Source organism: Esox lucius, chromosome 18 (assembly GCF_011004845.1).
Source record: "Esox lucius isolate fEsoLuc1 chromosome 18, fEsoLuc1.pri, whole genome shotgun sequence".
NCBI classification, from domain to species: Eukaryota; Metazoa; Chordata; class Actinopteri; order Esociformes; family Esocidae; genus Esox; species Esox lucius.
This window is the reverse complement of record NC_047586.1, coordinates 8595326-8739504: the sequence shown is the minus strand read 5'-3', so window position 1 is coordinate 8739504 and position 144179 is coordinate 8595326. Positions and strand designations below refer to the sequence as shown.

The window sequence follows — 144179 nt, the reverse complement described above, 5'->3', positions numbered from 1 at the left end:
AGTTCACATAGAACAGCAAGGCATTTCTTCAAGTATTGGTTTGGGGCTTTTGGCTAAATCAAAGCTGCGTATCAGTTTGCTGAGTCCTTCTCCATCTGCATCCCTTTGCTTCCTCTGTTTTTACGTCTGAAAGGCTGTTGATGTGCTCTTCTTTGCCAGGACAATAAATAAAAGAAAACACACAGCCATTGTACCATCTGAAGGGTCTGTATTCCAGATTGAATTAACACATGTGGCTAATTCATAGCTACATTCTACCCTTAACTCTTTCTTACTAGCCTCTAAGTGGCTTAAATCCCTGGACAGCTAAAAAGCTAATTGGCTTAAATTATAGCTCAGGAAAATCTGCTCAAAGCTGATTTGGTGAAGAAAAACCCAGTCTATGTTGGTAATACTGACACTGACTTCTGACCTTAGAGGATCTTGGTCCTACAAAATCTCTATTACATTACAGCTCCCTTATCAGCTCACATCATTTGTACTCTACTAATGTACAATCCCAATCACATCTGAGGTACAACCACTATACCACATTTGAATAATATAATATATAATAATATCTGATGGGAAAGATCAACCTTTCCTCGGATGATGGTAGCACAGCATGTTCAGATTCACAACAGGAATGTTTTGAAGGTTTCAAAAGATAAAGGTAATATGGTTTGATTTAGCAGAAAGGACAGGATCACTTTACAGAACATCAAGTTAATGTAAATGATGACTGAAAAGGAACAAGTGTTGTTGTCCAGAAGCTGACTTTGGCTGGAAAGGCAGACAGGGCTACATCATTATTTTTAACGGCCACTCTATGTCCTCCAGACGTTCACACAGGGTTGGAACTGAAACATCGATCGAGTGGATTTCAGGGACAAGAACATGTTACAAAAGGACTGCAAATGGAAAAGAACATTTGACATCATAACAAAGACATGACACCTTTCCCAAAGCAATGTTAAAATAACACACCTTATAGGAACACATGGCTGTCACCTTAGATTCTGAGCTCATTTAAAATGCCTTTAATATAGAGTTACTGAAGCAGCCAGAAGCATCTGTGCATAGGGTGTGATGCCGTCAGAGGGACATCTGCATTCACCCAAAGGTCGGGCAGCAGGGGTTTACAAGGTTGCTGAAACAAGAATGTTTTTCAAAGGCAACGACAGACATTGGCAATGCACTTTCTAGCATCCGCCAACCCAGCTCAACCCACCTCGGTGTGGACGACAGAGAGAGAGAATTAATTAGCTTAACTTCCACTGACATCTGTTTAATGGGCCTGCTATTTACTACATCTTACCTAATGACAGTGTTGCCTAGGGAAATCACCCAGAGGAGGTGGCTAGACAGGATAAAAAAGTTACGTCCTCTCCAATCATGGGGTACCTCTGTCATCGCTCCAATTAGAGAATTTGTCAAAATGAGGCAGCTGCTTCTACCGGCATTTACTTCTACAGGCAGCAGCTTGTACCACTTTTTATTTATGTATTATTCTTTTTTTTGGTATTCATAAAAATAAACTAGGCAAATATGTTAAGAACCAATTCTCATTTTCAATGAAGAGCTGACCAGAGGCATTCAAAAATAAAGGGACTGGACAACACAGAACAACATAAACAATTGTAAAAAAAAAAAAAATCTAATTAACAATATGTGTATAGGTATAATAAAAATAAGATTTAACATTTTAAATATGTAAAAAGTATGATTGACAGTCTTGCGACTTGTTCCTGTGATTACCAGTGGAGAACTGAAGTGAATGACAACAAATCAAAGTGTGGGTATTAGAAGTGGCCAGTGTTGTGCTGTAGCAAGAGCCAGTTAACCAGAGTGTACAGGTCACAGTGATGACTGTTAAAGAGCCAGTTAACTAGAGTGTAAATGTCACAGTGATGACGGTTAAAGGGGCAGTTAATGAGAGTGTAAAGGTCACAGTAATAACTGTCGAATGGCCAGTTAACAAGAGTGTAAAGGACACCCTGATGACTGTTAAAGGGCCAGTTAACCTGGGTGTAAAGGTCACGGTGATGTCTTTTAAAGGACCAGTTAACCAGAGTGTAAAGATCACAGTGATGACTGTTAAAGAGCCAGTTAACCAGAATGTAAATGTCACAGTGATGATGGTTAAAGGGGCAGTTCATGAGAGTGTAAAGGTTACAGTAATAACTGTTGAAGGGCCAGTTAACAACAGTGTAAAGGACACAGTGATGAATGTTAAAGGGACAGTTTACCAGAGTGTAAAGGTCACAGTGAAGACTGTTAAAGGGTAATTTAACCAGATTGTTAAGGTCACAGTGATGACTGTTAAAGGGCCAGTTAACAAGAGTGTCAAGTTCAAAGTGATGACTGTTGAAGGGGATGCTGGTGAAAAATGTGTCAATGTTTTAAATTACATATTGTTCATTAAAGAGCAGTTTAGTGGCAAGCCTTTGGCGGGATGGTCATTTGTAAAAGTGTGTATTTAACCTTTTCACGCGTGAATTTGAAATATTCCTTAACGACCGCCCAGCGTGAGTTTTTTTGTGTGTGAGTTCAGTACTCCCTCAGAGTTCCAGAATTTGAACAGTCACCTTGCCAGGTAAGGAACACTACATACATTGCATTGCAAGCTTCTCTCATTGACTCGAATTCAAAGAGATGCAAAAGCTGGTTAATGTGTAACTGTAGCTAGCTAGCAAACGTCAGCTAACCTCTAGCAAACGTCAGCTAACCACTAGCTAACAAAGCATGACCTGTAATTCAGTGCAGTGAAAATGAATAAACTATATAAAAAGCATAGTGGCGCCCACAACGGGTAAGAACGTTTTTACACAATGATTTTGACCGGTTGTGAGCTCTTCCAGGAAATGGTTAGATGCACTATAGTAGTCGCTAATATCGTTCGTTTTTGTGTATTATGTTTATTGTAGAAAAATACAACTGCTAGTGTTGGCTGTCTGTTGGTACGTAAGTAACACTTCTTGTCCCAATTTGAATGCTTGCTACCTGGTTAATATCATAGTGTGGTCTTGAAACAATTATAGCATAGCATAGCATCATCTTCCGCTTATCCGGGGCCGGGTCGCGGGGGCAGCAGTCTAAGCAGGGATGCCCAGACTTCCCTCTCCCCAGACACTTCCTCCAGCTCTTCCGGGGGGACACCGAGGCGTTCCCAGGCCAGCCGGGAGACATAGTCCCTCCAGTGTGTCCTAGGTCTTCCCCGGGGTCTCTTCCCGGTGGGACGGGACCGGAACACCTTCCCAGGAAGGCGTTCCGGAGGCATCCGAAACAGATGCCCAAGCCACCTCAGCTGACCCCTCTCGATGTGGAGGAGCAGCGGCTCTACTCTGAGCTCCTCCCGGGTGACCGAGCTTCTCACCCTATCTCTAAGGGATCGCCCAGCCACCCTGCGGAGAAAGCTCATTTCGGCCGCCTGTATCCGGGATCTTGTCCTTTCGGTCATGACCCAAAGCTCATGACCATAGGTGAGAGTAGGAACGTAGATTGACCGGTAAATCGAGAGCTTCGCCTTGCGGCTCAGCTCTTTCTTCACCACGACAGACCGATACATCGACCGCATTACTGCAGAAGCTGCACCGATCCGTCTGTCAATCTCCCGTTCCATCCTTCCCTCACTCGTGAACAGGACCCCTAGATACTTAAACTCCTCCACTTGAGGCAGGCACTCTCCACCAACCTGAAGTGGGCAAGCCACCCTTTTCCGACTGAGGACCATGGCCTCGGATTTGGAGGTACTGATTTTCATCCCCACCGCTTCACACTCGGCTGCAAACCGTCCAAGTGCATGCTGAAGGTCCTGGCTTGAAGGGGCCAACACGACAACATCATCCGCAAAGAGCAGAGACGAAATCGTGTGGTCCCCAAACCTGACACCCTCCGGCCCCTGGCTGCGCCTAGAAATTCTGTCCATAAAAATTACGAACAGAACCGGTGACAAAGGGCAGCCCTGCCGGAGTCCAACATGCACAGTGAACAAGTCTGACTTACTGCCGGCAATGCGGACCAAGCTCCTGCTTCGGTCGTACAGGGACCTGACAGCCCTTAGCAAAGGACCCAGGACCCCATATTCCCGAAGCACTCTCCACAGGATGCCGCGAGGGACACAGTCGAATGCCTTCTCCAAATCCACAAAACACATGTGGACTGGTTGGGCAAACTCCCATGAACCCTCCATCACCCTGTAGAGGGTATAGAGCTGGTCCAGTGTTCCACGGCCTGGACGAAAACCACACTGTTCCTCCTGAATCCGAGGTTCTACTATCGGCCGTATTCTCCTCTCCAGAACCCTGGCATAGACTTTCCCGGGGAGGCTGAGAAGTGTGATCCCCCTATAGTTGGAACACACCCTCCGGTCCCCCTTCTTATAAAGAGGGACCACCACCCCGGTCTGCCGTCCCAGAGGCACTGTCCCCGACTGCCACGCGATGTTGCACAGGCGTGTCAGCCAAGACAGCCCCACAACATCCAGAGACTTGAGGTACTCAGGGCGGATCTCATCCACCCCCGGTGCCTTGCCACCGAGGAGTTTCTTAACCACCTCGGTGACTTCAGCCCGGGTGATGGACGAGTCCACCTCTGAGCCCTCACCCTCTGCTTCCTCAATGGAAGACGTGACGGCGGGATTGAGGAGATCCTCGAAGTACTCCTTCCACCGCCCGACGACATCCCCAGTTGAGGTCAACAGCTGCCCACCTCTACTGTAAACAGCGTTGGTAGGGCACTGTTTCCCTCTCCTGAGGCGCCGGATGGTTTGCCAGAATCTCTTCGAGGCCAGCCGATAGTCCTTCTCCATGGCCTCACCGAACTCCTCCCAGGCCCGAGTTTTTGCCTCCACAACCACCCGGGCTGCAGTCCGCTTGGCCTGTCGGTACCCGTCAGCTGCCTCTGGAGTCCCACAAGCCAACCAGGCCTGATAGGACTCCTTCTTCAGCTTGACAGCATCCCTTACTTCCGGTGTCCACCACCGGGTTCGGGGATTGCCGCCTCGACAGGCACCGGAGACCTTACGGCCACAGCTCCGAGCGGCCGCTTCGACAATGGCGGTGGAGAACATGGTCCACTCGGACTCAATATCTCCAGCCTCCCTCGGGATCCAGTCAAAGCTCTGCCGGAGGTGGGAGTTAAAGATCTCTCTGACAGGAGACTCGGCCAGACGTTCCCAGCAGACCCTTACAGTACGCTTGGGCCTGCCGAGTCTGTCCAGCTTCCTCCCCCGCCATCGGATCCAACTCACAACCAGGTGGTGATCAGTTGACAGCTCCGCCCCTCTCTTCACCCGAGTGTCCAAGACGACAACAAAGTCGATCATCGACCTGCGGCCTAGGGTGTCCTGGTGCCACGTGCACTGATGGACACCCTTATGCTTGAACATGGTGTTCGTTATGGACAAAATGTGACTAGCACAGAAGTCCAATAACTGAACACCGCTCGGGTTCAGATCAGGGGGGCCGTTCCTCCCAATCACGCCCCTCCAGGTGTCACTGTCGTTGCCCACGTGGGCGTTGAAGTCCCCCAGTAGAACGATAGAGTCCCCAGTTGGAGCACTTTCCAGCACCCCTCCCAGAGACTCCAAGAAGGTCGGGTACTCAGCACTGCCGTTCGGCCCGTAGGCACAAACAACAGTGAGAGACCTATCCCCGACCCGTGGGCGCAGGGAAACGACCCTCTCGTTCACCGGGGTAAACTCCAACACATGGCGGCAGAGCTGGGGAGCTATAAGCAAACCCACACCAGCCCGCCGCCTCTCACCATGGGCAACTCCAGAGTGGTGAAGAGTCCATCCTCTCTCAAGGAGTGTGGTTCCAGAGCCCAAGCCGTGCGTAGAGGTGATCCCGACTACCTCTAGTCGGAACCTCTCAACCTCACGCACCATCTCAGGCTCCTTCCCCGCCAGCGAGGTGACATTCCACGTCCCTAGAGCTAGTTTCCGTGTCCGGGGATCGGGTTGTCTAGGCCCCCGCCTTCGACTGCCGCCCGATCCTCTCTGCACCGGCCCCTTATGGTCCCTCCTGTGGGTGTTGAGCCCACGGGAGGGCGGCCCCATGTCGCTCGTTCGGGCTGGGCCCGGCCGGGCCCCATGGGGAAAGGCCCGGCCACCAGGCGCTCGCGAACGAGCCCCAACCCCGGGCCTGGCTCCAGGGTGGGGCCCCGGCTGCGCCATGCCGGGCGACGTCACAGAACACATAATTTTTTTCTTCATTAAGGGGTTTTTGAACCGCTCTTAGTCTGACCCGTCGCCTAGGACCTGTTTGCCTTGGGAGACCCTACCAGGGGCATATAGCCCCAGACAACATAGCTCCTAGGGTCACTCGGGTACTCAAACCCCTCCACCATGTTAAGGTGGCAGTTCAAGGAGAAACAATTATAATCAGGAAATAAAGTTATAAACACTGTTTGAGCTAAATGTGAGTAAATAGCGCGGTCTGACCAGCCATTGTTAAGTTACTTGGCGTTCTAATGGTGCGTTCTGAACAATACGTTCTAATCACACCAGTGTGATCGTACGCTTCAAAGGGTTAACAGCTTGGTTGAAGGACGCCAACTCTGAAGAAACCAACTCTGGATTTAACTTCAGACTGAAGGGGGGTGATATTGGTATGAAATGGGAATGAGCGGTCCAGGAATATCAAGGTATTTTTTGTAGTTATCAACATCTAAATGGGATGTCCTCTACAGCAACATCACTCCATTTACATATGAAACAGTAACTACTAATACTGTGTTGAGCTGATTAAGCTGAATGTGTTTTCCCTCAATAGCAATGTGATGCTACTACTGTCTGGTATGACATCAAATCAATTAATGATTTCAGTCAAAGAGTGGTTCTGTTGCTAGAGGACTGTAAGTTAGAGATGGGAGACCCCAGTGTATATTCATTTAAATGAATCCAACATATTGATTGAAGACATAGTAATTAAACAACTAGACATTAGCAACAGAGGTTGTCTTGTGAAATGTACAGCAACCAAGGTCTTGCTAGACTTGTAGAGGTCTGCAGAGGCCTTTGCAAAATAACTGGAACAGAGAAAGGAAGCAAGACATTTCGAAACCCCTCTGTGAATTGTAAAAAAAAAAAAAAAAGAGCATTAATAAAACTGCATTGCCTGACAATTCCAGGCGCTTTAAAATCTCTGCAGACAGAATGTTGGAGTGTTAAAACCATTAGTCTCCCATGTCCCATGTATCAGCACTCTGAAGAGTCAAACAAAATGTCCTCTTCACTTTTTGAGTCCGGATTCTCCGTAGACATGTTTTTTGCTGTGGTCAGGTGGACTGACAAAAAAACAAAGAGAATCCAGACTCAAAAAACATTTTTACTATTTGCCTGCAGAGGACACACTCTACACAAGACAAGCCACGCTACAACATTCTTTCAGTTTCATGCTTGCTAATGCTACAAAAAAATCTAATTAGATGATAATGACAACAAAACCCATTGCTAATAACACCAACACCACATCAGTACTAATCATCGGGGAGTACTTCCGTGGCACACCTCTCTCACAATTGCGTTCTCTTCTGTAGACCTTTGCTCTGCTCCTGTCTGTGCTCTGACTGCCCTAAGTGAACTGATTTCCGCTCACCTCTTCTCATAGTTACTGTTACTATACAACCAAAACTGTTCCTGTTCATCTCCTCTAAACGTGTTCAACTCATGTTGGACTGCTCACATTTCTTCCCAAATTGCACAGTCCCCCCACCAGATTCAACCCCATGTCTTTGGATAATGCCACTCCCATTCATATGTTTGTCACTAATATACTCCAGGCAAATCCACCACTGCAGTCTCCTGTCAAAGCCTGAGGGATCACCGGAGCCGTAACGGCCCATCCGTTAAACACTCTACTTTTGTTATTAGAAACATTATTTATAAGACCTGATCTCTGTAGAATGACGTGTAACCAACTGCAACCCCTCTCTTGAGGATGCCTGGTCCTGTTTAACAAAACAACTTTTTCTTAATAAACATGAAAGTCTGGACCAGAAACCACTACCCTGGTTCAGGTCTGAATTGTGGGATCTAATCCAGAGCTCAAACCGACTTTGGTGCATAGCCATGGACTCCAAAAAGCCACTCAGATAGGCAACTCTTGACGGAAGCAAGAAATCAGGGCACTCAGGATTGCAGGAAAGCAATGGCAGGATTTTGTAAATAACAATTTGCTGTGATTGCTTGATTGTGACCCGAAACATCCTGGAACTCCTGGAAATTCCTCTCAGCAGCCTGTATCGCTGTAATATGAATGCACAGTGGCCAAGGATAAATCTGAAACAATTGAGAGCTTCAACATTCACTTTGTCGGGGCTGGTCACATTTTAGAATCTACCTTGCCTGCTTCTAGCATTGCTGCCCATGCAGATTTAGACGTAATTTATCATAGTCACCAGCGCTCTCTTCAACACTCATTACTCTGACCTTTACACTCGGGTTAACTGGCCCTCACTAGATACATAATACCAAACTCACTGGTACTAACTTATTTACCAATCCCTTTAAGGCAAATCAAACCCTTCCTTTGGCCATCATTCATTTAAGTTGTGCCAATGACTGGAACAAACTGCAAAACCATTTCAACATATTTCATTCCTTCAAAATGTATTGCATTTTATATACTGTCATTTGACGCTTCTATTTATTACCCTTGCATGAAGTGTTTTTTTTGTTTGTATTTATATTTTTCATGTTATTTATTGTATATTGTTCTCTTGCAGTGTTTATGCACTTTAACCACTACTGACCAAAAAAATTGATGACTTTGTAGTGGATATATAGTTTTTTTTCACTCTCTCTTAAAAATAAGTATTGTCTGATTCTTAATCACTCTTGCACACAACAAGTGGGGAAGACTTTAGTTTCATTCATCTCATCTAGAAAGGCTGCAGCTTCTACCTTCTCCCGAGTGGGGACTTAACCAGGCTGACTCATAAATCCTCTAGACCTTCAGGGCTTCCAGCCAATAAAAACTTTCCAGCATACACAATCGATCCTTCCACTGACTCTAAACTACCTTACTGTATGTTTCATATGAAGGGATCCAGCACAGTCAAGTGGAGAGACACTGAAGGAGACTAGCTAACCTGGGGACATTTTCATTGTGATTTATTGAGAATGTTGCATGGAACATGTACATGCGTTTTTGGATTATGGATATAGTCCATGATAAATACTGAAGCTGTACTATTCAAAGGAGAAAGAAAATATTTTGTTCATGGCCATGTCCATAATCCTGGTGTATTTTCAATGTCCTGGATCACTTTTTCCCCTCCTTCCACATTCCAGGCCGTGGTTTAACTGTTTGCAAAGGAAACTGAACCATAGATTACAGTTTCTCTTGGCCCACAGACATTTTCAGGGTAAATAACCATCTAACATTGAGTTGCATAAAAGGAAACTTGTCATTTAAGTACATCACAAAATGTGCTCACATTAGCTTATTATACAGACAAAAAACGCAGACAATGACGCTGTTTGTCGGCAAGTGGAGAGTTCCAAGCTGATTCCGAACTGCAAATATCAAATAACAGCATGAAGGCCAGTCAGCACTGGTAGCAGTGAAGATAATGTAGTCATATATTGAGAAGATTGGCGGGGGTCTGATATGTAAATTCTGTATGGATGGCAGTCCCTCACAGAACGCATTTCATTCTTATTAGAGGCCAATTGTGCAGTGTTTCGGAGAAACCATTAGTGGTTGGCCGAGGTCAGCCTGTGCACTCAGAAACGTCACGGTTCACTGACTCCTAACAGCACGGCAGGATTTCTACCATGCTCTGCCAAAGTTAATCTGCTCTCAGAACAAAATTCAATTCCCATCACTCTGTAGTTGCCGTCTCCTCTCTTTGAGGAAAGCGAATGGGTTGGGTGCAGTTTGGGTCTTCTGAGGCAAAGAGCGGAACACCAGAGGTGTTGTGTGTTTTCCCCTTTTCAATTCTAAGTGGAAACTCAAGTGGCAATGGTGTTGTGTTGAAAAACATGGACATCACAATAGGGGCTACAGTCAAATCAACTGAACCCCACAAGCTAATTTTGTTTTGTGTCTCTCAAGGGGTGATATGTCATGAACAAATACTGTAACAACTGGGCCCTAAAGACAGATAAGGTTTAACAATAGAAAGCCTAGATATAGGTGCCAATGAGACATCTAATGAATGCATTTCAATAATCTGGTTGAGTTTATGAGGTAGTGTTTCAGAAGCTTTTAGAAAAAGGTCAGGGAATCTACTCTCCTAGCTTTAAGGGGAATCTGGTTTCACCATTGAGGTGCCACAAGTGTGAACTACATCTGCTACGGAATTTGACAGGGTCATGACCTAAACAATGTCACCATATGATATAACATTATTTTACTATGTTTAATTGTCTTTAATATAACATAAATTAAACATTTTTACAATATTGTCAAAGTTTTTGATGACATTAAAATTGAACAGATTGTGTGATGCATGGGAAAGACGGCTGGTCTTGTCCATATGCTTGAAATTAAGACTGAAAAGCAAACATTTTGTCAAAACATTGCATGTATGCAAAAACCCACTTTGTTATACAAAAACATCATTAACCCGGAGGCTTGGTAATTTGAGGGAATGCTTATGCATTTCTAGTAAAAAGATATTTCCCAAAGGAGTTGTATATTTCTCTAGGTTTATTAAACATTCAAATGGGAATAGTTTAATGGGAATAGAATTGCAAATTGTCTTCTGACAGCTGCCCAGCAAAAGCATTTTGATCCACTAGAAGTGGCAGATCTTTGCAGTGATATATTTTCACATCACACTGACAAAGCAATAGTTACGGAGGTTTGAGTCGCAAGCTTGTTTTCTTTTGCATGGGGTTTGTCAGAGGATCCTCACCTTCCCTCCTCCAACCGAGCAGACCATCAACCATGTTACAGGAAGTGAGTGTTTTCTGTGGGGATAGCTGGAATGTAAGAAAGAAAAATAAAACCCCAACTTGAAAAGCACATACCAAAGACAACTAGGAGAAAATGTAAAGGAAACGCTGCCAGCACTGCCATTTCTCGGTAAAGAGTAAGGGGCTAATCTTTTGGGCAATACCACCCCCCTACTCAGCTGGAAAGGAATGTGTCCTTTCACAAATTGAATTGAGGGTTTGCCTGGCATTGACACAATAAGAGAAAAAGCCACTCCGCCCCCCCACCCCCCTGTTTGTGAGGGGCAGGTTTGAACTGGGGAAGACAGAGAACGGGGACACTTCGACTCTGTCCTTTTTTTCTTTCTCCAAGCGTCAAATAAGTACTTTTTTGTCACTTGCAGCAGATTTAACTGTCCTTTTCCAAGAAAGTGTACTTAAAAGTTAAACATGGTTATGCAAATGAAACAATCCAAACTCAATACTGGTTCTACTTTTAATGTTAGCAAAATCAAGATTCAGATTATGTGTCCAATTAGGAGGAAGCCACTTCAAGTAATGCAGTCAACAAACTGTGATTATTCTGTTATGTTAATTCATTTAACAGTTTTGTTGTTCTCTATTTAGCTAGCGCCAATGGGAATTTCTTTATACTGGAAATTACAATCTAATCGGTAATTATAGATTTTCTTTGCTGGCTGTTATTCCGCATTTGGAACAACTACTTTTATTAGATACAATCTTGACCTATGTAAATAATGATTTGCAGTTGCACGTAGGAAATTAATCTTGAAATCACCATGTTTAAAACTCATACGAAAATGTTACAATCACATCGGGCTGCTGCCATCAGCTCCACCGGTAATACCAGTGTTGAAACCCTTTTAGCCAGGTAATAAGACTTGTTCGGGGAAAAAAATAACCCTGTGCCCGTTACAGTTCTTGTCACCGGGTCCAAGCCTATGTAAATAATTAGATCAAGATGGTTTCAGCACTGGCATTTCCTGTGGAGTTGATGGTAGCCGCCTTATGGAGTTCGTAACATTTTGGCATGAGTTATTGAAATGTATATGATTTGGAGACTTTTATACATTTAATTCCCAAGGAAGTAATTACATAGAGGAATAAGAGCAAAAAAACATCTGCAGTTACACATATGGAGTACCATTCAAGAAATGAATTCCTTTTTTTTTATTGAATGTCTCTCTATCAACGCTATCAGACAAGATTATTTATTCTTTCTACATGGAATTACATTGGACAACAATGGACTACAGTACCTTCTAGGTCAGCATCTCTCAAGGTTCACTTCCAGATTATCAAATGACAAAGGATTTTGTAGTTAGTGAAAATTAACCAACCACAATATTCACATTATCAATAGCTGATAATGCCATCAACATTAAGAGGAACACAAGAACATGTAGTGTGTCAGATTAAGATTAGAATGTCCCAAATCATAGTCTGTAGGACATTGTTTGCCAAAAGTGCTGTGATGGCCTACCAGTTCCTCTGCAGTTTCGGAATATGCATCCATGCATGTTTTTTTGGGTAATATAGGCCACAGCCCTTTGTGCAGTAGAAGAGGAGGGGTTTGTGAAAATTCTCTCATCTTTTCACTTGATTAAAAAGTCAGTTAAGTTTGATTGTTATAGCATCATGTCATTCATAACGTTTTTCTGCCATGAAATGTAGCTAGCAAGGTTAGAATTATTAGCGATTTCTGCGCACTTCGTTTGGTGGTGATGTCATTGGTATCTAACTGGCTATAGCCAGCTACTTTTGCTCAGACCAGGTGTAATATTTGGCTGTGGTCTTGCTAGAAAAGGCTCAATTCTAATGACCATTCCATTGATAGTAACAATACTGGCTTGTAAGCAATTTGAGCAACCAGGGGCAAATGCCATACATGGATGCTATCTGTACTGGATGTTAAACTTTCATTAAAAAAAGTCTATTTAACACACTGCTTAATGTTATCTACCTAAATTTGTTTTATTTGCAACACAGTGTTCTAATTTCAAGACACACCTTTATGACAATGTAATCTGTCTCAATGTTGGCATACTGGTTTACAATATACTTAACAGTATGGACTTTTCCATCACCGTAGGTGCTTTTAGTCTGTAGTAAAAGTATGCAAATTGAGATGCAACCATTGTCAGTAGTATCTAAAACCACTGTGGATACAGCATAAATGAATAATCAATACACCCAAGGCAAGCAAGTTATTTATACCCCATAGCTCAATCATTTAGTGTTATAGCCCTCAGTAGGCCCTGATTCTATCAAATTAAAGCTTGAGAGAGGAAGTGCGTGAATTTGGTCTCCACCAACCACAATTTCATGCCTTTTCAAATCTATTCACCCGAGTTACAGTAGAGAACATGCCTGCCGGTTGCATGGCAGGAACCTGGCAACCCAGTACTGGCAGAGGGGTTGATGGGGGGGGGGGCTCCTCAGTCGTGCCTATGCCTTAATTGGCAGGCATGATTACAGCCCCGCATCCTGATGTGAAGCAGCTTTTAATAAGCCCCCCGGGGAGAAAAAAAAGGGGAACAGCTCCATTCAATCGGCTGAATGTGCAGGAAATGTCCACCACAATCCAAGCATATCATGCTGCCTTACCCCTCAGCTTTAAGATGAGAAAGATGATTCTGTCCTGCTGTAATCCCCAACTCTGGGCGTGAGGTACAAAAAATTTGCATAAGTTAAGGGGCAAAGACTACACTTGCACTTCTTCCATTAGTATAGAGGACTATGCGCTCAAACATTGCTCAGGAACTAAAACTTTTAATGAAACTAACAAAACATACTGTGCTTGTAGGCAACTTCTTTCTCCCTGGGGAAGTGAAAAATGACACACATTACAAGAGGACCAGACCTTACCAAAAACGGACAGGAAAACTACAATTTAATTGAAGGATTTTTTTTTTAGCATTTTCCCTTTATCGTCTTTAATAGCACAGTAGTCACAATTATAGGAATAACTATTATTGTTTTTTGTCTATTTCCAGTGGAAAACCTGCTTCATAATTACAGAGGTAGCACCATTCAATTTTCCTTTAGTATATTGCCTCATGTGTCATGTTGCCTCAGCAATACTATAAATAGAGAATATACACTCACCTAAAGGATTATTAGGAACACCTGTTCAATTTCTCATTAATGCAATTATCTAATCAACCAATCACATGGCAGTTGCTTCAATGCATTTAGGGGTGTGGTCCTGGTCAAGACAATCTCCTGAACTCCAAACTGAATGTCAGAATGGGAAAGAAAGGTGATTTAAGCAATTTTGAGAGTGGCATGGTTGTTGGTGCCAGACGGGCCGTTCTGAGTATATCCCAATCTGCTCATTTACTGGGCTTTTCACGCACAACCATTTCTAGGGTTTACAAAGAATGGTGTGAAAAGGGAAAAACATCCAGTATGCAGCAGTCCTGTGGGCGAAAATGCCTTGTTGATGCTAGAGGTCAGAGGAGAATGGGCCGACTGATTCAAGCTGATAGAAGAGCAACTTTGACTGAAATAACCACTCGTTACAACCGAGGTATGCAGCAAAGTATTTGTGAAGCCACAACACGCACAACCTTGAGGCAGATGGGCTACAACAGCAGAAGACCCCACTGGGTACCACTCATCTCCACTACAAATAGGAAAAAGAGGCTACAATTTGCACGAGCTCACCAAAATTGGACAGTTGAAGACTGGAAGAATGTTGCCTGGTCTGATGAATCTCGATTTCTGTTGAGACATTCAGATGGTAGAGTCAGAATTTGGCGTGAACAGAATGAGAACATGGATCCATCATGCCTTGTTACCACTGTGCAGGCTGCTGGTGGTGGTATAATGGTGTGGGGGATGTTTTCTTGGCACACTTTAGGCCCCTTAGTGCCAATTGGGCATCATTTAAATGCCACGGCCTACCTGAGCATTGTTTCTGACCATGTCCATCCCTTTATGACCAACATGTACCCATCCTCTGATGGCTACTTCCAGCAGGATAATGCACCATGTCACAAAGCTCGAATTATTTTAATTGTTTCTTGAACATGACAATGAGTTCACTGTACTGAAATGGCCCCCACAGTCACCAGATCTCAACCCAATAGAGCATCTTTGGGATCTGGTGGAACGGGAGCTTCGTGCCCTGGATGTGCATCCCACAAATCTCCATCAACTGCAAGATGCTATCCTATTAATATGGGCCAACATTTCTAAAGAATGCTTTCAGCACCTTGTTGAATCAATGCCACGTAGAATTAAGGCAGTTCTGAAGGCGAAAGGGGGTCAAACACAGTATTAGTATGATGTTCCTAATAATCCTTTAGGTGAGTGTACATTTACATGATTTCTGTCTAGATGTGGTCATTTTGCGGTTTATGTCAGTGCCACAATACGCTACAAAAGCTAAAATGGTCGACAAGTGCTGGCATAACAATTACTAGGAAGTGTTAGCTAAATAAACTACACAATCATACAATGCACACCAAAGATAGTTGTAAGCAGCAGGCCCATATTAATAGCCTTGAATGTTCCTCAATCTGACTAGCATACTCTTCCTTTCAAAGCCACAGCTATACAGAAATATGGTCATTTTCCCGGTTGACAAAAGCCATGTGAAGCTTAACTGAGCTTTTTTTTTTCTGACTGGACACCTTGCAAAAAATGTAAAAATCTGGTCTAGTGACAACGTCTTGTGCGTGTGCGCGTGTGCGTGTGTGTGTGCATGTACAAGTCGCCATGCATTAGTCACGCACATACAGTCCATGATGTGTATGATGTTGGAACGTCAATGCGTCCAGACCAAACCTCAAGTGGAATGACCTGAGCTAGTGGGAGGGCCGCGGATGCCTTCGCCATGCACATCTCATATGTGGGCCGAGGCTGTGACTGGAACCTGGTGCACGGAGACAGAGCGAGTGAAAGGATGTGGAGAGGAGGCTGATAAATGCTCCAAAAGTGCAGTGCCTCAGAACACAAGGCTCCACCTCCGTGCTAGTGGGAGGGGAGACACAGGTAGTTCACTGTCGAAGACCTTATCTGGTAGTTACTGACTCCCGGCGTAGTCGGCATTCACACGCCTGCCACATACTGTAATCCAGGGTCAACGTTGGAGCGGGGAGATATGAATCACGCAGGGAGGTAAGTCCCACATAACTAACTACAGTCACTGACTATTATGGAATCAGAGGAGAGTTCGGCAAGATATACAGGAAGACCATCAGTCATTCTCGTCAAAGACGCTGTACATGTGGACACGATATGCAAATGTTTAGAAGCTCCTACAACCGTAAAAAAATTAAAATAAGGAACCCAGGGAACTATGAATCAAATGTGTTAATCGTATGTTATTTTCCTGGTGTGTTTGCGCAAATACAATCAATACCGCTGTTGTTGTCTTGAAGCCAGACATATAAATGTTTTCTTAGCATTAAATTACTTTCAATTGCAGAATCTTAGATCCTTCGCCAGACTCATTCTCAAACTTGGATGCAACACATGGTAAACTGTGACGTCATCAACAGTTCCTCTACCGCTGACCTCTAGGAGGTCACCTGCATTCATCGACCAGTGAGCTGTCAGCTCTCATTCACTGGCCTGGTGAGAACACAGTCCCATAATCACAGCCGTCATCATCAGTGGAAGTCATTAGACACGCATTGCCGGGCCTCTATGGCTGGCCTCTACAGACTTGATCTCAAACTGCGGCTCTGCTATGTGACCTCATGATCCCAGGCACCAAGAGCGCTAAACACATTAGCTGAAACCACTGTGTCACTCCTCGCCGCCACCAGCCTTCAAAGTCCGCCACCAGCCTTCAAACTCCGCCACCAGACTAAAACCTCCGCCACCAGCCTTCAACCTCCGTCACCAGACTAAAACCTCCGCCACCAGCCTTCAACCTCTGTCTTCAGATTCCTGTCCTAATTAGACTGGTAGGAAAAGCATTTGTGTACCAGGGACTGACTGAAGAAGTCTGGTGAGCCATCTCTTTCTGCACTCAGGCAGAAAGAGAGTGATGAGGGATAGAGAATGAGACAGATACTTTAGTGAGAGGGAGTACAGAGGGACTTAGGTCATTATGGCTGGGGGTTGACTTTTGCACAGCAGCAGTCAAAATGTCTCTAAGGAGAAAAAATAATAAGGCAACAGTATTCCTGGAGAACCAGTGAAATGCAGAGGTTCTTACTGTAACTGGCAGGCAGTTGGACATTATAACTTCGGTGGCGCTGTAGAAGCCTTGGTTCTTTCACCGGGAATTAATTTGATGTAACAGCAGAGCAGACTGGAGCTGAGCAGAGGGTTAAGACGTGACTGATTCACAGGGCTTCCTTCTGCTTGGGCTATTCTATGCCACCCTGTTAATCATAGGCCCTACCTGCAAGGTAGCTTGGGCAGGATTTTGACAGCACTTCTGTAACAGAATGATGATTGTCACTACATCATTTTCCTTGAGGTGTGTAATCAGTTGTTAACCAATCTAGGAATATGTTTTTAAGCCCAAAATTATAATGTAGTGACTTTAAATATTTAATTCTCAAGTAACCAAATAGCCACCTGATAATCCAACCATATTAGAACTAATAAATATACACTTGTGTAAAGAGATTACTACCTATTTGTTTATGTATTTGGTTATTAACATTTAGATTTTTTGGGTCCTATTAGTTTGTATTAGTTACATTATTTTGTTCATTGATCCTAAACTATATGTATGCACAGATAATAACTGGGGAGACTATGCCAAGTAGGCATTCTCATCCAATGCCTAAAAAGACTTAGAGGAAGCGCTTCTATCACACTTCCTTTTTCTTAATTCCAAGCATTCATCAGAGGTCAAAAGGCAGCCAATAGAGTGGTCAGGCGCTCACAGCCAGGCAAACGCGTAATATCACTAGTATGTTGCAAACTAGGTTATCATTTCCTCAGTCTTTCAGTCATTGCAAAGCCCCTTGTGACAATACCACAGGTGATGGCGTTGCACTAAAACAAAACAAAAAGTGTTCATGTGTTTATTTAGTTCTTTTGAGAGAGAAAAGTTTGGAGAAGAATTTCCTGTTAATCCACTGTAAGTCTAACTGCAGGGGCTGTTGGTGGGTTTGTCTCCAGCTGCGCTCCATACAGCATAATGAGGGGCAATTACTCTGTGTGACAAGTGAACATTACATCCCACGCCACAAGACCAGCGTGGAGTGAGAACCCAGACCATTTACTTTCGGAGATTCAAGACCTCAGACTGATTTTGTCCCACGGTCCAGGACCTCTTATCTATGCACACTTCAGCAGGAAAACACATCTTATGCCACAAATACAGGCTAGGAGTCATTGTCTAGAGGAGACAATGACAAAAATAACTAGTATTAAAGGATGAGTGCAGTTAAAAACCTGATTGTTCTTTTTTGTTAAATACATCTATACACTATTAGCTGAAAACAGCACACTTTAAAGGCTGCCTAGGAGTTGTTGGTATAAATTAATGCCTGGAATGTCAGCTTGTTTCATTTTACAAATGTCACAACCGTATTTATGTTCAAAAGTAGAACAGAAGCAAATGACAGTTTGATCTATATTATATTACAGGGACTTGGAAATCCAATGACATTGCTGAAGTAGGTATTATTGCAAAGAATGTTTCCACGATCATCATGTCATTACATTGACTTTAGACAGATCACAATGTTGTCATTAACTGCAATGTTGTCATTAGCCAGCAGAATCTGCCAAAATAGCATGCTAACTAAGTATCTAACCAATGTTATAGTATACATTACTAGTCAAATGATAAAATAGCTACTCTTTGCCTTGACAACAGCTTTGGGCACTCTTTGCATTCTCTGCAGAAAAGGTTTAGTGGTATATCTGATGTATCTACATAAAAGTATAGTGAGAATCATTCTTCATCTGGGTTTCATGTCCGAATAGAATATAAAAATTAAATATTATTGGAAAGTACTCTCAAATGGACTATGACCATGCTTCTCTTGATTGGTTGATTCAAACATTTTAAATTCCAGCAGGTTAATGTAAGCCAGATTAATACATTAATTACTCAGCTAATGAAACACTGTTTTCTGCCTTGATGATATGATCATTTAATACACATTTTAAATTAAGAGTCCCAAATTCCATCTGTAGATGTTCTGAAGATAGTAATACTATCAACAAACTTGAAACTATCGGTTGATAAACAAATGCTGGCTATGGTTAAGTTTAGGGATAGAATAAAGGTTAGTGTTAGGATCTAAGTAAGGATTTGGGCTAGTAGATTGAATGTTACCGATAGTCAGTAGACCATCTGTCGAGCATCTACAGCAGTGGTGTCCAAACCATTCCACGGAGGGCCGAGTGTCTGCAGGTTTTTGGTTTTTCGTATAAATTGGTTCCCAGTTCACACCTACACAACCTTTTGAGGGTAGAAACTAACCAATTAGTAACCTAATTAGTCAATCAAGTACAAGGAGAGAGCGAAAACCTGCAGATACACGGCCCTCCGTGAAATATTTTGGACATCCCTAATCTACATGCACACTTTTGGGACTCTCAAAATAAGTTTTTTATTTTATTGGATTTACCTTTATTTATACAGAGGAATTCAATCAATAAAATGTATTTATAAAACCCTTTTTACATCAGCAGTTGTCACAAAGTGCTTTTACAAAACACCCGGCCTTAAACCCCAAGGAGCAAACAATAGTAGTGTTGAATTTCAGTGGCTAGGAAAAACTCCCTAATTAACTGAGACCAAGATCTCTTTTACAGGTGATCTTTGTATTACAACAATAAAAACTGATACAAAACAGAAATAAAACATACTGTCAGGTCCTGGATATAGGGATGCCCCTAGCCATCTCTATGTTGGTCTGGGGGTGATAGTAATGGCATGGCAGAAGGAATGCCTCTAGGCATCCCCTCACTTTGGTTTTTGGTTGTCCCCAATTAGAGGAAGCTGCCTGCATTGCCTCTAATTGGGGATCCTATTTAAGTTCAGTTTGTCCACACCACTGTGTTTCGTTGTTTGTGTTAAGTGTGTTCTCGGTTCTCGGTTGGTGTCTCTTCTTTTGTTGTTTTCTGTCATTTCTAAAGACGAACATTAAAGGAATGTACTAAAGCTCTGCTCCATGTGGCCTCACCAACACCGTGAAAAATACATTCATATATATATATATATATATATATATATATAATTTATAAGAAATGTAAAATGTTTTGATAGGTAAGATCACTCTGAATGGAATTCCATGAGTGTGGGACAAAATATTCAAAAGAAGTTTTACCCAGTTCTAAATAGTCTGCGGTTTCTCCAGCACTGCTGTTACTGCTGTTCTTCCAGCAAATCTTCTCTGTTAGATAGTCAGGAAGTTTTTGCATCATCACCTTATATTAAACATCAAACAATGCCAGGCCCTTCTAAATGTCAGGGACTCCCAGCCAACTGAAGCATATAACAGACAGTGATGAGCGCAAAAGTCTGCACCAGTGATAAACTGCATCCAGAGATTTGAGTACAGAAGCTAAGGCATGCATTTTATAGTATATCACCATAATTTAGTTTTTTAAGTATAAGGTATTTGTAAGAAGCAACATGTTCTGTAAAAGAGACATTTAAGGTATTCATTTTAGGGTAATCCAAAGCTAGGTTCTGTGACCTACTTGCATTTATTTGCCTTTAGTACCGACTTATGGTCCATAAGTGATTTCTGTAACATAGTGCATTTATCCCTATATTTAATTGAAAGACATCATATCAAATGTTGAAACTGAGAAAAGTCCATAATGAATTTGATGCTAGCAACACATTTAAAAAACTTTGGGACAGGGGCATGTTTACCACTGTGTTGCATCACCTCTTCTTTTAACAATACTCTGTAAGCATTTTAGAACTGAGGAGACCAATTGCTGTAGCTTTGAATGTGAAATGTATTCACATTTTTGCTTGATATAGGATTTCAGCTGCTCAACAGGTCTCCTTTGTTGCATTTTTTATTTCATAATGCCCAAATGTTTTCAATGGGTAACAGGTCTGGACTGCAGGCACGCCAGTTTAGCACCTGGACTCTTTTATTACAGAAGCCATATTGTTATAATAAATGCAGAATGCGGTTTGGTATTGTCTTGCTGAAATAAGCAAGGCCTTCCCTGAAAAAGATGATGTCTGGATGGCAGCTCCAAAACCTGTATATATTGTTCAGCATTAATGGTGCGTTCACAGATGTGCACGTCATCCATGCCATATGTACTAATGTACTAATGCGCCCCCATACCATCACGAATGTTGGCAATTGAACTGTGTGCTGATAAGAAGCCAGATTGTCCCTCTTCTCTTTAGTCTGGAGGACTAAATTCCCAAAAAGATTTTCACATTTTGGTATGTCAGTTCAAGCTAGAAGTTGTTTTTCTAGCATTTGCCATAGCCACATTTATTTCATGAATAGCATCAGATGTTTCAGAATTAAACGAGGGATTGGATCTCTTTTGACACTTCTTTTGTTAAAATAGCCACGCATCCACGTTTTCCTAACCTATCTGCTCTAAATGCATTGTACCCATCAAGTGCAATACCTGCATCATTTATATTCTTAGATAACCAGATAGAATAAATAGGTCTGGATTAAATAAGTCCACACTGGACCATTTAGTTTAGGGAGGGAACTACTTTGCAAGCATGATCATGGCATAGTAAAACACTGCAGACATCCAAACCTAAAACTCATGTTATTTACTTCCCAAACTTAATCATTTGAATCTGAAAACTCCCATGGGAGTAAATGGATCAGGTTTAGTGTTCCAGAGTGGTCTTTATTTTAGCACCTGCCAATCTCAGCTAATGACATGATCAATGAATCAATCAGCCTAGGGGCCTGTTGTCAGCCTGTCCCCCCACCACTTGGCTGTGAATGGAATGTCAATGGCTTTTTAAATGGCCCAGACTGCTGGGGCACGGAGCTGCAAGGATAAGAGTGCAAGAGGCTGCTGGAAGTGAGATGGTCAGTAACTACTGTAACAAGGCAGCACACAGAACAGGCGTCATGGCCCTGGAGGGCGTTTCATTAATGGGAAACAAAGGGTGAGTGGAGGAGGTGAGGGAGAAATCAAAAACGGGAAACACTGGTGTGACAGGGTGGGGCGGCCTCCCGGTGGCGGTTTGGGAGTTATGGGCTCTGTAGGCTGCTGATTGGGCAGGCCCCTCCACCTTTCTCCCCTGAACATTCTTTCTCCCTGGCCCTGGCTTCTGCAAATTTAGGCCAGCCCAAGCTGCTCCCTATAAACCTCCCCTGATGAGGTTGTGCATGGGTGGGGCAGGCCCTGCAGGCTGCTGCAGGAAGACGCCGGAAAGCTACCATCTTTTTCTCTCGGGGTCGTTGGTGCAACGTTGATTCACTGGGTGCAGGCGAGTAAAAGTTCGATTTGGAATACCAGCAAGACACACGTTTTGGGACATGGATGTAATAGCTCTTGATCATCGTTATAAAGACAGAAGTATTGATGACAATGACAGTGAAATCCATTTTGTTTCATTATATTTTCCAGCTTTATACTAATTAAAAACCAAGCCAAGCCCTTCCAACAGGAGCACCCAGGATAATGAACACTAATCCCCGCAGATCCTGGGAGGGGAGTCTGGATGCGTGGGAAGATTTCCTCACAGCCAGACTCTTCCTCTAAACTATAAGCAGTTGAAGGTGTGTTTGTCTACTCCTTACTCTCACACTTCTAGGACCGGCAGTAGCTAGATATCACTCTGTCAACTGCAGTGGATGTTAATGGGTGACATCACTGCCTAGGCATTCTGGTACAGCTAACAGAGCTGGGCCTGAGTGGACGTGTACAGTGTCCGCAATGGACGCGGCACAGTTCTTCCTCCCAGCATGATAACGGTAGCCAGTACAAAACATCGGGACAATTATGCGTCTGTGTGAAATCAAGTTGGGCATTTTTCTAACGTTCGTAAACCTCCCCGCTCACATACAGTCATTAAAAACCAAAGAATACTTCCTCTTTCACACGCCACAACACGGGTTGGAGGGACAAATCTGCCAACTCCAGAAGCCCTCGCCAAACAAAAGACAAGTTTTAAAGGATCTCAGATGTTGGGTGTTGCTGCAGCTGTTGGGTTCAACTTGTATTCCTCCGTTGGTCCAAGGCCTGTTAGAGATTCCAGGAGGGGAAATGGAAGAGCAACCCTCAGCCAAATGCCTCCACACATTCACACAGGGACCTTGAAGAAGGGGTGCACGTGCTGTCACCACAAAAAGAATAACGGAGAGTCAAGCACTGCCATTGTTTTATGGTTTTGTGTCTAATCCTAACGTGGATAACCTGTGTATGTTTTTGTTGTTGTTATGGGAAATGCAACATTTGTATTATATGAAAAAAACTGTTTAGGGGAATACCACTACAGATACAGGATGGGGGTGTGATTAAGCTGCGGGGGTTCACAACCAATGATGACAAAAAACACAAGACGTTCTGTGAAATTCCAGCAGGTGCAGAAATAATTAATGAATCACCGTGGAAATAACTCAGTTCAATGTTTTATTACTGTCTTCTTTGCAGTGGGGCTGTAATCCGATGTGGCATGGTCGTAGTTAGTTAAAATCATTCAGATGGAAAGAACTGAGCTCCGGCAAAGCCAAAACCAAACAATGAGCTCATCTATACAGATCCTTTGTCTATTTAAACCTTTTAATACGAGCAGTGCCACTGGTCCCCTAACACCAATAGATGGACTACCTAAAAAAGAAACAACTTTACCCAAACAAAGAGGGGTGAGATAACCACAATGGCTCCTTCAAGTTTTCTGGCCGCCTGGTATTGTTGGGCGTTCTGGGCACCAGTGACTGTGGCACTAAGGTTACTCAGACCGGTTCAGGGGACACAGAGGGGCTGGCATGGAACTGCAGCAATCAAAGTATGCGTGTGAGGTGGACCAAAGCCTGGCTTCTGTCCATTTGGAAAACAGTTGTGGGGGCAAGAAGGAGGCCATAGACCAGCATTTTCAAACAGTATCACTAGGAGACTCGGTAACGGCAGGTTTGGAGAGTTCCCATGTATAGAGGCGCAACGATTAGGTGAAGGACATTGTTCGATGTGAAAATGATTAGCTGTGCACCTAGGAAACGGTAGGCCATTGGAGGATAAAGCGACGGCTGTCAAATGTCACCTGCACCCCCAAGAAAGGAAATACGGGAACTATACAGTGCATGTCAGTGGTTGTCAACGCAGCCCTGTGAATCAGAGGTCAGGGGTTCAACCTCAGGCTGTGAACCGCTCAGCCCAAATCAGTCTGATATTACCATGTCAGGCCTCACAGCCAGTGTCTGGACTGGACTGCAGTGGAGGCTCTGGGGATATTACAATAAGGGTCACAGGGCTGGCTGGAAAGCTGCTCTCTCTAATTGCGCTCTGTAAGGGAATAGAGACGTTTCTCAGGACCCATGCCAGCATGACTGTTTCACTAGGCAGTCAAAGCCAGAGTTATGCCACAGTAAATTACTCTAGCTTACTTTAAAGAAAAATAGAGTTATTAGTCTTATATCCAACTCAAAGTAAATCAGTTGAGTGAGAGCACAGGTAAATTTTCTCAGCAATCAGTATTTTGAGGTAGAAGCTCAAGCTCAGCATGGACTGACATGGAGCTAAAAGAAAGTTTACAGGAAACACATTTCTGTTCCTCTCTGCAAATGTTGTTCATCAGTGTTTCCACAGGGGCAGAGAGAGAATAGTTGATCAGACAACAAGAACTGATGTTTGCTTACATTTAGGGCTTGTTTACATTACACATAATTTTCCTTGAAACTCTATTATTTCGTTGAGTAAGCTTGCAGATATCGATAACTTGAGATGTCTCCTTCCGAGGTAGCGTGTGCCATATTTTCAGTTTAGAGTCTGTGGTTTCAATTTCGAGTCTTAGTTCAGAGTCTGTTTAGAGTTTCAGTTTAGAGTCTGTTTATGGTTTCAATTCCGAGTCTCAGTTCAGACACTTCACTCTGCTGTCAACATGGATCCCACAACGACATTCTGTGACAACACAACCCAGTGTCTAATGACTCCCTCTAAGCCACCAGTGACTCTGACTGTCAGTTACAAAGGGAAGGGTAAAAAGTCAAACAACTCATGTCCACGGAGGTGTGACTTTTCAGTGTGACTGCAATAACCCCATGTCTGTCTGGGCCTCACAATCTGAAGACGCGTGATTTGTAGAAGATCCCCCACTGTATTCGCCTTCTCCCATAATATGACCAGAATAAGAATGTAAATGAAACCGAATCAATCTGATTGCCAATATTTTGTTTGATTGTGTTATTCTGCGTTATGTTAATTAGTCATTCAAAATATATGTTCTTTGGGTATGTGTATGTGAATATAAATGAGAAATTGAAGAGTGCAGCCAATGGCTGAGGTTCATGGCTTTTGTTTCACACACTTGAACTGAAACTTTCAAGTCTTAAAAAGAAATATCACAATCTCAGTGCTTCCTAACGAACGTAGCTAACAAAACCAGTATTTTACACACCTCACAAGAACACATGGTAGTTTATGAGTGGAAATGCTGTGATCACTGTACTTCCAAAGGCACTAGAGTGTAATACAGTAGATTGCAAGTTTGTCACAACAGTATAAGCACAGACTTACTAGAAGTACAGAACTAAAGAACTCTTCAACTCCAGTGGCCTTAATTCCCAAATAAAAGCATACGGTTGCTTTCACTCTTCTTGGGGGATGTGTGCGGTTCAATTTCTTTGTTACTAATACAATTCTATTCCGCTGGTTTCTATGGTATAATGCTGACAAACTGGAAAAGCCAGCCCAGGGAAAAGAATGGCAGCAGAGATGGAATATCAGACTGTTAGCCCCCAAGGAAGGGATGAAGCAGACTCACATGAAGTCTCCCTGCGATTTCCACACTAACATTTACATGAGAAAAAAACAAGTGTGAACTGGTGTACGAAGTGGGAAAAAATTCAGTATTACACAGCAAGAATTCTATTTTACATGTTCTTTATTAAAGGTGATGGAAGGAGACAGCTGTGTTTTTTGCCAATATAGCTATGTTTTTTGCCGATACAGTCAGCACGGAATTAACCATCCCAAGAACGCTTCTCTCATTCTGTAATTTGTGAGGGAAAATTTTTGACAGCATCCCGCTGTCCACACCCTTTCAGCTGATTTAACTGAGGTGGCAGTAAATGCTTGCAGATTAGTTTCCCCTAATAAATTGTTGTTACCAACACTTTTCCAAGATTTGCTTCACACACTGTAGAATGGCCGAGGTCAACTAGACATCAAACAGCGTCCAATTTAAGAGTGTGACAGCAATAACAGAGTGCATGTGCTGCATTTTAGTAGGTTTGAACAGAAAGTCAGTAGCTAGTGAAATAATGTGTTGTATTGTCATCATACAGTATAGTCTCCATTTTGTAAGCCTCATCGTTAATACCTTTGGTAATGGGTAAAGGAGTACCTGTCCCTTTTGTCTGTTTTAATTGCAGTTGTTAAAATATAGATTTGTTATCATTTCTGAAATTCAACACTACTGTTGTTTGCTCCTTGGGTTTTAAGGCCGGGTGTCACTGTAAAGCACTTTGTGACAACTGCTGTTGTAAAAAGGGCTTCATAAATAAATTTGATTGATTGATTGATTCTATTTAATTTCATTTCTCTTCGGTTAATATTTCAATATATACAATTTTATTATTTCTGTGTTTTCATTGATATTCTATAGTTTGTGTTGGGAGGTTAACACTAAGAGAAAATGTGTGTCCAATAATTTTTCTTTGGGGAGATCAATCTACTGAAGCTAAAAGGCTGTCCAACTGGCATATGACATGTGCCATGTGTCATTATTGAACACAGTCACCTGCAAAGCACAGGATGCTGACTCCTTTTCTGTATCAACCCTGACAGCTAAGTAGAGCCCAAACAAAAAGGCTCAAAAGTTATTACATACAGGTCAAAGGCACTCATTTCTGTGAGTGCAAAGTTAACGTTTGCAATCTTTTCAAGAGGAATTTTGCATAAACCTTTTTGTGATTGGATATCAAGTTGTAGCTTTCCCGAATGTAGCTTTCCCGAAAAAATAATGGAAAATTATTTGATATGACAGAGCAAGTAACTTTAGTTTTACATACATTATTTACTGCTTTGTCTATTTTGTAACGAAAAGTTTTCTTTTTTTGTGTGGGGAAAGAAAATGAACCTCATCGTCCATTTTCCCACAGTGTACTGTGCTTACCCTTATTATTGTAGACGATCCTGCAGGAGACCAACAGCAAAACCAAAACCACCTCCGTGTTGCAGAGACTCTACAGAATATAGAACATATTTGCATTATGTTATAGCTCCAACTGGTCGTTTTTAAGGAGTTCATTTGTAAGTTCAGCTTATGAGGGTGATTTTCCACTGAATCCTTAGCTTAGCTCTTGCTTGATAGCACAGCTTGTGGGCGTCTTACAGCGAAGGATGGTCATTTTCAGCACATTCCCCTGGCTCTTCCCATGCAGTTGATGTCTCGTTAGGGCACCCCACCTCCACAAAAAGTCAGCAAATTAGGTATTCTGGTAATGCATTTGATGCAATGGCCTACATTGCCTGGTTTGCTAGATTCTGCTGAATACAGTAAAAGGAAAATGGTGCGTCTAGCGTGATGATAGACTCATACGGATGAGCCATGAATATGTTGGTTTGGATGAGAAGCCAGTGAAACCTAGTGGGCAGAACCCAGGAAAGGAATTGGGCAAATATGACAAGATTCAGTCTGGCAATATTGGTTCGTGAAAGTATCTTCCTGTTAGGAAAAACTTTGGCCACAATAAAATAAGAATCTCTGGCAAAAGGAACACTTCCCAAAAATTAATCCATTCTGTTTGTAACATATTACACTTTTTGGAAGAGAAAGCTGTGTTAAGACTTGTTTTATAGATACTGCTTCTTCTCCCCATGGGTAGTCAAAATGATGACCTGATGGTTTCTGATTGACAGTTGTCAATAAAGTGTCGTCACATTTCGCTCCGCTAAATCAGTTCAAGGATGGGTTCATGCCAAAAGAGCAATAGGTTGGTGTCAAATAAATGTTGCAGAAGTATATGGCTACACGTCTGCTTTTATTTAATGAAATAGTATTTAGAATAGCCCTCCCGTTTTCAAAAGAAGACTGGGCGTGTTACATTGTTTTGTTTTTGTATCGTGATCAGGGCCTGCCCTAGCCTTTCGGTGGCCCTAATCAAAATATTATTTAGGGGCCCTCCTCTTCCTTATTGGCCTGGAGCTCACTAGCGGACTGGGGCCCCGTAGAGGTCAGGGCCCTTAGCGACCACATATGTCACTTGTGCCTAGGGCATAATGGACCCCAAAGGTGCCTCTCTTTCAAGCGCAGTGGTGTAAATACCTAGGTTTGCCATGGGTCACCACTGGTCCAGGGAAGGTCCGTCTGGCAGCTATAGAGTGGCTGTTCGCCATATTACAAACTGTCGCAGCAGGTAGCCGGAGACGGACAGACAGAGCAGTGTTTGTCACCATTGTTGTGCGAGCCATGGCAGTTGGGAGGGTGGGTTTCACACTGTGTAAATGTGAAGTGACAGTACGTTATTGTGATAAGCCTGAGACGGGCCGGTCTAATTCTGTGGGGGGGGGGGCTGAATTTAGTTGGCAAAGTGAAGGGGAGGCCGAGTGCGGCACAAGCCAACTTCTGTAATCAGATCTGGGCCCAACTGCTCTTCTCCATTTGTGTGAACAGTGAAAAAACTACTGCAGTTGGAACAGTAATCCATTAATTTACACCCACTAACTCCCTTACTGTTAATGACCTCCCAGTGAGATTGTTTGGCACCAGCACAAGGCTTTTTTTGCTGTGACACATATTAAGGCACAATCCCATTTGAATTATGTTGAGTCCATGTGTACAAAGAATTAATCAAGGCCCCCCTTCACAATCCAAAAGGGGACTAATACAATGTAAATAAAATCATGTATAAATGACTGACAGGTTGGCCTCTTAAAAACACCCATTGTCTGGTTCCACTACTATGTGATAAACAACAGACTTTCCTGGCGACTACATGTGACAAGGTGTCCCTCAAGGCTCAGTGTTAGATCCATTACTGTTTATTTTTGACATTTTACCCAAGGTCAAATCCCTCATTACTTCATCAAATCACTGTTATGGAGATGACAAAGAAAGCTACGCCCCTACATAAACTCCAACCTTCCACAAAACATTGACAAAACAGAGATCCCAGGGAACCAGGTCAATTCAATATGACAATTGATAGCTGCACAGCTACAATTTCTGGAATCATAGTGTAATATTTAGCCTCACTTTGGCATTTGAACTTGACATTTAGAACATCACAAAATCAGCCTTCATCCACGTCACTAACATTTTAACTTCTTTCTCCATATCCCTCCCCACTGATCCAACATGCACATTTCATTTGATCATGCCTAGACTATGGAAATGCCATTTTCAGCAGACTCCCTGCCAAAAACACTACGCAGACCTCAATATGTTGAAATGTCCTCACCTACATTGTATGTTGGGACCCCATCTAGGATCTGCTCCCTAGAAGGCCATGCTATGAGCAGTGCTGCTCCAAAACTCAGAACCACAAAGCCTTGGACCAGATTTTGGTTTAGTTCTGATATTGTTCTGATATATCGTCATTTTGTTGTGAGTGTGCACATTTCCAGATTGCAAACAACATAAAAGTGGCCACAGACAGAGAAACCCATAACATGGTGTTGAAAAAGCAAGAGGGGAAAAAAACAGCAAACATGGCTGGCAGTGAATTGTGGAGGCATATGGCCTTGGAGGGGAGAAGCAGCGGGGGTTATCCACATGGCTTAGAGAGGGAGGCTGAGTCTATCACTATCACTGCTCTCACTCCGAACAGGTCAGACAGACTCAATACCATTCATTAACCCACCGCCACGCCATGATGGATGTCCTTCCACCATATTGGAACCACATATATCAGCATATGTCCTATGTATTATTTAACAACAAAATGGAGGATGCTGAATAAGAGATTAGGAGAGGGAGGGTGGGAGACACTATGGAAGAGGAGCAGACCCCGTCATTTGGGTGATCCCTCCCTCCCCTTCCGTCGTCAGCCGCGTATTGTGGAGCTGTTGCCATGGAGATGTGGGTCAGAGCACTGATGTGCAAGCATCCTGTGGATTTAGGGCCGGCAGTGGAGTAAAAAACAGCCTGGGCTGGAGCCCACAGTAAACTCTGCTCTGAATGTAGGTCAGGGGGATTCTCCCGAGCAGCGCCAGGCGATGGCTGAGTTGTACAGAAGTTTGGAGATGGGGGGGGGTGGGGTGGGGGGGGGGTGTCAAGACAAGGGGTGTTCGGTCAGCAGAGCAGGGGTTCTGCTTAAGCGGTTGGATGCCTATGGGTCCACTACTGGCCGATTACCGCTCCGTGGAAATGTTTCAGTTCTTGAAAGTTAATTCTTAATTCCCCTGGGAGATAATCAATGTTAAGAAATAGATTGTATAATATATACTTTCTTTAAAATAATAACTTTAATTCTTGTGACAAAGTCTTTGCAACAAAGTTTTTTGGAATTGTTTTAATGATTATAACATGGATCCTTTAGAAATTTCAGTTTGAGTTTAAAGAGTAAGTAATGTACTCTTTTATCTGGTCATTTTCCTCCATATCTGAGTAATCTACAATCACACCTTTCAAGGCCAATGAGGGCTTCAGCTCATTACGTCTATTTTTCCAGGTTATATAACCAAAACTTAGCGATTGTTCTCAGATTTTCTGCTTTTCATTCCATTGCATAGAAGGTCTAAAGCATTTCTAAACAAAACATTTTGGAAATGTTCAATTTACCTACCAACTTCCCTTGCTGGGCATTGTGACTGAATGTGTTGTCTTCCTACTAAACACAGCAGGTGCCTTTTGTCTGGTAACGTAAGAACATTAGGAAGAACAAGTCAATAAATTGTTCCAAGGTGTTTTAGACACCATATTTTGTTATGCGGCTTTAACACTGCTCATGCAGTTCCTCACAAAATGTGCCTGGTGTATCTCGGCTTTGGTCATGATTTTGTCGCCCATCTCCAACCCAGGTTGCGCAATTTCTGTCGCCAAATGTCCCCAGATAAATTGTGTTCCTGCTAAAGTTGAAACCATTCATGCTTTTTAGCTTTGTCCAAGTTGGTGGTTGTGGATGAGGTTAGTCTTGGTGAGGGAAACTGTGCATTTAGTTGCAGGGGTCTGTGGGGCTGATTGGCATGAAAGACACAGTGAATGCAATAACTCCAGAGCAACCACACAAGTTTTTATCTTTATGATGGTCATATGATGGATCATATTTTGGGTGTATACATATTTTTTTTTTTTGCAGTCAGACATTTAAATTATAGAATTTACTGCTGCAGTACACCTTGTGGAAAACCATTGGCTATGTCTCACAGTCTTTAAGATGCCCCTTGGGTTCAAGACTCGACTCTGTCGCCATTGGACAAGGGTTTGGAAAGCCCCATGGGTAATGCAAATTGGCCAGAATCCCCTGGGGAGGCATTGTCAGCAAGTATTCCCTGGACGCATTGGCTCTCTACTGACTCTCTTTTGTGGTGCATGGGCCTGCAAAGTTAACTCCAGTTTTCAGGTAAGTAAACGTGGCCTCACAAGCTTTGCCCACTCATCTTCCAAAATGACTTGACACTGGATGCCAAGAAGAAGAAAAGAACACAGGTTATTTTGTGCCGTTTCCTTATCTTCAACCCAAACTCCACACAGTTAAAGGCAGTTTCTTTGATATTCTGGTATGAAAACACAACTCTGTTTACAAAAAAGTTAGTGGCAATGTGTAAAATGTAAAGAAAAAACTGAACGCAATAATGTGCAAATCCTTTAAACCCTATATTCAATCCTTTAAACCCTATATTCAATCCTTTAAACCCTATATTCAACCCTTTAAACCCTATATTCAATCCTTTAAACCATATATTCAACCCTTTAAACCCTATATTCAACCCTTTAAACCCTATATTCAAACCTTTAAACCCTATATTCAATCCTTTAAACCCTATATTCAATCCGTTAAACCCTATATTCAATCGAAAACTGTGCAAAGACAACATATTAAATGTTTAAAAAAATAATAATCTTGAAAAATATATGCCCACTTTGAATTTGGTCTCCAGAAATAAATGGCCACTTTGAATTGGTGTCCAAATCCCAAATGCTTACTGAGTGTTGTTAAAAGAGGTGATGCAACACAGTGGTAAACATGCCCGTCCCAACTATTTTGAAGTGTGTTGCAGGCATCAAATTCAAAACGGGCATGTATTTCTCCCAAAACAATAACATTTCTCAGTTTCAACATTTGATATGTTGTCTTTTTACTATTTTCTATAAAATACAGGGATAAATGATTGCCAAATAATTGTCTTCTGTTTTTATTTGCATTTTACGCAGCGTCCCAACTTTCTTTTAAATGGGGTGGTATATTAAAAATATAAAACTGAAATAACATAATTGGTTAAGTCTCCAACCCCTTCTAAAATCAATCCTGATTTTGCTCAGGGGTAAATGACTTCTTTAAAAACAACACACTATGTAATTTGGCTTCCACCTATATTCAGCTGTAGATATGAATACAATTTTACAATTCTGTAGGTTTGCTATGTTTGTTAGTGTTGCGAAGCAAACTTTTAACGACAAGCATAAAGAAGCTTTCCAATGAACTAACGGTCCACATATGTGGTGTATGGCACCCCCTGGATCCTGCTGCCCCTCCAAACTGGATGACCGAGGAAGTTGGAGACTGATCAGAGAGCCTACCAACAAGCCAAAGGGCCTAGGAATTGATGCATTAAATAAATAGGCTACCAGGCGAAAGTGGAGAGGCACATCTTGATATTTGTGTATTACATCCAGCCTGTAAGACAAGCAATTTACTATTTCCTACCATTAGGAAACCGTTCCAAAAATATGCCCTTTGCCCTATTTTTTTATGCTACATGGCAAAATATTTTAACATAATCAAAAGTGGTCTGGAAAATGTTGCTTTACCACACATTTTCCGATAGCCCTGCATCAGGAGACATTAAACAGAACATAACAACATAACTGTGTGACGTGAAAATACGTCCAAAAGAACATTAGTTAGACTAGAGCCATTTCTGTTCATACTCTCTTCTCTGGCAATATTATCAAAATGTTGACTAATGTCCTGCTATTTGTTAGACTCTTTCATTGATTTAACCCAGTTTGGAAAGGAAATATCTCTGACCAGTATTACATGTTGTGGCCAATGCATATGGTTTACTCTGAAAATATTTTCCTCAGCGCAACCACTGTAAAACCTATTGGTAAATGGTTGACAAATTAACTATTTACTGCCTTCTTTTCCGGCAACCCAAAGAGAGCATCACAAAAAGAGTCTGAAAGAATTCAGTGAATAGGCTTAAAGACATCCACTCCTTTTGAGTGTCCCTGTCCCAAAGAAAATGGAAATGTGAAGCAGGGAGTAAATAGGTGTTCTAAAACTGGGGAAGAACATCTATTTGCATGCTGATTCACAACTGAGAAGGCACAGCTAATTGAGTAACTTCTTCACTAGCAAACACTTAAGTCAAAGGATTAAGAATAATTGGTATAATTATTGATTAGGCCCCCCCAGGCTACTCACTAGGCATTTTCGGCAGCTTGCTGATTCAGCTCTACGTTCTTTCACTTCTTTCAGTGATTGCATTGCAGCCCGAACAGGATTGGTACAGTAGTCTTACATCAGAAATAGATTTGGCAAATGTTATGTGTACACCTCATGCCTGCTTTGCATATTCATTATATTACAATGGTTTTAGTGAAGTTCAGCATTTACATAAAATGCAAATGACAGACAAATAAAACCTTGGATACAGCCAACACACACTATAGTTAGCAGAAACTGAAAAAGGCAGAGACTCAAAAGAGCCAAGTTGACATTAAAATACCATTGCTCAGCACAATTTTTCTAACATGGAACTTTTATGTGGTCTCTCATTTACCACTGACCACTGACCACACAACGCTTAACATTGTGACACACAGACTCCGGGCTTCTTTTAAAACAGACCTGAAGACCTTTTTCTGTAACCAAGGTAGCTGTGTTCTTTGATATGCTTGTGTCTGTTGTGTTGTCAGGGTCACATGGCCAGGGTAGCTGTGGTGAGGTTAGTGAACCAGTGACTTGGTTTACTTATACACACTTACAATGTAGATGCATTATATTAAGTACACAGTTTTGATTTAGTTATTTTTAGTTACTTTAAACACCCACTGCAGTCAAAAATGTGATTTCCCTATTTTCCCCTATGACATTTCGTTGCTATGAGGTAGAAGTTATATCCTTTTCCAAAGTAAGTACACACATTGCCATTGCATTTATCTCTTTCATGACATTTTGACTGTCTAAAAATAAAATAAAATATTTTTCAGAAAGCACAGGCTGGTAGCATTTACTAAAAACGCCAGAGCACGATTGAAATGAAAACACATCAAACAAACAGATTAAATCTGTCATGCGAATCTTTCACTCAAGTGCCCTAGGTATGCTCAAGCAAGACCACAGGTGTCAAATTCATACTAGCAACGAGAAAAACATGTGCACACACAGCCAACATGGACAGGACAAAATATAGCAATGTGGTGATTTGTGGTTGTGCAGGTAAGGACGTTACCCGATCTACTCAGTAAAGCAAGTCCTTTGAGAGGACAGCAAAGATGTTCAACCACAGGTTATTTACTCACCTCACATCACTTCAGATCAAAGTTGTCATGCAATGTTTAGTTTGTAAATGTGCTAAAGATGCATTTTGGGATTTTTGAAATGAGTGTTCTAATTAGATTATGCAAATATAAACGTTTTACACATCCCCAGAATGGGAGGTTTATTCATTCCAGACTGTGTCTTAATATTTCGTATCAATCTTTTCCATGTAAGCTTCCCGCTTAGGCACTCTAATCTCTCTCTGTTTTTTGAAGTTCAATCAGGAAAAGTAATTTCCTGACACTTTCCTGGTCACTTTCAAGATATGATGACTGTTCAGTCCATCGAATCTGGATAGGTGTGACTTTGTACTACAGGCCAAATATGCAATACAATCTCACAGACTGGACTGGACCAAGTCAACTGGTTACTCATCTTATTGCCGGACAGTGTAAAAAGGCAAATACACACACATACAGTTGTGCTCATAAGTTTGCAAACCCTGGCAGAAATTGTGACATTTTGGCATTGATTGTGAAAATATGACTGATCATGCAAAATAAAACTGTCTTTTATTTAAGGATGGTAATCATATGAAGCCATTTATTATCACATAGTTGTTTGGCTCCTTTTTAAATCATAATGATAACAGAAATCACCCAAATGGCCCTGATTAAAAGTTTATATACCCTTGAATGTTTGGCCTTGTTACAGACACAGGTGAAAATGGCAATTAAAGGTGAATTTCCCACACCTGTGGGTTTTTAAAATGTAATTAGTGCCTGTATATAAATAGTCAATGAGTTTGTTAGCTCTCACATGGATGCACTGAGCAGGCTAGATACTGAGCCATGGGGAGCAGAAAAGAACAGTCAAAAGATGTGTGTAACAAAATAATGGAACTATAACGATGAAAAGGGATATAAAAAGATATCCAAGGCCTTGCAAATGCAAGTCAGTACTGTTCAGTCACTTATTAAGAACTGGAAAATTCAGGGATCTCTTGATACCAAGCCAAGGTCAGGTAGACCAAGAAAGATTTCAGTCAAAACTGCCAGAAGAATTGTTCGGGATACATAGAAAACCCCACATGTAAGAGAAATACAGGCTGCTCTGGTTGTTTCAAGGAGCACAATACAACAATACTTGATCAAAAATGAGCTGCATTGTCGAGTTGCCAGAAAGTAGTGTCAATGCCACAAAAAATCCCAGTTACAATATGCCCGACAACACCTTGACACGCCTCACAGCTTCTGGTACACTGTAATTTGGAGTGACGAGACCAAAATAGAGCTTTATGGTCACAACCATAAGCACTATGTTTGGAGAGAGGTCAAGAAGGCCTGTAGTGAACAGAATACCATCCCCATTGTGAAGCATGGTGGTGTCTCACTGATGTTTTGGGGGTGTGTGAGCTCTAAAGGCACAGGGAATCTTGTGAAAATGTATGACAAGATGAATGCAGCATGTAATCAGGAAATACTGGCAGCCAATTTGTATTGTTCTGCAAGAAAGCTGCGCATGGGACGCACTTGGACAACAATGACCCATAAGCACAAGGTCAAGTTGACCCTCCAGTGGTTACAGCAGAAAAAGGTGAAGGTTTTGGATTGGCCATCACAGTCTCCTGACCTTCATATCATCGAGCCACTTTGGGGAGATCTCAAACGTGCAGTTAATTCAAGACGACCAAAGACTTTGCATGACCTGGAGGCATTTTGCCAAAACAAATGGGCAGCTATACCACCTGCAAGAATTCGGGGCCTCATAGACAACTATTACAAAAGACTGCATGTTGTCATTGATGGTAAAGGGTATCAAAAGTATTAAGAACTAAGGGTATGCACACTTTTGAGCACAACTATACATATATAAATCGACATGTTCCTGATTTAATAGATGTATAGTGATGAATAAAAAATCTTATGCAAAAGACTGCATTGTTGTAACATATATGGACTTCCCTAACCACCTGATAGACAGGCAGGGTTACAGCATGGATTAACTACACCTCAGTGAAGTGTTCTAAAATTGTTTGTAACCAAAACCAACCGACACAGCGAGAAATGTATTACAAGGCAGAAAGCAAGATGTACAACAATTCAAAAGTGTTCCTGGAAATAAGTCATGCTGGCGTATAGTCATTGTTTTTCTCCCCCCTCGAAATATAATATTGAAGGCCTGATTGTTCGATTTCCTACTAGAACATAAGTGCAGAGAGATGTACGTTTCATATTTCATGGGGATGCTGGTTGAAAGGGGAGGGCAGGATTGGCTCCAGTGGTTCCTGCAGCTTTAAATCAGTCTTTCTCTGGTTGAAAGGGGAGGGCTGCCGAGACCCAACCTGGAGACGTTAAGGCAGTCCACCCACAGTGCTGTCACAAGGGACTACAGTCCCTACACAACAGAATGATTGTGTATCCGAGGGAGCTCTATCACTAGGGACACCTGGAGACCTTTCATATTCTCAACAAGCAAAGGGCACACGAAACCCCCACACAAAACATCTCTGTGCACCTGACAAAAGGTGATTACTCAATTGGGGTATAATAGAGTTATATTTTGTTCATGGTAAACAGGTGGCCAGAAGGTTACATCCTAGATTACCCAAAATACATGAGTGGTCTCTCTCTCTTTCCATCTCTCTCTCTCATATATATACATATATATATATATACATATATACACTCACCTAAAGGATTATTAGGAACACCATACTAATACTGTGTTTGACCCCCTTTCGCCTTCAGAACTGCCTTAATTCTACGTGGCATTGATTCAACAAGGTGCTGAAAGCATTCTTTAGAAATGTTGGCCCATATTGATAGGATAGCATCTTGCAGTTGATGGAGATTTGTGGGATGCACATCCAGGGCACGAAGCTCCCGTTCCACCACATCCCAAAGATGCTCTATTGGGTTGAGATCTGGTGACTGTGGGGGCCATTTCAGTACAGTGAACTCATTGTCATGTTCAAGAAACCAATTTGAAATGATTCAAGCTTTGTGACATGGTGCATTATCCTGCTGGAAGTAGCCATCAGAGGATGGGTACATGGTGGTCATAAAGGGATGGACATGGTCAGAAACAATGCTCAGGTAGGCCGTGGCATTTAAACGATGCCCAATTGGCACTAAAGGGGCCTAAAGTGTGCCAAGAAAACATCCCCCACACCATTACACCACCACCAACAGCCTGCACAGCGGTAACAAGGCATGATGGATCCGTGTTCTCATTCTGTTTACGCCAAATTCTGACTCCACCATCTGAATGTCTCAACAGAAATCGAGACTCATCAGACCAGGCAACATTCTTCCAGTCTTCAACTGTCCAATTTTGGTGAGCTTGTGCAAATTGTATCCTCTTTTTCCAATTTGTAGTGGAGATGAGTGGTACCCGGTGGGGTCTTCTGCTGTTGTAGCCCATCCGCCTCAAGGTTGTGCGTGTTGTGGCTTCACAAATGCTTTGCTGCATACCTCGGTTGTAACGAGTGGTAATTTCAGTCAAAGTTGCTCTTCTATCAGCTTGAATCAGTCGGCCCATTCTCCTCTGACCTCTAGCATCAACAAGGCATTTTCACCCACAGGACTGCCACATACTGGATGTTTTTCCCTTTTCACACCATTCTTTGTAAACCCTAGAAATGGTTGTGCGTGAATATCCCAGTAACTGAGCGGACTGTGAAATACTCAGAACGGCCCGTCTGGTACCAACAACCATGCCACTCTCAAAATTGCTTAAATCACCTTTCTTTCCCATTCTGACATTCAGTTTGGAGTTCAGGAGATTGTCTTGACCAGGACCACACCCCTAAATGCATTGAAGCAACTGCCATGTGATTGGTTGATTAGATAATTGCATTAATGAGAAATTGAACAGGTGTTCCTAATAATCCTTTAGGTGAGTGTATATATATATATATATATATATATCCCTCCATAGCCAGTTACACAAAACTTGCCAAACGTATTCACATATTTTCAGATTTTTTTAACTGTGATAGATGCTTACCCTGCTTGACACTGTTTCCATGTCAACTGACATCTTTATTTTCCAAGAAACACAAAGCAGCCCTGACTGTGGCCTTTCCATTATTTCCATGAAAGCACAACCCAGAGCAATTAGTTGGCTGTCAGATGCAATATGTAGGGGTCTGGGGATTAAGCCAGCAGTATAGCAATCTGCATCCAACCTGTCTGTGCGGGTCGGTCCTCGGATGGGAGACCAGTGTTGTTGTGGGATCTGTAGGGGCCACTCTTACATCTGCTTTTTTTTTTTAAAACAACAACACCAATGCCGTAGTGGCGGGAACACCACCCTGTGCAGGTTGATATCTTGTCAAACGGATGTCTCGCAAACACATAATCATCCCCCTCATTCCGTATTGGCATATATCACTTCCCCACCTGGTAGCTAATGTGCTGTGAATGTGGCTGCTGTTCACCACTGAAGTGGATGGTACTCTGTGTGTGGAAGCGGGTGCTACACAACAGTGCTGGATGAGGTGAGTGTCCCCCCTTACTATGCATAGTGCTTTGAGTGCCTGGAAAAGCACTTTGTAAGTCCAATTAACTAGAACATTCATGGGGCTTAAAATACCTTTCAATAGCACCTGAAAATATCTAGCATTACAGGGCTGTATATAAATATTCATTGTAGGAAAGGTGTGTTCACAGTCCACCTCATATTGGAATCAAGTGAACCCTGTCAAGTCTCTCAGTCTTAGGGGGTTAAGATCTCTCAGTGATGGAGTACAACACAAAGACGTTCGAGAGGCTCTTTCTGGGCAAACGCAGCCCAAAAGAAGGGCACACAGGTCATCTGTAAAGACTGAGTCCAAGCTGGTTGTTTCCCAGAGGTTCAGGCCCGGGCAGAATAGTTCAGCAACAGGATTAAATGCAGGCAAGGCTAACAGTGTGTCATAAGGACACATTTCCTTCCATCCATCAAACTGAATTACAAGCGTGACATAAACATAATCCGATCAGTCTGTTTCACTGATATCTACAGCCATGAGGATGTCAGAGATGAGTTCACTAGGTATTCTGTAACATTGAGAGTTGATTCAGAAGGGCTTGTTTTGAACATCAGGTGTTTGACCTGTCTATCCTACTCCGATGTAAAACATGCTCCTGTTCCCCACTTCTCAAAGTCAATGACCCCATCAAAACCAGACAGACGCCATTTATATTTTGTCTGTCACTATAAATGGAAAAAGACGCATTCAAGTTTATATTTGCTTGTAACTGTATTACTAGCCATGGCTGATCATGTTGTAAACGGATAACATTAATGCAGCATTATTATATGTCAGAAATGGCGGTTGTCGCTTTTGTAGTTCGAAGGGGTTCATGAGGCAATTTGGCAAGGACTACTCCCTACAGAATGGTTGAGGTCAATTAGGAAACTCAGAATTAAATTTTAAAAAACTATTCAAAACCATTATTTTTGCTTCCATGTCTTTGTCCCCATAGGACAACATTGCCCCTACCCACAGGGAACAAGTGGTCACTGAACTGTTTGATGAGGATGAAAACAATATAAATCATGTGCTATGGTCCTTGGTAGCTTATGTGGGAAAAGCATGGCACTTGCAATGTGTGGTGAGACGCCAGCTTGCTGTCATAGTCCAAAGGACCTCACAGATATGCATCTGCGACCCACATCTTGTCATCTCCGAGTGAGCAGGAACAGAGCAGTAGTTGCCTTCTGTTCTGTTCTGTCTGCCAACAGCCTCTCAAGAGTGTCATCACCCCACTCACAATGAGGATAAAAATAGATAATCTAAACATTCATCTGAATAGAGGATGTTACAGGTAGAGTAGGAGCTCTATTTTGAGCTACTGTTAACAGACCGCTGGGATTAACCACGTTTGTTGACAAATTCAATGAAAAAAATATATATATATGTTTGAACCATTATGCCTAAGGCAGTTATCTGTTTAATTCCAGATAATAAACAGCAGCTAACTTAATTTAAGTTAATTAATAACTACAAGCACAGCCTCTATCTCAAGGCTGGCTAACCACCTTTGCAATGGTGGATAGTTTTATCCTGGCCAATCAGGATGCTTTTGATGATTCAGAAACTTCTTAACTTAGAAATTACATTCTGCCCCATTCAAAGTGAAGAGGATCGTCTGCGAAGTAAAACATTTGAAATGGAAATAAAAACAGAATGCAATGATGTGAAAATCATTTAAAACCTATATTTAATTAAAAAAAAATATTAAAACAACATATTAAATGTTGAAACTGAGAAATGATATTGTTTCTTGAGAAATAAATGGCACCTTTTGAATTTGAGGCTAGCAAAAGCCTGGACGGGGCAACAAAAGACTGGAAAAGTTGTGTAATGCTAAAAAAATTACCTGAGCAACTAATTAGGATAATTGGCATGTCAGTAACATGATTGTGTATAAAAATTGCATTTTAGAGAGGATGAGTATTTCAGAAGTAAATTCATCACTCTATGAAAGACTATGCAAGCAAATAGTGGAACAATTGAAGAATAATGTTTCTCAACATAAAATTACAAAGGGTTTGGAGATCTTCTCATATATGTTATGGTAGGGTATATAATCTCATTAAAAGATTCAGAGAATCCGGAGAAATCTCTATACGCAAGGGACAAACCCAAAAACCAATATTGGATGGCTGTGATCTTCAAGCCTTCAGGCAGCACTGAATTAAAACCAGACGTGATTCTGTAGTGGAAACCATTGCATGGGCTCAGGAACACTTCTGAAAACCACTGTGTGTAAACATACTTTCTTGCTGCATCCACAAATGCAATTTTAAACTTATACCATGCAAAGAAGAAACCATACATAAACAAGATCCAGAAACGCTGCTGTCTTCTCTGGGCCTGAGCTCATCTAAGATGGACTGAGGTGAAGTGGAATACTGTCCTGCGGTCTGACAAATCAATTGAAATAATGTTTGGGAAATCATGTCCACTGGGCTAAAGAGGAGAGGTACCATCAGGCTTGTTTTCAACGCACATTTCAAAAGCTGTGATGGTATGGTTGTACATTAGTGCACGTGGCATGGGGGACTTGCACATCAATATATACAGGTTCTGGATCAACATATGCTGCCAACAAGACAACCAGTCTTTTTCATCAAGACAATGCCAAACCACATTCTGCACGTATTATAACAGCATGGGTCCGTAGTAAAAGAGTCTGGGTGCTAAACTGGCCTGCCTGCAGTCCAGACCTGACACCCATTGAAAACACTGGCGCATTTTGAAATGAAAATATGACAAAGGAGACCAAAAATGATCAAAATGAGCAACTGAAATCCTATATCAAGCAAGGGAAAATATTTAACTTTCAAAACTACAGCAATTGGTCTCCTCAGTTCCCAAATGCTTACTGAATATTGTTAAAAGAAAAGGTGATGCAACACAGTGGTAAACATTCCAGTTCTTGGCATAAAATTCATAATGGGCTTGCATTTTTCCAAAAACAATAACATTTCTCAGATTCAACATTTGATATGTTGTCTTTGTACTTTTTTCAATTAAATGCAGGGAAGAATGATTTGCATATGATTGCATTTTGTTTTTATTAGCATTTTACGCAGCGTCCCAACTTTTTGGGAAATGGGGTTGTAAAACCTAAAAGTTGTGAGATTGTGGGAGTTAGTTGAATCTTGGGGTCTCTAAGTCTCCAAAACTACAATTATATGTCACCTCAATGCAAATTCAGACATCTCATCAGATGAAATCTTCCACTCTCATCAACACAATACCGCTGACCACAGAACCCAGCTCTAGTTAAAGATCCAATGACATTTAGCAAACAACTGACCTTTATGTTTTGCTGAGAATAGAGGCTTTCCTCTGGCAAGACGTCCAAATAGCTTGTTGGCATGGAGGTGACAATTTTACCTGAACTAAAGGTTAAATTTCTTAATTTTTTTTGTCTAACATCAGGCTGACAAACAACAATTCTATTCTTTTTATGCTCATATTTACGAACAGGGAAAATGATTCTGGAGGGCACTGTATGTTTTGATAGGTATTATTTCTTATACCAACGTTACAATGGAAATGAAGTAGCATGCTAGCTTTTAAATGCTAAATGTAAGAAAGCTAGCAAGTTTGGTTTTTGTTGTCATGGCATTAGTTACAGTCTTGGTTTACCCCAGCATAGTAGTGGTTTCCCGGCTCTAGTTCCACTATTAACTTTATAATGACAGTAGCACTAGCTAGCTAGCTGGTTAGATTCAACAGCAGTTCATTCACTCGGCTCCAATTGTATAATAATATTCCGTTTTATTATAATAGAATTATGAATAGGAGAGTAGCTAGTTAGCATATTATGGCCAAACAAGATTTGGCTTTAAAACTGATCCTCCCCTAAGAATTTGCTTATAGTGTAGAAACCTAGCTCCTCATGATCATCACAGATTGCTTGGGAAAAATAAAAGCTATATGGCAAGTCTGTGACTGTCTGCTTTTTTCAGTTTTTACAATATACAGCTGTAAATGTACATTGTGTATGATGCCCCTCTTTCTTTATTTCTGTAAAATTACCCAAAGTATTATGGTGGATTTTGTCATATACCATCTGAAAACTTGAAAATCTTGTCCAATGTTACTGGCAACCTAGTCAAGTGGTAGCCTAGCCTAGTCAAGGATGGATGGATGCATTAATGCAATAATGGCACACAACATTTGCTATAGACCAACAGAACAATGTAATCCTTCCAATTACATTTAAATTACAATTTAAAATATCAGTTTAGTGGCCAGTGTTGTCTTATTTTATGAAATGCCATTAGTTATAGAATATAAAATCAGAGAAAATCAATAATTGTTTCCATGACGTAACCATTATGTTGTGATGAGCTTAGAGCTACAGTGAGGAGAACAAGTATTTGATACACTGCCGATTTTGCAGGTTTTCCCACATACAAAGCATGTAGAAGTCTGTAATTTTTATCATAGGTACTCTTCAGCTGAGTGACGGAATCTAAAACAAAACTCCAGAAAATCACATTTATGATTTTTAAGTAATTAATTGTCTCCACCATTGTCTCCATTGTCTCCACCAATTGGCCCATCTGTGTGAAATGTCATCATCAGCAGATACAGACCAGAACACAGCGAATGCAGACACTTCCATACAGGTGTAATGCATGATGCAATTAACATCCCTTTTAAGTTTTCTGAGTGATCACATTCTTCTGATAGTGAAATATTTCTATCCTGATGGACATGTTCACTTCCAGGATGACAATGCCCCCATCCACTTGGCACAAGGGATCTCTGAATGGTTTGATGACAGTGAAAAGTATATGAAACACATGCTACGGCCTTCGCAGTCACCAGATCTCATGCCAAATGAACATCTATGGGAAATGATGGACACCACCTGCATCAAAACCCCATATGAAGGAACATCTTTCGGAAGAATAGTCTTCCATCCCTCCAGTAGACTTCCAGAGACTCATGGAATCATGAAATTGAAGCGCATTGAAGCGGTTCTGGTGGTCCGTGGTGACCCAACACTTTTGTGACAATTTTTGCTGGTTTGTCCTTTAATTTATAACCCATCTGTATGTTCCATGTCATTTCAACCCTGGTGAAAATGTGGAGGATTTTGTAATTGAACAAAAGATATACAAAACTATATTTGAAATGGTTGGTATTATGTTTTTCTTTGTCTGTTGTGGACCACAGAATGAAACTTATTTTGGTCAAACCTAATGTGGATCCTATTAAAATCCCTGTGCTCTCTGAAACTGAAGATCCATTGACAAATAAAAACATACAGCAAATATTAGCCAAGATGGTTGTCATTCAGCTAACTATAATGACTGGTAGATATGGATTCTACGACAGTCAGGAAAAAACAGCTAATGATTTTTAACAACCAGATCCATGGAGAAAAGAAGAGATGCTGAGGAGGCAACATAGAGTCAAACAGCTTCCTAGCAGCTCCCGTAAGACAGACAGGGCTGGTGAGGAGCTTGGTGTAGACTAGGCTCATTACAAAGCTTATTCCTTCAGAGACCTTCACCATTCTGACACAGAAGAGAAAGCAAACAGTATTAGCACAATGTGTTTGACACTTCCCCTTTAGCCTTTTAAAAGCATGTACTTGGAGACTGTTTTGCTGTCATTTAGTCCAGACTGAAAGGTTATCCTGTTGTTTGCCGCAGAATCTGAATGAGAAGGTTATTCAACACAACATGCAGACCGGGGTTCAAATACTATTTAAAATATCTCAGTTACTCTCTCTTTCATTCTGATATATTTCAATTTAAACCTTAGGTTTCGATATAAAATCTTGTAAATGCTCCCATGCTATGTTAGTTAAGTATCGTCATAATAACCCAGAGAACATGTTGCCACATACTTTACCAACTGCAGTAAATCCATTTATTCCCAATACTCTCCACTCCCTAGTTTTGGTTGTTTTGGTTGTTTTGGTTGTGAGCACATCTGTTCCCCGGTGTATCCTGATGTCTGGGGAATTCAAAACATTCAAACTGTTTGTGCAGAAAGAGTTTTTTTTTAATGAGCCATGCATCAATGTCAGTGAGCTCTACAATCTGTATAATCTCTTGTGTGATTAGTTTTGAGCTCAACAATCTGTATAATCTCGTGTGATTAGTTTGTTGTGTGACAACAGGAGAGCCAAATCATCTGCGTAAAGAAACGGGTAAGCTTAGCATGCATCCTTAATATCATACATGTATAGCAGGAATCTAAATGGCACGAGTACACTTCCCTATGGAATGCCACATCTTATGTGTTTAGCTTCAGACGGTAAACCATTTATCTTGATCACTTGTTCCCTGCCCAACAAGTAGAATCTTGACAAGCATTGAAGTCTGCTATAATTAACTGAATGAAAATCGTAAGCTCAAACAGCACCATTTTACAGAGGGTCACACCACCTGGAAGAACTAAACAAGATGCTTGGAGAAGAAGTGCCAGGTCCTCAATACTTACTCAGAAAGATCAAATGTATTGTAACCCTGGGCACCGAGTGGAGTTGCCAGGGCAAATAGGGATGTTGTTTCTACTAAAGAGACGCTGGACTTCTTGAAGCCACAGCTTTAACATGCACACAGAGACAGCAAACGCCTCCAGGGCGACGGGAAAGTCAACTGCCTTCAAAACTGATGCCTTGATCATATTACAGCACCCACTAAAATATAACTGCCAATCTTTCTGGAGACACATGCATTTACCCATTAATAGGAAATTGGACATCAATAAAAATCTACGTAGAGAGCAGACAAACCCACCATTGTGGCTCAGAGATCGGGGGGGATGTGGGAGCGCCGGGTGTATTTTAACCCAATTACCCGGACATGGTAAAATATGAGACTTCTTGTTTCCAAACCACCACAACGTCTTCACAAGGTCTTCACGTCCCCTCAGGACATCTGTTGACATGGTTAGGGAGGAATGTGTGCTGCAATAAAATCCTTACTGTGTTGACGTCTAAGGGCAAACCAGTCAATATCACTACTTTTTGACAGCTTAATATGGGGGCTCAAGCTATAAGGAAATCCCGCCGTCATAACATGTAATACAAAGCAATCCTAAAACTAATAAAGGCAAATTACTTCTGTCTTGTCTTATTTCCGCTAGTGGCTACTGTGATTTAAAATTCTGTTTAATCTACGTTGGGTCTATTCATTTTTAATGTTATCTACAGCCTTACTGCTACAAAACTATGTGTAGGCCTGGTTTCATTGTTACTCTTGTTTTAGACTCATTATCAGATGTGAAAAATCAAGAGTTTTGAAAAACATTGTTATACTTTTTATATCCTTTGTCTACAATATATCCTCAGATATTCTTACTTTCTGAGAAACACAGACGGGAAATATGGTTGTATACTGAGCTGATTGACATGTTTCAGTTTCTAGTTTGTAGAAGAGGAAGTTTAAACACATTTTTACATTTGGTTATATTTAAATTGTGTTTGTGCTTGATTCCCCGAACTGTTGAAAAAAATCTGACTTTACTTTTATCTGTAATAGAACAAGATATTTTAAAAAGGTGTCAGAGGGACACTGTACTGAACGTCAAGCCTCAAAGGTTTACATAAAGCATCAAAGACCTTTCCGGTGAGGTTGCACTTATACTTACATGAAACGTCTACAAAACCTAATTGAAAATGTAGATCTTGGTTATGTACAAATGTAACCAACCACATTTGCTATGGTTGCATAGTTTCTACTTGGATTTCTGTATTAAGGGTGTTCTGATAGGTCTCTATCAACCTAGCATTACTGGATATTGCAATTTAACCTACTCTTCTGTTCAAAAAAGTTCAAGCTTAGTCAGATTGCAAGGGGATTTCCGGTGCCCAACCCTCTTAAAGTCAGTCCACAGATTTTAAATAAGACAGAGGTCTAGACTATGACTGGGCCATTCCAGCCTGTTGATCTACCTGTTGGAAGGTGAAATTCAGCTTTCTGAGAACTGCAGGCTTGTGCAAAAATATAGTAATATTTGGTGCTATTAATTGTCCCGTCCATCCTGACCAGAGGCCCTGTCTGCCAAAGGTCAAAAGGTTATTGGTCTCATTAGACTTTAACACATTTTTCCACAAGGTTTTGGGAGATTGAATTTGCAAAATGTATTCAGGTTGGGATGTTCTTTTTTGGGAGAAATACCTTACATCTTGCAACGCTACAGTACAAGTTTGACAAGTTTGTGGAGAATAAACAGAATGGTTGTTGAACGCAGGGAATGCCCAGTTCCTGTCAGAGATTTCTGCATCTCCGTTAAGGTTCCTGTTGCCTTCTTGGTAACATGCATATTGGATGGATGTTCAGATATTTGCAATGTCCTGGTGGTGCTATTCTGCCTTCTTAATTATGTTTTGTTACAGTGTTCCTTAATACATGTAATGCCTTATTTTATATCCCTTTATAAGGCCTCAAACATGACGTGGATGAGTACTGTAAAGAAGAGTGGGCAAAATTTCCTCCCAGTTGATGCAAGAAACTGTTGCAATTACAAGAAAACAAAATGTTGTTATTTCAGCTAAAGGGGGCCAAACCAGCTACTGAAACTAGGTATGAACTTACTTCTTCTGCACTATAATTTAGCATATCTTTTGATATTTACTGAATAAATGCAAACAATAATCTTTCAGTGTCATTTGTTACATTTGGTTACCTTTAGCTGATGAATATAAAACTTTTTAGCTTTTTTGCCCCAAAAGATGTGAATAAGCTGACTCTGCGTCCCAAGCCCCATGGAGGAGGTTAAGATAGGAAGCCTGACGGTTTGATTTTGGTTGTGTTTTTGTTGTTTAAATGTTAGGGAAAACATCAGATAGGTACCAGATATGAATGTTGTATAACATCTTAATTGTTCTGCATGTAGCCATGGTTACCTATTAGCAGCTACATTTGAGCAGAAATCATGTCATTTTACAGTGTCGACAAACAAAAACTGGATATCATATTGAGGCTGTTCAGTCTTCCCTTGAGCTTTCGTATTTAAGGAGCAATGTTTAGTAGGGCTTTATTTGTGGCTAAATGAGCTGAAGGATCAGAGTGGCTACTGAGGGCCAATTACAGAGAATGCTCCCTGTTCTTTTAAGTTGCCGCCAATAAAGACACCATCTGCTGCTAATGAAGGAGCTGAGAGGAAAACCTCCTATAAGAAAACATCATTTAATTATTAAGATTGTGTTGACAAATCCATCCTCTGTTTATGTAAACCACTTAACATATGCAAAAACTGATGTTGTGGTGAAATATATGCAATGTGGTTTACTTGACAAACTCATGGACAAGCTTGGTGCTTGTGAAAAACATGGCAAACCCTGAGCTCTGGAAGAGCCAGGACAAATGCAGGATCCAGGACATTTCCAGCAGACAGCACATCCTGTGAAGAGGTGCTTGACCAGCCAAACAGAAACAGACGATAAATGAGCAGGAAACTATCTCTCCAAGCTCTTAACTCTTTGATGAAGAATAAGCTGTGGGCTGTAGGCTGCTTGGCGATAATCTATCTGCAACAACAGCACTAAATCTATCCTCCTGAAGTGGCTTTCAGACACCAGCTCCTCAGATATTTTCTTAGAGGGCTTTACTGGATACAGAAATTATATATTCAAATATCTATGGTAGAGGACACAGATAATAAGCAATTGCTTCCAGCTATTCCTCTATTTCTACAGGTATAGTACTGATCAAGTCTTGAGATGAATTAATTACAGTGGTAATCTGGGATGATCTGCCTGCTAGCACCAGAATGAAACGTATAGGACTAATCTGATCTGCATGCTGAAGCTGATGCATGCCCTGGCCCAAACCCAAATGTATAGGACTGACCTTATCTGCATGCTGATGCCGAAGCCGAAGCCCTGGCCCAAACCCAAGCCTACCCACATGCTAGTCAGTCAACTTTATCCCACACCAATCCTTTTGCTGCAGTTTCATTCCTCAAATCCATTCATCTGTGTCTAGAAGATACCAGAGGATAGTGCCATTAATCTGTCAAAATGTGAATGACACAACTTGTAAGGGTTCTGACTCCATAGAATAAATGTTGACAATCATTATAGTTTCACAGTGGCATTGTGTCTCAATCATTCAACACAACAATACCTTTTGTCTGTCTTGAGTCTCTTCAGTGTGTCCCAGTAAGTTAAATAAGGAACCAATTAGAAAATTGCTTTACATCACATCCTTTCATTTTGATTACATGCATGTCAGTCAAGAGGTTTGCATCTATTGCATTACTACTGCCATCTATGCTATTTATAAAAAAAATATTAATTTATAAGTCCTTTCTGAGAAAGGAAAACTGGATAAGGTTTTGTGTAACAATTCCAGAGTATAAAATCACCTGCTTTAATCAAGCAAACATACAGCAGAGTGTGTGTCTCTTGTTTTGTGTCAAGAAATATCTGTAATATCTGCTTTCACTGGGCCTCTTAATACGTTTTGAAAACTAGCCAAACTAAACAGCAGAACTCGGAAGCAGGAGTTATCACCTGGCAACGGTTATACTGCAGAATGTGGCACTCTGAAGATTCAGGCAGAAAATGCATTGGCCAAACTCTCTCTGGTATAGCCCTGTGTAGCCCTAATGAGAAGAAACATACCACAATCAGTCCTTATGGATCTTAAGTTACCTGCCGTTTTACATTATTCATCTGGTCAATTCTGCAAATAAGTGATCTTGAGCATGTCTGATTCTCTGGCCCCTGATTACAATTTCACGGGTAATTCACCTCACATTTACCAGATAACCTAATTAATTAAATCAAGTGAATTAACATAGATAAGAAGGCTATTTTTGCTAAGCCCTATACAGATACAATCTGACAACTTGCCAATAATGTTTCTCTTACAAAATTAAGAGTATTTTACTTCAGTGTTTTCAAAATTGACCAATGAGATTAGCATCGACAATTAGGTTGCTGGGTTTGAAGGCCAGACAGTCACCTCCCACCCTCACCACCCAAAACAATCAAACTCAAAGGTCCCTGTGGTACCAGTTTGCTGTTAGCAAGAGTGTAGCGCCACAAGCCCCCCCACTGGGTTGTAGGGGATCCAGCTGACACTGGAGAGAACCGCTGACCTGATGAAGAGAGAGCTCCCACTGCCCAGACTGACTTCCTGCCCACCCCCTTCCAGAACGTCTACAACCTCCCATCTCCTATTCTGTCCCTGCTCCTCCCTTTCCCTAACGCACACGCACCTCCCCGACAATCCGCGGGCAAGCCAGTGCCTCCCCCTGGATGTACACAGGGGCCAGGCCGGGCCAGGGTGGGCCCAGGACACAGCCTTAACCGACACTCTCTCAGTCGGCAGAGCCACAGGGGCTTGTCTAGACCAGCTGAGGGAAATGGTCGGGGGAAGCCCTTGTCACATTGTGGTCTCCAGGGAGGTTAGTAGGTCTAACCACACCACAAAAACACATGGTTTAGGCCAACTTGTGTCAGTTAGTCATACTATTGTTTAGAGGATCAAAAAGAAAAAAGCCAATCATTCTGAAATTTCGAACAGCCAAATTAACTGAATTCAGTCACATTATTGGATGTGCATCGAAAAGCGTACATTTAGAATTGGTCAGAGTTTGGCAACCTGTGCATTAAATTACGAACATACATGCAGAGAAGTGCATCCTCTGTGGTTTATGTAGAATATAAAAAACCCAAAATACAGAAATGAGCACTGTCACGTTGAGATGAACACTTTGACTACAGACACTTCCTGTTTTAACATGTTAAAGAGGAACCCCTTTCTCCCATTGTGTAAGGCTTGAACCAGCGAAGCAGAAAAAAAGAGGAAGATATCGTCAAAGCCCTCTTTTTCTAATAATGCCAAACTCCCTGACAACTCACCAGCATTATGACATTATATTTGAATCAGGCTTGCATTATAGGCATTTCTGTTCCTCACCCCTGTAGTGAAGAAGCCGTTGAGGATTATTGATATTGCCCCTAATGGGCAGGAACAGGTGAAACGACGACTAACTCAAGTGCTTAGGCCAGCAGTAAATGCCAGTATCAGAACGATCCAAGCGGATTGTAAGTCAGTATACGCACACCTTGATTGGAGCTGGACTATAGACCCAGACTGAAGCTGGTTGACGCTGCATACTGCATCATGTTTTATTCATCAGCACTGTGCGCTGGGAACAAATATTTAGTAAAAAAAAAGAAAAAAAAAAAAGAAGGTAGTTCGCTGTTTATGTCACAAGTGTGTGAGCAGAGAAAACAAGATCCTTGGGAGTCTGGACGGTATCGTTCAGAATGTGTCATCACCAACACACTGAGCATTGTACACCACAGAACAGTGGCATGACCGCATCATCCAGGGCCTCCGTGCCTGGTTTCACCGGAAGAATGCTCGGTGCGCACAATTCTAGGCGAGTCTGGTGTGGAACAGCGTGCAGGACCCAGTAAACAAATATATTGAGGGGCCAGCGTGTAGTTTTATCAAGGCATGATCGGTTCTCTTATTGGGTGAGATTTAAACCACTTTTAAAAGGCCAGGGTGAGCAGTTCCGCTTCTTTAAAAAGTGTTTTGCTTGAAAAAGTATTTCTTGTAGCAACATGCAAGCCCTGCACACGTTTTCAGCCATCCATTTCATGTTTTTAGGGCACAATCCATTTGCATCTCCAAAGATTGATTGCTTCAGGTCTCCCCTGGCAACACTATCTCACTCTTACCTGAGCCATTTTTACTGTCAATACTACAACGGCAGTCATTTTCATCATAACCTGTCATTTATAGGCAAAATGGAAAACAAAGGATGTGTTTCAATTATTTACAAATGTGATGCTTTGAAATAGAAATGTATTTAATAAAAATCAACAATATAATCATTATCAGTTTGTATCTGTAGCTATAAGCTTGAACCAGGGTTTTGACTTTCATAATATTCTCTTGAAGTACTTGCTGAATTATGCAAGAGAAAATGACAAAAACAAATAAGAATAATTAATGATTCAGAATGCAGACAGCGCAGATCCACACAGAGAGACCAAGACAGAGCAACCTTAAGACACCCTGTTCCACCCCTTTAAATGAATGTATTCATGTATGCAGATACAACATTTCCAATAAAAAAGTACTCTGTGTATGAATACAGTGGGCTACTTGATTCATTCTGATAAATTCTGACAGAATAGATGGTGGGAGGGGTGGAATATAAATATAATGATTATAATAAGTGATTTGAACTCTGCAATTTGACCGCAATCAAGCCCAAAAAAAGCAATTGCATTTACAGTAATGAAATAAAATGTCATACAGTACCTTAGTTACCTTAATGATATGGACACACAATTACATAATGTGCCTCAGATGCCCGGTGTTTACTGTTAATCTTTTTAATAAATAAACTAAAACAGTGGCTATTTTGACATTTTAAGACAAAACATTGTTTTGACATTTAATTGAATACCTGAGTTTTCTACCTCCATTGATCTATTCATGATTTGCCAGTACTATTAATGTTTCATGCGCAGGAAACAAGTAAATATCTAATGGGTAAGAAACAGTACCGTCTTAATCCCATTTGCAAAAAAGTTAGGATGCTGTGAAAAATGTAAAGAAAAAGATAACCCTGTATTCAATAGAAAATAGTACAAAGAGAACATATCAAATGTTGAAACTGAGAAATCTCAGTACACAAGAGACAAGGCGAATAACCATTAGATAGAACATATTAGATAGCCGAGATCTAAGGGGTCTCAGGTGGCACTGCATTAAAATCAGACATGATTCTGTAGTGGAAATCACTGCATGGGCTCAGGAACACTTCCGAAAACCATTGTCTGTGAACACAGTACGTCGATGCATCCACAAATGCAAGTTAAAACTCTACCATGCAAAGAAGGCATATATAAACAAGATCTAGAACCGCCAGCGCCTTCTCTGGGCCTGAGCTCATTTTAGATGATATGAGGGGAAGTGGAAAACTGTCCTGTGGTCTGACGAATAAAATGTTTAAATTCTTCTTCAAAATCATGGACGCCACGTCCTCCGGACTACAGAGGAGGGACCATTTGGCTAATCAGCACACAATACAAAATCCAGCATCTGTGATGGTACAGGGGTGCATTAGTGCACATGGCATGGGTGACTTGCACTTCTGTGAAGGCACGCTTATTTCAGCAAGACAATGCCAAACCACATTCTGCAGCTCGGCCCCATAGTAAAAGTGTCCAGGTGCTAAACTGGCCTGCCTGCAGTCCAGACCGGTCAGCCACTGAAAACATTTGCCGCATTATGCAATGCAAAATATGACAAACGGTATCCTCAAAGTGTTGAGCAGCTAAAATGCTATATCAAGGAAGAATGGGAAAACATTTCACTTTCAAAACTACAGCAATTGGTCTCCTCAGTTCCCAAACACTTACAGAGTATTGTAAAAAGAAAAGGTGATGCAACATAATGGTAAAATTGCCCATCCCAGTTGTTTTTAAACATATTGCTGGCATCAAATTCAAAATGGGCATACATTTTTCCAAAAACAATAACATTTGATATGTTGTCTTTGTACTATTTTCAATTAAATATAGGGATAAATGATTTGCACATGATTGTATTCTGTTTTATTATCATTTTACACAGCGTCCTGACTTTACGAAAATGGGTTGTATATCTCAACTGCCACATTGACTTGAATCACATTCAAAACCAGTTCAATGTGCGTGGCTATTCATACATCTAAACACTGGCTCAAACAGCTCAATCACGCAAAACGCCAATCTCATTTGCTAACATTGACTTTGCCAAATCTACTGTACCAACCATGCAATACTTTTGTTCATTCCATAAATCTCCGTATGGCAACATTTATATCTCTTCTGATCAAAACCACTCCAACTTGAGTTAGTTTCAGTACAGGGATTTACATCATCAAACCCGCAAATCTTTCAATGAACTGCAGTTACAAGTACAAAACCTAGGATTCTGATCTATCGATCCATCCTCCATCAATCGATTATATTCCGCGTAGAGAGGACTCCCCCAGGCCGTCCACTAATGGCCAAAAGGTGGTTGTCTGGCTATGATGAAACGGACAGAATGTTTTGCGGGGTGAAAGAACACGGGGGTGTGGGTCTGCACAGTGGGCACTCCTATTCCCCTTAAACACCCGCTTTAAACCACCACTCGTCTCATACACCACAAGGAGTCGTACGCTTGTTTACGGAGGTCAGGGGTCATAGATCCCAGACATGCGCTCATCATTAATTGGAACCAACTGGCCATTGAGATGATCAAAGGCAGTGGGGGCCAGGGCATGTGTACACTCTTCAGGCCCCAGGGGACTGCTGGTTACTGGGAGGTAATAAGCAGAGCCTGAGGGCTGAGGAGAGCACAACCAGGACCCAGGACATCAGCTCTGTCAGCCCCATCAATAACAATATATACCTATTTAAATGTAGTGCACTCTAAGAAGTGCACTATAGGGAATAGTGTACCATTTGGGAATGAGGAAATGTCAAGGGTGCATTATGTATATAGCATGACATTAATTATTATCAATTTTAGTGGACTATGCAACTCCTATATCTGCAGCACACGCTCTATCGGAACATGGCCACCAGCCATTACGGTGTCATCACTTCCCGATTGTGTGCACAACAGAGGAATAGCTAGGAATTCATTACCCCGGGAAAGAAGTCATTTAGACAGACATGAATGTAAAAATACCAACCAGTTGTTCATTCATCTGGACGTTCAAATCAGTCCGGTTCTGGAGGCATCGGCATTAACTGGCATACCAAAGATACCGGGACCATAAGCTCACACAATGCTGGGGCTTTTCCTGTGGGCCCGGGGTGGGCGAGGACGGGACGGCGGCCTGAGTGAAACAGCAAGCTTGGCATCCCTCGCGGCCGGCGGGCTAAATGATTACTCTGGGAGACACAGCGGTGCTGTTATGGTGTATCTATCAGCCGGTGGCATTCCTGCGGCTGCAGCCTGTGCTGAGGCAGCAATCTGAGCACACAAAAAGTCTTATCGACACGCAGCGCAAACAACAGTCTGCCTCTCCGCAACCCCATCACTCGCCACTCCAAAACCCAGGGCCCGCTTTCAGTCAGCTGTGTCTGTCTGTCAGGGGCAGCGGTGCCCCCTCTGTCAGTCACGGGAGAGGGCTGTGTGCGTGTCACCGAGCAGAGAGACACGGCTATGATGTGACTGTGATCCATTCGGCTGTCTGGCTGTGGTTGGAGCGTGTGAAATCTGCCGAGGAAAAGATGCTTCAGCATTTAACGCGAGTGGTGAAGAAGTCACTCAGAACGACGTGTGAACGGAGCGCTTTCATGCTTTGGCACTGGATAGGAGAGACCCTATCCTAAAGCGCTAATGAGAAACATTTCACATTAGTTTGGGAATGTGTAACTATTATTTCCACCAGTAAAGTGTTTGCACCCACACACCAAAACAGACCATGTTCAGTCATTTAACCAGCGATTAATTCCATGAGATATTTATGACGATAAATAATTTCTTAACATGAATACACTGGACCGTTTTTGTTATTCTTGTCTTACACAGGCAACTGCCTGTAAATTCTACAATGTGAGCAGTGTGACAAAATGAACAGCACTCCAAAGCTGAGGATGCAAACGCACGATTGTTCAAAGTAACAAACAAAACAGAGACATGCATAATGACAGTACAAGACGTCACAACTGAAAGACTTTACAGTGAGCCTTGGGTAGGATACACCCAAGCAGTCTTCCTTGATGGGCTCATTAGTGAGAGGGGAGTTCAATATTCTGGGGAGGGGGGGGGCAGACAAGGGGAGCCTTGAAACCGCTGGAGGCTCAGGAACTGTGACAAACAAGCTCTTTATGATCCACAAAGATAGTGGGCAGCTGATATTTGGTTTAAACCTGAAGTCAGAAAGTAAACTCCTTTCAACTGAAACCACAATCGTGAACCAAATAAGTTAGAGCCTAACAAAAGGGCAAAGGTCAGTTAAGGTCCAGAAGCCTTTACACAGCGGCAGTCAAAGGTTGAAACTGGTGGCTGTACTGTGTTTGATCTGTGATGGCTAAATTGGTGTCTTAGACTGCTGCAGCACCTGGGAAATAGAAACCAGTGCTTGGAGTTTGCTAAGCATCATTGGAACTCTGATTGGAGGCGTCCTCTAATTGTAGTTTTGGAAAATTGGTGACCTCGAGATTCAACCAAGTTCTGTAACCATTCACCTCATTATACATTATGGTACATTATGGACATTATGGTGTCAAAATGTACATATGTAGGCCTCTTCTAAGCAGGTTCGTCATAGCTTCAGTTGATTTAAACTTGTTTATTGCTGTAATAATGGCGATTTGTACTTCAAGGGATGTAGCTATTTTTTTTTGTCATTGTAAAATGTTTGAAGGCCAAAAACCTTTTGTGTAATTTCTTTAGTTTTCTCGGATCATCCCCATTTTCAAAGCTGTGTAAGTGAGTTTGATGTGTCACCTCACATTTATACACCCTAAAAAACAGGAAGTCAAGTATGACCGCTTAAAAGTTCCTAATGACTCAGATGAAAAATTTTATGTGGCTCTGTGGGGAAAATAAAACATAACTTAACTCCAAAACAATGTTGTTCCTTTCAATGCTGTACTGATCCCACTCACGCCTCAGGTGGTTCGAATGTTATCATTGGATTGAATGGGCGTTATCAGTGGTTATATACCGTTATCAGTGGTATATCATAGATATGGGTCAGAAGGGGCCTGCTAGCCTACTGGTAGGCTCAGAAGGCTGTTATCATCTATTCGTATGGTTAATTTTGTATTTAGATAATTTAGTATTGACGAAATCATCACAGTTTAAAGGCTCTCATTTTAATGGTCTTACCTGTAGACTTACCCTAGCCCTAACCCATTTTAATGGTCTTACCTGTAGACTTACCCTAACCCTAACCTTAACCCATTTTAATGGTCTTACCTGTAGACTTACCCTAACGCTAACCTTAACCCATTTTAATGGTCTTACCTGTAGACTTACCCTAACCCTAACCTTAACCCATTTTAATGGTCTTACCTGTAGACTTACTCTAACCCTAACCCATTTTAATGGTCTTACCTGTAGACTTACCCTAACCCTAACCCATTTTAATGGTCTTACCTGTAGACTTACCCTAACCCTAACCTTAACCCATTTTAATGGTCTTACCTGTAGACTTACCCTAACGCTAACCTTAACCCATTTTAATGGTCTTACCTGTAGACTTACCCTAACCCTAACCTTAACCCATTTTAATGGTCTTACCTGTAGACTTACTCTAACCCTAACCCATTTTAATGGTCTTACCTGTAGACTTACCCTAACCTTAACCCATGTTAATGGTCTTACCTGTAGACTTACCCTAACCCTAACCTTAACCCATTTTAATGGTCTTACCTGTAGACTTACCCTAACGCTAACCTTAACCCATTTTAATGGTCTTACCTGCAAACTTACCCTAACCCTAACCTTAACCCATTTTAATGGTCTTACCTGTAGACTTACTCTAACCCTAACCCATTTTAATGGTCTTACTTGTAGCAGTGACCTGAATTCATCTGGGATTGGATCTGGAGTCTTCTCGTATATTTATCCGTGATTAACCATGCGAATGGATGATAACAGCCTTCTGAGCCTACCAGTAGGCGTAGCAGGCCCTTTTCTGACCCATATCTATGAGGTTGATAACCACTGATAACGCCCATTCAATCGAATGATAACATTCGAAACCGGGTGCACGCCTTCATGTGCCTGGTTTTAGGTGGATGGGGGAGTGAAAAGGGAAAACTAAACCTTGTTGCACACCACGTCCCAATGCTTTAATGGCAAGTCAGACACCAGGGGCTTTAAAACTGTCACATACATATATCACAAGTCATGTTTTAGATTGTTATCTGGAGAATAAATAAAAGCCTTCCATGTGGAGAGTTGAGTCTCTGTAAGAGATAAGCTATGCTCGCACACCATAGGGTTTGATATGCGGGGGCTCAAATTGCCATCTGTGTCAGCACAAGAGGCACACCCAAAACATAAGGAGATATTCCCTCAATACACTGAGTGTGGGTTTGGGTAGTGGAGCAGAGGAAGAAACAAAGCAATGGGAGCATGAATCAAGGCCAAATCCACAGAGGAGAGTGGGGACCTGCAATTATTTAACCCAGCGGAAAATGTTCCCTCTAACTCACACAAAAAAACACAGGATTATGAAATATAATATTATATTCAACTTTTGTGCGGGCTGGGGTGTCTGGTTCTTGTACCTTTTGTCAATATAATTACATGGACAGATCTCAGTTTTGCCACTGAGATTGACTGGAGGCTTCCCACAAGACACAATGGGCTTAACTAATTCTTGTAGCTGCGGGAAAGCTGTGTGGACAAACATTTACATACAGATTAGGTTTTGAAGAGGTTGGTTTCACCTTGCTTTTACTGTCTCATTCAGTAGGGTCACCAGGATCTTTCCGGTTGTTGTGTGTGCAGACATTCACAGCTCTTCCTCCAGTGTTGTGCAATTACAAAATATTGAGCCTGAATAAGTACATTTTTGCAATGCTAAATGCTGAAGAAATGCTTGCAGCTTGGGCTTTTGGGAGTTTTTTTTCCCCCATGAGGCAATAGAAGAAAGTCAACATTGACATTATAAAGAAAATCAGGTTTGCATTGATTTGAATATTCTGTGTCATATGTGTTGCTTCATAGAGATTTTCTGCATCATTTGTGGGACTCATCAAAAAATAAATGTAACAAGTAAAACCAACGGTAGATTCCACAGTGTTCAACTAGGTTTCTTTTAAAATAACTTGCAAAATAAGAGCGAGAAAATTGAAGAGCACCACATAAGACATGAACAAGTGAGTATTATTATTAATTTGCTCAGTACTGTACCTTGTTGAACATGTGACTAGTAGTTGTTTCACAGAGGCACTGTACAGTACATTTGACTGAAAATCTGTGGTAACAGATAATGTAAGTATGCCCTACTCCTCATTACTACAGTTACACTTAGTAGTACAACTGATGGAGATTAAGGCCAACTTAATATTTTCTCAGAAATGGAGACAGGTCATTAACCAGATGTAAAAATAAAGATGACTGAGTTCCATACCATACAATAACAGTATGCTCTTGTTGAGTTAATGATATATGGGCTTACTAAATTGTTCAGCAAGGTCTTATAGCACCGCTAGGGATCACATTACATACTGCTGATTCTTCAGGGAGAAGAGAGAGAAACGCTGAGCTTGTGGGCACTTTGGGAGAAGGTTGATTCACCAAAACACAAGCCAACTCTTTAACCATAAACCAAGGTATGCATTCATAAAATGATCGGATAGTATAAGGAATATAGTCTAGTCACTGCAGTATTGCAGTCATTTTATTGCAGTATTAAAGACACTCAAAGGTTGGCATGTCTTTGACACTAACAGTTAGGAGGAAAGTATTTCCTGTTAGCCAAGTGTGTTGAAAATGCAAACCATAAACAATGTGACACGGTGACAGTGCCAAATAGTACAACAGAAGGTGACGGGCACATTAAGCACTGCAGATCACCTAGTGGTCAGAGCATCTGACCAGTAAGCGAAAGATTCCTACTTCGAATCCAAGACGGTGACTTGATCTTCGACTCTACCAAACCCACTAGAAATTGCTGCAAGGCCGTAATTTTGGTCACAATATGTGGTGCATTGGGAAACATTTTGGGAATATTCTAAAAAATATAGAATCAATTAAGAAATTTGAGTTTCCTCGGCTGACAATATATCATGTTAAAAATTTCCCCCAGTCAGAGAAATATCATGATGCCTCACAACGGCCTTGTGAACATGTTCAAGTCATCATGAAACTCAACTAAACTGTACAGAAGATAGATTTGCATTTAGCAACTCAGTGTTCATAAGATCCTATCTCCAGCCAGTGTTGATTTGTGACTTTGGGTGATGATATCATTTGACCTCAACAAAGTAAAATATTGTGTTTGTTCCATTAGATCAGAATGTTGTTATTACGGTCATTCCATTAGAACCTTGCACCAAGATTTTCTACTGAACGCACAGCATACATTACATTCTTTTATAAGTCAGTTCAAATGTTGCTGGAGGGAGTTTGTATAACCTAATGCTAGTGTTATTTTAGAACTACAATCAGCGGTTCACGGCACATTCTCTGAAGCCTACTATCAGTTACAGACATTTTACTTAATGCAAATAGGGAGCACAGCACATGCTCATAATAACAGTAAGCATTGCATAATAACCACCACTTCTCAACGATCTTAGATTAAATCAGAATCAGAATTCAGGGCAGGTGTGTCATGGCCCAATTAATTCTTTGGATTCTTTGTCCTTAGATTTTTCTGTTTACAAATCTCGCTTGATTTTTTTTAAAGTCCTAAAGAAAACAATCAATTATTGTATAATACATTTAAATATTCTTTATTATAATATTCTCATAAAATTCTGGCCAAAATATATTTTAAAATATGTATATAGTTTATAGCATTCTGACTCATGACCAATTCTCTCATATTATTGAATTACTAATGATACGTTGATATTCCGATCTGTTTGATATCTAATTTTAAAACATTGGATTATGAATTATTATAAATGAATTATTGTATGGTGGCATTTATTTCATGATTTCAAGAATCCACAGAGAGACTTACAATAACATTGAAGGAGTTGGGAGGGGAGTAATTTAACCAGTCAACCATTTCAAGAGCTCTTCATATCACTGGCCTTTATAGGATTGTGGCACACATAATCTTTCTTGCCAACATCCTAAACAGGGAATGTTTTGCAGAGTTCTTGATATGGCAATTTCCAGACATGCTTATTCCAGAAATACCACTTCAAACTGTGTTTGGAGTTAGCCAAACGCATGACAGTGACCTAGTTGGGATTTGGGAAAAGGTTTCGTGGTCAGATAACCTTTTGGCCAAAGATTGTGTGGCGCAAACATAAAACTGACCATGTCTCACCATGAAGAAGGATGCAGCAAAATACAAGGAAACTCTGCAAGAGAACCTGCTTCAGTCGGCTAAAAAACCAAAGCGTGGGAGGAAATGTACCATTCTGCAGGACAATGATCCCAAGCACAAGTCTAACGCAACACTGGAGCGATGAATGTGATACAGTGGCCCAGTCAAAGTCCTCATCCCAATCCTGTGGAGAACATGTGGCATGATTCAAACATTGGCGTTGTCCATCCAGCCAGAACCACCTGGAGTACATTTGCCAAGAAGAATAGACCAAACACACTCTGCAATTTTGAACTTTGCCTAGACAAAAATAAATAATTATTCAAGGCTCTCTCTGTTCCTCAGACAGCCTTTCAAAATGGTGTATCATAATGTCAAGGCAACATATAAACTAAAGCCTTTCATTGCAGTACCATCTGACTTCTGAAAAGTGAGGCAACATCACCTTTCTCAGTGGGGTTGACATAACTGAATGCGGCAGAGATTCCCTAGTGAGAAGCAAACTCATGCTGAACAATAATGCTCTTCGCAGTATGTATGAAATATGCAAATAATAATGTCTTCTGCAAACAAAACCTTTTGTAAAACCTTATTAAGTGCGATGACATTAAGTGTGATGACCTTCTAATGTCCTGATTGGTCATTTGACAGTCTAGAGTAAAGTTCAGTGACACAACGACATATTGCAGGAAACCAACAAGGATGTCTGTATGGTTTAATAGGATCTGTTTTCATTATCAGGCCCATGTAGATGAACATAGCTGAAGACGGATGGCGGTACTTTTGTGCCGCATTTGCATTGCAAACCGTGTAGCTGTTTGAACATTCACTTCCCCCCAGGACCAAACACTAGATACAAACACATCTGTGCTGTAAGTAACTGAACTTCTGCAGACCACTTCCTCATCCCCAGCGCACCCCTACCTACTCCACAACCCGCCGCAGCAGAAATGACTGTGGCTTGTTAAACCATCAGGCAGAGAGACTGACGAAGGGAAAACTGGGAGCTCCAGAGTGCCGCTGAATGACTGCTCCAAGGGGCTCCAACTTCTAATTGGCTGCCACTGTTTACCGCAATCTGTCACTTCACAAGCCCTGTGCTCTCTCTGGAGCTGCCAAGAAAAGTGATGCACAGGAAGAAAAAAAACGTGGAATGTACATTTCAGTTGTAACATTTAGTCGAGAAAACATAACTAAATGATTTTGCTCCTTGCTGAAGCAATTCAATTACAAATAGGTACAGACCTATGGCTGAACAAGCGAGATGTGGTAACAAACCATGTCCGGTTGTCTATGCAGGCTGACCAGCTACCATCAGCCAGAATTCCACAGCCTTAGAGAGAAAGACCAGTCATTATATTGCTGACCCTTCAATGGCTCTTTGACATTGACCTGTCAGCTGAAGAGAAAGTCATCACCCATCATCTTTCACCATCCCTATCTCTCAAATTAGTGAAGTTTTGTTATCACGCAGCCTAATTCTAAGACCAACCCCACACATACACTATTCAAAAAAAACATTTACCCAGGTTAGCCACACTGAGATTTCAAGAGGGGCCTGGGAAAGTATAGCACCACACAGAAGTTACAGTAAATAAAACCACAAAATAAACAACCATCTTTCCAATTGAATTTGTCACTTCAGATACTTAGATGAATAAGTGAGGGGAGAAATCTGCATTGGGATGCCTGTCTTCACAGAGCCATAATGGGGGCATTCACACATGCAGTCAAATTTGAATAGGAGGGTGAGAAACGATCTGAATTGGGCTACATGTGTAAACACAGCCATAGTGATCCATGTTATTATCATCACTTTCTGACTGCATCCTTGTGGATTGAACAAAAACCATTCACGCACGCTTGCCTATGACGGCCTTGACAGCAGAGTGACTTTTTGGACCTGGGTGAAAAAAATATTTGCGAAATCGAGGTGCTCAAAGTTCACCCATTTTGTGTTTTCTCTTTCAGATTTTCAACCATTATCAGCAATGTTACAAACTAGCATATGGAACAACTTCCTGCATAGTGTGTCTGACAGTGACAACAGTGATAAACATTACACTTGTCACCAACAGGAATGTGAGAAAGTGTTCTAGAAAAAATTTACATCCAATCAAAATATTGCTCCCAGTAGCCCATTCAAACCATTGGCAAACACAAAATTCACTAAACTCTAAATTCTCTATTGTACATGTTAGAGGTACTTTACGACTAGGTGAACCTACACTGAACAAAATTATGAACGCAACACTTTTTTACTCATAGGCCACAATCAACAACCTGATCAACTCTATGCGAAGGAGATGTGTTGCACTGCGTGAGGCAAATGGTGGTCACACCAGATACTGACTGGTTTTTGGACCCCTCCAGTAATTGCGGCCAGCCTAAGGCACACCTGTGCAATAATCATGCTGTCTAATCAGCATCTTGATATGCCACACCTGTGAGGTGGATGGATTATCTCAGCAGAGAAGTGCTCACTAACACAGATTTAAACAGATTTGTGAACAATATTTAAGAGAAATAGGACTTTTGTGTACATAGAGAAAGTGTCAGATCTTTGAGTTCAGCTCATGATAAATGGGGGCAAAAACAAAAGTGTTGCATTTATAATTTTGTTTTGTGTAGAATAACCCACCCTACCATTAGGTTTGCATCTATGTCTTCTTTAATGAAAAAGACAAACAGTTAAGTTTGACATTATTTCAAAGCTTACGAGTCGTGGTTATTTAACAGTTCTAGGATTTATTGAAAAGGTGTGATTCATTACAAAATGTTTTGTTTTAATGTCAATCGTCTCAGAATTGATAAAGTGTCAATAAATGTTGATCGGCTTAGTTATCTTTCTGAAGCTCACACTTAATTAATAGGATGGAACAATCTGTTCAGAAGAACACTGCAATTCAGTTGGTAAACCATTACATTTCAATAGAAATGTGAACGCCACATTTGTGATGGCCACAGGTCCACATACCATTGACTGTCGTGAAGATGTGGACATCTTTTCAATAGGTTTCCAAAGGAATATTAACAGTTAAATTCATAACAATGGAAATTCCGACTTGAGCCGACCCTCTTTGTCAGCTTTCAAATGTTATCAAACTAAATTAGTATCTTTTTCAGCGGTGAGGTAGACAAAATTGGTCAACTTGAGCATCTCTGTCCTCTGAATTGGTTGGCATTCAGGTCTAAATGGTCACTTGTTGTCTACTTATAACGTGGGCAAAGATGTAAGAAAGGTTTTTGTTCAAATCAAGCAGCGTAGTAACAAATAATTTAAATTCAAAGGAACCATAAGCCAAGGGCCAGTCTTGCAGATGAGATTTTTGTGCTCTCAGAGAATAGTGTTTGAGCAACACCACAACTTTGAAACAGTGTACAAGTCTTTTTGCAGAACCATGAACTATACTCTGGCCAGACAGGGAAGTGTGACTGCTGGACTAATTGAAACTTTGTTTTTGTTGGTAATTTGTTTAAATACCGGTTTTCAGAAAATGAATGGCAAGTTGAAATATTCACGAAAGACAAAAAGAAATCCCCACTAGTGATATCCTGCATAGTTTTCCAGTTAAAGTCAGAATTGCTGTATTTTTTACTAGGTCTTCGACATAGAGTAAACATCACAGTCCTGAAAATACACCTTGGAAGAACTGAACACAAATGTGTATGCTGAAACTTGGGTTGCAAATGCAGCTCCAAAACATTGTGCTTTAGGGCCTTGATAATGAATTGGATATCATAAAAGTGGGGTGATACACATGGTAAACTGACAAGAAAAAAGAATGATACAAAGAAAGAGGAACTCCAACCCAATGTCTTACAAACCTGCTAGGCCATATGGCTACCTCTCCTTTCACCTAATGGAGTTGTGGCCATTTCGCCTCTAATACTGTATGCATCTACCTAGAAATTCAACCTAGCCAATGAGAGTGCATAATGCCAAAAGTCCAAAAGAAACTTCCTCGTTTACTTGACATGGGGTCCTCAGCATTGTAGTTTCCTTGAAACTCTTGAATTCTAATTCCAATCATCATCTCCCCTCGATGACCAATGAATTGCCGCGTCATGTCCATATCACTGACCGTATATGCGACAACTTTTGAAACAGAACTTTCTGAAAACTCACCACTATTTCCGTTAGGCTAAACTCTATAAATTTGCATTCGCCCTCTACAAGATTCCATATAATTTTGCATAACCAGTTCGGCTTTCCAAAGAAACGTGTCTTTTCTTTGCAAAAGGTGTAATTAATGAGAGCTTCGTGGACGTCTACTCCGTAATCTTTAGCATTTACTTTACGTTTGCTTAACAGATTAACATGGAAACGTGAAATTCCCAGCTTCAAGATAATAAATAACCCTAAAAAAAAATATAAAACATTCAATATGTCCAAATGCGATTATTTCCATAGACTACAAAGCACGGTGATGCAATACATCAATCTGTGAGGGAAACCACAATATTACTGTTTGCTAAATGAATTTTCACAGGAACGTTTTGGAAACCCCTGAATTCAAGCAAAGCCAGCGTTAGGCTATTGCATTTTATAGAGCGTTGATTTAAGCCTGTCGCCCCTCCCTCTTGTTTCGTTTGGTAGGCATAACCAGTCACTGAAATATTACTCATTCAGTATTTTTTTTACGTGCGCACGGTGTGCACTGGGGGCAAATTGCAATTACCCACGGCTGCAACGTCATTGAATTAATGAAAGCCTTTTTTTTAATGTCACAATAGTGAACTGCTATGTAGGTTAGAAGACTAAATACAATAACACAATCATTTCGAACGTGTTTTTATTCAAAATAAACAGATAAAACGAATATCACGGTAACTTGAATGGAAATGTTGGGCATTTTGAGATATATTTATCGCAAAATAGTAGGCAGGACTGAAATGTGTGATTATAGGCGTCACCACACATTTATTTTATCAACAGCCTACATGACTGTCTCACAGCGATTCAACATGAAAAACAGACACCAGCCTACTGACTAGGCTACCTCTGTGTCAAGTGGATGGTTGTATTCAGAGCACGTTGGCTTCTGAAATCCGAGGCGGCTCGAGCTCACAGATTCAAAAACCCAACACCAATTTCTGTCAAATACTGATTCCACATAAAATCAAATAGCAATGCACATTTGATGTAATTGTAACAAATTATAGTTTCATTAGTAACAGGGATCACATTTAATGAATATTGCCTAATTATGTCTCACTTTTTTTTTAATAAATGACTAAAACGCCTTCCAAACCTTACGCGCATTATAAAAATAAAAAAAATCCTCTGGAACGAGTATTTTTTATTTTGTGATTTTTAAAGTAACGTTTGTTACCCGCAACAAGTCGATTTTTCAGATTTGTTACAATCTGCTAAAAATCCATTGTTCACTCGTTTTTTAAGCCATGCCCACTTTTTGTTTGAGGACTCTGATTGGCTAGATCTGAGCGCGGATGCCGTCATCGCTCGGAATGCCCATTCATCTGTGCACTTGGGCGTTGGACTCCGCATCTTATTAGCGACAAGGGAAATTTCTCCATTTTCCATCCTGTCTACAGCGACACAGCCACAAATCTGGGATTTTTTTATTACTTCTCTTCACTTGGCAGTTTTTTTCCTCCAATTTTCCAATTTTGTTCACTGTGACTGGACTTTAATTACTTCTCAAGTAAACATTTCCAAGAGGAATCTTCGCAAAGAGTTTGCATTAAAAAATAGGCTATTGGTCTTTGTTCGTTTTTGGATCGGTTGAGTTTCTTTGTTGGAGCGAAAGCATGGGAGCGCAATTCTCCAAGACAGCTGCAAAAGGCGAAACCGCGGTTGAAAAGCCAGGAGAGGCTGCCGCTTCACCAACCAAGACCAATGGCCAGGTAAATGCTATTAATATATATATATTTTTTTAATAAGAGTTAAGAATAAAAAACAATGCATACATGTTGGTTGCGGCTAGGTTTTCTCTGTGCGTTATTGTGTGCACGTAGCACGAGACGCATGCCGGATTGATGTTGGAGCATGTCTTTTACGTTGATTATTTAATAAAACATTAATCCTTGATTTCGAATGCATTTTCTTACATGTTTTTTTGTTATAATAACCAAACTGATTTTGATATTTGTTTGGAAACAAATGCTGTTGATTGCTAGTTCTCATTGATTGAAATGTGATGTGTGCGGATTTACACACTGGGTTGAAGCCTTTGTTTAAATTTCTTGGATTGTGAGACAGTGGAAATTAGTACTTGTCACGAGGATCCATTAGTTGCCATGTGTAGTTAAATGGCATTCGATCAATTAAGTTTCAATCGCGTTTGTGTTAACTTATTGAAACTGAGCATGTATACCTTGAGGCTATCGGTTAGGTTATCGGATAGATGCACGACGCCAACAATGGCTTGCCTCGGTCTAGCTAACTCCACCACGCCTTTTGTTACAGATGCTTGAGTAGAGCAGGGATGGTTACTATCACACTGAAGGCGGTTGAGACAAATTTCGAATTATCCGCCCTTCTATAGATGATAATAGTGGAAAGTAGTTGTTTTATACTGTATTTTAGTAAATCTGATCGTTTTGAAGGTTCTTATTAGTTTTTTGGTGTCCATTTGAGCGATGCTCTTCGTGATCTGCTGTATTAATGAGCATCTGCTGTTTTAATGAGCAGCTGCTTTTGCGCTTCGGAGAGGAGATTGTGGTAGATGTGTGTCGCCCCCTAGTGAACCACCCGAAACGGTGCCTTCCTGGCCATTACCAGTATCGGCTGATTGTTGCCTATGTTTGAGTAAAATGTTCCAACAATGAACCTCGAAAAACTGTATTGTAGTGGCAACTTGCGGAATAAAGTACCTGGGCGTAAATGCCCGAATGATACTATAAGGGGTCAACATTTTTAAAATTACACTTTTGCGTTTGTCCTGGTTGATCTCAGTGCTGTGCTGCCCCTTGTGCCACTGAGCGGTAATGGCCCACATCACTGGTCGTGTTTCTATCCTATCCTGTATGATGTTAATGAACTTCCATTTCTCCTCAGGAAAACGGTCACGTGAAAGTGAATGGGGATGCCTCTCCTGCGGCCGCAGAGGCGGGTAAGGAGGAGGTGCAGGCCAATGGCAGTGCCACAGCAGAGGATGCCCCGAAAGAGGAGGCCGCATCCGCAGAAGTGGCAGTAGTGGACGGGGAGAAGGCCGAGAACGCTGAGGCCGCGTCTCCGGCTGCCGAGGGCGATGCCGCGAAGCCCGAGGAAGGAGCCACGCCCTCAGCCAGCAACGAGACCCCGAAGAAGAAGAAGAAGCGCTTCTCGTTCAAGAAGTCCTTCAAGCTGAGTGGCTTCTCCTTCAAGAAGACCAAAAAGGAGACGGGCGATGGGGCCGCCGACGGGGAGGATGCTGCCACGTCCACCGAGGAGGTGAAGGCCGAGGCCCCGGAGGCCGCTGCGGAGGAGGGCTCCAAGCCCGCCGAGGGGGAGGCCGCCGCCGGGGAGGAGGCTAAGGAAGCGGCTAGCCCCGCGGAGGCCAAGCCTGAGGAAGCGGCAGCACCCGCGGAGGAGGCCAAGGCGGCTGTCGAGGAGCCAAAGGCAGAGGAGCCGACCGAGGCCGCCGCGGAGGAGGCGCCCAAAACGGAGGAGGCCTTGCCTGCAGCAGAGGCCGCATCCAGTCCAGAAGCCCCTGCTGCTGCAGAGGCCACTGCTGAGTAAGGCCGGAACAACCAAGAAAAACAGAAGAAATAAAAATTAAAAAAGAGAGAAAAAAAAGATAATCAAAGAACACTTCCCTGTTTGTATGTTGGAGTGGTGCCAGTTCCTGGCTTTGGAGAACTTGTCTACAACCAGGGATATTTTAAAGCTTTTCTTTTTTTGGTTTTCCCTCCCCCACTCTCCCCTCCACAAAACCCACCTCGGTCCATTACTACCATTCCAATGGGCAGAGAGGTGGGTGGCTTAGAAACGTAATACTACAGAAAAAAAAATACATCCACACTCTGCCATATATTTTTTTTTGCATCAGTATTAATGTTTTTTTTTTGTTGCATTTTTATACAAAATGTAAACTTGTCAAAATGTATGGACATGCCCATGGTATGAAGGAGGTGGGATAAAGTTTAGATGTAAATGAAGGGGGTTTTGGGGTGGGGGGGGTATTTGGCGTTGGCACGTGTGTGCCTGGGAATTTGCCACAGACTATGATGTGAAGAATATTCTTAAAAAATGATAATGAAACAACCAACATCTATGTACCATGAGAGTACCATGCGGTTTACAACACTAAGTCATTTTCACCATCAGACAACAAAAAATACAACTCCCAGAGCTAGGTTTAGGAAGACATTGAAAAAATATCATAGGAGCTTTTCACTTCTCTCATTAGCTGTACCAGTCAGTGATTCAGTAGAAATACAAGTTGTATAGGCTTTATTGTTTATTGCTGGTTTTATGACCTTAATAAAGTGTAAGTATGTATAGGCGGGGTGTTTTTAACTGTGATTATTGTACAAATGAAATCTTGATCTCAAGAAGCACATGAAGTTTGCAGCTCTTTTTCCACCCGCTCATTTTTGTAAAATAACAAAAACAAATTCATCCTGGAAGACCTTTTAAGCAATTTTTGAACTCAACCAAGCTGTGATAAGTGGAATGGTTACTGTTTATATACTGTGGTATGTTTTGATTACAGCAGACAATGCTTTTTTCAGTGGTCTTTGACAAATTAAGGAATCTCTATCAGATGCAATGTTTGTGTAGCATCTTGTCTCTTTTCTTTTGTAAATACTGGAGAAGCTTTGACCAATTTGACTTAGAGATGGAATGTAACTTTGCTTACAAAAAATTGCTATTAAACTCCTGCTTAAGGTGTTCTAATTTTCTGTGAGCACACTAAAAGCAAAAATAAATGTGAATAAAATTTGAGCAGCATCTGTCCCTTTCATTTAACTTGTTTCTTTTCATTTAACTGTTAGGACGGAAGTGGTAAGTGTTCTGGGTAAGAAGGTTTGAGTATATTAAATACTTTTCTACATTCAGGCTACACACTGTTAGCACAGGCACCCCGACAACAACTTCAATAAGTACAGTCGAAACTTAACTGCATGCGTTTTTTTATAACAATTGCCCCCGCCCCCCATAACAATAAAACCCACAACCTGGGTGTTGGAAGCACCATACTAGCAGTTGAGCGATGTAGGATTGAAATGTATGCCCTAAAAACCATGCACTCAATGGTTTGATCATTACCTCCACAAAATGTAACATGGACCTGGGTGTATAGCACATGACGGTTTGGTAATTGCATGAGGGAAAAAAAATGAGTAACACACTTCAAAATTTTCAGAGGACACCACAGCTAATCAAGGGATGTAGACATTTTGCCATTTTATAACCTTGAAGTTATGTGGATGCAAACAGTTGACTAATAAATTAATGCAAGGTTACCCTTCAGTCAAATCACGATATACTACCTAATCTTAACATCTCAGATTTACAGAGGTTTCTTAAAACAACAAAATAGTCAATGGATACTGTATTAGTTTATGCCCACTCATAAACCACTAATTTAGTTTCCCGGGCCATCAGTCCCCATCAAGTGTGATGACAAGTCACCTACTCAAAGCTTGCAAAGCTGCCTATGTTTAGCAACTAAAATTAACTTGTTTTACAGTAGCTGGGCTAACCTTGTTTTCATGTTATGCTTTGTTTTTGTTGTAGCCTCGGGTCTAACTTAAGGGATGTTGAGAAACCTACAGCAATCATTTATCAAGACCCAATTACTAGTGTTATTCTGAGTGCTGACAAAACATACAAGTGCCCTCAAAAAATGTATTATATTGAGATAATGTGGCAATCTACATACAATATCTTACACAGTCCAATCATTTTTTTCAGGAGTAAACATTTAATTCAACAAATCAGTTTCATGGACTCTTAGCAATATTGGTGGTTATGATTTTAGAAAAGCTAACTCACCAATGTACGCCAAACACACAATTTATGCATAAGGTCCATTAGTCGAGTAGTGAATTTCACATTATATAGTGTCTTCATACGTGTTATTCATTACTTTGTAGAAATACTGAAAAAATCTGGTCCGTAATTCAATACGTGTTATTCAATACTTAGTAGAAATACTGAAAAAGTCTGGGAGTTTGGTAGGCCCCTCAAGGAGATTCACAGACTTGAAACTGCTCCAGCTTTGTCTTGGCTGTGTTCTTCAGGTAGTTGTTGTGTTGAAAGATTAATCTTTGTCCCAGTCTGAGATCCTGCGTTCTCTGAATCAAGTTTTATTCTAGGACCTTTTGCTCCATTCATCCTTCCCTCAACCCAGACCAGTCTATTTCACTGAGAAACATCCCCATAGCATGATACTCCCACCACCATAACTCACCCATAAGGATGGTATTAGCCAGGTGATGAACAGTACCTTGTTTTTCCAAGATTTAAAGTTAAGCATTCAGGTCTAGTTGTGAAAAAGAGGCTCTTTTCCCCCATGCTTATAAAGTCCTTCAGCCGGCATTTCACACCTCATTTACTCAGGAGAGGCTCCCATCTTGCCATTCTACCATAAACACCTGCTTTAATCCATTGTCGTTCTGGCAAGTCCGCCCATCTATGCAGGGTAAATCTGAAGCTCTGGTAGATGGGTTTTTGGTCACCTCCCTGACCAAGGCCCCTATTGCCTGCTTGCTTAGTTTGGCTGGATGGCCAGCCCCAGGACGAGTTTTAATAACCTTCACTAGCTCTATGCCTCAACACAATTTTTGTTGAGATTTTATTAGGTATGTGTACACACTGGTATGACAATAAATTTGAAAATAATCCCAGGGCACAAAGACTATTCAGACAGATTAATATAATCAACAATGTGAAGTTAGCATGATTCAGAGGCAGCCATACATGCCCAAATCATAACACCCCGCCTAGAATATATAGATTTGTTGATCATAGGCAGTTCATTTTTACACACTACCCGTTTTGCCGTCACTGGTACATTAATGAGGTACCTTAATCTTAATACAGTACCTTTTTTGAGATCTGTGAATGCTCATCACTACAGTGAGCATTCTTCATCAAGTGTAGATGTCTTCCTTGGCCTACTAGGCTTTCTGCAATTGCTGAGCATACCGGTACTTTCTTTTAATGATGTTCCGAACCATTTTTGGGGAGTCTTTGACTTCTTTGTCAACTCATCGGTCCTCATATTGAGACAATATTAGACTCCAAAGGAAAAAGCAAACCTAGAAACTGACAGCTCTCTCATGCCTGCACAAATGACATGACAGAACACACCTGGCAGACAAGAAACACCTGTCAAGCCAACTTATGTGGGGTCCTTTTTTATCTCCATTTGAGCACCGTTCACTCATACATTTCTGTGAAAGCAAAATGTGATCAAATTACAATTGGCAATGAACAGATTGCCTGTTGCACAATCTAGCCAACCACTTACCCAGACCAACAGTCATTAGCCTACTGTAATCAAATCCTGTGAAGTCACCATTTCATATTACAATTTCAAACTGATAGTATGGAAAAGCCATTTATTGTGGGGCAAACTCAACTACACTGCTTCCTTCAAGTGTGCTTACTGCGCTGACAAAAATAAAAACATGTAAAACACTGTGTTATATTGCCACCATGTGGCTCCAATGCAATGACCACAAGCCAGATAACAGCCCAAATTAAATTGTAAAGACTGATGAAGGCATTAAAATACAACCAAGCAAATGCAGTATGATGCAGCTGTGATTTGATAATAGTTTAACTAAGATCATGGACAGCGATATTCTTCAAAAATCTACAGTTTTTCCATTCATTCGAATGATAATATTGGATTAAGAATATTTAGTCTATAAGGACATACCGTCATGACACACTTAGGTATAAAAAGATTTTAATTGACAAATGCAAAATATCAATTTTAACAGGTTAATCTAAAAGAACACCCACATAATCTTCTCTGAAATGTGTACCAAATTAGAGGTGGATATTTCTCATTCAGAAGGTAAAGCATGTTGCACTATAAATGCATTCAAGGAGTATCAAAGTAAAGCACAGTAAATTAAGGTTTGTAGTAATCCACTGTTCCACAGTAAACAAAATCTTCACAATGACGTAAAACTACGACATACACATCCATTATAATAAATACGATGAATCTGATAGAAGAATCAACCACAATGAGCTGCCCTCACTGACCCGGAGGACAGTTCATGGAGTGGGACCACAGCACCCCCATGTGGCTGCGTTAGGGACTGCTGGTCGGCTCAGTCTTCAGACTAGAAAGCAAAAGAAAGCAAATACATCTATGTCAACTCAAAACATATGACCAATTCAAACTACAGTAAGAACACGCGTTGACATCTCAAACTTAACGGTTTGTCTCCAGACTAATACATTCATAACATTAATTATAGTAAAGGTGGTAATAAAATGCAAACAGTAGTCAGATTAATTAGGTACACCTGTCTACTAATGGGTCAGACAGCAACACGGCTGGTTACTTGATGTTGTTCATTTCTCGCAGCATTCTCGTTCAACCAGACACGTGAGGCTGGGGAAGCCCAGGAGGGTGACTCTTTCTGACACGGGATGCAGGGCGTCTGCTACGGACGATCATCTCATACTCAAATTTGATTAGGCGACTTGTATTGCCAGTTCTAGACAGTAGTCAAACAGTGTCTGAATTCCTCAGTGTGGGTCCGTCTGGGGTAAATAGCAGGGCCACAGTCACGTGACTGCCAGTCTGCAGGAGTGACACTTCCGGTGAGAGGTCCGGTGTTACCAAATAATCTGGGTCCACTCCCTGTTTTGGGTTGGCTCAAGTAGCACCTCATTAAGGCCGACTGAAGCCATTATTATATTGGGGGGGGGGGGGGGGGGTGTAAATCTGCACACAATCCCACAACTATTCATACCTTTTTGTGTCCGTTTTCTCCGTGCTCGCTTCTTTAGCTTTTTCCTCTTTCACCTCTGAATGAAAGCAAGCGAACATACCACACATATTACAATATGACATTTAATTATACATTTTTCGTGGTGCTTTTCAATTACATTTGGGTCACATGACCTAGTCATCCTATCAAACGTATGTAAGAAATTGCTTGTGTACTCGATAGCACAAGAGAATTGTAGGTTCGAAAAACCAAATTCTGAACACTTACCAACTTTCTCCTTCTCCTCTCCCTCCTTGTCCTCCTCTAACCGTGCCCGTTTTGTTCCCTTCTTATTAGTGGCTACATTCCTCCTTCCTCCCTCTCCCTCGTCCTCCGAGTCAGAAAACTCCTCGTCGCAGGCTATCCTCTTATCTGAAGCACGGACTGATATGAGACAGGTAATAAGTTCAGCTGGTAGTAACAGACTCCAATTGGGATTCCACACTGTGACAATACAACCAATGACAAAGAAGCCCCTTAAGGGGTGAAATAAACCACACACACACCCACACTTTTCCCCGCAGACGCTTTAAGTGCTGGACTATTTTTCTAATTCTTGTAAATCATTGCTGTACACACATCTAGCGGTCCCTCGCCAGCCATTCAATTGGACAATTTAGGCAGAATTGGGCTTTATTATGCAGGGCAGGTCTGAATATGAGCATTCCCTGTGTGTGGCTACTACTACAATATGCATTCTACTGTACCAAATACAGCTCCGGAAAAAAGTAAGAGACCACAGCAACTTTTTCTTTCCTTTCCAAAAAAACTCAAAAACTTACTTTTTGACTTTTTTTGGAAAGGAAAGAAAAAGGTGCAGTGGTTCCTTCTTTTTACAGAGCTGTATATCCTGTTTAGACACCAAACACCACATAGGCATTATAAGGAGTGAATTAACTATATAAAGAAATTGACCCATTTGGATGACGCTATGGTCGCATTGGTACCATCCTTGAAAATAGAAAAAATTCTAAAGGCTGTGCGATGAAGCCGTGAGGTGGAGAACTGTGGCAATTGGGACAAACCTAAAATCTGTTCTGAGCACAGCTCACACTTGGTGATGCTCGCTAATTTGAGGTAGAAAATATTTAAAGAGGCAATATGTAAACATTTTACTGTAACACTAGCATAAAATCACTAATAGACATCTGCAGTTAATGTTTGAAGTTAATCTTTCAACTAATCTTTTTTCTACAAAACTGATCAGTGTCAGAGATATTCCCTAGTAAAATTCTTTCAGTTTGCATGACCTGTTATCTCCTTATACTTGCATAAGACAACCGCAGTACCATCCTTGCCAACCCAAACCATCATGGACTAGCTAATACTTTCCCAATCTTGTTTGGTGAGGGGAGAGGACGAGGAGACAAGTCATGTTAGACCGATTCTACACAGTGCCCCTTTAAGCGTTTTATAGTTATCAGTAAACTCGTAAGTGCCTGGAGAGCACCCGGGAGAGCCATCATCTACAAATCGCGTATTAGCTTACACTTTACTCTGGGACAGCCACTACTACTCACGGCTTGGAAAGAAAAGGCACCAGGAGCTGATTGGTCCCAGAGTGTCATGGTGGCAGTAAGAGAGAAGAAGCACAGTGGCGGTCAGCGAGTGTGGAAGAGGATCTCTTACTGGACACGCGTTTGTCAGGATCCTCGGTGTCCTCATCCGCTATGTCATCAGGGACGGCGTCCTCGGGGATGGCGTGCATCTGCACTCCCGGGGCGTGGGGCAACATCCGCAGGTTCTCAAACAGACGCTGCCTAAGAGCGCACACACACGTGCACACACACGCAATGACTTTAGTGTGGTCCTCGGTGCAGAGCTCTTGGAATAACAATAATCCTCGTTAAAGTAACAGCCCGTATAATTCTTCAAAAACTCAATGCTGTCGGTCCTTACTTGATCTTATCCATGTACTCTGATGTATTCTGGTTGGTCATGTTGGACGGACTGATGTGCAGTTTGAAGTCGGGTCCAAAGTACTCAAAGTAATCATTGTACGGCAGCTCTGGAATAAAAGATGATGAATGATAAGGACGGGACGGGAAAATGTAGGCGTTTATCTTGTCCAGCTATAAAAAGTGCAAAGAATATTTTACCTTTCGGGTATTATTATTTTTTAATGCTATTGTAGGAAGAAATTACAGTTTGATTCATTAGCCCATAGATGTCTCTCCGTTTGAGGGATGTTATATTGCAAAGGGTAAGGGTTCTGTTAATGTCCTGAAACCCATTAAGAGAACTGCTGGCTCCTGACAGGTTTTGATAATGTCCTCTCCTATACATACATTTGGTGGTTCACTGACATTCTGCTTAGTCAGGTAGAGAACTATCGGGACCAAGACCATCCCTGTCTGCAGCATCCCAATCGAGCTCCTACTCACTATACAATTCGCCTCCATGTACCAAGGCCCGGATTCCCGATAGCAAGTGCCACCTGCATTTCCACCAGAACCATGCAGAGAAAACCTCTCTGTGTCATCGGAGCGTGTATCATTAGTGACCGTAAGGAAAAGAAAAAATTACTTTAATCAGGCGAGTAAAGGGCTACATGTACTAGTGCCCAGCTTTGGGCCAGGCCCAGAACAGTGCAGGTCAAATAAGTGTGCCACATTTAGGAACACATCCCTGCATTGTACAGTAGCCACAATGTTCTCTCCACAGAGCTGTCCAATATCTTTAATTAGGCGAAACCATGGAAAGGGACATTTTCAATGCAGTACACAGGACTAGAAAACTAACACAGAAAAGAACTGTAAATGGCTAACATATACAACATTATATATCACATTTGTATATTTTATACACACACACACACAAAAAAGAAATGAGCAGACCGTCAGGAATCTCGGTGTCCAGGGCCACAGCCGTCTCGTAGGTCCAGCAGCGTGCCACGTTTCGGATGGTGTATCCTCCCCCACCCAGCATCAGCATGGGAAGGTTGAACGACTTGATGTACTCGACACACTTTGCATGGCCTAAAGGGACCGGGTCACGGAAAACCCAAACGTCACCCAACTACAGGAGCAACAGGGACCGCAGAGCATACTACAGGTGACATTTCCCTAACAGAGTTGTGGCGACGTTTCGATTCAGCCGGTGATCCACACCAGTGATTTGTTTCTACCAAACTGACTCGCTCCAGATGAGAAGCAGGACATGACGTAGCGCATATCAAAAGGTACCTTTTAGGTACCAAATAACATTTGGTTAAATGTGTTTGTACTGACGGTGGACCAAGCCGAAAGCTATATGATGAGATTATGGTAAAGACGTACTTTTTGTCATACATCAGCCAAACAAATCATCCTGTCACCAGAATAAGATCGTGAGAATTTATTGGAAAGGAGCATCAAGCATATTACTAGCTTTTATCTGACATATTTTACTACCGTAAAAGGTCAGCCAAATTACCGTTAGAACAGACAGGCAGGCTGACAACACAAACAGATTTGTGAGCATCGATGGGTAATAAGGCAGCGTGATGTGATTTGGAACGGTCGGAACAGTCAACAACGGCCGTAAACCAATCAGGGCTTGGCTTCTATTAGCTCGTTACCGATGCGTTCTGAAGCTACACGAGTTGAAATGGATCGGTACACCAGTCGGGGCCGGAGCTCTGGCCTTCCTTACCGCGAATAGTGAGGTTGAAGCAGCCCAGTCGGTCTCCTGAGAGGGAGTCTGCCCCACACTGCAGCACCACAGCACTGGGCTGGTACATTTCCATCACCTTGGCCATCACCTGCCAGGAACCAAAGCTCTTTTTTATGCCACAGGAAACTCAACAAGCCAAAGTATATATCGGTGTAAATGCAACATAAAATGCAATAGCCGCACTCATTAGGAGAGGCCATACAAATGACACCAAGGAGGTGTTAAATGAGCAACACTGAGCACCGCAACGCCGATGAACACTCACAGGCTTGAAGATCTGCTCATACGACTCATCATCAATGCCGTCCCTCAGAGGGAAGTTGACGGCGTAGTATTTGCCCTTACCAGCTCCGATATCCTGAGAACACAAGGCGCTACATGAGGAATTAAATACGTGGGCACAATTGCTAGTCCCCATCTAAAACAACAGAATACAGTACAATGGAAAGAACCCGAACCCGACTTTAGCAGGTCAGAAGTAGCACAACTTGGGAATTCTCCAGAGTTTACCCTGAGGTCTCCAGTCCCAGGGAAATACTCTCCGTACTTGTGGAAGGACACCGTCATGACCCTGTCGGTGGTGTAGAAGGCCTCCTCCACTCCATCCCCATGGTGGATGTCGATATCAATGTACACCACCCGCTGGTGGTACCTGGCCACACAAAACATCAGGTACATCACCTCCAGCACGTTTCAGATAACATTTGGGTCCATCTAAGGGGAACACAAACTCACTTGAGCAGCTCCAGAATGGCCAGGACAATATCATTGACGTAACAGAAGCCGGAGGCCTCTGACTTCTTAGCATGGTGAAGCCCCCCGGCCCAGTTCACAGCAATGTCTGTCTGCTGCCGGTTGAGCTTTACCGAACCGGCTGTAGCAAAAGGAGGACACACTAGTTCACAAACATGTTTAAGAGTTCTAACTACTGTTTGGTAGTACTAGTTTGATTAAAGCTACATTTCTGAAAAGAATAAAAATAACGATTTACAAAAAACATTGGTAAACCCAGTAAACAGTATGTACAAAATCTTCAGCTTTGCAGCGACATCTACAACTCCCAAAACTGAATCAATAAAACTCAAGGAACCATGCATGCTGACAGCTGTCTGACCAGGTTGGCTTGCTGTGCAATGAAAACATGAGCTGTCGGGGGTTATAACACACCTGCCGACATTGAATAATTTTCAAGAGTAGTCCTTCAGCACAGCTGCCCCCCTCGACGAGATATGCAGGACCCACAAAAACCAAAAGGTGAAAAACACCTTGTACTGCTGTTGGCAAAAGGCTGCTGTTGTGGGAATGGTAGACTATAGAGAAAATAAGTAATGGGGATTTGGCTGCTTTTTAATAACTGAAAACACCTTTTCCCGGGGGCTTACTGATTTCTGACGCAGTACTGTTCATAGAGACCAGAAGTCGGGCAGGGGGAGGTCCAGAGGACATCAGTGACCTATTGAAAAACATTTACATGCACTGTCCTTAAAGCACTGATACACCCTTTATGCTTTTTGCTTTTAATTAACTAGTAGTTAATCGGACTCACCTGGTGTCCCAGGTCTGAATAATCCTTATTAGAAAGACAGGATAAAAACCAGAATTGTTTTGGCCCTCCAGGACCAAAGTTGAATAACCCTGCTTTAGAGAATAAGGAGCTCTTTTGCTGAACATCAAGGAACTTCTCAATGTGTGGGTCAAGTTCACATTATCGTATTCTCTCTATATTTTTTTCACGGGGTAGCACTCGTCCTCTCTAACTTCTATCTGCTGCTGAATTTCCCTTCATTGGTCTTGGATTACATGTAGTCAGCTTCCCTGGATCACGTCCGAACATCAAAGATTTAACAGCCAAAACAAAACCCCTGCAGCTATTCAAACAGGCACTCCAAAAATAAACAGCCGTTATGGCCAAAGGAGACAAGCAGGCGATTTAAAGTGGTGTTGTTTAACTCAAAGACGTCAAACACCAGTATGTTTAGCCGCTAATAAGTCAGAAAAGTTGGGTGAGCTGCGACATGCATACTAACGTAATGATCGATTAGATAATGAATATACAGACAAAACGTTAAATGAATGAGTGCAGAACATCCTGATCTTCATCAAAAGGGATACCTTTTGCTAAAAGAAAATACTGATCTGCAGTCTCATTGTCCCCCACAGTGCAGAACTTGGGACTGATTTGATTATGGGTGTCTTCATGTGAACAGCATGGTGAAAATGTAAACTAGCCTCTGCTCACTTTTACACAACTCAAAAAAATTAAACAAATGTACATGATTTGCCCTTAAAGGTATGTACCCGTGGTGTGGGCATACCTTTAAGGGCATAAAGTTGTCTACAAAAACACTTACCAGCAGAGCCACCAGTAGATAGTTGGCAGAACTCAAACAGCCCATCGAACACAGGACAATCTTCACCAACATTGACTATGAGATAAAACAAAACCCTAAGTGAATATCATTTTTACATGCTTTTTTTAAACAAAAATACACACGCATTAGGAATCAGAGCCGTCCGCTTATATTGCCACCATTGAGGGAAAACATCGCCAAACACAGCTCGGTAAATAATTGGCAAGACATGGTGTAAACCTGCTAAATATAAACTATACATCTAGACCAAATTTGGTCAAGAACCTGGGAAATGGTTAGTGTGGGTAAAGTTTTCCCTTTACCGTTCATAGGGGTTGTAAAATGTAACTGTGGTTACCTTGAAGTAAAATTATCTTAGTTTGTAATTTCCTCTTTGTTTCCTGGGGGAATGCTCTAAACAAATGTCATTACCATTGTCTAAAGGAAGGACCTGAAATCTTCTCCCTTGCAAAAGGAAGATCTTGACTACTAATTTAATGTGTTTATCGTAGCCAAAGTGTAGATATTTCTATGATATAGCCAATATTGACTGCAGAATCTAGTGGAAACTGTTCACCAAGCATACACTCTCAAAATCGACATTCCAATTTAAGCAATGATCAATCCTGATTGATCAAAAAAACCCAACAAACCAACTCCCAAACCTGGAACATGTCTCCTGGCCCTGACTTACAGCGCTGCATTTGTTTGCTGTATTCTGACATGTTGTCCGGTCGAATGGATCGAAGGAACTTGATGTAATCATCGCTGTGGTATTTGGTCATTTCCTCTGCAGTGGCTTTATGTGGTCTCTGCAAAACATGTATAAATAAATACACACCACAATAGACACTGTTAAACAATTTTCACTTACAATGTTTGTTATCAACTTACATATATTTCCATTTTTCTGTACAGTCCATAGTTCAGCAGTAGGTTGTGGGTCATGCGAATTCGGTGTGGTTTCATGGGATGCCCCTGTCCATAATAATAATTTCCAATGTCACCTGAAATTAAACAACCACACATTTAGTCAGACAGAGATAACGATATTTCCCAACATTCCTAACTTCATATTGTCTGTAGCAGCTAGCGAATTACTAACGTTACATTGCACCGACAACAAGCTAACTTCACTAATTCCAACAGATCTAACAACATACTTAAATTTCAAAATATAAATACAAGAACAGTAGAACGTTAGCAGTGATAGAGAGGTAGTTTATAAGGTACAATAAAGCGGATCATGCTCAATGACTACCGCATAAGCAACCGCTAGCGACGGTCTCTTGCTAGTTAGCTAGCCAGCTACTGTACTGTACAATCAAAAATAATGCAGCTATATTATCTAGTTTACTCTATATGGCATCTCGTAATTTTATTCCTACTCAAGAGTATCATGAACAATAAAACAATTATTGACAAACTAATAACATTTCTAAAGAGAGCAGTTGCTAAATATCCGGCTACTCTGGTTGTTAGTGTCCTAAGATAGTATGCGATAGCTAGCTTTTGTGAATACAGCTACCTAGCTAGCAAAGTCCCTTGATGAACTTATGCTGAAAAATAAAACTTAACGTCTTCTGTACTTATTTAATTACCGTCGTAGTAGTAGCAGACCTTCTTCTTGGTTCCACCTGCAACGGTGTAAGCCATGTTAAGTCAACTTTATGTTTCTGATGTTTGCCGAACGTAAGACGTACGTGCGCTACAGTAGCAAAATACGAATGCGACAGTGTACTATTTTCCCGTGAGAATCGCAATTGGCTGTTTGTTTTCTCGCTTAATTACGTTTTGCCGTTGTCGTAACGTCGTCACAGTCCCGCCATCACAGGTCTCTCAAGTAGTGTGTTCGCCGGGGTTTGTACGGAGATATATTTCTGTCTAAATGCTGTGAACTTGTGAGTAGCGTGTCACAAATACATAATGCAACTGTCAAATAAGAATCACTGTCAAGAAATGTATGCATATAGTTTCACAAATGTATGCAAATAACTGTAAGACTTTTTATCTTCAATCATGTTTTTGTTCACGTTAAAGATTTGTCACCTGCAATCTACAGATTTGTGACTTGCATTACATTTGTGAGTGGCCTTACATATTCGTGAGTTGCTCAACATTTATGAGGGCCGCTGTTTGTGAGTGGCATTGCATTTTGATGCCTCACGCCTGATATGTAAAAATTTAGAGTACGTTATTTTTGTCGGATGTCCAGTACGTTTCACAAGGTATACGGATGCAAGCAGGGAGATTTTTTTCGCAGTCTCTAGAGAACCTGCTCTATACGACTGATGTGCATTGGGCCTATTGCCAACAGGGCATCAACTCCAAAAATGCTGCCTGGAGCATGATTGCTACTACAGTTGTATCTGCGCAGTTGAATGAGATAGGCTGCTATAATTGTGGAAAACTGTTAAAGGAGAATGGTTCGCATTGTACAGTAATTGATACAATGCTAGCTAACAACAACAACAGTTAGCTATCTACTTAATTCGTTTTTGAGTTGGTTTGGTAAGCTACTGGAGCCACTTAAATTTTTTTATTCAGCAGATTATCACATTTATTTCTGGCTTTGCTTCAGACTAACACAGCACACAGTTACTTACTAAATACTTTGTCTTCGTGTTCCTTTTAGTTTTTGCACATACTGTACATGGTTTGTACTAGGGAGGGTTGTCAGGGTTGTGGTTTAAGGAGAATTAAACTACCTGCTGGTTAAGTAGAGGCAGAATATTTTGTCTTTTCATTGATTATTAGCAAACTTAACTCCTCTGTAACAATGCCTATCAAGTTAGTACAACTCCCTGTAGTGCACAGGTAAATTGCAGCCAAAGCTGGTAGAAACAAGTTCCTGATTTTAGAATAGCGTGAGCCTTCCATTCAGTGTGTTGAGGAGCAGAAAACTCTGAGATTGAAGACTGAACTGTCCTTGTTATTTCCCCTTGAAAGGAGTCGCTTGAATGACAATAAGTGTCCATATCTCAGTGAGTTTAAAAAAAACCATGGAGAAGAAGATGGCCTGTGAGCTGCCATGGAAACCATCTCCAAAAAGGCAGAAGATTCTTCACTATATAGCAGCTCATTCAGAATGCTGCTGCTCGAGTTACAAACACAAACTAAGAAAGCTGAACACATTACACTAAATCTTAGGTCTCTGCACTCGCTTCCTGCATCTCATAGAATTGATTTTAAGATACTACTACTTGTCTGTAAATCACTGAATGCTTTAGGGCCAAGTTAAATCTCAGACCTTCTCTCTCAGTATGAACCCCCTAGACCCCTCATGTCATCAGTGCCTGGGCTGCTAATTGTACCCAGAGGAAGGACAAAGGGCTGGTGGGGCAGCGTTTAGTCATTATACTGCGCAGAGTTGGAAAAAACTGCCAGAAAATCTTAGACTTGCTCCAACATTAACCACTTTTAAATCAAGACTCTTAAAGCCATCTTAAATGTTATGTTTTTATTTGTATGCTTTTATGATACATTAATTTCTATTAGTTCTATTATTTTTAATGTAATGTATTCTAACGTAAGGCACTTTGAATTGACCTGTGTATGAAATGTGCTTTACAAAAAACTTGCCTTCGGTCTCCACTCAGTATGCAAGTCAAGACAAGCCATCACTTAAAAAACTGAAATGACAGCAGTTTGTTGATGCAACACATCAGGGAATACCTCTTTCCTTTGCCAGAATGAAGGTCCCAGGAAATGACTCCATACATTCTGTAGTCGCTTATAATTGAAAACATCAAGGCAGAGTCTATGTCTTTAACAGCAAGAAATTATAGTACCAAACCGAAAGAAAGGATTCAGCTGACACGTTTGAATGGTCTTTTAATTAAATCCTTATTTTGTTACAGAACGACACACTTATGATACACAGTGGCTATTTGCACATAAGACACATCTGTTAATTGTAGTAGAATAAGCATTAGATGATTTGACAGTAACTAACAAACTTTTTTTACTATGGCTTTTGGCCAAGGAGAATGATAAACAATGTCAATACTTGAAAAAAAAGTTGAACAGAGTCACCACTCAAATCCCATTGCAACATTTAAATGCTTGAAGTATAAGGACATCATCTGAGTCAGAAGTTTGTTAGAAATGCCCGGTCACCGTTCCCTCTTGAGAATCACCAATGTAAAGACATCTTGGTTATATTACAGATACAAGCACTTCATGGTTAGAAAACAGAACAAAAACAACACAATAAAAGTAGCAATATTTTTTAGGAATGAATTGAAATCAATTAAACACACCTACATTAAAGAGCCAGTGCTTTGTCAACGGTATGTTCATTGAACATGCAGAATAAAATGAAAACTAAGTAAGGGAAACAACTGAATGACTTGCATTCAAAAGTGAAACATACTGTAGCTAGTGAAATTCATAACACCACTTACAGCTATCATATTTGGTTGCCTTTCACTGCCTTAAAATGTAATGATTTATTAATTGTATTAATTCTATCAATCTTTTTTTTAAAGTACGTTCCCTTTGGAGATTGAATTTTTGGACAGCAAACTGTGAACACTGCAAGACATGTGTGGACTCTCACTAGCAACTGCATGTTGCTTTAATATGAAAAATGTTCACATATATAGCTTGATATAGCCTTTAGATTTGCAAAATGTACGTGTCGTTGAAAGAAAGGTCTCTTAAAATGTTAATTTAAAATGATATCATGTCTCTCACGTTGGAGTACACCCTTCATTCACGATTGGCTGTGAGGTTGAAATGGAGGTTCACGCAGGAGGTTCTGGAGAAAACAAATCACAGAACTCACATATAATCTTTCCCCTGCCCATCTCACATATTCACAAACAAAGAAACATTGATTCCATTACATATTTGGTCACATTGTAGTTCTCATATGTATTCAATTAAATCAAAGTGCTTTTAATATCTTTTAAATATTGACATCTTGAAAATGGGCAACAGAACAACTTCAGTTAACACACTTTCACAGGACTGCATCTTCTCTTCGTTTGTCAGGGCCAGTTGAATGTCCTGCCAGTGATTTGATAAAACTTCTGATTGAACGGGTGGAAGAAGCTCCTCAGTTTGGCTACCACAGAGGGGTCCACCTCGGGGTGAATGCGTCCCTTGCTGCCTGCCAGGCACTTGTTAAAGACAATGTTAAATCGCAGGCAGTAGAATCCCCTGGTGGCATTGAAGTACAGGTTATACTGGCTGATCCTGGAGGGAAGTTTCAGGAAGCGCTCAACCAGCTGCAGTTCCGGTAGTGGGTCCGTAATCAGCCGGTCCCCGTCCACAATGTGGAACTGCTCCACAGGGAAATACTTCAGCCAGCGCTCTAAGTGCTTGGTGTAAATGCTGGTCCGTACTGCCTTATACTTGGTGTTCACCTCGCACGTGTTGCCGTCAATGGCCAACTTCTCAAACTTGTGGTAGGTCTTGTTCTTACGTTCCTTGCCCTCCAGCACCTGTGTGTAGTCCGACACAGCTCTGGTGGTGGGCTCGCGCACGATGATCAGCAGCTTGATGGAAGAGTTCATCTTGAAGATGCGTTCGGGGACCTCCTCTGTGATGAAGTAGGCCGGGCTCTTCTCAATGGTGATCTGGTGCGGGAAGGAGAACGGCATCTTCTCCCTGTACCAGTCGATGCCCCTGGCGTAGTTCTGGTCGTTGTCAAAGAAGTGGATCTCCTGCGAAGCCTTGACCACCGCCGGGTGCAGATTGAGCATTTCCAGCAGGGCGCGCGTGCCCCCCTTGCGCACCCCGATGATGATGGCCCGGGGCAGCTGCTGCACCAGGTTGTGCAGGCGGATCTGCTCTTTGGTGGCATTGCCCTTGCGAAGCTCGTGGAGCAGACCGCGCTTGTACTGCAGGGTCCGGAGGGGGATCTGCTCCGGCAGGTGAGGGGGGCCCAGTCTGCTCTCTATGGGGCAAATAGGCTGCAGCCTAGAGGGTGGGAAACCCAGCAAGAGACATTAGTTCTACAGTACTATGCAAAAGCCTTACACACCTGAAAGTCAAACTAAAGTCATTTATTTGGATAATAAGTGTTTAGTTGTAAATATTAGTTGTATATCTATTATATATATATATATATATATATATATATATATATATATATATATTATTAAAATAGTTACTACCCAAATAAAGGGCCTTAGTTTGACTTACGTGCCTAAGACTTTGACACAGTACTCCACATAGCAATCTTTTCAGGACACTCCAGAACACATTGAAATGTCCATTCAGCACAATATTAATACTGAAGACAATGGTGGTTTTATATTTTTCGGTATGGGAAAAATAACACAACACTTCACAAAAGCATTCAGTGCTTGTCATGCGGCGGGCATTGCTTCAGACTGCGAGTACAATCACGGTTAGTTACTATGGACACCAAATATGGTACCTATTCAAGCTCCCAACCCTGGCCACTAGATAGAGGAGACTCCCGATTGCAAGGCTGCCCAGCACAAAGAGCTTCTGTCTCAGCAACGCCTGCTGTTTGAATAGCATGGCACTCCATCAATCTTCAGGACTGCGTCTTCAGCCTAGGGACAGGAGATCAGAGCACATAAACCACTAATCACTGGTGAGGAGAGAGACAGCCTAATGTTTATTAACTCACACTCAATCAAGTCCTACAAGTGATTAAGGCACACCCACAAGAGCCTGCAAAATGCTGCAGTGCAATTAGGGCAGAAGCTCTCCCCCCTCGGTCCATGCGGCCATCACAATGGACATGAAAGGTCTGCACACCTTTAATGAAAATGCAGCTTTTGTTCATGTTAAGGCTGAAATCAAGACAAAAGTACTTTAAATAAGTACTTTGATCTTGTGACCAACAATAATTAAGAGAAAAACAAATGGATAATTCCCCCCCCAAAAAAACTTTAACTGAGCTTGAACTCTTTTGAAAAGATGAATGGGTTAAAATAGCTAAATCCAGGTGTACTAGGTTGACAGAGACCTTCCACAAACAGACTAAATGCTGTACTCTAAGCAAAAAAGCCACTTCAACAAAGTAATAATGGTGAGTAAAACCTGGCAATGACATTTCTTTTTCTGAACAATTATCCATTTGTTTAACATATAAATAATGTTAGTTAAAACATCGTATTTACGTTGAAAAATTGTCTGATATTGTCTAGATTTCAGTGTAAACCAGTTTCATGGGTGAGTAGACTTTCGATATCCATTGCATATACTTATTTATTTCTGCCAAATAACTCAGGGATTGTATTTGTAGAAAAGGATGACAAGCAGGCCCCCTCTTTATTAAAGGCCTGATGATTGTCATTTTTATTCAGTCACTGGAAAAGTAAAATACAAAATGTTTACACTGTTGTCTGGTGTCATATGGTGAAAGGGTGACAACATAGTTTGATCCCAGAAAATCACTCAGTTGTAAATTCATGAAAATATATTAATTAAAAATGATAAGGATTATGTATTTCTGTTAGTCCCATTCAATAAAACATCAAAAATGTGTATGCTTATAAATCTTCACTTTCATTTCAACTGTCCGAATATACACTAATATGGGTTAGATCTACCTGACACCAGTCCATTGCATGCTATCTAGCAGTCCAATACCATCATAGAACAGTTCCTTGATGTGTGTCATTTTTCTTTCAGAAGAAGGAAGAAATTAATATAGGCCAGTTTTATTAATTTAGCTTTACCTTTAAAGAATGCTTATTTGTCCAGTCAAATATAGAGCTTTCATGAAAAACAGTGGACAGCCAATTAATAAAGGGCTTAGATAATCAATAACCCTCTGTATCAGCACATTTTGTGTCTAGCATACAAAACAAAACAACTATCTTTTGTAGCATGTAAAACATGACTAATTTGACCTTCAACAAGGGAAATGAAACCCTGCTTCTATGTTAAACCAAGAGGGGGCAGTATTTCATTATATAACAAAGAAACTACAGCATGATTGGTGCATTTTATTAGTAGTTAAACACATTCCTTCATAAAGTTGTGTTGGCAATTGTGATTTAAATGTACAGAGAGACCATTTTCATCAGGCTGGCATCATACTGCAGTTTTTATACTTTACAATAGAATGTAGAGTTTGTACAATTGCTCATATCAGCAAATGGAAACTCAGTTTCTCCCTACAGAAAAACCACCAAATGACCCCATTCATAGCCTGAATATGGATGCTTGCCTCATGGACTCAGAAAGATCCCAAACCCCAAAACCTATTAACAGATAGCTAATATAATCCTTAATAAACTACAAAAAAGCTACTAATGGGACCGTGGAGAGGGCTTGATGTAACAAGAAAATAAGTTAAATTGCTGTGCCCTGGCCTTTAAAGGGACTCTAGCCAAGCAATTGCAATTTTATCAGTCTAACAATAAAGGAGAATAAACCCATTTAGCCAACCGGCCGGTGCAGTCCCTTGTTTGTGGATTCCCATTTGGAAATGAAATGTTTTTCATTACAAGCGGTATCTCTGAGAGGGGCTGGGAAGCGATTCACAGATCTCCTGGAGAGAGCTTTCATTTCAATGACTTTTTGGTTTATGGAGGGTTTCATTGATAGAACAAGTAAACTTGGCCAAAATCAATACACTGTTTTAAAAAACAATCCCTGACCTCTATTTTAGGGTACGTCTCATGTACTCCCTTAGAATGGACAACGTTTCTTCTTCCCTAACGATCTTCTGGTCTACGCACTCTATAAACAGGGACAGCAGACACGCATTTAACTTAATTCTGAAAAAAAAATTCTCCAGCTTCCCACACTACCCCATCACAAGACTATTCTCACCACATCAGACCACCTCCACTAAATGACTGCACTGAACTGCACTAGAAACTATGCATATACTGGAAATGTGATTCTGAAATTGTGTACATTAACTGTAAATGAATGTATATTATATATTTACAGTTCGTACTCCATAATGTTATAAATAATATGTCCTTTGTTCAAAAAGTGAAGCCATGCTTTTGTGTCCCTATATGTTGTCAACTACTGTAACATTGAAGGATGGAGGCAGGAGGCAAACACAGGGAGAACAGAGGAAAGAAAATACGTTTTCTTTCTTGATTTGGTTAATAAATTAATCAAATCAAAAACAGGATCACCAACTGGGAAAGACAGGAACAAAACAAAACACAGGACAGAACAACGCCACGTAAGGGGGGAACCAAAACAAAGGTATCCAACAGGATACAATGGGGAATTAACTTAAAAAGGGTCCGTGATGAGGGAAAACAGGTGCAGGCAATAATCAACAAACAGGTGTCCTTGATGAAATGGGAGAGAGGGCGTTGGATTCAGTGGCACGGCCGTGATGAAGTGAGAGAGAGAGGGCGTTGGATTCACTGGCACGACTAGCTGCCGTGCCAGAATGTGACAACCACTTGCTGTACCATGACACCAATTAAAATAATGGATATGTGTAAATGTACATAGTGAATAAAGATGATTCTCATCTCTGGACGTCTTAACAACTACAGGAGCTTCAGCTTTCCATCCAATACCAAAAATAGATTTCAGTGTTTTTGTGCTGAGTTTGCATAACCACAAACATAATTGCGAGAAGATCTGTGCTTGTTTTCGCAAGCTGATATTAACGCAGCTGGGATAATTTTAAGAAATGTGGGCAACCAGAGCCAATAAGCTAATCGTTTTCACAGCGTGCACAGGATTGTATGACAATGCATTGTTGTATGAACCACTGAAACTTTATGTCAGCAAACACTGTTTCATGCATTTGCTTGGGGTCACATTTGTTTTAGAACAGGGTAATGTCGTAGACACAATCATTTGTGAATTGTGAACAAAAAATATTATTGTATCAAGACAACTCACATTTACATTCTGGTCATCAAGAGAAGAGTTGTGCTAAATGGTTTTCTATATAAGACCCCTTGATTGACACCCAGTCAGCATTATCATCATCAGTCTATCAAATGTATTTTATATAAAACCATTTTAAATCAACAGTTGTCAGAAAGCGGCATACAGATACCCAGAAAGGTGGCTGGGAAGACAGTCCCTACACTGCAGGAACCTAGGAAGAAACATACAGAGGAACTAGCCCCTGATAGTTGCCAGTTGTCTTCTTGTTGTGTGTAATTATTGTCATGTATATAGCCTACAGCCTGCAAGAGCCAAGCTAGGAGCTCAAAAGTCTCACAAGACAACAGAGCAGCAGACTCACAATGTGACCTACATAAACTGAGATGAGCCTCCGAGATATTCTCTTTGAAGGACTTGGCAGATAAAGAGAAATGTTTGAACAATCAGAGAGTGTAGAGAGTACATGTACCAGTGACAGAGGGAAACAAACGGATGTATTTTCAATGCCTCTGTAAGCAGACAGGTCCTTCGAGAGATGAAATTGTCTACAGATAAATTGAACAGCGGCATCAATAAAAACATTTGAGAAGGAATCACTTTCACAGTTTAACTAGATTCTGGATTCTGGAAGCAAGTTCACGACAAGAAAACATCTGTTAAAAGTTTCTCAGTTAACTTATAACAGAAATGATTGCTCTGTCGAACTCTGAACCAATATTCAGTCTTTGTGAAATTAATCCGCAAGAGTTGTGTAGAGTTGTGCATCAAACCACAGATATCCATATTAAGGCACTATTATGTTTTACTTCTCAGTAAAATAACCTTCAGTTTAGTCTCTTTCCATTTTATCTTATCTTTGCCCCTGATGTTAAATGTCTCAAGCATTCTTACTATCTATTTCATACCAAATGTATCACGCACAATCATACATGCTTGCCTATAATATTTTCCAAAGCATATTTGAACACTGAGATAATGTACATTTACATGTACCTTAATGGTTGGCTATCAAACGATTTACACGTTGCCTACTTCATCTTATGTAAAGTGGATATAAAACATCAACACACCCCTGTTAAAATGCCAGGTTCTTGTGATGTAAAAGAATGAGACAAAGATAAATCATGTCAGAACTTCTTCCACCTTTAATGTGACCTATAATGCGAACAATTCAATTGAAAAACAAACTGAAAACTTTGAGGAAAAAAAGAAAAAATATTATTGCAGTGATTATTGCATTTTGAGGTTAGTTTAATTTTAAGTAGTAATCACAGTTTTCTAGTATTTGAGTTGAATGATGAATTAACATTTGGTTACAAAAAGGAAGGAAACATGCTCCCCAATTAGGCTAGCTAGCCTGCTAGACTGTCTGACAAAATCAAAACTTCAGTAGTTCTTCAAAGTGGATAAAGCACAGCCCTACTACAAAAGGTATCAACATGCTTTAAACATTTTACCAACTGGAAGAAGAAAAAACTGTTGGTCAAAAAGTTATGGCAGCAAAATATTAACATATTTTTCAGACATTCTGTCAAATTATAATATAATGAAAAACTATAATATAAGGAAAAAATATTTCCTTTGTTAATCTAGGAAAATAGTGTAAAGAAAAAAATAATCAAAACTACATTAGTACCAAAAAGCCCCTTTACCATAATTTTGTGATTATGATATGGTTTTTCGCAGAATTTTGAAGATGTGGTGCTATACCTGAGCAGAGGACATTTACCCTCTGGTGTTATGAATAACTTATAATCATGTCTCCAGAGAAGCCCAGATTCCAATAAGGGTCCTATTTTAGGCTGAACATGTTTTTTGCAGATTCAATTAAAGTACTTAATGTTATTCCATGTTGATAAAGAAACAAACAATATTTCTTTTTACAAAGTCATGGACATATTGAAAATATAATTAACTAGTCTTTAGGTAAAACCAAAATAGACCTCTAAGGTCAAAAATGCCCGTTTAATGAATGAAGTAGATGTTTTATGGATTAGAGATTAGCTTTACCTCAGGATTGTGGGTCAAGAACATGAAGCAGAAAGGTGCATTGTTGCAATGTTGTGAAAGTGGTTAATTAACACGTTTTCTGCACTAAACTATGTTGAATATTTATCCAATGAAAAGTTGCACAATTGGAGTTTGATTCGATTTTTCTCTCAAAAACAGTCATTTGAGCTCCCTGAACGAAATGGATGTTAAAACAGTTGACCCAGTGTCGGTCAATTATCAATTCACGGAAAATAAACAGATATTTCCGCTAATTGGCCAGCACTATGGCAAATGTATGTGCTTAGACAGTGACAGTATATAAAAATCCTGTTAAATAAGCTGCCTGCTGTGTTCTGCTAATTATGTGTATTCTGCTACGCCGTGGTTCTAATTCTCAGAATATCACGCCGTTACCAGGTGGTAAAAATAGATCTGTACTGCAGTGGGTCTCAACGGGGTTCCATGACCGTCTGTGAGCAGTAGAACACCAGTGTGGTCTAGCATTATCAGAGAAGCCAGAGTTGGGCTAGACACCCTGTCTACCCACACGACGACGTATTCCCGTCATAGTGCACTACTTTTGCATTGTGCATAAAAATGTGGGTGCCATTTGGTACACTGCCGTTTGCTACCGTTCCCTAGGTTTGTCGCCAGGATCGTTTCGACAAAGGGACAACCAAAGTGGCAGCAACGGCAGCTGTGTAGTGTCACATCGCACGGAAGCATTGGAAGACCGCCTTTAGGGACGCGTCCCGGATCCAAACTATCATATCAGAGTCAAATCAATACCATTCTCTCCATTTCAAATCATCTGTTTGAATGCCTGACTGCCCTGTTATCTCCACTTCATTTCAAATCAACACAATACATAGGGGAATTGAATTTCTATGGGATGGAGCGGAACACTACATTTTAATGTTCCACAAAATGGGTATGCATAGATACGGGAACTCCTTCCAGCAAACAAGTCATTGTTAACAGCCACAAGGAACGCAGCAAATTGACATTATATTCAGAACCATGCCCTATCTTGAGTTCCGCTCATGTAATGTGACAGCTGCACATTATCGTCCAAATTCACTTACTTTTGGGACATGTACATTGAGTTCGGTGATTTCCATCACACCATTTATTCGTGGAACTGCTGCTGACAACGAGAGCCAAGCAACTAGCGATAGCAAATAGACAGTCAACTGTACTCATAAACTGTACTCAGGACTTAAAGGGGCCATATATAAGATGTCTACTGCACTATATTAAACCTTCTTTGCGGTCCATCTATCAGTTTGCATCGACTTGCAATCTCCTCATACTTGCTTTAGATACCCACAGTACTATCCTGCCACCCTAAACAACCCTGTACAAGATAACACTATTCCAGTCTCGTTCAGTAAGTTGTGTTTAAATTTAGTCTTGTAATTGTTAGAGGAGGAATTCTATACACTCTGCCTTTAAATGAGTGTATATCACTTTTGAAGGCATCAGCCTTTTTAATGTAGTCAACTGGGTGTAACTTTGGCTAATGCCTTCTGAAATCCGGTTGGCCATGTGAACTTTGTGGTGGGGGGGGGTCAGCCAATCATTACATATAATATCATTTTAATATAAACATTTATTCAGTTACACTGTCCATACTGGAACAGGTGTTATTATTGAACATCCTGTATACACAGGTGGGATGTTTTCATAGCTGACAGAAGACAGGTAATCTGTAATAAACAGCTACTATGACCTGAGGCAAAAGTTAGACTGCAGACTATAGATTTTAGACCAACAAACTCCAATAACATTCTGATTCTGTACACTTGATGTTTTGTGGCTTTTTTTTGTTGTTAAAAACAAATCTCAATGTAACGGAGACAGACTGAGGTGTAGTTATTCCCCCTGATGGGCCGTAATGCCGTTTCAGGACGATGTGGAGGGATTGAAGAAAAAAACAACTGAATGTTTATGAATTATTCACCACTGTGTGGTTTATTATTTTTATTGATCTATTACGCCAGTGCACTGGTGAATTATTCTGTTATTTGCAGCCAAAACCATCCCATCCTTCCATATCTCTTTGCCTTTTGTCAATTTTCAAGATATTATGCCTACATTATGTATCAACAGCACACTGCAGTGCCTTTGTCCTGAACTCTCCTCAGGCAGCAGTGAGCCTCAATCTGCCCCTGGTGGAATCCAGGCTAGTTGGCACTGCTCACGGTCCAAACACACACACACACACACACACACACGCATGCTCACGCAAACATTTACTTAGCAAAATGAGGACACCAAATTTGATTAACCTTAAATAATCCTACTGTTACTAATCCTAACCCTAACCCTGACCATAACCTTAACATCAATATCCTAACATTTATACCTAAACTTAACCTGGTCCTAACACCAACCTGATTTCTAACAGTAACTCCAATTGTAACTTAGGCTTTAAACTAAACTCTTAGACAACAAAAAACTCATTTTCAAAATGGTGTAAAACATTTCCCCATCAGTCAACCTTTTCTGATTTTTTGTCCCCGTTATAAAGTTAAGTCAGAAAGACACACACACACTTGTCTCCATGTTTGAGCTTTGTAGCCAGATGTATTATCGACATGGACAGTAAATGACAATATTCTCTATTGCCCCACTGGGGTGCATATTTTGTGGCATTTCTCTTCAAACTTATAAAAATACATTTCCAAAGTGATATTCATATCCTAGGAGACATTCCAACCAGTGACACTCAAGCTAGTGAAAGAACAATCAACATGTCCCCTTTGGGGTAAAGAGACACCAGAGAAAAACATTGTCAGACTGTTCTGATTTAAAGATCAAAAGACGCAGTCTGGCTGCTCAATGTGAATACACAAACGAATGATAGCGGAAAGAGGTTGAGCTAAAATTAGAATTATACACATGGTGTCATTTGGCAAAACGAATACCCTACAGATCCACTACAGATCAACTACACCACATCCTCTGCCGACCAACCAAGTGACTTCCTGACCTGGGAATGTACCGGTGTTAACCACCTCGACTAATGTCAAGCGCAATAAGACAGCATAGAAGTACTTAAGCTGTTTATAAACGCCAGACTCAATGCCAGACAAGCCGCACGACGAAATATCTCCAGATATAAAAAGGCTAAATCGGTAGAATTCTTATAGAGGGGACATTCCATGCAAAAGTTTGACATGGACAGTAAGGGAAGCGGTGTGGTTAGATAATAAACGGCATCATTGCACTGAATTTAAAAGACACTATGAGCTTTACCGCTGACCAGGGTGTGACCTTGAAGCCACAAATAAGACAGAACCCTGATGCAATAAACTCAGAGCCCATAGCCAGAGGGGGAGAGATACAAGGTTTATGGTTCTCCCCTCGAGGCGGTCAGTATAGTAATGTGGCATTTACTCTCCCCCCTCAGAATTGCTCATCTCCCCACGCCTTTACGAAAATGTGATACAAATGGGACCATAAATCCCGGACACTGATGATATACACATATTATGGGAAAGTATTTTTAACTGTAAACATCACTTGAATAGTGTTTCCCATCCAACAGGTGGCATCAATCCTCGTCTGTCGACCTGGTGGGCAATGAGTCATCATGATATCCAAGGTAAGACAATGGATGGCCCCTTTCTATTTCTGTGACTTACTTCGCCTTCCCCAAAGGGGAACAGCCCAGCAATGTAATCAAAAACACGGCACAGGGGAGTGCTACGGCTCCCATTACAGACGTCTCTTTGCATTAACAACCGTTAGCAAACCACAGTCACCTGCATGCAGAGGGGGCAGCTCGGAAATCCATCCACTCATTACTGTAAGTCACTCTGGATAATTGTGTCTGCTAAATGACTTCAATGTCAATGTAAATAGTTAAGTACCCTGATAGAAAAAGGCCTGTTGTAGCTCCGTAGTTAATTAAGCTGGTGGGACTAGTGATGTGCTGTAGGTGAGGAGGGACTCGGGAGGTAATGGTGCTCTACTACAATCCCGCGGAGGATTATGGGTACCCCTGGTTGCATTTCTACCTCTGAGGGACACCTGTGCCTCATCATATAGCAACACCTGCTACCAGAGAGGACTGTGGGGCGGCTGCGTTTTTCAAAAAAGCTGCCCCAATCCACTACCAGCTACAGAGTTTGTTGTTCTAACAATTAACCTTACCAACGGCTCCTCTTCTATCCAGCTTTAGAACCAGGGAGGTTTGACTGATAGTCAGTCGTTCATTTTCGCTCTTTCTGGTTATATGACCGGTGGGAGTAACTTTTTTGTTGTTGTAATTTGACCCGGTTTTTCCTTGTGATTTCCAATTTGTGGTTAAGGTCGCACTTCATCGCAGCAACTCCAAGCTGACTCGATACAGTCAATGTGGTTGGATTGATTTCCTGCCTGTTGGGCCCTGTCCCCCAGATAGGGCCACAGTGTCGCCGGACCCGCCATCTCAGTCCCAATGTCTTACACTGCTATATTATTGTGTTGGTGGAGTAGGGTCAGTACTCCTTCTCCACTAAGTACTCCTTCTCCACTATAAGTCCTGAATTTTCCCAGTCACCTCCAGTTTTGAACTTAGGAGGGCATGAGGTCCTGGCCCACATTTACGGAGTACCTGGCTTGGGGGACCCGTTGGTTTCCCTGTCCAGAGTCAGTCTTAGTTGTGTTTGACGATTTCAGCTGCCACAGTGCTGACACCTCCCTCTCCCCCTCACGTGTTGTCCCTGTCCTTGTCCATCAGGTCAAGCTTCCGACCTGGACTAAGTCTAGACTCAGCCCACACGCATTTATTATTTATTACAATTGTAATCTTAAGATGTTCACCCGGCACAGCCAGAAGAGGACTGGTCACCCACCTGAGCCTGGTTCCTCTCTAGATTTCTTCCAAAATTTTTGCATTCTTAGGGAGTTTTTCCCAGCCACTGAAATTCAACACTTCTGTTGTTTACTCCTTGGGGTTTAAGGCCAGGTGTTTTGTAAATGCACTTTGTGACATCTGCTGATGTAAAAATGGCTTTATAAATACATTTATTTGATTGATTGACAGTCGATGTTGAGATATGTTCACTCTGGCCATTCTGGTTCTTTTCCCGCTGCCTGCTCAACCAGGTAGCCTACACATTCTCTGGTATTTTACCTCGCTTGAGCTCCCAGGCACACAAAGCACCACGGTTGAGTTGTCGGAGCTCGAAGAGGCAAAGGTGACCATATTTCATAACTAAACCCCCCCCAAAACCCTGATGAGACTGTCCATTTGAACAGTCCTCTGCAAGAGCCCTGGGCTGGAACTGGACCCGGCAATCCTGAAAGAACTCTGGAGTGGAGGCCTAGCTTATTAGGGACACTGGCACTGTGAGATTGCCTTGGTAAACAGCTCCTATGCGTTTAGCAAATATTTTAACATGTATTCATAGTGTTTTGTTTGAATCCATTCATTCTACGTGTGGTTACATTTAAGTCTGGTTTCAATGTATTTGTTTCATGGCTGTGGATTTGCTGGCAGCTCTTTAGCCTAGCTAGCTAATGGAGAGTGATCTGCCAGCCAGCCACCAGACAACGTGCTCATCTGTACCCCGTTGACAAAGCCAAGGGCAGGGGTCAGCCTGCGGTTCAAAACAAAAACATTTATTTTCCTTTGCCTCAGCCTGGGCATCCCGGCCAATATCTGTTCGATTATATAAGAATATATCATATGCCATTAAAAAAGCATTGAATCACTCCCATCAAAAACAAAATCCCAATTGTGTTAAGTCAAATTTGGTATTATGACCCTGAGTAGTCACAACTCCTCAAGCAGGTTTAGGAAAGCAGAATATCGAGACATACGTCTCACCCGTCTGTTTCGCTTCTCATTACACTGTCAGTCAGTCAACCAGGTTGTATTCATCACTACATAGTTCTTCTTCTTATTATTAAACCTTTATTTCAACAAGGACCACAGACTGGGCCCTGCGTATCCATGTTTGCACATACAGTTTAGGTTCAATGATTCAAAACAAACGTCAGCCACAGGGGGAGTTCATTCTCTGGCCAACAACCACAACGAAGCTTGTATCGACTCAACCCACCGTAACTAGCCGCCACAGCATAAGAAAAAGCTGCGCCGCCATCGAGCTACCCTTCTACACCGGACAGCGTGAGCCAATTCGCCCCGCCCCTCCCCCGGGAACTCTCAGCATGCCGTGACCAGGATTTGAACTCCCAGTTTGAAACTTGACTTGAGAAGGTGTGCCGTGCGCCCAGTGCTCGGCTCAGCCATCATCTGTCTGCTCGTTGGTCTGGTACTCCACCAGGGGAGCAGTGCTGAACAGTCACTAACTCCCCGGGGCAGGGGGCCACTGCTGCTTCTCTCAACCCCTCTCATTCAGTCCCATTACACTACACGCTGTTTTCCGCCTGCACTAAGCTCCGCTCCTTACCACACCGCAGCTAGCCAGAGACTGGGCAGGCGCTGCTAAAAGCGGAGGCAGTGAAGTGGAAACAACTTAATCCAGATATCCCGGGGAGACAAGCTTAGTTCTGTTGAACAGTGTCGTGCATGGATGTTTCTTAGATGGATACCATGATCTGGACATAGCATGCTAACACGTGTTTGCTGGCAGGATTTAGCAGCATGAGCCTTCATTTGTGTGTATGCGCATGTGTGTGTGTGCGTGTGTGTGCATTTGGAGGTACACAGATGACACCGTTGTTATGCACACCTCTATGGTAAAGTAATATCTGTTCCAGTCAGCAAACCCTTGATCATCCTGCAGATCAGTATGCGGAAAGTGATGGATGCGTAAGCAGATTTGTCTGTCTGCCTCCTGACGTGGGCAGCTTTGTGCTAATGTTAACGTCTCGGCTGAAATTCAGCGTGAACGCAGCAAGGCCTGCCTGACCAAATTTTTTGGAGAAAGTCATAGATACGCCATCTGTAAACACTTCCACGTCAGACTTCTGGTCTATGAAGTAGAACTGCACTTCCTTTCACCTTTTAATTCCTGGTCAATATATTTAGCACGGCTTGAAAAACACATCTCATTCAAACATGTTTGTGGTGGCTCTAAATGAAACATAGCAAACAGATCATTTGGATATGGCTATGTTTTTTCCATCGATATTTTTTATATTGTCTCTTTTTGGAATTAGCAAACATACCAAACACATATAATCCCATACCAGCCTTTTAGCTACGCATTTCTTCGACCAGATTCTTTGTTTACAAGTAAGACAATATCGAGTTGTATCTGCACCTAAGAAGGTCTAATATTGTAGCACTGAGGCCCCAGCACATTACTTAAACATTTCCATTACCAGACCTATCGCACACAATAATTTACCACAAGATATCAACATTTATGTATACATTTACTAAATGTAACAACCATTGTGGTAATTCAGTGCTCTACCTTTCCCTCCAGTAGTGGAGATGAGGCTTGGTGTCAGGCTGGGTTCTCATGGGTAATGGACCAAGGGGTTATATACGTGGGGGAGGGGCACCGAGAGGTGATGGGAAGGAAAAGCACACCTCTTGTAAGAGACAACAGGCACATGGGCCTAATTAACCAACCTGGTGCTCCATATGGCTCGTTTTCACAGAACCCTCTCTCTGTGTTCAGCGCTTTCTGATTCCCAGAGACAGCTTTGCATTATGAATCCACACCACGAGGTCTTTAACATTCCACCAAGGTTGTCAGCAAACAGCCTAGCTCAGCGGGATGTCTCTGTTAACACAGTAAACCCTTTCCCATATATGGCTAGTTTTATCTCCAATGTCTTATTGGACAGTGTGATCATGAACAAGCCATGTACAATCAAATCAATGTTTTCATTTGGGGTAGAAAACAAGGATATTGAATCAAGGTCCAGATCAATAGATTCAATCCCATGTTTCAATCACAAAAGCAGCCTGTCCTCGCAGGGAATCTAAATGGAAATTCACAATGGAGAACTGGAGTGAGTGAGATGCTATCACTGTTCCCTTTACTTGAATGGCTGTAGATACTTATCCCTGGTTGTAGCAGACTAAAGCAGGGGAACACTCCTACGGTCTCCGTAATGAACTCACAGTGAGCACCATGTAATCAGTTGCACCCCACGATGAAATGCGACTACTGGTCCTCTCGTCCGCCGTACTTAATGTGCGTCACACATGATGTATGTACGTCAGACACGACATTTCAGACACCACGGGTCAGATAATGATGAAACTTGGGTGAGTGCTAAGTTTGCAGGTCTTAGGTGAACGGAGGTCTAACGCTTGTGAACTGTACTTAGAGTTTGTGCATATTGTTGCTGTATGTTATCTATCACCAGCAGCACAATACATACTGTATGCTTGTTTCTCCACAGGGTGCAGAACTTGAAGCTGCTAGATATTTTTTTATTTACACAAGATTTGGCCTCAAGGCTCTCTGGTTTTACCTACTTCCAAGTAATGTGACAGTACCTTTTTTAAAGGAGATCACCGAAATGAAAAATTATTCTTTTTTTTTTTTGTAGAATTTGTTTCTGCCATTTCATTTGATTTAAAATATTGGTTTAGAGAAGTCCTTTCCAACCTTTTTGGGATATCTCTCAGACTACAGTGGTTTTAAAACACAAAATGAAAAAAAATCCACAAATAATTAACTTAGTAAAACATAAGTTAACATAGTACTAATCGGAATTGAATGGCCAATGATTCAAAGGATTAATGCTATTCTGTGTCAGCAGATCTACAATTACTGGCCAGAGTAAGCTATTTTAAACTCTGCATGCATTTTAATAATTTTAATCTGTTAAAATAGAATCTTCTGGGGAAGGCAATCTGAAATGGGTTCCAGTGAAACACCTCTCACTCCCAACTAATGATGTCAAATAAGACCTGGGACAAAGATTCCATTCATACAATAAAGCAGTCAAATCAAACTGAGTCCTCAGAGAATACTAATGCATTAAATAACTGACTTGATATTAATAATGTAATGTAAATATCTGTTTCCATGTTATTCAGTTCTTAAAATACCTCTCAAATAGTAATTAAATATTTATTCTGGCCTGTTTGTATTCCTGATTTTGCATTTTATTTTTGTCACGCAATGAACTTAACATTATGAACATCTATGAAGCCCCATGTGAAAACATTGTTTTCATGCTTCCTTGTTAAATCATATAAAAATGTGTGAATTTCTTTTGAGTATTTGTGAATTTGGTGCCCTCCCTCCTTTTTCTCCATAAAATATCAGTAAGATTAGAACCAACTCACCAACCACATATGACACAGAATATAATAAGCAAGAATAGAAACTTCTATCATTAAACGTTCCATGTACCCTGGTCATTCATCGGAGAAGGCAACATGTGCAGTAGCAACCTTTGTCCAAAAGAAATATGTTACAACAATCATTACTCCAAGGCAAATGTAGAATCAGCATTACCTAAAACATGAGCGGGCAAACTTTTTGTTTCGGGAGCCACATCAGGATTTTGCAATGAAATGGAGGGCCACACATTTGTTTTGCAATTTGTTAATCAGAAACGATTTGCAGGCCAGGAAATTGCAGTAATTAAAAAATTTATACAGCAGGTCCATTATAATCCAAAACTATTTTATGACCTACCACGGGCCAGATGGAATTGCCTCACAGAAAGGCCTTAGCACCGACCTAAAAGCAAAAAAAAAAAAAGAACTATTCTACAACCAATCCATTTGTCACAGTGTGAAGAGGTGGGTTTACACAATGCATCCAGGACAATTAATTTGTCCTTTGCAGACAGACAGCTCTGATGATCCATGAATCATGCACATGTATTAGTTGGGAATTTGGATCTCAGTGGAAGACTGAAAGGGTTATATGAGAGAATCAGCAAAAGCGAAAAAGACAGAGGTACAGATAATGCTCAACAGGGAACCTAGCTTTGCTCAAATAGGCTCTGACATCTGTCCTGTTTCCAATATGTTACTTGAGTTCCAAAAAGCTCCAGCAACTTTAATGAATGACGAGGGTAAGCTTTGTTTAAAAAACAACTCCCAATTTATTTTTCACCATAACATTTGCACAACCAAAGTAATATAAAGAGGAAGGGTGTCAACACTCAGGCTAAAAGCCTGCTATAAGGAGTAGAATACAGCGTAGTTCTGAAGCCATGTTAGAGTTGGGAAGGAACTCTTAAAAGAACTAAAGGCTTCCCTATTATTAATGTGCTCTGTCCATTTCTAGACACATTTGCCATTTTTGGGATGCTAGGGCAGTGGAGAGGGAGAGAGGAAGGCAATAAAACATACAAGCTTGGATGCTCCACTTATTACAATTCATTATTTATATGGCCACATTAGCTATGGGCAAAACCCACAATTTCATATTGAGGGGTTCTCGGCCACCAGAGCCCAGGCAGATGGAATCGAAAAGACTTGTTACACGAAATGAAGACTGCAGTGAGTACACGGCCCATGAATAATGGATACAATACGTTGCTGTGCTGCTGAATGATAACGTTCCTCTCTCTATCGCTCTCTCTCTCTGTCTCTCTCACTCTCGCTTTCTCATTTTGTCTACATGCTCAGTGAGCCCAGTCCTTGCTAAACATCTACTGTAAGCCATGCATTGATTGTGTTTAATCTGAGGAATATCTTATAATATCAAAGCACTCTGGGGTATGAGATAAAGACCCCATGCATAATAGTGTTACATACCGTATCACTATACTTTACAGGCTCTGGAAGATGGAACTAGTGGCCCATTGGTAAAAAGTTAAAATTACATTGTATAAAGCCAACCAGTGTGTGGAGAGATGAGGAAGAAAACTCTCTATGAATTCTAACAAACTCCATGAAGTCTTGGAATGGAACTTGTTGAATTTTCAGTGCAATGAAAATTCATTTTATTATACTGTACATCGTTTTCCCACTTGACTGCGTGAACTGTATAGCCACAGAAATTAAAAAGACTACAGTATGATTACAAACAGTTCAATACTTTGGGTGTGAAAATAGAAAACAAAAACATGGTATTACTGACTGTATGAAATACAATCTCCAGACTTGTTTTTAATGAGAGATGGAGTTCACTCATTTTGGGAAAGTCAAGACTGTTAATAATTCACCTGTGGTATTAGACTAAACACATGGTTCTGTTTCCTCTCAAACCTGAACAAATCCATTCTGCATAAGCTAATCTATTTAACGTAACCAGTCTGTGGTAAAAACATCTCACCACTGTACTGCCTCCTACAGTTGGACACCATTTCATGTCATATGTCAGAGGAACACGATCATTAAATTCTGACATCTCAGTGTTGTCCTTCAACCTCATACCCTTACAGCTTATACAGAACTGTGCCTCTCAAATGAAATGACGACAATAACCTCTACACACACAATGTAATTATGCCAAAGTATCACAGGGAAAAGCCATGTTTGAAGGGCAGTGGTTTATGAATCTATTCTGCCACCACGTACCTTGGCCCCAGTGGCAGTAGTTTATCATGTATACAGCGAAGGTGAGTGCGCTCACACCAGCGTGTCATCTGGCCAACGTGTTCCTCCGACGACCTCGTCCCTTTCCTCATGACTTACGCATTGCCCCTGTCTTTTAATATCAACTTCAATTACGGCCCCCCACAGGCAGGTAGCCTAGCACCGGTATACAGCAACATAAATACAAAGTGCCTGGGGCAATGGCCCTGCATATTGCTTAGCTTCATCACCATTCCACTGCAATTCGTGACACTCCAGAACAATAGGAAATATGGATATTACAGGCTGATTATTTGACAAGGGAGAGCCTCAGAAAATAATTTTATGACATTTTTTCTTTCAATGCTGTGTGAATAGTGTGAGGTTAGTGTTGTGATTAAAAATATGCTTTCTCTTCATACATGTTTTCTCTTCATGAACCTGATATTAAAGAGATACTTCCAGATTGTAGGAATCTTTCCACGATTCAGATGACATTGTGAATGCCATTTTGAAGTATCCATATCTTGTATGAAGGATGCTAGAGGTAGTTTCTCAAGAAAAAGCTTATTAGCTTAGCATAGCTATTGAAAAACTACACAAACAGCTGATGTAATAGCTGTTACCATTGACTTCCAGGGACAGTGCTAACATATAAACACGTTGTCTACAAGTTAATCAGAGTCTGGCATCACTATCTTTGAGATGTATATAACCCGGGTTTCCTGAAGGAAGGAATGAGGTATGGGACATTATGGGGTATTTGCTCTCACTGCTTGCACACCTAAACTCACTATCCAGTCATGCCTTTCAAGGCCAAAAAGTACATTAGTCCGACTGAAAGCCTTGCTGATATAATCACATCTCGGCACATGCACTCAAGGCTTCAGCATCACTCCGACCGATTCTCGCAAGATTTGCTTGGTGTGTTCTGGCTTGGGTCATGCTTCTGCTGCACCTGTCACACCCAGTTGGTGCGATAAACTGTCATGGAAAACTGTCTTGACCACAGACAAGCAGTCCCCCAGGGCGAAACAGAACAAGCAGGCCTTTCCCAGCCGGCAGCAACTTACAGCGAACTGACGTTTGTAACCCCAAACATCACTGATCTCCACAACACACAGACTGACAGTAGGGAATGGACTCTAATCATAGAGTTTACATGTTCGCGTAGCACTTCCCACACTGTTGAGTGAACGATGGAACTCAGCGGCAGTCACGTCTACCCAGCTGACTCCGTTGGGGATACCTCGCCCTGAGTTTGCGGGTAAGGTAGAGGGAGCTGGGCACTCAACACCAACCCACAGTCCGCTTGGTTGGTCTGCGGTCGGGTGACTGCAGAGGAAACAGGTATAACTGGCCCTTTGGAAGAGTGTTGCTGTGTTTGAAGCAGCTTACCCCTCTTGTCCTGAACTAAACAGAGTGTTTGGGTCTAGAATGGAAAACTGCCCATGTGTTTCCTATGTATAACAGTGGGAATATGGGTGACCTACATAACTATCATCCCATCTGTAAATTCTCTTACCATGCTAGAACTCTGGAGTCACTGGTAAATAATGTAATGTAACAGCATTTTTCTGGAGTCATTGGCTAATGTAACGTAACTATTTTTTTATGCTGATGACAGTAATATACATAATACATGGCTGTTCACTCTCCTGCACAAGCACATGCACACTTACAGTCCCTTGCATTGGGTAGATTTCCCATACCTACAAAATTCACTTATTATGATATTATGTATATATGTATACAGTATATTATATATATTATGTTAGTAATAAATGCACATGGAACAAAGTATTTACTAATAATAACCATTTAAACTTGTATAGCGCTTTTCTAAGTACTCAAAACGGTTCACAGGTGAGCATACAGGGTAAAATCACTGTAACAGGTACAAATAAAAGGTAAAATAAACGACAAGAATGTGGTAAAGAACTAAGGAATCATGAGATGGAGGAAAGGGGAGAGAAGGGAAGAAGAATAACTTCTGAACCCAGGTTTGAAGAGGTGGGTTTTGAGGGCCTGTTTGAAGGATGGCAGGGTGTTTGCCTGACAGATGTGGTTGGGGAGGGTATTCCAGAGTTGGGGTGCGGCAGCTGAACAGACCCTGTTGCCCCGGGTCTGGAGCTTGGTCCTGGTGGTTTTAGGAGTGGCAAGACTCTGCAATGCTGTTGTCTAGTTCCCAATATCTAGGCTCTGATTATTTAAAAAAGAAACTACACTGGACAGTTCTGTCAAAGAACGCGTCACCACCAACAAATTCCTTGGAATTTGGTTGGAAGAGAAGCTGTCTTTTAAAACACACATTACTCAGTTGGTTAAGAAGCTGAAGATGAAAATGGTTTCTTTTATAAAAAGAAATCATGTCTGTCTTCTCAGCATAAAAATAAATTGTGCCTGTCACTTTTATGTCGGTGCTAGATTATGGCGATGTGCTTTATCTGCATGCTTCAGTGTCAGTATTGAAACTCTGAACTAATCATGAAGCCTTGCGGTCTCTTACTGGTTCAAACCTTTGCGCACGCCATTGTCTTTTCTACACTTGAATTGTCTGGGACTCCCTGAGTTCCGGAAGGACGGGACAACACCCCAAATATCTCATCTCCAAAATGTATTGTAAAAACAACAGTTACCAGACCTGCTCACAAGACTGGTTAATACTAGACACACACAGGGATTAAACACGCTTTATGAACATGCCCCACACTCATAGAATGCCTTGCAGAGAAACCTTAAGTTCAAAGGCTTGGTGCCTACAACACAGTTAAAATGTTTGATACATGACCTTCCTACTGTCTATTTTATTAGTGTAATACAAGGCTCAACTGTAAAAGAAACCTTGGTCTCGGTTGGATTTACTTGTACATATAAAGATTTCATTGTATAGTGAGTTCAGGTTTTTACAGAGTGCATTCCCCAGAATGTGTTGTACTGAAATTAATGATTAAAAGGGGAAGTATTATAGTTAAATATATACACAATAAATAATATATAATACCCATCTAGTGAGAGAAAGAATGGCTTAGTGCACATATCTGCATTTACTGTATGTGTTTTATTGATGTTTTGTGAGGGAACTGTTTTTGCTCTCGAGCACAACTTTCAGAGCTACTGGCACAAACAAATAAATAAGAACTGAGTGCAACGTAAGTTATTTAGGAGTGCATACTACCAGCACCTAAAAAAGCTAAGTATCTCAGATTTTATAGAGAAATCCTCAGTATGAACAATATTATTCTAAAGAACCACCTGACCACCCCAGTCTAGGTGGGATTTTCTTATTAACAGAGACAAATATATCCTCTGTCATTCACCATGAAGTGAGGCACAATCAGGGACAAGCAAGGGCAGTTCAAATCCACTGTTTCTCTTCAGGGAATCCTCTGACATTTCCATACTCTAGAACACTGTTTCCCAATCCTGGGTTGCACGTTTTTGTTTTTTCCCTAGCACTCACACACCGGATTCAAATGTTACCCTCCCACTCACACACCTGATTCAAATGTTACCCTCCCACTCACACACCTGATTCAAATGTTACCCTCCCACTCACACACCTGATTCAAATGTTACCCTCCCACTCACACACCTGATTCAAATGTTACCCTCCCACTCACACACCTGATTCAAATGTTACTCTCCCACTCACACACCTGATTCAAATGTTACCCTCCCACTCACACACCTGATTCAAATGTTACCCTCCCACTCACACACCTGATTCAAATGTTACCCTCCCACTCACACACCTGATTCGTAATCAACCAATCATCAAGTCTTTGATTTGAATCAGGTGTGTGAGTGCTAGGGCAAAACCCAAAATGTGCCCCCCTTTGGGTCCCCAGGACCAGGATTGGGAAACAGTGCTCTAGAACAAGGCAAAATAGCAACCAAGTAAATCTGTTCCAAGAGACATTTCCAAGAGACATATCAAGCTTGTACATATAGGAGCCAATGCACTGCTCCAGTGAAAGTACTTTGCATCCTTGCGTAAAAAAACAAACAAAACACAGGCCTTGAACGTATACAAACACTTTGAGCAAAATAGCCCCAGCACCATGGCAGCTGGGAAACAAGCCCCATCAGAAAAATAACCTCCATTTTGACAGACTGGAGCCATCTCCTAACCCAGTCTGCCGTTATACATGGTGAAATACTCTTAATTACTAGACTCCTAGTTGTGTTGCCATGGCGCAGCTCTCACTGCACTGCACGGGGAGCAGCTATCGATTTCAGTTTGTCTCCTGCCTTATTAGAGCGTGGCCGAGCTCTGCCCTGCAAGCTAAAAGGGAACACTGTCGATCCATAAATAAGCCGGGCCCGACAACATCTTCCATTGTGCGGGTAAGAAATGTAGCCGCGCCTGAAGGTCAGAGTGGCGCAGTAACTTGTGCAGACCATTGGTAGGTCTGCTGGATTCCTACAGCATGGCCAATGGCCACCTTTGATAGCGCTGATTAAATGCTTCAGGTCAGGGGCCCGGACTTTCTATTTGCATAGAATTATAGGTAATTGCATCTTTACTGCTAGTGTTGTTTGCTCGTGGCTCGTGTTTACACACAAGTGCGGCGGTGTCGCCAGAACAAGGTCAAAGTTATGACTCTGCGTAGGAACGGCAGAGGCTCAGGCTGTTCTAATATGGACACTGTGTACCTGCAACGACGCTTCGGAGGGATAGGACAGGGCGAGATAAAGAGCTGGCTGTCATCAGTGTTCCAAAAGTAGAGCTAACGCTAGCCTCTCTCTGTAGCCTCTCTCTGTAGCCTCTCTGTCTTGACTTGGTTGCCAGCTAATCACAGACGGAGCGGACTTTATATTGTCTCTCAGCTGGTCTTGTCTATGTGATAATGATTCAGCTAATAAAAAATGCATATAGGCTAAATTATTTATGTTACTCTGTCAATACAGTACGGCCGCAAACTGTGGTCACGTTTTAGCCCAGTTTGGTATGCATAGCACATTTAACTGCTGCATAACCTGTCCGGGGGGAAGAAAAGATCTTAGTGCTGTAGTAATAAAAAAATCTGCAGAGCAACTTTAGAACTTAATATTCTTGAATAATTTCCTGTGTTAAGATTGTTTTTCTCCATGAATACCAAGCCTAGGAATGCATACATACTCCATGCGGAGCCCTTACTTCCTGCTTCTTGGTTGTTGTGCAAAGCATTCTAGGTAAACATGAGATAAATCCAGTTTTAAAGAGAAATGAGAAGTATTGATAGATGTGTCTCAGTTTCACAGATGCCTATTTGAAGGATGAGAAATGGATTGAAGGGAGAAAATTATTTCCCTGGTAGATCTGAGAATTTAAACTCCAGCCCACAGTGGCAGGGCTAAATCCGTACTGACGGGTGATAGCTCAAACACGCTTGAACAGTCTGAAATGTGGTTGCTGAGCTGCCCTGAAAGTGAGTGTGTGAGACGGAGCTTACCTCACGTTCTTACAGTGGATTCCACACACTTAGCAAATTAACGTCATGCCTATCCAGGTGAGTCAGAACTCCGTAAGTGTATCCCTACAACACAAGTAGCAGAACTCACAGCAGGGCTGCTGCAGGGCCTTGCTTTGGATTGGATTCCAGTGGGAGAAGTCGCCTTCCCTCCCATCAAGGGGCCAAATACCCCTGTCTTAAAACGACTGAGTAATTTCACAACAGAGGGCTGACTGCTACTTGATATATGAAGCTCAGAGCAAATAGGTTCTGCGCAAACTTGACTGAAATATAAAGTTGTTTAAAAATATATATATAAAAAAGAAAATCTTAAACTTAAAGTTTATTTAACCATAGAATCCCTGTCCAACACAATGAAGTAAATGATCTTAAGTACCTAGGGAAGAATGCTGGCTCTCCAAAACCTCTTCCAGCAGAATCTACTCTTCTATATCCAGGAACAAACCAGGACTGATCTTTCTTTCTACAGGCACTAAATTTGCCCTCACCTGGTGATAGTAGATTGATTACATGCTTCATTGAATTGTAGATTAGGATAGACGAAACTGTGAAACTGAGTGTGTTTCATTTACAGACTTTTTTTAGTTGCCCTTTAATAAATGTTGGGTTCGAGAAGGTTTGTGAAAATATTTTTGAAATAAATATTTGTGTGTGTTCAGTGCTTTTTCCAAATGTCAGATGTTTTAATATGTTAATATTTTAATGCCTGTCACTTCATGTGAAAATTTGTCAATAAGGGGCCTATTGATATTCAGCGTACACTGTGGGAGAAGAGTTAGACCCCAGACCACCTGCTATTTCAGCACACTCTACTGTCAATAAAGCATAACTGGCTTAAATAAGGACATTATTTATCCTCTTTAAAAGAGTCTGACAGAGAGAGGACAAGGAGAGAGGACAAGGAGAGAGAGATGGAGAGAGAGGGGGAATAGAGATAGACAGAGCTGAAACACTGGAAGATTGATTGATACGAGTGGGTGATTTAGTGGCCTGCCACTCCCATGCACAGCCTGGTACCCGACCACCACTCAGTGTGTGCCAAAGCAGGCAAAGGGGTTCAGCAGCCATCTCCATTCGCAGCTCTACTGTTCACAACTGACCCCAGAACAAGACAGGCACCACCAAGCACAGGTAAACTGAAGCAACTTAACCTAAAAGGCCAAGCAACAAGGTCAGCAACTTCTGCTTCCTTTCTATTCCTAACATCTGCCAATAATTGCCTGTGACCATAAACTTTCACCTACAGGCAGTATTCAATTTCCACACGACTGTACAAAAATCACTTACAAACATCCCCTTAATTTTCATGAATTACTTGCTGTATTCCCTGGGAATTTTTAATACATTTTGTATAAAGGTTCCACATCCGTCCTGTTGCTTCTTGATCTTGTGCTACTTTTGACACTATTGATCACTCCCTTCTCTTAGAGAGACTGGAAACACATATTGGGCTACGTGGACATGTTATAGGCTGTTTTAAATCTTATTTATCTGAAATATAACAGTTTGTTAGTGTGGATGGCATATCCTCTGACAAGTCAAGGGTAAGCTTTGGTGTTCCTCAAGGCTAGGTTCTGGGCCCATTATTGTTCTCACTATATATGCTGCCTCTGGGCGATGTAATCCGAAATCACAATGTAAATTTTCACTGTTAGGCCGATGACACACAGATATATATTTCAATGAAGCATGGAGAAACCCCCAAATTAGCTACTTTGGAAGCATGCGTTTCAGATATTAGGAAGTGGATGACAGAGAACTTCTTGCTCTAAAACTCAAGAAAAACAGAAATGCTTGTTTTAGGACCCAAGAAACAAAGAGCGTTGTTAGCTGATCTCACTGTGAACCTCGACGGCTGCATGGTCGTATCCCAAAAAACTGTAAAAAAACGTTTTGGCGTTACCCTTGACCCTGACCTCTCCTTTGATGAACACATAAAATATGTCTCAAGTGTTGCTTATTTTCATCTTCGAAACATTGCAAAAATCTGAAACTTTCTATCAAAAACTGATGCAGAAAAACGAATCCACGCTTTTGTTACTTCTAGACTATATTACTGCAATGCTCTTCTTTCCGGTTACCCTGACAAATCAATAAATAAACTTCAATTAGTGCTGCACTCGGCTGTTAGAATCCTAACTAGAACAAAAAAATTTGAACACATTACTCCTGTACTAGCGTCCTTACACTGGCTGCCTGTTAGGGTTAGGGCTGATTTTAAGGTTTTATTGTTAACCTATGAATCAATACATGGACTTGCTCCTACTTACCTTGCTGAATTGATCCAGCCATACATACCTTCACGTAACCTTAGATCACAAGATGCAGGCCTTTTAATTGTACCTAGAATTTCTAAACAAATAGCCAGAGGCAGGGCCTTTTTCTCATAGAGCTCCACTAGGAATGATTAAGGTTTAGAAATGCAAACTCAGTGCAAACTTTCAAGTGTCTACTAATGACTAATCTCTACAGCACGTTTTATGATTAGGTGTAGCCTGGCCCGGGGGCGTGAAGGTGACCAGAAGGCTTGATACTGTCCACCCTTGCTGTCTTGCCAGGTGGGCTCTTGTCGCCACTGGGATGCCCTCCCTCCAATGCCTTTCGGGGGAAAAGTCACTGGCTCTCTGTTGCGCACTTGTGCAATTGGGCTGTACTCTGCTGGCAATACTCGGCCCTCATTCAGGGTGGTTGCGGTTTGGTGGGTGTCCCTTTGGTTGATGCCTGGCAATGTGGGTGGATTGACTTCCTGCCTGTTGGGCCCTGTCCAGGTTAGGGTTAGAGTCCTTGTCCATCTGGTCATACTTCTGACCTAGTCTAAATTTAATTAGACTCTGGATTTAGCCCACATGCATTTATTAATTATTCCAATTGGACTCTTAATTTCTCACCCGGCACAGCCAGAAGAGAACTGGTCACCCCTCTGAGCCTGGGTCCTCTCTAGGTTTCATCCTAAAATTTCGGCCTTCTTAGGGAGTTTTTCCTAGCCACTGAAATTCAACACTATTGTTGTTTGCTCCTTGGGGTTCAAGGCCGGGTGTTTCTGTAAAAGCACTTTGTGACAGCTGCTGTTGTAAAAAGGGCTTTATAAATAAATTTGATTGATTGATTGATATAAACATATACATTTTCTCATAAAAAAATAACACTTGTAAGCATCACCAGTGCGCAACAATACCTCTATTTTTCATCATAGTGTTTTGTATATCTACAGCACCAGTCAGAAGATAACTCCATGGGTAAGTACATATCTGGGTTAAAAAAAATAAAAAATAAGACTGATTAATGATCAGGGTATGATCTTAAAACAATTTAATGTGGTAGATTAGTAGAAATGGGGAATTAGGTGAAAGGCTTCAGCATGTTTTAAAACAGAGTGCTCGGCTAGTACTAACATAACTTCATTATTGTGCTTGTAATGCTGGTTCTCTCTCCACTGAAACAATCTTGAACCACCAAATGTCTAGACACCATGGAAAAGGGGTTTTAAATAGGTTTAATACATTTAATGCCTGCTAAAATTAGCATTAAAGTTTTAGGGGGATGCGTTAGCGTGTCCAGACCTTTGACACTGGTACTGAGTATATGTAAATATGAATAAATGTATGTTATAAAGGCATGTCTTAGATCACAGGTCTTGGGTGGATGACTCAGGATGTTCCCATGATTTCTCTACTGTTGAGTAGATGTTTTCATTTTTATCGTCTCGTGTATAGAATGACATCCAGAATATCTTCAAGTTCAAAGAGTTTGTTCCCCTTGGGCATTTCAAATGGAAGGGGACTTTTTCACAGAAGAATGTGATGTCCTTTTATGATTTTGTCCTGCCTTTTTTCTTTTTTTCAGTATGTTTTCTATTAATGGTTGTGTTTTACTATGCATTCATGGCAATCTATTTATGGTTGTATTAAAATCTATTTATGGTGGTATTAAAATCTATTTGTGGTGGTATTAAAATCTATTTATGGTTGTATTCAAATCTATTTATGGTTGTATTCAAATCTATTTATGGTTGTATTCAAATCTATTTATGGTTGTGTATACGATTTGTTTGAATTGTAATTCTATGAATTACATACACAGGGCACATGAGAAATAAGACCTCTTTCCTAGTCTACACAGAATAAAATAAAATGAAGAGTTTACATTAAACAATTTGACAATTAAACTCATGCATCTGTTTAGGTAACACCAGGAAGAAGTTCATTCACCTTTAGCAAGCATGGTAAACCGACTGGCATGAACAAAGGCGTATTCTGGGCCATGTTAAAAACACCCCAGTAGCTATCAATAAAACAAAACTCATCACTATAACAGTGGACATTACCACAAACACAAGCACTTTAAGGAAGCTTTTGGGAAATAATTCCTTTATAACAGTACCACATTTCCATATATAACTGAATTAGTATGCTTTCAGTGTTAAACTACCAAATATCTGGACACCCTGGAAAACAGGATTAAATAGGATTTAATTTGACATTCAGACACCATTATTTGAACAAAAGTGTACAACCCTGTAATTACTGATGTTTGAAAATGAATGGACATCACACAAAACACTTGGAAATCGAACCTGTCTCTCCAACTGCACTGCTACTTCATTATCCAACACAACATGTACCTTCTCTGGACTTGATGGGTTCCTGAGGCTCAGCAAGAAACGCAATTTACTGTAGACATGATATCCAGCACAAAATCCACCGAAAAACTATTCACAGACCATTCTCTTCATACTACGTATTGATTCTCTCTGGATTTAAGCCAGCCCATAATTTATTCCGTGCGGACTGACGCAACGGGACTATACTCCATCACAAGAATATAACATAATTTTGAAGAGGGGGGCCACAAAACAAATCAATAAGAATCATATGCTGGTCTCTCTCAATTTCCTCCAGCCTCGAGGAGCAGAAGCAGCAGGCAGAGACTGAGACTGGAGGTTGGCAGGCAACGTTGTGATTACAAAGCTCTACTTTGACCCTGGAGGTCAAAAGGGTCAAAAGGTCAAATCCCATGGGTCGGGGGAGGGGGGTGGTGGCTCCTTGGTCTACCGTCTAGGAATGTACGTGTTTCAATAAACCGAAATGGTGAGCGTCGCGACAGTGTTGAGGGAAGATGAAACCTAAATGACACGCCCATGTATTCGGCCACTGAGCTGCATCCTGGGGAGAATAATCCGCCTCCAGGATCCACACAACCCACCAGCAATGACAGAGCTTATGCACGGTTAAGAAGGGGAATGCATCTGCCAAGCGGGGCAGAACAAATATTCATTTAACTTATGCAAATAAGTACAAGCGTAGATTCATTTTAATAATTAAAAAAGAGACAGCCCTGCGTGCAACAGATTGCTGGGCTTGTGAACTGGCCACGTCTTACACCTCCGTAATTATGAACCACAGCCCTGTGTTTTAACGACGGTAAAATTGATGCATGCACAGAAATACAGAATACGTCGTAGATCATGGCATCTGCCTGTGGAGATGATAACCATCCTCGGACTACTCGCAGGAGCTGTGTTGGTTTCTGCATTTTGTTTTCACCTCCGTACGTCCACAGCAGGGCCATGCCCGGACCTTGCAGATACTGCCTATGGTGATTTCGTTGTCTTTTTTAGCCAGTCTTATTCATGTTTGCAGTCACGACTCTTGCTAAGCAAGCTAGTTTCAGTTCCTTAAACGCGACTGAAAGCAGGTTGGCCTTGGACTATCAGCTGATCAATGAGGTTGCTAACTTGACAGAAATCCGCTAGTTAGCTCGGTTAGTCTTACTGATTATGATTCATCATCTGAAGAGCTTTACAATATAGGCTAATATACATATTTATTCAGATCAGCAACAAAAGAAACTATGGATTGCGTACATGCGCATGTCTGTCTGTGCGCCTGTCTGTAGTGGGAGAAGCTCAAAAGTTTTCAGTCTTGCTTCTATGTATGTGGATCAGGACTCCAACATACACACACGTAAATATCCATACGCGCACAAACACACTCTTGACCAGGCCAATGTTGTGTTTAATGCCATCGCTGCACTCGTGATAAGAGCTTGCTGAGAGATGACTCTGGCTTAACTGGCAACAGCCTCTTCCTGCCAATGCCTGGAATACAAAATGCTTACTTAACCTCATTTAGAATCGTTACTATCAGCAGCCTTACCAAGATTAATTTGACAAATACATTAGCTTAGGTTGTTCCGCCAGCCACTTTCTCCGACTGATACCTGGGCGTAGGTGTTTAATGGGCTCCAGTGTGAGATCTGCTGATCAGGTCGACATTATCAAGCAGTGCAGTTAGTGGTGCAAATGAGAAATCCTCCAGTGGGCTTAAGTCTCATCTGTCACCTTCTCAGCTGAAAGGATACTAGAGCTTTTGCGAAGTTTCCAGGATATTAAAATTCCTTATCTTGTCACATTTTGGGATACTTTAGATTATCACAGGTGGATGTAATTATCTTTTTCTCTGTGTTTTGCCACATGTAAAAAATAAATAAATAAGAACTATCAAAAGTAATTTAAATAATTTAAAAAAGCAGCAAAATGTACTAAATGCAACCCATAAACGTAACATTTGTGTTTCTATGTAAGTAGCCATTATATTTGACCTTGTGTCAATATTTCCTTTTACGCTAGAAGTTCAATAGTTACAAAATAATGACATTGTTGATTTGATCATATTGACAGTATGAAGACAATTCTTAAAAAAAGTTATTCCCGTAAACACTTTGAAGTTACAGTATATTGTGGTTGATTAACTGTTATCAAAATTACAGAAACGTAATTAACTTTGGTAAATTACTAGAAGTTTAGCAACCCTATCAGAGCACCGACTGCTGAAACTCTCTTTGTAGAACCGTCTATAAATTCCTTGCTGGCCTGTTACTTGTTTGCTAATGCCTTTTGTGGGACACAGCAGTCAAATTATTAATGATAACAAACGGCTTTAGCACCTACTCGAGTCTTATCCATTCTTAGCAGCTTAACATGGGCTCCTGTTTTTATCTGAGTAGGGAAGAGAGACCAAATGAGAACCCACTAATTCATAACTCAGTGTGGCATTGGTCCAAAATGGAGCCAAACAGAGGTTGGGTGAGAAACTGCAGTGTCACCACGTGAGTCCACTTTTAGCCCACCTGCATCAAGTTACTGTATTTATGTGCTGATCCGGCCCAGGGAAACAGATGTCCTTGAGAGCCGGACTCTAATTATTAATGGGTGAGAGGTTCCACGCTTTCATTCTAGACAAAGTTGCTTAGAGGTATACACTGGGTTTGAGTCCCAAACGGCAGTCTCCTCCCTATTCAGTGCACACATTGGATCAAAAGTAGTGCACGATTAAGAGCATAGGGTGGCATTTGTAATGCAACACAGGCCTGGGTCTTTGTCAGCGCTTTGAGGTCTTTAATGTGCCCTTACAAATGTAGTATGCTACAAAAATCACTGTACACATGTAGCTGGGAAATGTGCTTATGTTAAAAACGATTTAGTCCATGCCTTTAAAATGTCTAGTTCATATTTTAATATATCAATTAACATAGACCTAGAAATTCTTTTGTTGCGAAAAAAATTATGAAACCGAAGTTCAGGACAGACATTCTTCCGATTAAAGTGGCCTCATGTGACCCCATTACCAAGCGGCTCGCAACATAGATTGCCTTTGGATTTGAATATTTAGAATAAGTATTACCTCAATGAGTTGGCAATGCAGCTCACTCTTGCAAAGCAAGGCGCTCACATTAGAAACTAATGATGCCGTAAGTCAATAGATCATAATGCGCCAGTGAAACAGCTAGAATAAATTGCAATAACCTTTCAAAAACTAGCAGCTTTTAAAAGTATTAATTTCTACTCCACATAATTGGATAAGACACCTAGGTGGCCATGCAATATTTTTTATGGGATTGCCCTGTCAGTACGGTAGATTGTCTTTGGAGGCAGAGTGATCGTTTAGTACAGAATGACACTGAATCTTGGAAATGGGTCTCCTTAGAACATTATTTCCCATAAATTACAGGGCAGAACTCCGCTCAAGGTCAGCTGTAAAACTGACAGCCTTCAAACAGAAGCCCAGACCCCTGTGGAGCAGCAGGCACTGCACACTACAGGCCAAGGCTTCAACTCATCAGCCTTCCAGCACCACACGCTCACTTACCAGCTAAAACAGTAGCACTTAGTGGCTACAGTGTCATACCAAGGCCTTTGCAACAGGTCAGTAAAATGCAGGGAAGTTGTGTATGTGGCCAGAGTACAGAGCCATAAGGACAGTCAATTACCTCCTGGGAACCATCGACACTTGATGGCCTTGAGCTTCAGCTTGGAATTTTCTACCTCCAGTGGGTCGCTGTGCGTTATGAGAGATCACCATGGGAACAAGAAAGACTTAACCAGTTTTATTTGAGTCAGCGCATGAACACAAATTATTGAACACAGTATTATAAAATGCCAATTAGGGCTTTTTTTATTATGTCATCACAGCACTGGTCAACAATGTTAAATCTATTGACATCCCTATAATTCACTGCAGTGGATATCATACATAGAACATCTGAAAACAAAGACACTAGAACCTCTGTCACCGAGGTGACTATTGTGCAGTCACGTGACAGTCCTGTGACTGTGGCCCTGTGGTCACGTGACAGTCCTGTGACTGTGTCCCTGTGGTCACGTGACAGTCCTGTGACTGTGGCCCTTTGGTCACGTGACAGTCCTGTGACTGTGGCCCTTTGGTCACGTGACAGTCCTGTGACTGTGGCCCTGTGGTCAGGTGACAGTCCTGTGACTGTGGTCCTGTGACTGTGGTCCTGTGACTGTGGCCCTGTGGTCTTGCAATGTGGACAACTCAGAGCAGGACCAGTGACGTGCCATAACACCGGGAAGCTACTGTCTCTTCAACTGGCAAACCTCTAGTGATCATTTCCACAGGGCGTAGAGCTAATCACAGCACAGCTGCCCTGTCACCGGTCTTGTCACAACTACAGAGGCCGGGCAGTGAGAGCCGCAACGCCCCGCTCTGACAGTCTGCCCACTGCGCTCACAGAGTGTAAACACGGGACCGATTGACTCTCTCTCTCTGCTCACCCTCCCCTTGTTCTTCAGTCGCCTGTCAGCAGCACATGTGTTAATGCAGCGCTCCCAGCCCACAGTCTGTCTGGCGGAGATAACCTCACTCTGAGAAACCCACAATCATCCACTTTTCATCCCTCATTTTCACTTTTATTTCTGCTGCATCAGGCTTTGTGTGATTTATGCTAATAAGATTTATTCTGACATATAAACATGGCCCATCACAGCTGAGTTTGTTTGTTGATTATGCTCAAATGCTCTGTTTTTCTGGCTAGACTTAAAGCCAATTTCAGGTGGGTAAATCAATGATGGCAATGACTGGAAGGGCAAACACTAGAGAGTTTGAATCAATACATGTGTGAGATGTGACTGATAAAAGTGCTCAGTGTCTACGTGTTAATTGCTCCTTGATAGAGTTGATCTGAGAGATCCTACAGACTGTGTGACTGAGTCAGTAATCTTTCTCAGTGCACACAAACGTGTCCCTGGAGCTGAACCGCAGCTTGATCCAATACACGTCTCAACTGACCGTGGGTGTGGGTCAGGAACTTTGCAGAAGACACATGTCCCTTGCCTTCTGTCACATGCAGACAATAAAAGTCATACGTTACATTTAATAGCAAAGAGAAAACCCATCAGTAGTGAGTTAGTAACCGTGCGGCATCATCATCATCGCCCAAACGTCACGCACCATCTGAAGTCACAACCCAACAGCGTGAATCAGATGTTCCCCCACAATAACAACACAGCAGCCGATGAGAACTTTCCAGAGCGCTGGAGTGACTCCACGGAGGAGAGGGCACAAGGCAAGCTTGATGGTAAGTGAGTATCAGCACCTCCATTTCGTCTTCTTATTTCCCACGGCAGATGTGAAAGCTTTTAGAGTGGCTGCCTGCAAGTGTTCATTAGAGATAAGGGAGTTTTCTCTGCCCACGTAATTACCCGGCTCCCGTGGCAGACAGACTGCGCGTGCCAGTCAACTGTTACCGTCCTGACAGGAGGCTGGGAGGGGAGGCAGACTGAACCACCATCGCATGGCTGCTCCGGGTCTCACACATTTACTCATCTTTACTCTCACCACGCCTCTGCAGAAAGCAGACCCAGGCCCGGTTCCGGACGGAAGACGACGTACTGAGTGGTGCTTTGCTTTTGACCGGGGGTTGTGAGCCTGATTTCAAGCGGCCTTTGAGAAGAGTATCAGGTAGAAAGCTCGTTTGTGAATTAAAGTGTAGCCTTCATTATTTAGAGACATTCTCTAGCTCTGTCAAAATTGCCACTGGCATCTTGGTAGCCTCTCTGATCTGTCTTCTACTGGCTCTGTCATTTAGTTTGAAAGGGGCAGCCTGATCCAGGCCGGGTCTATGAGGTGCCATACACCTTCAACTTGATCATCGTGATCATGCTCCAAGACATAATTAAAAGACTTTGAAATCTGTTCATGCACATTCCCTTATTTGTGACTTTCCTACGCAATATTCTTTAGCTCGTCTGTGCTTCTTGGAGCTCATTGTAATGATTCATAGCATCTGCGTCTCAAAAAACATGTTATGTTATAGGGCTGTAACGGTACACATATTCGTGACCGTATTTTACGTGGGTCTTTTTACGATTCGCATGGAAACCCGAATTCACGCATTTTGAAATATTTCTCAATATAAATAGCTGGCTACAATGTATTGAATGCCTCTTGAATACATCCGATTGAGCTGAAGAAAACATAAGACTATTCTGTTTAAAAGACTGCCCTTCTGCAGATTGTAATCAAAATGATAATAACAGTTGGTACTGTTCCGCCGTTGCTTACAAGACTGAGATTATAAAAGCATTGACTGATGCAGCTTCTTTTGTCTTTGAACTTTGTAGCTGTGACTGCGCAGTGCTTTTGTAATGGTCTTTTTCATGGCAGATTTTTCAAAAGAAATGGCCAATAGAAGAATGCATGAATATTGCAAATATTTAGGACATTTTTCTGCAAGGAAGACACAGGCTTCTTTGTAGATAAAGCTTAACCGAGAAGGCTTTATGCAAAAGATTCAATAGCATCATTGCCGCCTAGACAAAGTGTAGACATACTTTTGCACATACCCAGAATACAGAGGTATTCCTGTGACACATCAGACAGTTCCAATAAAACACAAATCAAAAGCATTTTGTGACTATGCCATGAATAACTTAGGGAAGTACAATTATTCCAAAAGGTAAATAGCCTTCACGTAGGCCTAGCTGATTTCCAACTAAACGTTAAGCATTTTTAATGTTGTTTATAGAATTCGGTATTCTGCATTCTCCGCAGAGGAGATTTCCCTTGAAGGGTGCCGTGAGAGCAGAGGACGTGAGGGGAATGGAGCAAAGGGGGATGGCCTTTTGAAATGCAGAAGCCTAAACACAACTTAGTCTCTCGAGTCTTGTTAAGTCATAAGTTAAGTCCAAGTTAAGTCACAAGTCTGCATTATGGTACTCTCAGACCGGTGTTCTGAGGTGGGAGTCGATTTCCCGACTGAATTTCTAAATGCACCAATAGGAAGAAGTACGAATTCGCCACTCAAAGTTAAAGGCAGTCTAACAACTCAACAACTCCATCGGTGAGAAAATAGTTGCTGAAGCATGCTAAACAACAGTTTGCATATTTATGACAATTTACATATTTATGACTGTAGCCTGGAGTTTGTCTGGGCTGGCTAAGCCAAATAGAGGCAGAGTAAAGGGAGTGAGGGACAGGGAGAAGAGATGCGTGAGACTAAGAATTTTGGTTTAAGGATACGTTTGATTTTAGATTTTTTTTTGCTGGAGGGTTTTTGTTTCGAGACGGTTAGTCTTGTTACGAGAGAAAGCTGTGATTTGTTTAATAAATTGTAGAAATTATATATTTGAATTTCAGTGACTAGGAAAAACTCCCTAAGAAGGCCGAAATTTTAGGAAGAAACCTAGAGAGGACCCAGGCTCAGAGGGGTGACCAGTCCTCTTCTGGCTTTGCCAGGTGAGATATTAAGAGTCCAATTGGAATAATTAATAAATGCATGTGGGCTAAATCCAGAGTCTATTTAAATTTAGACTAGGTCAAAAGCATGACCAGATGGACAAGGACAAGGACAGCAATGGGCCCCTCAAACCAGGTACTCCGCAGGTGTGGACCAGGATCTCATGTCCTCCTAAAGTTTAAAACGGGAGGAGACTGGGAAAATTCAGAAAATGCATTCCTCATATCAACAACGATTTATATTGGAGAAGGAGAACTTAGTGGGGAAGGAGAACTGACCCAATCCCCCAGCACAATAGTATAGCAGCGTAAGACCTTGGGACTGAGACGGGGGGGGGTCCGGCGACACTGTGGCCCTACCCGGGGGAGGTCCCGGACAGGGCCCAACAGGCAGGAAATCAATCCACCCACATTGCCAGGCATCAACCAAAGGGACAACCACCAACCGCAACCAGCCTGAATGAGGGCAGAGTTTTGCCAGCAGAGTACAGCCCTATTGCACAATTGCGCAACAGAGAGACAACAACAAGCCAGTGACTCTTCCCCCGAAAGGCATTGGAAGGAGGGCATCCCAGTGGCAATTCTTTTGTCTGTGGTATAACTTCAGCTTTCTGATCCCTTAACACCAGAAAAAACCTTGGTTAGGAGGAAATGGGTGTAACATTACCAAGACACAAAATCTTTGATAAACTGTGCATTGTCTGTTCTCTGAGCCAACTTCTGCAGCTTACAATACAAACGTGATTGAGAGACTAATAATATTGCGCTGGGACTGCATTTTATAGTACATTCAGACAGTGTTTTCAGAGTTTTGATCTATATTTCAAGTAGGATCTGTCTTCCTGCCTGATTTCCCTGAGGAGATCCAATTAACTTGTTTTCTCTCCTCTTTGATCACTTGAGCTGAGACGCAGCAACATAATGTCATCCTCAACTGATGAGTTTATCTTATTTGTTTCTAAGCATGAAATGCCAGAAGAGCTTCTGAGTTGTCATTGTATAACTAGACCCATGAAAATGTCACACATGCACATGAATTTGAACACATTTAATATCTAACTTAGTTTTACAATGAGTCATTCAGAGCATGAGGTTTCTCCCAGACAACTTTCTTCAAAAGTGTTCTGCTTCTTTTTTTTTTTGCACGAACACTAGACAAACTTAATGAGCAAGGAGAGTAGCAGATGAAAAAATGTGGAGGATGGAGCCGGTATAAACATTGCCACAGGGAAAGTAGCAAGCGCACTAGTAAACCTGCCTACGTTGGCTCTAAGCCAAATGATTAAACAAGATCACAAGTCTTTCAGACCTCAGTGAAAGCAGCACATCTAAAGTCTAGCGTCAGTCTTCCAGAGGACATCTCGGGCTAGCCAGGGCTGCTACGTGCTCTAGCTAAGAGCAAGTGACATCCATAAAGCTGACAGGCCCCCTGCAGGAGCCACCGCGGGGGGTTGTGGGGAAGAGCAACGCCTAAAATAAGCAGCCGCCTTGTTGATGGCAGGGCCTCCTGATCTGAGGCGTCAGGGAAAGAGAGCCACACTGCACCACTTCTTCTTCCGGCCTGCTGCACCGCTGTCACTCCCCGCTGAGGCCGTGATAACTGGAGATTATCATCAACTTCTAACTGGACAACAACTGGGTGACGGGTGAACGGTGACAGGCAGGCGTGTCAAGTGTGATTGATACGGCAAACACGACTCCATAATATCACTTACAATCTGGATCCAAGATGGTGCCAGCCAGGCTGCATGTGTCAGCATTAAAACGGCGGCATGATGATCAAGCTCCCACGAGTATCGTTCCGCTCACGCTGAGTCGAGTGCCGGGAGTCAGGAGCGGTGAGTAAAGCTGTTTTTCAGGAAGGACCTGAATGTGAGCTAGTTTAGGCAAACTTTTTTTTTTTCATCAGTGGGGGGTACGGGCAGGGAACTTTACCCAAAGAAGTCCCGGACGATGTGCTTCGACAGTGAGCTTAATAAACCATGACAAAGTCATTAATAAGTCATGCTCTGCTGTGTTGACAAATAATGGAGAGGGCATCAGCTGGGGCCTTTGGGTAAATCAAATCACACAGTCAGCCAAACGTCATGTCAGAGCCAAGGCGAAAGCTATTCCCATGAAGCAGGCTTTGCCGCGCGTGCTGTGTGACGTAATCAATCCCTGGTTAAGAAATCCAGAAGAAAATCAATGCTCTGACGGGCTAAAAGTGCAGACAGTTCTGACTGAATTGTTATCGTGGCGACTGAAAGGTGAACGCGTTTTCTCTGACTGAACCACAGAATGTCCTATCAACACATTGAAGAGACATGGCTCTATTATGGCTCTTTGCATTTCACGATGGAGACGGATGATAGGAACCAGTGACATCAAAAAGGGAATATCGTTCTGCTTAGTTGGTACATAGGAGACGTTGACGTCAGCAATGGAGTACCCTGATGCATTTTGATGCTGTATAGTGCTACATCCTTTGTAATAAGATCCTGTCAGAAGCTCCCCTCCCAAGCCCCAATGCCAAGCAATGAACCTTGGAAATAATATTGAGTGAAGTTGGCTTCATAAAACATGGCCGATTTTATAAAACATTTAATAGGACTCGCGCTGTTTTTACGGAGGCTCATCTAACTGTGGTCGTTCTTACCGTGGCTTTATTTACAGCGGGGTATAAAAATGCATTCCAATGATCACAGAGCTCATATAAACCCTGACTCATAACTTGACGCTTGATGTAGTCATCTATCTGCTTTGAGTTGCAGATACTGAACAATATCGCGTCTGCACTTTCCGCGGCTTTATCGTGTCCAGACGTAGCTATGTAACACATTTCTCCTACTAGTTCAGGCACATAGTCTAAAACTTCTAGACAGGATATATTATACATATAAATGTACATGTTATATTGTTGCTGGCATACTGGCAGCATCTCTGGAAGAGCACGGCCCGCATCCACCTTCTCTAACATATCACAACGTCCTTCTCACTGGCAGCAGGCCATTATATTCATGGACTGTTATCAATAATCTCTTGTGATAAGAGAAGCTGCTACCGATCCCACAGGTAATGGAGTGGCCAGTCCATTTTGACATGGAATCAAATCTTCGTGGAATAAATTCTGCCCAGAAAATACTACGATAAAGTAATTTTTGACATGAAAAGGCATTCCTTCAAAATTACTATTTGCACAGATGAGTAGCACTGGTAATGGACTACCTGGGAACTGCTTGTGGAATTATTGGGTTTGAATAAATGCACCTAATCTGTCTGATTGACAAGCATAGGGGAATGATTAAGACACAGATCTGCTCCCTGAAAGACATACGTATTCAGACAAGAAGACTATAGTGTCATGGACCTTTTCTTTAGCCCCAATCAGAACCACGGACAGCAGCCATGCAAACTCCACTGATCCGTTCCCTGCTCACATCCATAGGTCCGAATGTCTCCTATCTGTCACATTTGTCCCACTTCATTAACAACCGGTACAGTCTAACATAGTTTTCCATAAATGCAGATAGAAGTAAATAAAAATGCAAGATGGAAAAAAGCGAGACATCAAATATCTGCACAGTGATACAAATAACAACTAGAAATAAATAAAAAAGTGTATGAATATATACAGGGAGCATGGGGTAATATATGTTTATGTCCATATAGGTGAGGGCAGCAGCACCCAGCTAATAAACAGGAGCAGCTGCATGGTATGTGAAGAGTTTGCGTTAGTGTGTGCATGTTTGTGTTTGTGTCGACAGTACACACACGTGTTCATGTTATGCTTGAACGTGTTTGTGTGTGTGGTGGAGTGTAATTGTGTGTGAGTATTCATTAGTGGGGACTCCAGCATATATGTGTGTGTGTGTGTAGCCACTCCTGTTTTTTAGCTTGAGGTATTATACCTTGAGGGTAGAAGTTGTTCAGGGTCCAGTCAGTTATAGACCTGAGACACTGGTAAAATAAAGCAGTCTATGACTTGGGCGGCTGGGGTCATTGATTATTTTTAGGGCCTATTCTTTAACACCGTCTGGTGTGGAGGTCTTGGAAGATGGCCAGCTTGGCCCCGGAGATGAACTGATGAGCTGTTCACACCACCCACTACAATGCCTTGTGATAATGGAATACCGCATTGGCAATAGTTCAAACACATTAGCTGTCCAGGTCTAACACTGGAATGTGAGTACAACCATTCTATATGGAGCGACTGGACGCATCACAGTTATAGCAACTGACCACTAAAAAAGCTTGCTTGATCAAATCCGTGTACAGGGAAGGATAAAAAAATCTGTCGTTCAGCTCCTGAATTTGCTAGGACTTTGCTGTAATTGAAAATGTTTTCGCAGTCAACTTACCTAATGAAATACATTTCCACAAAACATTGTGTTCTTTTTAGGACGAAAGTTGCTAATGGATCGGATGCATTGACTAAACTAGCTCACAGTATGTGGCTGAAACCCCTACACAGTACAGTACAACACCATAGGTGAGCTGCGAGAGTTAATCATGTCACAGGTGGGTTCATTATGAGGAGTGTGAAGGTGGGAGAAACATTAGACAGTAGTCCAATCTGTGAGGTGGAAAATAACCATACCTTTGGGACCGTGTGTTTGCACGGGCCACATATTTATCATCACGGATCACCAGCCAAAATACAAATTTTATCTTCAGAGGAAAACAACATCAATAGCAATAAAAGCTTTAACTGCCTCTCGACAAATAGCAATTACGAATATAATCCAGATTTACTGGTATTGATATTTCCACGGAGAGGGCCGGGGTATTCACGGTTCCACGCGGTAAGCACTCAGACATATTGGCGACAGTCATGTTTGTCAATGGAGACTGCGGTTAGGAGGAATGTATGCAGGGAATACGCTGTTTAGCGGGAGATTACACTGCCATTACATCTGGTATTACATGGTAACAGGAAACAGGGAAAATAGGTGAAATAAATTACATCCCCAGAGTTAGCAGTGGATTAGTTTCCTTATCAGTACAGTCACATGACAGCTGTGTAATGGGATTGAGACGGCATATAAGCGAACCGCTGGATAAACATTGCTGGGACACATGCATGCAGTGGGCGCTCATTAACTGCCATGTAAAGTATTCCATTTTCACTGAGAGAGATGTTCTAGGTCAGTGGTGTCGCTGTAGGCCAGGACCCTCATCTATGCACAAGATCCACTGATCCAGGCAGGATGCAGACGGTAGCCAGAGCTCCGGAATGGATGGCCTCGCTTTCCACAAACACTCCTATGCCCCCCCCCCCTTTTGCGTTGGCTGACCCCGGGGAGAGCACATCCATGCCTACAGCCAACTGTTATTCAACAGGCCTGTCCTTCAGCGTCCCTACACCCAAAATGCAGGAGACAAGCACGGCACATTCGGTGTTTGTATGAACACAGCGCTGTATCTGTGGATAGGGGAGCAGAGAGGAACGCAGAGGAGTGACTGATGGAACGTAAAGCTTCAATACAGACTATTCTATTCTCAATAACAGTACTGTGTTCATTGCTATTAGCATTTCAGTGTTTTGGTGAATTGGCTTTGGTTAACATTTCGGGCCGGGACAAAAGATAATATTTAACACGGTAGATTTAAAAGAATACATGGCAAACAAGAAATAAAAACTATTGTGTGCCGCTGAAAGGGCAGAATAGGATGGCTGATACAGTATTTTTGAGCAAATAGAGAAAGCAGAAATTCAGCAGAGCAACTTTGAAGACTTAAAACTCCAGCCTCTCTGTACTTCCTTCAACACTTATAATTGAGACCTCTGAGATTTTACACATGTTGGGAAAATGCCATTTGAGAGAAAGGCTGGCTACAACCATTTAATGGCACCCAGGAGAGTACTGCACTACTACTGCAGAGAGACATGTCCACACCGAGTTCCTGTAAAATATTCACAGATGTATAAATGCGTAAATCGCAGAGATGCCGAAACATATAAGGATTTAAAACGTAATAATTTTTGAGGGGCTGTCCTATTTGTATAACCCCCCCCTGTCCAATCACATCAGCAGCAGGAAAAGGGAGAAAGCGTTCCTTGAGTTGTAGGCAGGCGAGGCTGCAGCCCTGAGAGGATAAAAACATTTAGGTTACATCCCCGAGGATGTACCGTATCTAGACTTCTGCGGAGCCTGACTTCCACCTCATTCTATCTGTGACAAAAGAAAGTAATGATACCTCGTGTGTGGATCTGAGAGAGCACAGGAGTACAAGGGGCTTTCAGAAACTTCAACACTGTGGTATTCCAGAGTCGAATACTGCCATTGAGTTATTATCACTTTAATAGGGCATACAAAAACAGGGAGCCTGCGATTAGAAGGGATGAATGTTGTTGCTCTCGTTGGATCTGAACCTGGGTCGCTCATGTGAGAGGCTGTCTTTAACCACTACACCACAAAACATACATACAACAAGTGGTATAGCACTTGATGCAGATCATTTGGTCACGCATTAACATCACACCTAATATATTAAATCATATTTTAAATATTTCACTAGAGAGTGTCTGGTAGACCCCATTAAACATTGTGTTAAACAGACAAACGTTTCTTATTAACTTTACTTCCACCACAAATAGCCTCTATGAACTGTTTGGCTTTTGCTTGTATCTACTGACTAACTACTTGGAATAGTCATAAGAATTTAGCAATTGCTAGCAAAGAAGATTAACTTTACACTGCCAAAGCTATTTCATTTCATGGCACAACAACATTCATTTTTCTTTCATTCGTGAATGGCATTGATACAATAACTATTAATATAGGTGATGATAACTGACTTTTTCGTCAAGTGAAAATAAATAGTATTTTTCTATTTCATTTCAAGGCACAACGTTTGTATTTCATTCATTCGTGAATTACATTGATACAATAATTATCAGTATATACAGTAGGTGACGATAACTGACTTTTTCGTCAAGTGAAAAGACGATATTTGTGGAAACCCCTCCTCTTTTACTGCTCAAGGTTGTGATCTACTGTACATTACCCCAAATAGCATCCACGGACTGCGTACTCCACCAGAAATAGTCACAATTTAACCGTGAACGGTTTTATTTTAGGCTTACTATAAAGTAGCTAGTGAAGGTTGTAGCCAGCAAAGGTTTGGTCTATCCTGAACAAATCCTAATGCATCATTGGTCCACTGCATTGCCATAGGCGTTTCTAACAACTGCGCTATTTAACAAGGGGTAACCAGTTAGTCAGTCAATCAGTCAGTCACTCAGTCAGTAAGAGACATTCGCTCTTCTTGGCCGGCTCCACTTGCACGGTCCGGCCAAAACACCCACAATAAAGACAGCCATTCCACAACCCTACACATTAATAATTCTGCCCCAAAAAGTTGAGAGAAGGAACTGACAGTGAAAGGCATTACATGAGTCTGTTCCTGTCTGGCGAGGTCATCGCACTCTCTGACCTCAGTCCACAGCCTGGCCCGGAGAGGGTTCAGGCGCAAAACGCAACATTTGGCCAAGTGGAAACAGGAATTTCTGAGCAAATGTGACAGTTTTTGCTTTCAGGAATATTTTAATGTCTCAAAAAGCGGACATGGTGTCAGAGCTCTTTAAGTCAAGGTCCCTGGATGTTCTGCTTGAGGGTTATGATCTCCTGCTACAAACATTATTTCCGGCAGCACATATTTTTTATTTTAATTCTATTTCGAAGAGTGTATGCCTGAGACCTAACTAGTGCCTCCATTATAATCATATTGTCTAGTAATAAAAGCGATGGACAATAGTAAATATGTATACGCAGTATATAAATATATATATATATTACATTTTAATACATTGTTTTATGGGAAATCAGTGTGGAGTTTGGGTGACAACTGCCCTCTCATAGGGGTGGAATAGCCAGGAGACTGGAGATGGGAGAAGGAAGAGCTTGGGTAGGGATGTAGAGTTTTAGTATAGCCTGGAGGTAGGGACCATGGTCTTGTAGTGGATGTGAGCTTCAACTAGAAGCCAGTGGAGTATACCTGTAGTCTCAAGCCGCTGCTTTGATGTTCCCAGAGAACACAAAGCATTATGATACATTATTCCAAAGCATTGTTAAATACTAAAGTGACTTGAAGGGCATTCTAGAGAGTGCATTATTTTCATATAATGCATGGGTTGTCTGTACAGTGGAATTAAACGTCTACAAGGTTCATTCTTCAAGCTGATTTTGAAAGCAATTTGGCATTCTGTTTCGGGAGCCTGCAAGCTTGTAAACGTGCAATGTACTTTATTTCTACTGGGAAATGCATTTCTAGCGTTAAATACATTCAATTAAAGCCATGGTTTTATAAGAGGATGATCAACTCAGAGAATCATGTGTTCTCTGGAAAATAACGCAACACTGTGGAAGATTCCATAGCACACACAGTTCCTTGTCGATCATCCCTCAGTTACAAGCTTTAAAAGTTTTTTACAGCCCCAGACACTACATCTCTTTTTTTTATGCCACTAATACCTAGGATGCTTTTCTATTTCACAACTAAACTCCTTAAGGCAATATTCTAAAAAATGATAATGAGGTGCCAATAAGAGTTAGAGATCAGTTGACCTAGAAGCCCTTTATTCACCTGCCGGGCTTAAGAAAGAGGCTTCAGTCTATTCCATTAACCTAATGTTGTATATCTTATACAAATACATGCAACAAATTCCTTAGTCTATTCAAAACCTCATCCTCAACGGCATCGCCCTCTTATATTGGTGTCACAGGAGGCAGTGGAAACCACTCTGTCAAACTGAAGGGCAATGCTAATGTTCTGACTGGCCATTTTATGGACACAACACGGTCGCAAGCAGCCTGCCACTAATCCTGCATGAGCCCAATCCCATGGGCTAATTGGTGACCAAAGGAAGGCTGCGGCATCCTTGCTCTACTTACAGTAGGTCGTGAGCAAAATGGTTCATATGACACGAAGCAGCCCTAGGTAAAAAAAAAAAAAAAGAGAAGATGGTATTCATCTAAAGTGGTTGGCAGCCAGGTGTTCTAGGTAGTGTTCCTGTGTGAAGCAAGATGCACCCAAGAGACATCAAGACAACCCTTTCTGCCTTTAAACCCTGCTTGGTTGGGTTGGCTCTCTTCTTTCGAATTATTCCGCCTGCAATTAGACGAAAGCCACGCGTCCACCAGCTCCGCCTCCAGTACTGTAACACACCAAGATGAGGAGGCCCGGCATGGACAAGAACACCCCTTAGCCATCGCCCTCGTAGTCCTCTTCCCTAAAAACATACAGCAAGTCAGTAGAAATCCACACAGAACTCTCGGATTACATTCCATGTGGCCTAAGATGCTCTAACTGACTCTTACGTAATCGTTTCACTGTGTCTTAAGAAGTGATAACACGCTCATAACAAAAGCACTTTGCTTGTGATTACGGAGGAGTGTCCCGTCAGCCTTGCAACATTCAATTATGCATGTAAATAAAACTCTGAGTCTAACAGTAAGCCTTCAGCACTACATGGGCTTATTTATATTATATCGACATGTCTGTAGACAATTGGAATATAATAAGTGTCTCAAGGGCAAACTCAAACTGCCTGACTGAGGCATCAACAAAGCAATGCAAAATTCAGAAATTCTGAGGTTGAAAACTGTCGCTTCATTTTGTCACACAACCTTAAGCTATTTTCTGTAATTAACCTGCCATTAAAACATGTTCTTGTTGCGAGATTCTGAACACAACCGTAAGAACGATAAACTTACACAGCCTTGGATCAACTCCGCTCCACTTTCTTTTCAACTAGTTTTCAGTGTGAAGGCTATCTGGGTAGTAGTGTTTTGCCTGCTGTTTTTCTCTTTTAAGTGCATCTGCTTAGACCTTAATTACAAGGGGCCATCTCAGTCAGAAAGAGAGGTAATAGAATACAGTGCGGGTCATCACATTTAATAGTATGACTCATCATTAACACTCTGGCAACATCGATCGATACGACGTAAGTGAAAAGAATACTTGAAAACAAGGCCCAAGCAGCAACTAAGTGCTCCATCAGATAAATGCAACCCATAACTCACAACGGAGACCGGAGAGAGACCGGAGCCAGGGAGAGTGGCGTGCTGCTGGTTGTTTTTTCCCTGTCTGAGGGCTGGTTCAGATTACTCCTCATCAGCGTCACTCTCTAGTGGCTCAGCCAGACCAGACCGGACCGACACCCAGCACTCCAGACCCGTCTCTGTCCGTGTGATTCAGGTTTAGGTCCCCTGGGTGCCAGCAGCAGTCTCTCCTAAATGGACATAAAGACGGCCGGGTCCTCCATGTCTCAGCCTACGGATACAAACTCAGGTCTGAGGGTGAGCCAGGTGTCGATGTGTACAAAACAGCTTTCCCAAGAAGACTGGATTTGAGTCTGGGCATCTCAATAGTATGTGGTTTCAAACAGGTTGTCATCTCATCTGTTACAATTTCCCAGCAACCATAAAAGAGGCCAGTCAAACTTCTCGTTCACAGGTAATTTACCGGCGCAGAACAGCAATGAACGCCGTGACGCTGCATGACCGCCTCGACACACGCAACCATCAAAGCCGATTTCTTAGAAAGAGCCTCAGCAATCCGAGCTGAGCTGAGAAGACTGGGGGGGGTGGGGGGGGGGGGTTAGTGCAGGAAATAGGTCTATAGTACACACAACTCTGCCAACACGGTTAAGTATTTCACGCATATTGTTTCTGTCCCTGGGCAACGAAGGTCTCTTTCTAACCGTACAGTAAAACCCACAGCATTCAGACCGCAAGCCCTGCAGGACTGGCACAGGCCTGCCAAAGACAGCGGTTGCCAGGGCAACCCCGACAGCACCTCCCTATAACATTTCTAATTAATCCCAGAGAATAGCGTCTTGAAATGGCAGTCACACTTCTCTGTCACTTTGTGTCGCGTTCCACTGCCAGGCTGGCTGGATCCGCGTCCCAGGGACTCTATGGCACTGTGTGGCCCGAGGTACCAGTAGACTATCACTACATAAAACAGGTCTGTCCGGACTTATCCAGAACCCAGCGGGAGTTACGCAGCGTTTCGATTGGTTTCCTGAGCCGCAGCTTGGCCTGACATTTTGTTTGGCTGAACTTTAGTCCCGCCCTCTCTCTCCCTCAACCGCCGTCTGCCGACGCTGCTTCTCAACTCGTTTCTCTCCTGGAAAATGGAAAGGAGGCGGCGTTTCCCAAGGTGCACAGTATGCTATGTTTGTTCTCATGTGTTAATGGACAAAGCCTTCAGAAACATTCCGCTAGGCCTTGCTTTGCCGACAAGCATAACACAGCGGCGAATAAGCAAAGTTGAAGAAGATAAATTAGGTTCTGTCTTTTTGCGTTTTTTCCTCTCATTCCTGACAGCCAAGGGAGACAGGAAGCTGCTTTCTGTGAAATTGATGAACAGGGCTCTCATTTAGTTATGTTTGCCATTAGTCCACCCAAGAGTCTGGTCAAAACGACTTAAGTAAATCAGCTTTCTGTTGAAAATATAATTAGAAATGATTTTTGAATTTACTCCTGTGGCATTATGTCCAAGCACATCAATAAAGCTTCAGAAATGTATCTTCCTTTTCATGGTTAAGCTTCAGCAGCAGAGTGCTGACGCAATTTTTTTTTAAAAGGGACAGAATCCTGACGCAACCCAACACTCCACAGTGGGGAAAAAGAACCACAGCCACTGTCTGTCTCTGTGAAGAAATGAGTGCCTGCTCTGCAGTGAAACAACAAGCAGACGATGCCCTCTTCATTTCAGTCAACAGGGAGGCCAGGCAAGAGACTTAAACCCTGGACACGGCACCAAACAGACAGAAAGGAAAGCAGATCAGATCTTGATGGGTATTACTTGATTCACAAGCACCAGACAGAAAGCTCACTATCTCAGTGCACCATTCTCTTTAGCTAGATCTAAGCTGGAATTGACCTAAAACGCTGTGTGTATAACAGTCCAATGTTTAATGATCTGATCTTTAATTCGTATTTAGCCAGTGTCCAAAATGGACAATCAACATTCGGGGTGCCACCAATAAAAAAGCTCTAAGCCTCCACATGCTGAGGATGACTGAGGTGCATGGAGGAAATGACACTAGCTAGTAATGTTGACGGTCTCCCTGCAGCCACAAGCATTTGACTGAACACGGCTGAACATACAGAACAGAACACGCACTCTTTAACACAAGTAACTCACTGCACTTTGGGCCCGGGCTCAGAGAATGCGTAGCTCTCTGAAACACTGCTACGGCTGTGGTATCACGCCTTAGCCTACCACAGAGGCTGGCGCGAGGATGAGGATCGAGGCGGTGAAAAGGGAACGAGAAGTGAGACCCAGTGAGACAACAGGAGGAACCTGTGGAGGGAGCTGATAGACATCACAATTATTCAAGCATTCCAAAGGCAATTACAAACAGTGAACAGGACTGCTGGTAAATATGCATCCAGGCTGGGGCTAAGGCACCACATATTCATATAACTGCTTTAAAACCACACACACCCGGAGGTAAATCACATTCATCGTTTCAATCGAACGCAAAAAACAGATTCCTAATACGCCATGGAGTTGATTCTTTCACCTGTAGTAAAAGTCACTAAAGATTTGTTAGGAAATCTCGTTGGCACCAGATGGTTGTGTCCCTGTAAATCCTTCTGGTTTGCTAGGATATTGTGTTTCCCCAATATTTCATCAGGTAAGAATTTGAAGAACTGATTGTATTTATAGCACCGATCTCTGAGACATTAGGGTCAACTGTCTTGCTCAGGGAAAGAACAACAGGGTTTTTCACCTTGTTGGTTTGTGGATTAGAACCAGCCAAATGTAGTCTACTGGACCATGCCTCTTGAACACTGGGATACCCTGCCGGCCCAAACGTGACCAGTATGACCAGTACTGTGGTGAGAATGTTGTATTTACCATCAACCCTTGTTTATTTGAAATGTGAAATACATTTTTGTTTGAAAAGGGTAGCTCAAAACAAGAAAGTCATCAGGACTAATGTAATCAAACGGATTTTAGCATTAAAGCATCGGAAGGGGCGTCTAAATTGCATCAGGCTACTCCCGAATCCCCGAAACCCGCATGGCTAATGGATCTGGATTATGTTATGGTTATCGGAAGGCGCTAAAACACACTGCTGTCCTTCAGATGTGAAACAGCCTGGCTTTCACAAATCATTACGAGGACGCATAATGGAGCGGCACCCTTGATCAGACCCAAGAGGAACGGAATGCAAGGGAAAAGCAGATTGGCCTGTGAATAATGATCACGGTCACCTTAGCTATAAGTCACCATGCGCAGAAAGATGACTTAGAGGTGTCAGCACAGAGGACTGACAAATTCCTGCATCACACGCAGCAGCTTTTAATCCCATGGAATAACCCCCTTGCCTCTCTCCTCTCTTTCTCTAATTGCTTTGCGAGCAAGCAATTAATCCCCCCGCTGTAATTTCGCAAAACATGTCTGTTCAAATTGGGCATTGCAGGTAGTTAGTATTGGACCATGGAAAATTATGGATTGGTATTGATGACGTTGTTTCATAACGGCATACTAACCCGAGTGTGTTTCTCACTGTTAGCCTTGTTTTCTGAATGTGTAGCTCGCCTAATCAAGGTCAAGTCTGTAGCTATTGCTTGGTTACGAGAGACACATGAAACGTGTGCTTTTTCTGCCATGTGCGAACACTATGTAATTGCTGAGCTGCGTTCGAGATGGAGGGAATGTATTTAACTGTGAACGACACAGTAAACCCGGAGTGACGGCGCTATCACTCCCAGTGTATCTCTCTCTCTCTTTTTCTCATTCTTCCCTTCTTTTTGCCTTTGTTTCTTGAGTTTCACAGTGCTCGGCAAGGCTTCCTGCCAGCACAACACTGTTTCATCAGCCAGTATCAGAATGCTCCACGTGTTACTTCCCAGTAGGTCAGCGGAGACCGGTCGGCTTTCAGGCACTCGATTCCGGCCTGGGATCCCTGCCGCAGCTCATACGCGGCAGAACCATTAAGATCAATACTGCAACATGGCCGCCTCTTCAGCTAGCCTCCACGGTGTTTCCTGCCTCAGATTTGGCCTTGGACAACACAGCAGTCCCGAGCTCATCCCTGCGGCGCGCCTTAGATTAGAGCATGACGGAGAGTGGAGGAAGACACTGATTTCTATTATTTACAATGATTTACTATTATTCTATTATTTACAGTTTCTGTTCTCTTCCTGAAGCAGAGCTGGAAGGAGCAGGATGTCCTCCGGTGTTGTGTAGGGGAGACCACGTTGTATGCCCAGCCGTGAGCGTGAGCTCAGGGAGATGGAACGCTTAAGGCACTACGCAGTTGTCTTCTCACCCACTGTGAGCCTCTAACAACATCAGGCCTCAGACTGTAAACACTAACCCAGTTAAGCCACGGCTCATTATTCAATACTGGGTCTATGTGGTTCATTTCTTTGTTTCCAAATGGACTGTTGTGGATGAGGTTGAAGACTTAACTAATTGCAAAAGCCCGATTAGAAAGTAAATCCAGAGTGATGATGACAGGCCAAGCAACAGTGCAAATAGGATTTGGAGACAGTAATGAAAGCAAATCACCAGAGGGGGACGAGGAGGAGACAGAGAGACGAACACCAACACACACAGAGGAGGAATAACCCATGCACAGAGAAGAACATTGAGAGAAATAATGGTCCTGACGTTATCTATGATTTGGTGGTATTTTTTCATTTTGGTATCACTTTTAAGTCATGGATTCCCTTGGCACGGGAGAAATATGACAGGATAGAAAGCTTAGAGTGCACTACAACTGGCGAATTCCTGTCAGAATAATGCCTTGGTCTCCATCACTTAATGCAACGCAGAGAAATCCAGAGAATAATGCTGTGAAAAATACATTATACAGTAGGACACTAAGACCTGTGTTTATAAAGCAAGATTCTCTGGGATGTAAATCGCACAAATCACTACAAGCCCAGATCATAAATATTTTTTAAGATCTGAAAATGGCTCTATTTGCACATCAGAGAAAACAGGTTTTATTTATGTTAATTCGTTATGACAGGTGAAGTTGAAAACTTTAAAAACAGACCAAAGGAAAATATTATGACACACCTTAAAAAGCTAACTGAAACCAAATTTAGCTTCAAAGTTTTTACGAATTGCCTTTATAATGCATTTACTCCCCTATACCAATGCCATAGTAAACCTGCTGTATAAGGTTTAAGTTGTTATAAGCTTTCATAAAGCATTAGCTGAACAGCGTAAGAGGTGCATGTTCATTAAATACAATGTACTGAGGTACCTGCTCATAATAAATAATGTATTAAGCTGCAAGTTATGAACAGGTGAACAGGATTACAGTTAAATTTAGTGAAAACGTTATCACGTCGGGAGGTAATTGCATAATTATAAGCTATCCAGACATAGAATTTACCAAAAGCAGAACTGGGAACAAAAAATCTGACATAAAGCAAGACAGGCATCTAAAACATATATCTGCTCTTTGCCAGAAATAGGTAGCAGGTCAATTACTGAGGTAACTAACAATGCAATTCAAAACCTGAAATGAAATATTTGAGTTGCCTCTGTTTTTTGCATAACTTGCAGCAGGATATATTTGATAAGACTTCTGTATCCATGAATCGAAAATAAGGTCCGTATTGCTCACCACAAGTTGCCTCTGTTTTTTGCATAACCTGCAGCAGGATATATTTGATAAGACTTCTGTATCCATGAATCGAAAATAAGGTCCGTATTGCTCACCACAGGCTGGTTAAAGTCTCTAGCTAGGTCTTCAATTAGTAGATGTAGATGATTTCAGGTTTTGGTTTTAGCTTTGTCCATTCAAATGCACTTAAAAAAATCTCTGATGTTAAAAGATCTGATGTGATTAGTTAATAGACTCATCAAACAAAAAACCATCATAATTGGACCGCCTGTTTAAACAACCCTTGTACCAGCTAATTGGAGTCCCAAAGACAATATCACAAATCAGTTTTTTACAACAACGTGTAGCTAAATTGAGCCCTGTCTTGACAGTTGTGTAGGAAAAATACAAATTCAAGTATAACACATTACATTTATTCTTTGAGTTGTAGGTACTTGTAGGTCAAAACTTAGAGAGCAAAGCGTAAAAAACACTCTGCTTACTTCTATCAGTCAAAATGCCTGACAAACGATTTAGTTCGAAACATTCGAGTCGGAACGCGTGTAGTTCTATGAAGAGTAAATAGAATTAATTCCACGTTCACAGAAATGCTGCATTACCTGTTCGGCATCCTCCACAGGACACGGCTATCCTCTCAAGCATTGAAATGCACAGGAACCGACCAGATGCCGTAGCGTTCTAAAAGCGTCCCCAAATAATCTCCCTCCGGCAGACTAGAGCAGGTGCTTCACGTCTCAAGCACCAACACACACTGCCGCAAGAGATGCCCCAAACTGAGTCGTGAAGAAAATATTCTGGTAGGTAATGTTGTTGTCTCAAACTATTCTAAACAATCATTCAGATGGTTCCATTCCACACGGGACGCGCGCGAATTGAGAAAAGTGTTGGCGCCAAGAAGACAGGTGTAGTTTCATCTATATAAGGCTGTCACATCACGTGGACCTCTGCGATACAGGAAAAGGTGCTGGTGAGTCTCAGAGCTGTCCCGTGCAAATCTTAGATGGGAAAATGCATCCTGTCTGCTTCTCTCTGCTTTTAGGGAACCGTGAAAAAACACTGCTGTAGGAATATGCTTGCTGAAGCTTTTGAGTTCCAAATACAGTCGGAGCGCCCAGCACAGCAATCCACCAGTAGCAAAACACTAGTGATGGACGGCTGATATTGAGAGTTTGGGCGTGTTCGGTGGAGGAGAGCGGGGGATGCGCAAAAGATAAGGAACACAACTAGACGAGAAGTAATGTTAAAACCAATGTTGTAAGTCAACTATTTGCTCATGATTTTGTCTAAATGTCAATCAAATTAATATCCCATCACTAGCCATGTACACAATTTAGTAAAATGTGTTAAATGCAGGAAATGTGTGTGTGTGAATACGTGTGGGCATATGTGCATGTGTGCGTGTTGTTGACATAGATTGGTCTGTGAATTTCCTCCCCACTATTTGATAGACCAAACAGGGGCTTAATTTATGCCAATGTCAAGACTAACTGCTGATATAATCCATATAAGAGGCTCTAGCCTACAGAAAATGCTACTGAGAATGTCCTCGCTAATTGGGCATTGCAGACATGATTTGGAACAAAAGTCAACAATGTTAATTTCTCACCCTTCTTTTACCAGGTAAGTATTTTTTTTCAGCAGCATTCTGTGAGAAATTAGGCTTATCAGGGACAGAAGTCATATTTCTGATTTCGGGATCTTGCTAGGTTTTGGTTAATGGTCAGTTGCACTATAACCACTTGGCTACCCTGCACGCCTTGCATCTTCGCCCCCACATCTTAGGGGATGATCAAGCTCCTAATGGAGGTTTATATAATATCAATAGGCTGGCTTTCAGTCACTAGTTTGTTCATAAAAGCTACATGAGGAAGTCATCTGGATGTTGCAGATGCCAGATGGTCCTGCATAAGAACTTTCAATTATTCAGTCATCCCAGAACAGATTGAATCTGTCAAGCGTAAGACAACTTGGCTGGTTCCTTCCTGTGCTGCATGGAGAACCATGGGATTTGTAATAGAGAGTTGGTACCACATTTTTGACATCAATAAATTAGTGTAGTCCAAATTTAACTAATAAAGCTTTTGCTGGTGCTGTTGCTCAGGCAAATTATGCTTGTTTCTTAGAAGCGGATGTGTTATGTTTTCATTGCAGAGTTGAAAAGCTATTTACTATATGTCCTTTCCAACTTTTACTAACTACTCGGCACTTAACTGCACATAAAAATCAAACATGGACAACAACATGTTATGTATTTTAATAGATGTGGAATGTTTTCTCCATTCACTAATGCATCACATAAAGTCAGGCTGTGTCAAACACAATTATGGAAATTACAGAAAGTTCTAGAAGAATGTGTGAAAAGCTATAAAAACAAAACCTGGTCATAAATTCACCAAGAGACATCATGTGAAGCTTAAGACATTTAATGGCCCACAATTACCATATTGTCCATTAGTGATATTAAGCTGAAGTTTTACTGATTGCCTGTATGATTGTTATACCATATATTAACAAGATAGTTTGTGTCACTTAAACAGAAGGACTCACACTGTGAGTATAAGCTGTCTTCAAACATTATGTGATATAGTATATCATTCACATCCACCCCTATTGGCTGATGAAATTAGATTTAAATCCCCAATACACGAAGAGGCACATGAATGTGTATTTTGTTTTTGCATGAATTAGCAGCATTTTTATGTTCGGAGTGCATTTTCTTTGTCTGCTTGCAGCTCTACACTAGTTAATCCTTAACTTGATGAAGAAATCCACAGTGGAGAGGCGGGTTGTATAACAAATTGCACCTTATTTCGAGTGCACTCCACAGGGCTCTGGCCCAAAGTAGTGCACTGTTTAGGGGGCAGTGGGCCATTTGGGACACAACAGGTAGTACACCTGTTTTTTTGTTTTTTTTGCGGTAATCACTTTGAATGAGGGGTCCCAGTAAGCAAACTGCAGGGGTGGTGCTCCCTTCTCACTCAGTGGTTCTCAACCTAAAGTCATTCAGAACCATCACTTGAAGTTCCAATAGAGACATCTTGTGTGGATGGGGTAATAATGCATCTTGAGTCAAGAGGATAATCGCACCGAACATGGCGTTGAAATGCCGGGTTCATTTTGGAATAGGCTCTCCATCTCTGCGCGTGACTGTCATCCAAATTCCTGGCAATGAGCGCTTCGTAAATGAAGGAGAAAGAATGTGGCTGGTTGTGGCTGTATTAACCTGCTTACAGATAAATCCATTTGCTGTGGGCTACATGTCAAATTCCCCAGGACAACATCTGTTAGACACCTACAGACAGAGAGAATGGCAAGCAGGTTGTAAATATTCATGTGTATCTGACTGGCTGTCAGTTCTGTATCCCTTCTCCGGTTGCCTTTCACAACATTCCCTTTGACTGACCGCTCAGACATCGCTCTAACCTCAGTTATGTGAGCAGAGGGACCCTTAAGATATCGTCTTATTTTTCAGCTCAATACTGCAGGAAAACATAAAGGCGTGAAGCTAGCTGACTTTCATTGATTATAACGAGACAGATTCTCTCAGGTTGGAACCTCAATGCTTGAAGCTGCAAAGTATTTTCGACATTAATCCTACCCACCTGTAGTCTGTAATCTACCGGCCAACTGTCTGAGACAACAAGGATCCGATCACACCAACCACGCTTCGTTTCTAACAACACCGGCTCCAGTGGTTATGTTAGGATTGAGAATGGTAATTTTAGAATTGAGAATGGTAATGTTAGGATTGAGAATGGTAACGTTAGGATTGAGAATGGTAACGTTAGGATTGAGAATGGTAACGTTAGGATTGAGAATGGTAATGTTAGAATTGAGAATGGTAACGTTAGGATTGAGAATGGTAACGTTAGGATTGAGAATGGTAACGTTAGGATTGAGAATGGTAACGTTAGGGTTGAGAATGGGAAAGTTAGGATTGAGGATGGTAATGTTAGGATTGAGAATGGTAACATTAGGATTGAGAATGGTAACGTTAGGATTGAGAATGGTAATGTTAGGATTGAGAATGGTAATGTTAGGATTGAGAATGGTAATGTTAGAATTGAGAATGGTAATGTTAGGATTGAGAATGGTAGCATTATGATTGAGAATGGTAATGTTAGGATTGACAATGGTAATGTTAGGATTGAGAATGGTAACGTTAGGATTGAGAATGGTAATGTTAGGATTGACAATGGTAATGTTAGGATTGACAATGGTAATGTTAGGATTGAGAATGGTAACGTTAGGATTGAGAATGGTAATGTTAGGCTTGAGAATGGTAATGTTAGGGTTGAGAATGGTAACGTTAGGGTTGAGAATGGTAATGTTAGGATTGAGAATGTTCTAGGTATGTGCTTCATGGCAACTTCTAACTCCAGATCTACAACCATTCTGGTCAGTACCTGAGCAATACCCTGCCGTAAGGACACGCTGGTGCACCTACTAATAGAATTAATAACACTCTCTATATGGTCAGCAAATCAACTAGCTAACCCCTTTTGCAAAGATCTGTATCTGAAGCATTTGGGGTAACATATAAATCTGTCTTAATGTTCAGTGTTGACTAAACTCATGTGTAGGAATCCAATAACCAGCAGCGATGGAGAAACCTCTCTTGTTCTCTCATTTCCGTCCTCTGTGCACAATTTTTGTTATCTGTTTTAATCTTATGAATATAACCATGGTGTTTCTCCTCTGCATGGAGGCTGCCATGGGGAAACTTAAATCTGATTAAAACATAAAACAGCTACTGCCCCTAACATAAGCAACACCTCAAGGCGTGTTTTTGTTTTTTTACAATACCACTACACCTTTAGCTAACTCCTCAGGGGGTGAGTAGTCAGTTTACCCAACTGTGTTCATCCCCATACATGTGATAGATACAGTACATCATAAAAGTATACAACAACCCAATGTCTGCATGTACTCTGTGCTGCGATATGGTTGAATATTTATTTCTGATTGGCTTGAGGTGCATTCAAGAATGCTAAATGCCTATGGTTCATTTTTATTATATTGAGATCCTAATCAGTTGCTATTTAAAATGATCATAAACAGATATAGTGCATAGCCTCAGTTAAGCAGGGCTGAAACCCATGCACTACTGTACAGGTCAGTTGTCTGGTATCTCAACCCATTACACTTAAATCAGGACATGAGTCATGAGCCAAGTGATCATTGGTTAAGAAATTTACTCTGAATACAGGTTGCGTAAAAACAAAGACAAAAAGCATGCATACTTTCAAGGATTCTTTCCAAAAGGTGTTAAACTGTGATGAAAAAAAAAAAACGGGAAAAACTGTGTATACCCTCTGCTACACCTCTGACTTAGATATGAAGTTTATCTGCTTAAAAGAAGAGAAATGAAACGATTCGTCCTTATCCTCTACGGCTGATTCTTCCCACGTTCTGCCAGATCCAACTCTTAATTGCCCCCAATAATCCATTTGAACAGAAACACGGCTAAACTGTGATGATGGAGGTCTAGTCCACTGTTTGGTATGTGAATCAATCAGACATTGTGTAGCTAACCACAAAACAATTGGTATTTTTGCCCCTTCGTAGAATTCCTTTTCTAGGTTGATTTCCCAAATGGCATTGTTATCATTGAGAAAAATTACTTTGTTAGTTGAGCTGAAAATCAATAGTTAAAGAGATAGCACAAACACAGGCTAGCTATCTATAATTATTTTTTCCTTTTAATTATAATATGCTGAAGAGGGGCAAGCTGAGCTTTGGTATCTATAGGCATGGATAAACGATTGAGAAATCCTCATGCGTACAATATTGTCTCAGGCCCTGGCGCAATGTATGAGTGAACTGGCATTGCTCAATATTTTGCTTCTGGGAGATTTGCTTAACATCACTAGTAGGGAGTTTAGTGTCCTGTCATTTTGATTTATGGTTGCCGTAAATGCATTAGTAAGTTGTATTTTAATTCGCAGTTTCTGGAAAGTTCAGGTTTCCTTTCAAAGATCTCGTCTACCATATGTATATTCCATATCCTATATCTTTCAATGGGGATTTCAGTTCAACGATTTTAATAACATGCATGAGTTGCTAGCCATTTATGTTTTAAAGAAAGAAATAGTTGTAATTATTTTTTTCTCCCTCCCACATTCTCCCATGGCATTAGCAAGCAATCAATTGCCAATTGCTTTTCTTCAAGATCCTGTTGAAAGTCAGATGCTTTAAGGAATCGGCCCCAAACGACCTCTTTAGCTGTCCATTCATTTTGTCATTCCGAGCGACAAAGAATGAAGTAGTGGGTACAAATAATAAAGGTAATGTTCGTTGAGTAATGATTTCCCTCTTCTTACTTGTACTCTGTTATTAGTTGGATCAGTATGGTGGCAAAAATTACCTTTATTTTCACTTAGAAGGAACATTAACCTGATTAATTTCAGCATGGAGTGGAGGAAACCGGAGGATTTCAGCAATTTGAGGAGTGAAATCAATTTGTCCTAATGTGAGGAGTCTGGCCGCGTGGGGTATAAACAAGCATGAAATTACCCGCTCAGTCTTCTCCTCTAATCGGTAAAGAGCAGCAATTGGCAAGGCCCTTGTGCAGGAAATGTGGCCCCCTTTGGCCTTTATTAGAAATAGAAGAACTTGAAAATGGAATTCTCTGTATCTGTAGACCATTTACCTTAATCTTATTCAAACCCGTTGTGTTGTTGGCAATTGGGAAATCTATTTAAAGGAAAATGTTTAAAAATATATATCTATTTAGTCTCAGCAAAGTTATTACTATTGTTGCCATTCTGCTTGTAATGAAGTCATTGAAACATGTTTGTCGGGAAGATCTGCCTTTAAGGCACAGCACTGGTACATTAATTTCAACTACCTGCTCACACCCGATGGAGACTGCCCTCCAAGGCCTCCTGCTATTAACATATGGTTCGCCTCCAGAATGAACCTGAATACATATTGTGCATTATGTCCTCATAATGCAAATTCTTACTGGCCTTTAGATTTGTCAACAATTTCTAAATCTCATGTAGATTTTGCATAGAGTTGTGGCCTAGGGTGAATCAGCTGCTGCCTTTGGTGCACATTAGCTGCGGCAGCGTGGGTTCAAATCTAGCCTACAGCTCTTTAAGCAAAAAAATAAATCTTTCCCCACTGTAAAGCAAAAGAGAGAGAGAGATTTGCATAGAGTATATACATTTAGTTGTCACATTGATTTAAGTCTATCTGTGCTCAGCTTGGTGAAAAGGGCCTGAGTAGCTAATCTCCTGAGGGAACACAGATCTGGCCAATTGGAGTAATTAAAACCATTATTTGTACATGAAGTTAAGCCAAGCGTTAAAGCATCCAAATTAAAAGGTGGCTCTGAAGTACGATGGTCTTCAGGGGCTTCAGACAGAGACCTCTGGATCATGTTCTGCTCTGCTGCAGGTCTTTATTAGGCTCCTTATTAAATCCCAGTCGCCAGTGGAATGAGCAGTCAGATATTTGATTAATTAATCAATCCATCAGCGTGGGATTACCAATGCAGAATATCCAGGACAGAAATCTAAGTATTTCAAATCGCAACAACATTCGTGGCTTTCTATTCTATTCTTGTGGGAACGTTGGTTCCTACAGGCAAACATTGTAATGTTGTCCTCTAGGCTCTGCGTCTGTTCACGTGATACGTGTTCACACAGGCAGCCCAGTTTTGATCTGTTTTCCACTTATTGGTATTTCAACCAATCACATCAGAACTTTTGGTGAAAAGTCAAACTGGGGACTCATTTGGCCATGAATGTTAACAGATAAATATTTTAAATATCTTATAACAAGACATGCTTCTCTGACAAGAGCCGACTGTCAATGGAATTTCAGTGTTCTTGAGTTGCAGTGGAATGTGTCCCAGATCTTTAGTTAGTTGAGTTAATCTGATTGATTGAACGACCAATCCATGAAAAAAT

The 144179-nt window shown here is 41.5% G+C and overlaps 3 protein-coding genes across 6 annotated transcripts; 1 reads left to right on the top strand and 2 right to left on the bottom strand.

Annotated features, from left to right (window-relative positions):
* Nucleotides 1-66524: 66524 nt before the first annotated feature.
* Nucleotides 66525-69960, top strand: marcksa (myristoylated alanine-rich protein kinase C substrate a). Of its 2 annotated transcripts, XM_034288008.1 has the most exons (3): nucleotides 66525-66916; nucleotides 68070-68549; nucleotides 68583-69960. In XM_034288008.1, exons 1-3 carry the CDS (start codon nucleotides 66821-66823, stop codon nucleotides 68730-68732), a joined length of 726 nt encoding a protein of 241 aa, XP_034143899.1. In that variant the 5' UTR covers nucleotides 66525-66820; the 3' UTR covers nucleotides 68733-69960. The 2 variants fall into 2 exon arrangements, with proteins under 2 accessions (XP_034143899.1, XP_010881165.2); XM_010882863.5 differs by having other exon boundaries at nucleotides 66526-66916; nucleotides 68070-69960.
* A 2941-nt stretch (nucleotides 69961-72901) lies between these two features.
* Nucleotides 72902-81882, bottom strand: LOC105017885 (histone deacetylase 2). Of its 2 annotated transcripts, XM_010882861.5 has the most exons (14): nucleotides 81567-81882; nucleotides 80860-80972; nucleotides 80660-80777; nucleotides 79966-80040; nucleotides 78350-78488; nucleotides 78125-78266; nucleotides 77880-77972; nucleotides 77594-77702; nucleotides 76798-76938; nucleotides 75860-75968; nucleotides 75590-75720; nucleotides 74189-74344; nucleotides 73943-73997; nucleotides 72902-73303 (listed from the first exon to the last, which is right to left on the bottom strand). In XM_010882861.5, the coding sequence occupies exons 1-14, from the start codon at nucleotides 81619-81621 to the stop codon at nucleotides 73273-73275; spliced, it is 1467 nt and encodes a 488-aa protein (XP_010881163.2). In that variant the 5' UTR covers nucleotides 81622-81882; the 3' UTR covers nucleotides 72902-73272. The 2 variants fall into 2 exon arrangements, with proteins under 2 accessions (XP_010881163.2, XP_019912039.2); XM_020056480.2 differs by lacking the exons at nucleotides 80660-80777; nucleotides 80860-80972; nucleotides 81567-81882 and adding an exon at nucleotides 78997-79067 and having other exon boundaries at nucleotides 79966-80029.
* A 1900-nt stretch (nucleotides 81883-83782) lies between these two features.
* Nucleotides 83783-137565, bottom strand: LOC105017884 (heparan sulfate glucosamine 3-O-sulfotransferase 5). Of its 2 annotated transcripts, none has more exons than XM_010882860.4 (3): nucleotides 136860-137565; nucleotides 86357-86498; nucleotides 83783-85893 (listed from the first exon to the last, which is right to left on the bottom strand). In XM_010882860.4, the coding sequence occupies exons 2-3, from the start codon at nucleotides 86461-86463 to the stop codon at nucleotides 84960-84962; spliced, it is 1041 nt and encodes a 346-aa protein (XP_010881162.1). In that variant the 5' UTR covers nucleotides 86464-86498; nucleotides 136860-137565; the 3' UTR covers nucleotides 83783-84959. The 2 variants fall into 2 exon arrangements, with proteins under 2 accessions (XP_010881162.1, XP_034143562.1); XM_034287671.1 differs by lacking the exon at nucleotides 136860-137565 and adding an exon at nucleotides 136261-136301.
* Nucleotides 137566-144179: the final 6614 nt, after the last annotated feature.

What these genes read in the sequence shown, in the direction of transcription:
- marcksa (XM_010882863.5), top strand. Translation starts at nt 66,821, where the DNA reads ATGGGAGCGCAATTCTCCAAGACAGCTGCAAAAGGCGAAACCGCGGTT. An exon ending in CAACCAAGACCAATGGCCAG is followed by an intron (nt 66,917 to 68,069) that starts GTAAATGCTATT and finishes ATTTCTCCTCAG; the next exon opens with GAAAACGGTCACGTGAAAGT.
- LOC105017885 (XM_010882861.5), bottom strand. Translation starts at nt 81,621, where the DNA reads ATGGCTTACACCGTTGCAGGTGGAACCAAGAAGAAGGTCTGCTACTAC. An exon ending in ACAGAAAAATGGAAATATAT is followed by an intron (nt 80,778 to 80,859) that starts GTAAGTTGATAA and finishes CATGTTTTGCAG; the next exon opens with AGACCACATAAAGCCACTGC. An exon ending in CAGCAAACAAATGCAGCGCT is followed by an intron (nt 80,041 to 80,659) that starts GTAAGTCAGGGC and finishes TTTATCTCATAG; the next exon opens with TCAATGTTGGTGAAGATTGT.
- LOC105017884 (XM_010882860.4), bottom strand. Translation starts at nt 86,463, where the DNA reads ATGCTATTCAAACAGCAGGCGTTGCTGAGACAGAAGCTCTTTGTGCTG. An exon ending in AGGGTTGGGAGCTTGAATAG is followed by an intron (nt 85,894 to 86,356) that starts GTACCATATTTG and finishes CCCACCCTCTAG; the next exon opens with GCTGCAGCCTATTTGCCCCA.